We start from the raw sequence: 122,220 nt of genomic DNA on the forward strand, positions 1-122,220 counted from the left end.
GCAAAGGATAGCTGCTAAAAGATTTAGAAAGCACATTTATAAGTGTTCTAGAATTGTTGAAGGGCACGTCTTCCCGAAGAATGGATTATGAGAGAGAGGATTATAGGGAAGATCTGTCAACTGGCAAAAGTAAGCCGGGAATAAATGGCTTAGGAGACGGCTGCACATTTCTGTCCTCATGACATGGAGCATGAAGATAAATGTTCTGTACATCATCTGTCCCCCTGCAAACTATTTCCTGAAGAAGAAGTCCAGCCACACCTAAAACTCTTATTATTACAAGTTCATTGTCACCTTTCTCCTCTGCTTGATTCAGTTTCACACATTCATCCTTAGTGGTTGTGTTAGGGTCGTCCAGAGAGACAGGACCAATATATGGAGAGAGAAACAGAGATTTATTTTAAGGAATTGGCTATGCAATTATGAAAATTGACATGTCCAAAATCTGTACAGTAGGTAGTCAGGCTAGAGACCTAGGGAAGAGTCAATGTGGTTCAAGTCCAGGGGCCATGTGTTGCCAGAATTCCTTCTTGCTTGGGGGGATTGGGGGGTCATTCTTTGTTCTTTCAAGGCCTTCAACTGATTGCACGAGGCCCACTCACATTATAGAGAACCACATGCTTTACTCAAAGTCCACTGATGTAAATGTTAATCTGATTTAAAAGCACACTCCAGAATAATGTTTGGCCAAGTATCCGGGAACCGCGGTGCAGGCAAGTTGATACATAAAATTAGCCATTCACATGGCCCGTGACCTTCAACAGTGTTGTGGATGATTCCCATATTTCCTTTCAACCCCAAAGTCAGCGATTTTAGGCTCTAAATATTTCTGTGCCACCTGTTCTACTTATCACTTGACATTGTTGATGAAAGTTCAATTAACTATCAAATTAAGAAGAAAGAGAGGGAATTTTATTCAAGCCAAATTGAGGATTATGATCTGGGAAACAGACTCTCAGAAAGCTCTGAGAACTGTTCCGCCTGTTAGAAGTCAAAGGCCCAGGCATATACATTTTTGAGATAAATGATCGTAATTAAAATGACATACTGATGGTTTACCTAAAGTTCACCAAGGATGCATAGTCCAGGTAAGCACGGAACAAACTAGCAGCAAGTCACCATGACCCCCATACAGAGCTGGGAAAGAACTATTCTTTTAAGAAGTCACATTGCTAACATCAGAAGAAAATAAAAATTGATCTTTATGGTCAAGCAGGCACTACCATCTATGAGGAGCTCTGGTTAATGTAATGCAGCTGCATACTGCACATTAGGGATGAAGGGAAGAGGCCCAAACAAACTCAGAGAGAATTTTATGTTTAATTTTTTTCTTCTCCTGCCTTCAAATATAAATTTTATTTCATCAACAAGAAGGCCACGTACTTTCCAAAGTGTGGTCTTTGGACCACCGCTTGTCACATCTCCATCACATGGTTACCAGGTGGTGTGGCCGTTTCAGAAAAAAATAAGTTGGTGTACAAAAATTTTACAGATTTTGAAATGTAAGATGGAGTATTAGCCCAGAAATACCACAGCATGGTTAATAAGTGTTATACTTTGTAAGGGAACCCAAGGTTGATCTTGGTCTGTTCAGTTTCGGTTAAAGATGAGGCTGGAGTCTGCTGATGGCATTAGTAGGTTGTTGCTGGTGCTTGTTAAACTTGCATTTTTAAAAGATTTATTATTTATTTATTTTATTAACTTTTGGCTGCGTTGGGTCTTAGCTGTGACATGTGAGGTCTTTGTTGCGGCGCACAGGCTTCTCTCTAGTTGTGGGGCGTGAGGTCCAGAGCATGTGGTCTCTGTAGTTTGCAGCATACGGGGCTCTCTAGTTGAGGCTCACAAGCTTAGTAGTTGTGGCACATGGGCTTAGTTGCCCCGGGGCATGTGGGATCTTAATTCCATGACCAGGTATCGTACCCGCATCCCTGCGTTGTAAGAGGGATTCTTTACCACTGGACCACCAGGGAAGTCCCAAATTTGCATTTTTTTCATTGTTTCTTTTTTATCTATATTATATCCCAATTCATAAAAATGCATCAATTACCTGGACTGGTTCACTAGAATATAAAAGTCATGATAAAAATTAATAAGCAAAATTCTACAATCCAGAATGAAGTCAAAAGTTGTAAAAAGGTGAACTAGGACTTCTGTGTAAATATTGGACATAAATGCGTGTGTTCCAGGACAGGTAAAACCATGAGTGTGATAAATACGCACAAGCTGCTCTGAGAGAAGGACAAAGAGGCTGTAACATTATGAACACCTACAAATTGTACTTTGTTGATTCTGTATTCATTCAGTCCCCATTTTCTCTCCCTTTCCGGTGTGTTGTCTATTGTGAAACCACAATCCAGAGTAATGGATTGGAACTCATCGAAGCCTTGTGTAATTTTCAATCAAAGCAGAGAATCTTTTCTGGTAAACGAATGAAATTTTTTGGGAACAAGTGTTAAATCATGCATTTCAGGGTAAAATTGATGAATGCTGCCCTTCAATTGGAGAAGAGCGGTCCCGGAAATTCTAGTGACAATGACCAAGTTAGGTGATACATCCCCAGAGTAGCTTATTACCTAGAACCAGGACCATTTGACAAGATATGTGGAGTGGCTGTCAGGGGGCAATGAACTCTATTACCCCAAGGCTGAGCAGCTGTCTCCCAGCTGCTGTGTGTTTCAGCGTTAAAGACAGATGCAAGTATGCAGATTTCCCACTGCACATTGGAAAATATGAGATTTTCATGGGCATAACTGCTGGAGAATTGTGTCTGTCTCTGGAGCTTCGATTTATTGGTAAAGGCCCTGTGGACTTAGAAAACAGATGTGGACCACCCAGCAACAACAGGGGTATAAATCCATGTCAGTGATTAATCTGCAGCCTTAAGCTTCCTGCCATGAACTGAAAATCCTTCTACAGCAGGGGAATGTGAGTCTGATTATGTTGAAAATCCATACCTCCCCCTCGTGCCTGAGCCCACAGGCAGAACACATGGAACTGTACTCTGGTCAGTTTAGAATCCACCCCTCGTATGTCAGTCCACAGATGTGAATTGGGTATTTCACCCAGGGGTCAACTCTGGCTTTGAATTCCTCATTTGTGCCAGTTGACTTTTGTCATTGTATTGGCTGTCCCATGTCTCTACCCTGTCCATATGGGAAGAAGTCCTCACTGTGTGTAGTGCTGGTGGGGTTGAATGCTCTACTGCCCACTGTAACCCTTGAAGTATAGAGATTTCCTCTCCTACCTACCCTCTGCTAGCCACGGAGTGGGTATGTGTGTTGTTTAGAATCAGGCAGGACTTAGATTTGGAGTAAGTGACAAAGAACAAAGGGTCAGTTAATATTTAATCATAGTGGCTTCATGTGTATTCAGGAGCACACAGTATCGGACCCCAGGACAATGACACTACAGCCTTATGTTTCTTCCTGCAAAATAATCAAGTAACTTCCTGTATAGGACCCTCTACACTGCCTTTCTAACATGTTTTCCAGGTCTGGTCCTCTAGCTGTCAGTCAGTTGTATGAGCATCTCACAACTTTCCAATGTGAGCCTTTTCTGCCTAAGACACCCTGTGATGGTTTCCATCGCTTCCATCCACATCCCTGATTGATACACATGCTTTTTGGTCTCTGAATGGTGGGGAACGGTGACAGTGGTGATCAAAAAGGAGGAGGAAGAGAGAGAAGAGGAAGAGGAGATGATAAAAGTATCATGAAGATATAGATGAAGACAAAAAGGAAAAAAAAAGACGACAAATAGGAAGGTTATGAAGCAGGTGAAAAATTCAGATTCCCACAGCTCTTTTATAGAAGCATCATTTGTTGTCTTTTTTTTTTTTTTTTTTTACTGTATCTTTCCATGTACTGATAATATTCCTTGTAAGTTACAGAGCAATCTGTTCCTTAATTCAGTCAAGAAGACCCTGGAGAGATCAGGCTTAGAATAGACCAGGGATCTGTGACCTCAGGGCTTCCATCTGTTTTTGGAAATAGTTTTACCAGAACATAGCCATGCTGATTCATTCCTCTATTGTCTCTGACTGCTTTCAAGCTGCAATGACAGAGCTGAGTCATTGAGAAAGAGATTGTAACAGCCAGCAAACCCTAAAATATTTACTACACGACCCTTCACAGAAAAGATTGCTGACCCCTAGAACGGAACATCTGAATCTCTGGGAAATGAAGTACAGAAATATATTTTCTTCTTATTTTTCACTCCTTACCTAGATGTCCAACCTTCCCAGCTAAACTTTCGCCATGTTGAAGGTTAACCCAATGGGCCTGCACTATTTCAGTGGCCTGGGATCTGTGTTGTTAGAGGACAGGAACAAAACAGGGAGAGAAGATGGAAGCAGCTCTATGTCCTCCCTCCCCAGGGGCCCTGCTCTGGGGACTCCAAGGCTGCTTCTGGAGGCAACATGGGGAGGCCAAGTGCTGAAGACCACAGGCTGGTTAGTAATGGAGAACAGGCCCAAAGCCAAGTCTTCCTATACCTGGCCGAGTGCTCTCTCCGCTGCCATTCTGTCTCATCAGGGAGACCTGAAAGGAGGTGGCGGGTGTGGAGTCTCCCTCAGAAGCCTGAGTGAGATCCAGCCAAGCAAAGACCTTATTTAATCTTCCTTCAGTACCTAAATGTTGAAGAGCAGCATTTCACTGTGCTAGAAACATACCACACCGTTCATGATGAAGCCCGAAAGTCACCAGTCTAGAAGTCAGCAGACCCATGTTTTTGTTCTAACACTGCCACTGACTAGCTCCGTTACCTTGGGCACATTGCTTTTCGTTTCCCAGGCCATTATCTGCTCGGACCTAACAGGGTGGGGGAATTAGATGAAATGAGCTGTAGCTGGCTCTGCTCTTCTTAAGATCCTTGGCCAGGATGCTCTTGTTGCTCATAAAACACGTGACCTCTCCATGAATGCACATCCCAGCTAGGTGCATAAAAACTGGATGATTCCCAAATTCATCCTCAGTGGGGCCAGCCAAGGATGCAGTCATAGGGCGTGAGCATTCAACTGGCTTCCTTGGAAGTCCGGCAGCCTAGAGGGACAAATGGCTCTGCAAGATGAGAGCACCACGTCACACCAGCATACAGGGACCAATGGGATGAGGAAACTCATCAGCGGACACGGCTGGGTAGACTCTTGGTTTAGAATCCGAGAATGCCTTTCCTGTATGGCCTACTTTAAGGCTCGGAATAAAGAAATGTATTTGGGACGCCAACCCCAGATCTATTCCCCTCTGTGGTCGGGGTGGAGTGTCTGGAATCAGCATGACTCATGTGGAAACATTTTGCTCTTTAATACCTCCAGAAGATCCTGGAACGACTGTGGCAAACCACGAAAGCAGGCAAGACAGGGCAGCCCTATTACTTGCTGAACCAAATGATTAATTTCCAAGGTGGTTTGAAAGTTTTCTATGAGTTATTCATATATCTGTAGAGCTTTACTCCTTCTGGAGGTTTGTCTCTGTTTCTGCATAGAAAAGAAATCTATCCTTATTTTCTCAAATGCATCTTTGAGAAATAAAAGAAGTTAATGAAATATCTTATAGATTACACGGGGCTCCCAAACTATTTCTTGGACACCAACGAGCTGAATTCAATGGAGGAAAAATTTCTCCCAGCACTTAAAAAAAGACACAAAAGAAACAAATTGTTTTTATTGATCTGAAACCTCTTAATAGGTTTAATGACTCAAATGCTCTTTTTAATTGCTTACTCACTAGCAGGAAGTATAATAAAAGTTTATATTGACCAAATGTCTTCTTTCTAATCATTTCCTCCAGCTCCACCCCTTTTTTTCTATTTTTGAGCTACAATGATAGTTAGTGGGTGCCAGGCCCTGTGCTGGGAAGACAGTGCCTCACTACAGAACCATGTCTTTTAATCTTCACCAGCACCATGGGAGACAAATATCAGGAGTCTTATTTTACTAATTGGGAACCTGAGACTTAGAATGGCTAAGGAAACACAGCTAGAAAGTTGGGAGCTGGGAATCAAACTCAAGTTGACTCTGAAGCCAAAACAAATATCCACCTGTCCATCCTTTCATTCATACAACCACCCACCCATCTATCCATCTCTCATCCATCCGTCGTCCACCCATGCACTCGCCGACCGTCCATCCATCCATCGATCATCCATCCATTCACTCATCCATCTGTCCATCATTAGCAAATATTTATCGGCACTTATATTCCTGGAACAATGTTAGATACTAAAAATATAATAGAAAACAAATGATCTCACATGGAATACACAGTCTAGTGAAGAGAACAACATTAATAAAAGAATACAACATCATCAAAAAGTCTACAAATAATAAATGCTGGAGAGGGTGTAGAGGAAATGGAACGCTCCTACACTGTTGGTGGGAATGTAAATTGGTGCAGCCACTATGGAAAACAGTATGAAGGTTCCTTAAAAAACTAAAAATAGAGTTACCATATGATCCAGCAATCCCACTCCTGGGCATATATCTGGGAGAGAAAAACTCTAATTTGAAAATATACATGCACACCAGTGTCCATTTCATGGCAGCACTATTTACAATAGCCATGAAAGCAGCCTAAATGTCTAACGGCAGATGAATGGATAAAGAAGATATGGTATATATGTACATATCACTTTGCTGTATACCTGAAACTAACACAACATTGTAAATCCACTATACTTCAATAAAAAAAGAATACAACAAACAAACACAGACATTAACTGGGAAAGTACTACAAAGAAGAGATTTTAGTGCTCCAAGAACATAAGAGAGAAGGAACTGATCTAGTTAAGGATGCCTATTAGGTGAGGTAGGATAAAGACTGCCTGTAAAATAAATTCATCCTCAAAGCACAGTGGTTTAACACAACGAAGTGCATCTCTTACTTGGAGTATATGATTTATAAGGGTCAGCAGGGTTCTTCTCTACCCAGTCATTGAGGGACCCAGGCTGACAGAGGCTCTGCCATCACAGCCCCCATATGGAACACATGGCCTCCCAGGTCAGTGTGGAAGAAGAAAAGTAGGATAATCTCACTGAAGGTCTTCAAGGCCAAGTTCAGAAGTGGTTCACCTCACCCATGTCCACTGACCAGAATCCAGTCACCTGGTCCCAGTTGAACTGCAAAGGAAGCTGGGAAATGTCTAGGAAGAGAACAATGAAATGGCAATACAGGGCACCGTTTCTGCTGTGAGAAGTCATAAAAGGCTTTGGTGAGGAAAAAAGGGACTGACGTGAGGAGGGGGTACACTGCCTCTTCAGGAAGTACTGAGGGACACACAAACGGAGGCAGAATTCTCCAGCCTCTGAATCCCTTGGCTTCTTTTTTGAGCTCAGGGGAGCTTTAACTAATCAACCCATACATAATCTGTTAATTTGGGTTATATTTTCCATGTATTTATTCTATCAGTTAAAGGCTTTTATGGAGTGTTTACTATGTGAAAGCTGTAAATACAATAATAAACATGGTATTATTATTTCCCTCAAGGATCTTCAATCTAGTTGAAGAAAGGCAAATGTGCAGAGATTATTAAGTAATAACACAATAATGACAGTATCGTTTATCAAAGGCATAAACAATACATAATGTATTCTCTCACAGAGCAAGACAGTTGAGTGGCTTGGAGATTAGAATCAATGGCTCCTGGATGCCCTCAAGGATCAGGTTCTTTATATCTTTCCCTTCTGCCGTCCTCGGGGTTGTCAGTAGTGTTCCACTTCATCTGTAAACACGATAAGATTAAGTGGAGGAAGAGACAGAAAATGTACATTTCCATCTTGCATGTCCCTTTTTAAGAGTGAAGAGTCTTGAGTCCTTCCCCTAAGTACCCTAGCAGATTCCTTTCCCACTGGATTATGTCAAAGTCAACACCCCAGATAATTACTGGCAAAAAGATGACACCAACCCTGATTTACTCCCTGTGGCTTAGACTTGCTTCCTCAGAAAGAAGAACAAAATCAAGATTTTGTTACAAGGAAGAAAGAGAATAGTTGTCAGTCCCTAAACAAAACAGTGTCTGCCATGGAGATGATGCTAAGTGTGAAATGAGTGTTCAGACATTTATTATAACAGCAAGAGAACCCATTGCGGTGTCACCTGAATAAGCCTGACAAAACATTGTGAAGAGGGACTCTGGCATCAGAGAGGCTTTTCAGGCAAGGAGATAGTGACCAGGAGAGAGGAACATATAAGGACTGATGGGCAATGGAAGGAAGGATTGGGTGGGGGCAGGGACATCTATGGAAACCTAAGGAAGGCTGAGCTTAGAGACACTGAAGGTAGGGAGAGTGAGGGATCTCCACAGGCCTGTCCCCTAGCGCTAATCCTCCCTGGAATATTTCAGGATGGGGAAATTCTCTTCCAGACTCTCAAGTATTATTGGATTATTCTTTGTGGTTACCAAATGTACTCAGCTCTCCTGAGATATCTATTCACTTTCTACAATGACACCTACGATGCTTAACTTTACACGTCAACTTGGCTAGGTTCTGGTGCCCAGCTGTTTGGTCAAATACCAGTCTAGATGTTGCTGTGAGGGTGTTTTTAAAGATGTGACTAACATTGAAATCCGTAGACTTTGAGTAAAACAGATTGCCCTCCATAATGCAGGCGGACCTCATCCAATCAGCCGAAGGCCTTAAGAGAAAAGACTGAGGTCCGCAAGAAGGAAAGAATCCTGCCTCCACACTGCCTTTGGACTCAAGACTACAGCATGGACTCTTGCTAGAGTTTCCAGACTGCTGGTGTGTCTTGTAGGTCTCAGACTTGTCCGCCTCCACAGTTGCATGAGGCAATTCCTTAAAGTAAATCTCTCTTTATGTGTATATGCATCCAAATCTCTCTCTCTCTCTCCATATGTATGTATACATATATATGTATATATGAATATATATGTATGTATATATATATGTATATATGAATATATATATATGTATATATATATATATGTATATTCCATTTGTTAGGATCTTGCTTTAGCCCAGCAAGATCTCTGAGAAAACAACACTTGCCTCACCTTGATTATGTGACTCTGTACTTTGCCTCAAATTACCAGGAGGATGGCATGGCTTGGCCCTTGCTGGGAAATGGAGTTCCTGAGTGTCAGCTGCTTCTGCCTCAGGCTTCTTCAGCATCTGGATCAAGCTCATTTGGCCTCCATCGGCAGAAGTGAAACCCCAGTTCCTGAATGAGGAAAATGACTTTGGGCTGACCAGTCCTGGGGGAGGTCATTATGTCAGTGTCTACTATTCCCTGAAAGAGAAAGAGTCCAAAGGTCATTTATGAATACCCTAATCCAATCCAGGTGTTCTGGGTGCAGCCTCCAGGGGAAATAAGAGAGCTTTTGATTGTCTCTGCCTGCAGAAAGAAATTATTAGGAAAAATGAGATGGTCTGAATAAAATTCACAAAGGGAGAATCAGATCCGCCTGAGTGATGAGTCTCAAGGGCTGCATCAGTAACTTGACTTCTGCTCCTGTAGCAGGACCATTCTTAGAGACGGGGCTGGTGCACCTCCTCTGTTCAAGCCATGCAGCTGTCTCTTGGCTCCAACCCAGTTTCAAATAATCTGTCCTGTGATGCTGGGACTGTGACTCTGCAGATTACTCTTCTCCTTTGTCAACCAGTAGGAGGTGCTGGAAGAAGGTGCTGGAAGGAGGAGTATCCCAGAAGACATTTCCTCTCTCCTTTTGCTTGCTGTTTTTGTGTCATCTGAGCAATGGCCCTTCACCCTGGTAGCTATAGTTGGCTCCAGTCCAGCATCTTTCTATATTCCCAGAATGAACCTCATTGTACCCTGATAAAGGTACCAGTTTTAGCTGGGCGGTGACTCCTCCTCAGACATCTGAGTTCCAGCTCTGCAGGGACCTTTCCTCTAGCTTCTGAATTCTGGTACCATCACCCTCTTCCCTTTGTTCTCCCAGCCTTAAGAGATGGTTGCTTCCTGTCATTACTATCTCTGTGTTTAACCCATTCCTTGTATTAAATTCTCTCTGTTTAGGTATCCGGCATGGTTTCTGATTTTCTGTTTGGACCCTAACTACTGACACAAATGCATGATGATACCAGCCATTAATATTAAATAACAAATTTCATTTCACACACACACACACACACACACACACACACACACGATTTCATGCTTATCACATACCTCTCAGATTAGAATTTGGCTTCTTTTGTAGATTTCCTACAGTGAACATTTGTTGCCCAGCAAACATGTACATGTATAGTCCATTTGAGAGTTATATTCTTCATTATAAGTGAGAATGCTTGAATGCTGGTTTTTATTTTTGTTAATTTTTAAAATTTATTTTATTTTATTTTTTTGCTGTACGCAGGCCTCTCACCATTGTGGCCTCTCCCGTTGCAGAGCACAGGCTCTGGACGCGCAGGCTCAGCGGCCATGGCTCACGGGCCCAGCCGCTCCATGGCAGGTGGGATCTTCCCGGACCGGGGCACGAACCCGCGTCCCCTGCATCGGCAGGCGGATTCTCAACCACTGCGCCACCAGGGAAGCCCAATGTTGATTTTTAAACATTAGTCTCTGGGGAATTCCCTGGTGGCGGTCCAGTGGTTAGGACTCAGTGCTTTCACGGCTGAGGACCAGGGTTCAATCCCTGGTTGGGGAACTAAGATCCTGCAAGCCATGCAGTGTGGCCAAAAAACAAAAGAAGACAAAACAAAAAAACATCAGTCTCTGACAGCCTTCCTTTGGCCATCAAGACACATCCATTCCTGGGACACTGGCAATGGGTCTCCTGCACTTGCCTAAGGAGGGTCAGACCCTAAAATGTGTAATTTCACCAAGGTGATGACACCCTGATTAGCCGACCAATTCCTCCCCTGACTTTGCCTCACGTCGGTGCAAAGCACAAACCTATTTTTCTTAAAATGGCGCCAGCGAATATCTATCTATGTATGTATGTATCTATGTATGTATCTATCTATCTATCTATATATTTTGGCTGCACCTGGTCTTAGTTGCAGCATGCAGGATCTTTTGTTGCGGTGCACAGCGTCCTCTTTTTGGCCTGTGGGCCTCTCTCTAACTGTGGTGCGCAGGCTCCAGAGAGCGTGGGCTCAGTAGTTGCAGCTCAAGGGCTCTCTAGTTGTGGTGTGTGGACTCTAGAGCATACAGGCTTAGTTGCCCTGTGGCATGTGGGATCCTAGTTCCCTGACCAGGGATCAAACCTGCGTCCCCTGCATTGGAAGGTGGATTCTCAACCACTGGACCACCAGGGAAGTCCCAGCACCAGCTAATATTGAGAGACAATGGACCCTTTCTGAACACACTATATTCCTTTTTGTAAATTCTTCTCAAACAAAACTTCTCTGAAAATAAGCTGAAAAGGTCTTCAACATCAAGATATAAATGACCAGTATAGCTAAACTATCTCATCTCAGGAAGTATTTTAATTTTATTTGCATTTTAAGTTTCAATGAAAGGGATCAAGCCTTGAGTTTAGAATCTCAGAATTCGCTGAGCTGAGTGTTGGGAGAATTTTTCCGTGGGAAGGGGTAGGAGAGAGGTGGGTCACACTCCAGCTGCTCCTTTCTGGAAATGACGCAAACACATGCCTTCCTCAGCTACCCTTTCAGTTGGCACTGATATAAAGACACGTTCTGTCGCACACAGTTCTTGACTGTCCATTGCCACACCAGAGCTGATCTCCTTTTGACCAAGGGCACAGTGGAGCGCCCTGGGGGAGGCCACAGGGCACCTACACATCACATAACAGCCTCCTCTGTGAAGCTAAACAAATATTTGCCTCTCGCTTGCAGAGCAGATCTACGGAGCTGACTTTTCACACGTATTCTCAGTGTCTGCACCTCTGTGGTTCATGGTGGTATCTGTGCCAACGTCCTGGCTGTAGCCTAGGAGCCAATCCAGCAAGCAAGATTCAGTGGCAGTCCCGGTACATCATAGCAGCCAGATGTCCCCAGTCATTTGCTGTGGGGTCTCATAGCCAGAGACAGCTGTGCAGAACTGGGGCTCTGGTACCTTCCATGAGTTTGCTGGGTGTAGATGTTCTCAACCCTCAGCCTACAATTAAAAAATTATGCCCACCTTCCCCCCTACCAAAAAAAGAAAAGAAATTATGCCCAACTCTGATTCACATCTTTTTTTTTCAAAAGTTCAAGGGAGAATCTTTTTTTTCATTAAGTTTTATTGGAGTATAGTTGCTTTACAATGTTGTGTTCATTTCTGCTGTACAGCAAAGTGAATCAGCTATACATATACATATATCCTCTCTTTTTTGGGTTTCCTTCCCATTTAGGTCTCCACAGAGCTTATTCACATCTTTGAGCAAGGGACATTGCCAGAGCATTATGAAATGATAACCCCAAGTAAGATTTAGTACTAAGCCAAGGTTTAAAATGCATTTCATGGGAAGATGCCAGAGAACACAAACTAAGGGGCTGGGGACTCTTCTCTGGGCCAGGTTTGCTATTCTCTGTCCATGAACTTGAGCAATTCGCTAAATCTTTTTAGATTGCCATCTCCCTGTCTGTAAGATGATGAGGTCTGGAGTTTTTTAAGGCTTCCTTACATGCTTTCTGTATTAGTTTGCTGGGGCTGCCGCAACAAACTACCACAAATTGGGTGGCTTAAACAAAGGAATTTATCGTCTCATAGTTCTTGAGGCTAGAAGTCTGAGATGGAGGTGTCAGCTGGGTTGGTTCCTTCTGAGGGCTGTGTGGGAGAATCTCGTCCAGGCCCTTCTTCTAGCTTCTGGTGGTTGGCTGGCAATCTTTGGCGTTCCTTGAGTTTTAAGTGCATCACTCCATCTCTGCTTTCATCTTTACATGGTGTTCTCCCTGTGTCTGTGTCTGTTTCTATGTCTAGTTTTTTCCCCTTTATAAGGACAGAGTCATATCTGGGTAGGGTCTGCCCTAATGACCTCATCTTAACTTGATTGTCTGAAAAGACTATTTCCAAATAAAGTCATACTCATAGGTACTGGGGGTTAGGACCTCGATGCCTTTTTGGGTGCTACAATTCCACACATAACACTCGGACTCCATATTCTTGTCCTGGCCACTATGAAGCTGGCCTTCTCTCTGCAGTCAGCCTGACATTGGTCCTCTGCTTTGCTGTAGAAGGGAGGAAGACAGATGGAGTCATATCCTAATAACCCCTTTCCAGTGGTGCAATACCAGGCAAGTTACTTTACTTCTCTGAGCCTCTGTTTCCTCATCTATAAGACGAGAACAATAGGTTTACTGAGAGAAGTCAGTGAGCTAAAGCAAAGAAGTACTTGGCTGACGTATGGTAAGTGCTCAACAAATGAGAGATATTATTGTTATTTATTCCTACTGAGTCAAGGAAAGGAGGGGTCAGTGATTCCTAACTCTGACTGCACATTAGAATCATCTCAGAGACTTTTCAAAAACTCTTAGTGCCCAGGCCCCACTAGCGATTCTGAATCAATTGGTCTCGGATGGGATCCAGGCACTGATATATTTAGAAGCTCCCTGGTTTATTTTATTATGCAGACAGGATTGAGAACCACTAGAATAAATGAAAGGGTGGAAAACACCAATGGAAATTCTCAATACAGTTGAAAGTCAGAAGAGGTTGACTTGGAGTTACTTATCCATATGGTCCAGGTGGTGGGATCAGCCAGAAACAGCTCTTAGAAAACCCGTGAATGAGGTGACCTAGATTTCAGAGACGTTTCTTGCCTTGTGGTCTCCCTGTAAAATATTTTCCAGGCTTCCCTGATGACGGAGCCACAGCAATATCCCATCCACTTGCTTGTCCAAGGATACCTAAGAGCTGTCCTTCCCCAGTCTCCTGCCCCAGATCTGTTCAAAAGTCCTCAGTAAGAATTGATGCCAGATAACCGCTTGATGTGCTACCTTCCTCAGGGATACCTGCCCAAGAGTGCTCATCCCAGAACTCAAAAACTCCTCCAGTGGGGAAATCCTGGACACCTAAGGGTAGACTTATGAAATGGGGACGGCAGAGCTCCTCACACCCCGCTAGGTGGGAGCTGCCTGCTTAGAAGAAGCATGGCTCCCGAGGCCCCTGCATTTGTGAACTGAAGAGCTTTTATTTTACTGAATCACTCTCTCACGCCATCCTCCACACCAAGTCCTTTTACGTATAAGTGTGAGGTCTAGAAGCAGCTGCTCTGACAGTGGCAGGAGTGATGAATCTTGCATCGAGAGCTGGCTTTTGGTTCCCAGGCCCCTTTGCTGAGTGAGGAGAGCAGCTGTAAGCAGCCCTCTCGCCACCTTCCTCTCTCCAGCTGCTCTGTCGCCTCAGCACCCGGCCTTGCTTCCCCAGCTTCGGCTTCTTACACTGCCACCCTTGTCTGAACATCACATACTGGTCACTCACTGCCTTTTAAGTCCCAGGGTGTCTTCAGTCCTCATGGAGGAGGGCAGTGACTTTTTGTTATGTGAGTGAGTGAGTAATATTAAATAAAATGATAGGGAAATAGAAGCAATTTTTTTTTTTTTCGGTACGCAGGCCTCTCACTGTTGTGGCCTCTCCCGTTGCGGAGCACAGGCTCCGGACGTGCAGGCTCAGCAGCCATGGCTCATGGGCCCAGCGGCACGTGGGATCTTCCCGGACCGGGGCACGAACCTGTGTCCCCTGCATCGGCAGGCGGACTCTCAACCACTGCACCACCAGGGAAGCCCTAGAAGCAATTTTTAATGGCAAAGCTATATAAGTTCTCTTTATTGTCACTAAGAGGTTAGGAATGTCCATTTTCTCTTTGGCTGAATTCTTAAAAATGTAGCAAGTATCCTAAAGGAAATGATAGTTCTCTCCATCCTGATCTACTTGAGGGAGGTTGTTTGGTTTGATGCTTTCCAATTCTTTAATTTTATTTATTTTTCATTTATGTTTTTAAAAACCTGATTCATCTTTTTTTTTATATAAATTTATTGATTTATTTTTGGCTGTGTTGGGTCTTCGTTGCTGTGCAATGGGCCTTCTCTAGCTGCGGGGAGCAGGGGCTACTCTGTTGCAGTGCACCTTCTTCTCACTTCGGTGGCTTCTCTTGTTGCGGAGCACGGGCTCTAGGTGCAGGGGCTTCAATAGTTGTGGCATGTGGGCTTCAGTAGTTGTGGCTCACAGACTGTAGAGTGCAGGCTTCAGTAGTTGTGGCGCACGGGCTTAGTTGCTCCGCGGCATGTGGGATCTTCCCGGGTCAGGGCTCGAACCCGTGTCCCCTGCATCGGCAGGTGGATTCTTAACCACTGCGCCACCAGGGAAGTCCCTCGATTTCTTCAATTTAAACAAGAATATGTGAGAAGGAAGAGGAGCCAGAGACAGACAACCTTCTTTTAATATGAAGCAGGATGTCGTATCTTCATCTGGCAATAAAGCGACTTGGTCCACTTTGATCTAATTTTGGCTTTTGGGAACTCCAGGGAAAAGGAAATGAAACCTAGGATGGGGAAATGCTTTTGTTAAACCCAGAGACTCTGCCCCTGAATCCAGCTCAGTGTTCTGGAGTCACCCAACTGCCTTCTGCTGCCAGTGCCAGAGGCAGAAATGAGTACCTTTAAGGGGCGGCTACAGTGGGGAAATATTAGCTGTGCAATGAGAGTGCAGAGCTCTCTTGATGGCCCTGAACACGTTCCCACCGCCATTTCAGACGGAATTGATGCAGTTAAGCCCGAATTTCCTGGCAAGCCCGGGAGGAGGTTTTTCCAAAAGGCATCTTAGACTGCAAAGGCACAGCCTTTCCATGTCTAATAGCAAAAGCAAACCACTGGACACACGCTGCCTGTTTCCAGCTGGTTGTGCATGTTTTCTTCACGCTTTAACAAAAAACGTGCCAAGGTGTGACATTTATGAACCCACCAACTGGGAGCTGTCACACAAATCGTTTTGCCTGTGATGTGGGAAAGTAATGAATGGGGGCCGTTCCGCCCACGGAGGAGCACCGCTCTTCCTCTGGCCTGCAGCCTTATTTATTACATACCGAAGTATAAAACCGCCTGGCCGGCTGCAAGTCTCATCTGCAGCCCTGGCACTTGCCCGAAGAGACCACGGCAGCTGGAGCCCTAGCCGTCTTCTCCAGGAGGCTCTGTGGCTCTGTTGGGAATCATGCTCGGAGGGCAGCTCGTCTGTTGGCACCTGCTGGCTTTGCTTTTCCTCCCTTTTTGCCTGTGTCAAGATGAATACATGGAGGTGAGCGGAAGAGCTAATAAAGTGGTGGCGCGAATAGTGCAAAGCCATCAGCAGACTGGCCGTAGCGGCTCCAAGAGGGAGAAAGTGAGAGAGCGGAGCCATCCTAAAACTGGGACTGTGGATAATAACACTTCTACAGACCTAAAACCCCTGAGACCAGATGAGCTACCGCACCCCGAGGTAGATGACCTAGCCCAGATCACCCCATTCTGGGGCCAGGTACTCGGAATTCTCTTTTAAGGATTACTGTCAAAGCTTAATGAGTTTTGTTGTTTTTGCTCTTTTTCCAGCTATGATTCTTAGGATCGATGCTTTCCAGAAGTTGGCTGAGCTGCTTGTGGGTCTCTCTCTCTGGGTTGCTGTGGGATACTGGGGACGAGGCTGGTCTGTGTTAGAAAATCAGCAGAGGTAGCACTGATGGACTGAGATAAAGAGAGGCCACAGCTGTCCCATCAGAAAGGGGAACAGGGACAGCCAGCCCTGCTCTGCTGTGATTTGGTTTCTTTCTTGCTCTGTTGATGCGGAAAGGAGGAGAGCTGACCTTTGCAGATCTGACCTTTGCAGATAGATCATTAGAGATAATCATCTGCAGATCGTAAGCTGGACTTCGTTAATTCTTCCCAGCAGAGAGAAGCTGCCCTTTGAGTTTTTCACTTGATTTGCGAGTTTACTGTGACATTTCATGCCAGGCTTGGTAATTGGATTTATAGCCCTCTAAGTTGCTAAGTCTCTACGTTCACTCTGTTTAAAAAAGGACCAAAGAGTTAAAACAAAAGCACACTGTGTTTAAAATGCAGACTTGATTCTGTTGTATGAGTTAATGCCTGATAATCACAGAGGACTTGTGTAAGATGCTGAGTATAAGCACAGCATCTAAGGAAACATCTTTAACTCTTTCAGGGTAGTACGGGAGTGAGTTAAGGTTTCAGTGTAGTGAATGGCAAATTGATGAAACTCATTTTAATCGAAAACATTAAGAACAGGAAGAAACAGGTTTTCAAGTATGTCTTTATTATTTTTTTAAATTAAAAAATTTTAATTGTGGTATAATTGACATATAACATTATGTTAGCTTCAAGTGTACAACATAAGGAAGAAGCAGATTTTGATTTGTCTTCTAGGTATCAAGCACGTTGAAATCAGATAAGGGGCAAGGAGAGTTATTCTGAATTATATGATCTTTGTTTTTTTTATTAAACATTTTAAAAAAATTATTTTATTTATTTATTTTTGTCTGCATTGGGTCTTCATTGCTGCGCGTGGGCTTTCTCTAGTTATGGCGAGCAGGGGCTACTCTTTGTTGCAGTGCGCAGGCTTCTCATTGCTGTGGCTTCTCTTGTTGCGGAGTACCGGCTCTAGGCGTGCGGACTCAGTAGTTGTCGCTCTTGGGCTCTAGAGCGCAGGCTCAGTAGTTGTGGCACACAGGCTTAGTTGCTCTGCGACATGTGGGATCTTCCCAGACCAGGGCTCAAACCCGTGTCCCCTGCATTGGCAGGAGGATTCTTAACCACTGCGCCACCAGGGAAGCCCCCTGAATTATATGATCTTTGAACAAATAAGTTTTACTACAAGAATTGACTGCTTCTATGCGTTGAATAGGCCCTGACAAAGTCCATGCAGCTGAAATCTAAACCCCTCTGACCACAGATTGAAAGTTTGCGTTGAGACTGGTAGTGTGATCAGACCAAGATCACAGGCAGAAGCATCTGTAGATCTGCGACAAACCTGGGACTTCTAACTTGACCACAAATGCAGTTGCCCGAACTATTCTGTGGGGCCTGGTCAAGAAAACATTGCTCCTTTGCAGAGCCGTGGAAGAAATGATAACCTCTAAATCCAATTCTGCTTTTTGAAAGCCACTTTTAGAGATTGTTCTTTCATTTGACAGTCTTTTGGCTGAAGAGTGAGTACTACTCATTGTTTTTCTCAGTGGTAAAGATATCTGTGCTTTTGTCCAAGCCTTGATCTGGACAAAATGGGCTCTTTGCTGGATCCTTCCTGGTCATGACATGTGAGCCCCCAGAGGCAGCAGAAGGCAGATGTAGGCTGTCATCGGTCATCAATTCTTGACTGAAATCCAAATTACATTTCTATTCCACCCCACCTTCTAGTGCCTCTAGGCATCTAGCATGTTGAAATCAGATGAGGGGGAAAAGAAGCCACTTTCTAGGTTTTCTTTTTTTTAAGCCAGGGGGCTTTCCAACTCCCTTGGGTTCCTGAAGTATTTCCAAACCAGCCCCCAACAGGAGATAGTGAGGAGATTTAGCCACTGGTATTCTAGAGGGTTCAGTACAGCTCTCTGCCAGTGGATACGGAGACCCACATTGAATTTAGGACTGCTCTGTGCTCCTGCCTCTTGCCTCACTTCCCACACTGCTTCTTTTCTTTTAATCCTCCTTTTCCCTCATTCATCCCTTTACCGATTAACCTGTGTGCTTCTAGTGTGAGTCATGCTTTAGAATGGGGATAAATACACCCAAGCTTCTCTCTCTGAACAATGCTGAAGGGCTCTAGAGGGGATAAATCAACAGGTAATTAAGTACCATGTGATAACAAAGTAATGGCACAAAAGACTATTGGGGGAAAAGGGTCAGAATAGTGGTGGCCGCTGAGTCGGATCTCAAATGATGAGACGAAAGCGTGGGCATCCCCGGAAAAAATAAAATAAACAAACATGCGCCACAGCAAGAGCCTTGAGAGGGGCTTGAGGAGTGGGTGTGGCTGGAGAGCTGGGCTATAGGAGGAAGACATCAGTGATTTTAATGCCACCTGATGGATTCCGTTGGCCGGTGAAGAAGCTTAGACCTTATTTTGCCAGCAAAGGTTTGTTTGTTTTTTTGTGCATAGCAGGGAAGTGAGGTGATCAAGTGTGTGTTCTAGAAAGATGACTCTGGCCATAGCGTTTGTGTGGAGATGTGTAGAGGTGGGCTGAGCAGACCTGCACTCTCTTTTCCTGACATTTTCTTCTCTGTAGCTCTTTATTGTTCACCTTTATCCAGCTCCCCTCTCTTCCTGGACACCTATCTCTCCCTCTTCCACTTCCCTTCACCTTCTTTCTCTTCCCTCTTCCTTAAGTTAAGGAAGGAGCTGTGGACTGTCTTTCCTGAAGTCATTTCCCAATAGTAGAGCTTCATTCTCAGTAGCTGCCCCTAGGCCCCCATCTACAAAATGGATGGAACTTGTCTTAGGGAATTTCTTCCTCCCATGCTGTCCATTTGCATGAACTTTGTGTTCAAATTTGACCTAATTTGGGGAAAGGAGTTGATAAACTTGAGAGGGTAATATAGAGAACTACCTAGAATGTCGTTTTCCCTTACCTGGGAGAAAACTTCTCAATGAACACATCCTGTCCAACTTGTTCTAAGGCTCATGAACATGGTTCCATTTGACTGAACTCTGAAAGACCAAGCCAGAGGGAGGACCATATTGTGAAATGTCACAGGACAGTTCTCAGGAAGGGGCCCACTTAATGACCAGAAGTCTCTCCCTGTTTTGGCGGCAGCGCTATGCTCTCAAAGTGGTTGGGTATGCACCCCATCTCCTGGCGCTAACGCCTCATACCCAGACACTAGATTTCAAAACAACATCTTTCTAAGTCACCATCTGAGGCTTTGGAAAAGACTTCAGTATCCTTGTTTGTATTATAGAGCTGGAAAGAAAATTCATGACCATCTTTACCCTGTCCTCTAATTTAGTGGACAAGAAAAATGATGCCTGGGGGAAAATGACTTCACAAAAGTCACACAGACCTATGACGGGAGTTCTGGCTCCAGTCCACTTCTTTTTCTGACATTCTTAGCATCTCAGTTTTTCAATTCTATTTTTAAACCAATGGTTCCACTTCAGTACTTTCCCTCCCTCCCCACCCTTCTCCTTCCCTAAAATTTCTTATTGGCAGAGCTTAGGATCTCTTGGAACTTAAACAGCTGTATTTCATATTAGCAAAATCATACCAGGAAATTACAGAATACCTACTTCTCAGATTGCATCTTTGGATTAGAAGGTGGGGTGGTGCTGTGGTGTCTGACTTTCCAAGTGTCTGAAATCCCTTGTCTCAGACCAATTGCTTTCACTGATTTTCTTTGCCTCTGCCAGTTTTATAAAAGGTTTTCATAGACTCCCATACCTGTCCGAGGTTGGGTCTGGGGGACAGAAGACTAGACTAGGAGATTGCTCCAAATCCTAGCTACTGAAAACTTGAGATTGAGCTCTGAGCCATTGCAGGCAATTGCTTGGACTACAGATGCTGTTCTGCATTTTTTTCTTAATAGCTATAGGTGGGACCTGTAGGAAAAAGGAATGAGAGTAAGGAAAAAAACCCAAGTTTATTTTTTGGTTTGTTTGTTTTAATTTAATTGTTTAAATAATTTTTATTGGAGTATAGTTGATTTACAATGCTGTGTTCGTTTCTGCTGTACAGCAAAGTGAATCAGTTGTACGTATACATATATCCACTCTTTTTTAGATTCCTTTCCATGGCCATGACAGAGTATTGAGTAGAGTTTCCTGTGCTATAAAAGTCTAGAGGTGCAGCTGTGTGAAGCCTTGATACATTGTTCTGCTTGGATTTCTAATGATAGAGAAAACTTCAATTTTGAATGACTTCTTCCTCCCTCCCTTTCTCCCTTTCTCTCTCTCTTTCTCTCTCTCTCTCTCTCTCTCTCTCTCGTCCTTCCTCTCTCACCCCATCCTTTCCTTTTAAAAAGTGAATCCCTTAGCAACAGTATGCTATTTTCCAAAAACTTTTGAATTATAATTGGTGTCGAGGAAAGTTTCCACGAGTCTTTTGTAAGCCATCATTAAAAGTTGCCAGTTTAAGGGACTTCCCTGGTGGCGCAGTGGTTAAGAATCCACCTGCCAATGCAGGGGGCATGGGTTCGATCCCTGGTCTGGGAAGATGCCACATGCCACGGGAGCAAGTAAGCCCGTGAGCCACAACCACTGAAGCCCGCAGTCCTAGAGCCCGTGCTCCACAAGAGAAGCCATCGCAATAAGAAGCCCATGCACCGCAAGGAAGAGCAGCCCCCGCTCGCCGCAACTAGAGAAAGCCCGTGCACAGCAACGAAGACCAATGCAGCCAAAAGTAAATAAATAAATAAATAATTTTTTAAAAAAAGTTGCCAATTTAGAAGAGACTCCAAATTTTATGAGCAACTCTAACTCTTCTGCCATTCAACTTCTGCCAAATCTCTGGCTCCTTGACAGTAAGCACAAGTTTTTTAGAAATTTATCATTGAATAAAGAAGCGTTGAACTCAGTGTCATATTTGAATACATTTAATATCCATTAAGTACTCATGAAATCTCGGTTCAAATAATGCGTTAATCACTTTAAATTTTCAAGTGGAATATGAAACAGAACAGCATGTTAAAGGTGGAAGTTTAAAAAAAGGGAGTTAAAGTTGTTTCAGGATGTAGATAATTAATAAGAATTTATTGGACTAATGAATACTTTCTTTCCTTTATTTTCTAAGGCAATTTTTGTGTGTTGTGATACAATTCAGAATTTCTAAGAACTCTTTACCCGGTATCATGAATATAGATAGACTTAATAACTATATTTGAGGTTGGTAATTTTTATCATTTGAGGGTCATCTACTCAATCTAGCTACATCTGAGACTACTGGCAGTTGGAAGAGAAAGGGAGCTTTCTCTTCCTGTAGCCGCAGGAACATACCTCCCAGAAACACAGCCCCAATCCTCCACTCCCACTCGCACTTTCCAAAGAGGCTGTTCTTCTAGTGACTCTCCTGTTTCCTTTGCCTTTCTGATCATCACCTCACCTTAGCTACTCCCTGACTCCTTTGCCATTGACATAAGATGACATAAGTCACCCCACACTTTCTTTTCTGATGTTGTCATAGGCTGTTTGGAATTAAGCTTACCTAGGGGCTGTGGCCAGAGGAAGCTCAAAAGTTCTAATTACTCATATGTACGTTGCTCTGAAGCTTCTCTTTGTATTTTTTCAGTCTCCACAAACTGGAGGACTGCCCCCAGACTGCAGCAAGTGTTGTCATGGAGACTACAGCTTTCGAGGCTACCAAGGCCCCCCTGGACCTCCTGGTCTCCCTGGCATTCCAGGTAAGGATGAGAGAGATGCATTGTTTCCAGTCTAATTGCAGACTGTGCCAAAACAGGAGCCAGGGGTGAAGCTCAGTGAGTTGGGATCACTTGTGTGTGATCCAAAGCTTACGCATGGAAAATCCAAAAGAGAGTTGGGTGGGGAACTGGGCTTATTGAGTTAATGAGGTGGAACTGTATAAACTATAGTATTTATTATCCATGCTGCTTGCAGAATCCCATAGGCATTAGGCATGCTGGGGCCCCAGCGTGGGCCAGGAGGCCCTTCCCCAGCGTGGAGTCTGCAACCACTGGAGCTGAACAGGTTTATACTCTTGTTTCAGTGTTTCTGCCACCGTGTGCTCCATACAGCGCACCAGATCTAGGCTTCAGGGGATTTGGGAAGTGAGAGTGGGGAGGAGAGCTTGCTGGTCTGGGTTTTAGTCATCTTCACAGTCTCTTTTACTGAGCTACACATCTTTCTGTCTGATTCTAGGTCTAGCTGAGTTTTTCTTCCCTTAATCCCCAGGCGCTTCCATGCTCAGCTGTCTCTCAGTTGACCTTCATGCCTCTCTTGGACTCATGGGGACATTTTTGGGCTCCAGCACCATATGGTGGCACGAGGCACGCTGTAGAGCTCCACTGGGTCCCTCTAGACCCACTGTTCAGCCATCTCTACTACTGAGTGGCACCCCAGACATGGATCATTTGGGGAACTTGCTAGTCTCCTGGGTCAGCCAAGGAAAGGGCAGCCCAGGTGCCCTCTGTCCCAGGACCTCCAAATCTATCTGGGGGTTTAACTGACTTTCTTGTCTCCAGGTCAATTCCTGGGGATAGAACATTTTCTCAGGGTTTGACAAATGTCTGCTTGCTCTTCTCTGAGTTACTCCATTGATGTTAATATTTAACAAATAAGGTTTAATTTTTCTTAATACTTTGGAGTGGCTTGTCAAATGAAACCAAATTTAGAATAAGAAAGTGCTCTGTTAGATTTTATGATCAGTAGCTTGGAATCTATGTCACTGAACATCAAGGGCAGCAGGCAGCCCGTACAGTGATTACGGGTAGGGGACTTTCAGATCCCTCTAAAATCTTCTTACGTCTAAACTCTTCTGAGGTCACAGGACAGGCTGGCCTTGGCTACGTGCTTCCCATCAGGAACAGTTTTGTCATTAGCACATTAACTTGTAAACCCAGTCAAAGTTCATTAATCTGGAAGAATTGCAAGCTCGGTATGAAACCTGACCAAAGGTGGCACACAAAATAAACAACAAAAGGGCCTGGAATTCAACAAATATAAAAATAAAGGGAGAGGTGTAGAAATTATCTCTTAGCAAAGTAAAGTGAAGAGTTGAAATCATTAACCAAGTCTTGCTTTCAAGATTACTGTTAAAATTTTTTATCAATGATTTTACTTTTCCTCCAGTTATAAAAGTAGTTCGTGTTCTTTGTAGAAAATTTCAAAAATGCAGAAAAGTGTATAGAATGACACAAAAATCATTTGTGCTTCATCCACTTAGAAAAAAATAACCACTGCAAAATATTTTTATGTAATTTGTTCTAGTCTTTTTCCCCTTTGGATAAAACATGTACATATTTTATATTATATACATATATATACACATATACATAGTATCATGCTATCACTATTGATTGATTCATAACCTTTTTCATCTAAAAAGATCATGCTATTAAATATTTTTCTTCAGCATTCTTTTTTTGTGACTATATAACATCATTTACTGGGATGTACCATTTTTTAATTTAGCCCTTTCAGTATAGATGGACATTTAGGTGGTTTCAAATCTTTGCTCTTATTAAGGATGCTTTATAATGTCTCTATGCAATTTTTCATCCAAGTCTTGCTTTATAGGTAAAACAGGCTTTGGAGCCTGGAGCCTTAGGAGTATCTAAGGCTGTTTTCAGTGTCCCATTTAAAAGCGATCCCATCTGATGATGTCACCATGGCTGTGTTTGAGCTTGCTTCAGATGGTCCCCTTTTACAATTAAGTTTGTCATTTTTGAAGAAAGGAGCTGCATTTGTATAAAAATAGATGGTGAGTATGAGTGACTGGGCTTTCTCATGTGATGATGTCTGGTTGTTTAAGGAAACCATGGAAACAATGGCAATAACGGAGCCACTGGCCACGAAGGGGCCAAAGGAGAGAAAGGAGACAAAGGTGATCTGGGGCCACGAGGGGAGCGTGGGCAGCATGGCCCCAAAGGAGAGAAGGGCTACCCGGGGATCCCACCAGAACTGCAGGTAAATCGTCTTGGCGCGTCTCCAGATGACCCTCACTCAGGGTCCAGGGATCAGAAGGCTTAAGTGCTTCTTCATCCTCAGTGTTGAGTAAACCTGTCTCAATTTGTTCATCTCCACCACAGGGTGTTTGCAGAAGACCTATGCTGTCAATATGCTTCGAAATCATTCTTAGGGAGAAATGTACGAAGGGTGAAATTCAACACCCTCATTGGACCAAATTACAAAGCAACCCTGAACATCAGCTAATCTCCATTTTCCAAATGAGGAGACATGTTCAATAACAAGGTTTTTGGCGACTCAAATATGTAAACTTCTAGATGCATAAAATATTATTAAGTAGATATCTGACCATTCCATTTATTTATCAATTTTGTTACATTTGCATATTTAAATTACATATATGGATATTAATATACAAGTAATTCTATCAGATCAGATTTCGTGGCATTAATTTTTATTAAAGGTTTTCTCATCAGTATCTTTATTACTGGAGGCATTTTATTTTGAGTCATGAGACCATATTCATTTCAGCTTAAAGTTTTTTTAATTCATTTATGAGGCTATCATTGGACATTTTATCTCAAGCCCACTACCCATTAATCTGTTCTTTTTTTATATATAAATTTATTTATTTATTTTTGGCTGCCTTGGGTCTTCATTGCTGTGCGTGGGCTTTCTCTAGTTGCAGAGAGCAGGGGCTACTCTTTGCTGTGCTGCGCAGGCTTCTCTTGTTGTGGAGCGCAGGCTCTCGGTGCACGGGCTTCAGTAGTCGTGGCTCTCAAGCTCTAGAGCACAGGCTCAGTAGTTGTGGCGCACGGGCTTTGTTGCTCTGTGGCATGTGGGATCTTCCCGGACCAGGGATTGAAGCCGTGTCCCCTGCACTGGCATGCAGATTCTTAACCACTGAGCCACCAGGAAGTCCCCCATTTATCTGTTCTTTATTTCTCTTTTAAGTGATCTTCAAAATTCTTGTTGTCAGTAACACCTAAAACTTGCAAATGTGAGGTTAGATCACACCAAGAAAATTACTAAGTCTGGGTTATTTATTTATTTATTTGGCTAATATTTTTAAGATGGATTCTTCCAAGGGACTCCTATCAACATTGAAAACTAGCATTTTTTTATTGCTTGTTTCTGGCTGGTATGTGTTCCTGAAACAGTAACTAGTGATTAAAATTAAGTAACCGAGAGAACATACTGATGGAATCAAATTCATATTTTAAGGCAAGACAAGAAAAATTGAAACATAATTTTTTCTCTGCCCATTTTGGCCTCCTCCCTCCCCTCTAGTGTGCATTGTGCATCTGCATTATGTATTAACCAGACCTCCCCAATGGCAGAAATAGCTGCTCCACCATAAAGATCAATTTCTCTTCATTTGACGCCAGACATGTAACTCCTTAGAAGATAACATTACTTACTTACAACCTTATTAATGTTACTAGCTATATTACTTGCATTCTGCCTATTTTATAAGATTATTTTTTCTTTCATTACCAGTGTGTGAGTGAGCTTCCAATAAAAATAATGATGGGGCTTCCCTGGTGGCGCAGTGGTTGAGAGTCCGCCTGCCAATGCAAGGGACACGGGTTCGTGCCCCGGTCTGGGAGGATCCCACATGCCGTGGAGCGGCTGGGCCCGTGAGCCATGGCCACTGAGCCTGCACGTCCGGAGCCTGTGCTCCGCAACGGGAGAGGCCACAACAGTGAGAGGCCCACGTACTGCAAAAAAAAAAAAAAAAAAAAAAAATGATGACTAGGGGACTTGAAACAATTGACCAAATATATAGTCCTGTAAGATCAATGATTGTAATAGTGTAACTCGGGATATGGGAAGAAGCAACAAGAGGGAGCCATTTCCTGGACCGTAACAGACTAGTAAGACAGGTGGTCCACAGGCTTTTGGCTACTGTTAACTGGGTCTGGTCCAGTAATAGCACATGAAGTGTCCCGTCAAGGAAATCCTCGCCTGACCTGGGAATGAGCATTCCTAGTGCAGTGGGACAATTGGTCACAAAATGCCTCCCAAACCTTGGTTGAAATTAAGAACAGAAGGGAGAGGATTGTAAAATAAAGAATGTTGCCCACCATCCAGTTCTATAAGAACCAAGTAATTACCACTGCAGTCACTGACCTACAATACACTGTGAAAGGAATTCAGGGCGGAGATCAGGATGAGGCATCTTATGCTCTGGGAAAACTGACAGCACTGGCCCTCAGACAGTTAGATCTTTTCAGGAGAGAAATTTATGAACCCAGTTTCTTGCATCTTACCATTACTTAGAAAAGCACTGAAACCATTAACTAAGATATCTGTTCCTTGTGAAGAGCAGTAACCTTCTACCAAGACGTGTGCTTGATTGCACGGACCCCTTCACCCAAATCACATATATGCTGGTATCTACCCCTATCCCCACACCTCTTCAGAACGGTCCTCAGAGCTTTCTGAAAGACTGTCCCCTGGGTTATAATCCTCAGGTTGGCTCTAATAAAATTTTTCAATTTCTGTCTTTGATTACTGATTAATATTTTCATGGACAATACTATAACACGAGAAACTTTCAAAGAACTATAAGGTACAGCCACTCTATCTGAAATATCAGTGGGGGAAAGCTTTACCCTTTATTTGGGCACATGTGGTAGTTGTTTGACCTTGGATAAATTCCATCATTTTGGGGGGAATCAAGTTATTTTAAGGGTAAGCTAAGAGATCCTGTGTGTTACTCAACCTGCTTTTTTGGTTTCGTAACGTCTTTTTTTTTTCGTAACTTTTTAATGACTGCTGTTTAATAATTTTAGCAACCTGTGGTCTGTGTGCCAGTATAAATTTACAAAGAAAAGGAGACAGATGCCATCGCCCAGATTATAGGTACCTAATAAGATGGATGGTTCTCAAAGCTAGAAACTAACCCAAATCTGTGAATGGTTATATGCTAGTTAAGGGGCCTTGTAGTAGCCAGTTTAATGGAGAACACCTGGGCAATTATTACATTTGCTCCATCAGCTTTTTAACCCTAAAACCACATTACGGTCATTAGGGAGAACTACCTTCACATGTTTTGAAGGAGGCATTAAAGTGGAGACAAGGGGCTTCCCTGGTGGCGCAGTGGTTGAGAGTCGGCCTGCCGATGCAGGGGACACAGGTTCGTGCCCCGGTCCGGGAAGATCCCACATGCCGCGGAGCGGCTGGGCCCGTGAGCCATGGCCGCTGAGCCTGCGCGTCCGGAGCCTGTGCTCCGCAACGGGAGGGGCCACAACAGTGAGAGGCCCGCGTACCGCAAAAAACAAAAAACAAAAACAAACCAAAAAAAGTGGAGACAAGATTGGTTCTGGGCAGATTGTAATGGAGAGTGACTTCAGCCCCTTCATCCCCATTCCTAAATCTCGTCCTCTGGTGTCACCCCTTCTTCATCCTTCTGTGCCCAGTGCCCTCACACTGTCCTCTGACTGCCCCAATCCTTTCTGTGTTGATTCTCCCAGGCCTGCCTCCCTGTCCACACCCCAAGTCTTCCAGAACTTCAAATTATTTGCTCTCTCCTCTCTCACCCCTCTCCCTTAAAACTTCCATTCATTCAAGATGGATAATCCCAGCAAGTTAAAGAATTTATTGATCTAATTCGCACTCAGTTTCAATGACTCATTTGGACAGGGGACTGGCATTGACTTTCAAATGTGACTCTCCACTGGTGGTACAATTTCCGAGTGTGGGCTATTCCCATACCACCAAGCAATTCTCGGATACCAGCTGGATGTCTTACAATTCAGCTCACTTCTGACACAAGCTCAGTCCTTCGAGACTGCCCCGCCCTTCCCCCACTTTAGGCGCCAATCCAAGTTCAGGTTATCACCTGTGCTTCTGTCTTCCAATGACCCCCCCCCACCTTGGGTTTGATTAATTTACTAAAGCGACTCACAGAAGCACTCAGAGAAACATTTTACTTACTTGCTCACCAATTTATTATAAAAGGATGTAACTGAAGAACAACCAGATGGAAGAGATGCATGGGGCAAGGTGTGGGGAAAGGGGTCTGAGCTTCCACTCCCTATCTAAGAGCGCCACTCTCTCCAAATCTCCATGCGTTCACCAACTGGGAAACTCTCCAAAACTTGTCCTTTGGGTTTTTTTTATTTTTTTTCGCGGTACGCGGGACTCTCACTGCCGCGGCCTCTCCCATCGCGGAGCACAGGCTCAGCGGCTATGGCTCATGGGCCCAGCAGCTCCGCGGCACGTGGGGTTTTCTCGGAACCGGGGCACGAACCTGTGTTCCCTGCATCGGCCGGGGGACTCTCAACCACTGCGCCACCAGGGAAGCCCCGTCCTTTGGGTTTTTATGGAGGCTTCATTACTTAGGCAAGAGTAATTAAATCACTTGCCATTGGTGTCTGATTCTCTGTCCAGCCCCTATCTCTCCTCTGCGGAGGTTTGGGGGCAGGGGCTGGGGCTGGGGGGATGTGGGAGGACTGAGAGTTCAAAGCTCTCTAATCACATGGTTGGCTCCACAGGCAACCAGACCCTCCCGAGGGGTTTTTCCAAAGTTACCTCATTAACATAACAAAAGACACCTTGATTGCCCTCAACACTTAGGAAATTCTGAGGATTTTAGTTCTCTGCCAGAACTGGGGGCGAATACTAAATATATATTTATTATAAATCATAATATCACAGGTGTCTTTTTGGAGAAAATAACACAGAGCAAACAAAGTTAAAAAGTTGGCTGCAGGACTTTTCGGATCCTTTAGTATATGCTAATGGACATTTAATAGCTATATGTAGAAGATTTCATCCAAATTTTCCAGTATTATTTGATAATAGGATTTTAATATCTCAGAAAGCACTTTAAAGTCTAATGTTCATTGAAACACATGCTCAGAACTGTTGATATATACTTTTAATGATGCTTAGCATAAAAATGTTAGAAATCACCATGATTTAATTTTTCTCTATAGATTAATGTTTAAATTATTTCCAATCTTGCTGTTACAAATATTGGTGAAATAAACTTACTTGTATCAAAACCTTATTTCTCTAAGATAAATTGCCTTTTAATTAACCACCAACTCTTTGCTTAGATTGCGTTCATGGCTTCTCTGGCAACTCACTTCAGCAATCAGAACAGTGGGATTATCTTCAGCAGTGTCGAAACCAACATCGGAAATTTCTTCGATGTCATGACCGGCAGATTTGGGGCCCCAGTATCAGGTGAGAGGTAAAAATAAATGACTGGATTAATCAATTAAGCAACCAAGAGAAAGAAGGAAGGAAGTGGGGGAGGGAGGGAGGGAGGGAGGGAAGGAAGGGGGAGGGAACAAAGAAAGACCCTAAGGGAATTAAGAGTTCTTTGTGATTCTGGTTAAAACATATATATATATATATATGAAAAGACAGAGACATTTTTAAAAATGATGATGACTGTGGGCTACTTAGATTATTAACTCATTCAAACTAACCAAATAAAGCTTAAGGGCATAGTTACCTCTGCCTTGAAAAGCCCTTATTCTCACAGTTGAAATGTGTCATAACTGAGTTCATCCCCTCTCCTTTGCCACCACCCCAAGGAAGGTCGTATCCTTTTTTAAAAACATTAAAAAAATTTTTTTTGAGTACTTCTGTATTCATTTCCTATTGCTGCTGTAACAAATTACTACAAACTAGGCTTAAAACAACACAAAATTATTCTGTAACAATTCTGGAGGTCAGTACTTCAAAATCAGTCTCACCGGGCTAAAGTCCAGGTATGGGCAGTGCTGTTTCCTCTGGAGAGCTCTAGGGCCTTGCCTCTTCCAACTTTTAGAGGCTGTCACCATTCCCTGCCTATTGGCCACATCACCTCAATCTCTGCTTCCACTGTCACATCACTTTGTCTTCTCAGATTCTGACCTCCTTGGTCTTTTATAGGGACAGAGTGATTACCCTGGGCCCACCTGGATAATCCAGGATAATCTCCCCATCTCAAAACCTTGAATTTAATCACCCTTGCAAAATCTCTTTTGCCATATATGGTAACAGTCACGGATCTTGGGGATTTTAGGACATGAGCATACATGGGGGCCATTATTCAGTCCCCAACCACTTTCTTACTTTCTAGTTCACAAGCTGCTTCAAACTCATATTGCATTTTCCCCTGTCCTAGCTCTGGAAATACCCATTTTCCCAAGGAGTCTTGGGAGACTAGTATTTAGAAACCAAAACTTGGGTGCTAAATGTACTCATCGCTATTAGCAGGTCACTGCTTCTGGGTCCTGTCAATGGACAGAGTTAGGAAATACACATGTATACTAATCATGCATGCATACATATCTGTATTTATTTTCCTACTATCTATCTATCTATCTATCTATCTATCTATCTATGTTGTGTGTTAAAAAACAAACGAAAAAACATGAGTTCATTCTGATACATCTGACTCAAATCCAGCACCACTGAGTTCATCCTAGCATCCTCTTTATTTATTTGTAACTTCTTTCTTTGACAATGTGAACCCTGGCTCTCTTAATCTATAATATATTTACTTATTTGTTGAACCTTAGTATACAAAGAAAGTAGTTAAAAAATTGCAAACCCGTGTGCCATGAGAAACAAAGTTACCAACTAGGTGTAATGTTTGTGTCCAATTTTTTTATTTTTACCGTCCAGTCAAAACACTGTCTTTAAAAGCCCTTAGATCATCTTTTTCCCCCATGCCCTTCAGTTCTGTTACTTCATTCATTTGTAATACAGTTAGATTCATTTGTCATAATCTCATCTTGAGTTTCTCATATTCTAGTTGAGTTTTTAAAACTCTGCAAGGAGCAAAATTTACTCTTTGTGGTGTACAGCTGCTCTATGGGTTTTGACGAGTGCATAGAGATATATCTCCACCACCATAGTATCAAATGGAACAGTTCTTTCATCCCCCAAATTCCCTTGTGCTATCCCTTGGTAGTCAACCCCTGTGTACTCCAACCCCTGACAATGACTAATCAGTTTTCCAACCTTAGAATTCCAAAATGTCATATAAATGGAATTGTACAATATATACAATATGTCTCTTAGCAAAATTCATTTAACGTTTACACATGTCTATGTATGAATCAATAGTGTTTTCCTTTTTCTGGTTATGTAGTATTCCGTTGAATGGATGTATCAGTTTGTTTATCCGCTCATGAGTTAAAAGACATTTAGACTATTGGTGAATTGACCCTTTGTCATTATATAATGTTTCTCTTTATCCTTGATAATATTTCTGAAGTCTCCTATGTTTAGTATATTATAGCTTCCCCAGCTTTCTTTTGGATAGTGTTTTCTATCTATCTATCTATATATCTCAAATATTACAAATATTACAAATAAGCCAATCAATGAGCTTATTATGTCTCTTTTTCTTAATTTTTAACTTTTGGTGGTTGAATCATTTATACACTGTCAAGGTATAAAACAATTACATTTTAGTTTGTCAACATTACCCCTCCTATGATTTGGACTTACCTTGCAGTTAAATATATTCAATGTTCACCACTAGTCATGTTGCCAAAGTCTCCCAGATATCTCTTTATTAGCTAAACTTTATCCTTCAATTTTCTCAAGAAAGCTTATGCCATCAGTATTCCCTGAGACTTTACATGCTCTAAACTGTTATAACCTTGGCTGCAAATAAAAACCTTGGCTTACTTTTTTTTTTTTTTGGTCCTGTTTTCTGGCATTTGGTCTGGAGAACTCTGACATAAGTCTGAGTTTTTTCGTCTTATAAGTGGCAATCTTTCTGCTTGACTTCCCAAAGAATTCTTTCTCTATCTTCAAAGTCCAGTGAATTTTCTAGAAGAAGTGTTAATCATTCTGGGTCAAATTTTCCTGCTGTGTCCTTTCAATATGTGTGTGTAAGCCTTCTTTTTGTCTGGGAAATCGTCTTTCAATTATATTTTAAAACATAAATAAAGTTTTTTCTTCTCGTTGTACTAAGGTGAGGTGGCATTGGGAGCAGTCTGACTTGTGTTAGGAAATTAGGCAAACGGGATATATTGTCTATAGAATATTTAAAAACTGTAATAAAGCCAATGAAAGTTAGCTAGATTTTTTTTATTAGCATCATAGACCAGCAGTTCTAAACATGTCAGAGATAAAATACTCCTCCCCTGTGGGGTGGACCGCTCGCAAGCATCCCCCTGACTCCCTCCCCCTGCACCTTAGTACACCACTGGTTAACTTTTTTAAGAACTCCAAGTATACTTTATTTGTTTTGTTTTTAACTTTCCTTAGTCTGTCTTCTGTATGTATTATTTTCTCTAATCTTTTGGTGCTCTTTACTTCCATTTCATGTTGTTTGCTTTTTCCATTTCTATCCTGCATATGCTTAAAATTGCATCTTCTAGGGGTTAATTATCCTTTTTGCTTCTTCCAATTTCTTCCGTCTTGTTTCTGTGATCCTTTTTTTTTTTATGTTTTCTGTGTTTTACATTAGTCATGATGTCCTGGCTTTCAGTTCCTCCTCTTGTCTGGTCATTTCTACCACGGATTTCTGCATCCTGTTTTACAATGTTCTTTCATAGAGGGATTTGCTTCATTAATATATTTCAAACCCATGATGGAATCTTTGCTTACATTTTTCATCTACCACATGATAAAATTTCTTCTTGGTGAGTAATTTTTGTTCTTTTCTACTTTCTAAAATTAACCGATGGTTGAAGAATTTTCCTAGATCAGCTCTATGCAGTAGTTTCTTGGGGAAGGGGAGGGACCCCAGCACACTTCCAGGCTTGGTGGCTTGGTGGTTCCTACCTTGCTGCCAGGGGACTCCCCATTTCTTTGTTTTCTTTCTTCCTTTTCTTTTTTTTTTTAAATATGGAATGCTTCACAAATTTGCATGTCATCCTCGCACACGGGCCATGCTGATCTCTGTATCGTTACAATTTTAGTATATGTGCTGCCGAAGCCAGCACTCTACACTTCTTTTTTGACTGCCCCGCAGGGCTTGCCAGATCTTACTTCCCCTACCAGGGATCGAACCTGCGCTCCTGCAGTGGAAGCACAGAGTCCTAACCACTGCACCGCCAGGGAAGCCCCGCCACTTCCTTTAACTACAGCCGCTCTGTGTGGCCACACTTCTCTGTCTCCCCAGAATGCACTGGGTCTAGGAAAACTTCTAAAACCAGCCTTGCACTGGCCGGTTCCTTCGCCTTTAGGAGACTTATATTTGCTGGTAAATTCTGAGATCCGCCACCGCAGGATGGCTTTCCACACTTTCTGTACTTTATCTAGCAACCTTCTCCCCAAACATAACTTTTGCTTTATCTCAGCCCTGCTCACAGGAGCTTCTTTTCAGCATCTATATTTCAGAGTGGCCCTTCTGCATCAGGGAGTGAATTTTTCTGGGCACTGTTTGAGATCTGCTGCCACTTGGCTTCCTCAAAACTCCTTGCCCTCCATGTTGACTCCCCGTGACTCTGCCTGCTGTCAGTGACATGTGACAGCACTTAACTGATATGTTAAGTTTATTGATTTTTTTTTCAGTCTCCTAGTTTTGCAGAGAATGGATACTTTTTTGGTGTTTGTTGTCAATTTTCCTTGTCTCTGTATATGGTATTGAGAAGGAAAAAAAAGAAAATTCGGGTGGGTGCAGTGGCCATGTTAGATTTGTCACAAATGCTTTCTTTTTTTCAAATTTATTCGTTGTGTTGGGTCTTCGTTGCTGCGTGTGGGCTTTCTCTAGTTGCGGCGAGTGGGGGCTACTCTTCATTGCAGTGCACGGGCTTCTCATTGCGGTGGCTTCTCTTTGCTGCAGATCACGGGCTCTAGGTGTGCAGGTTTCAGTGGCTGTGGCACGTGGGCTCAGTAGTTGTGGCTTGTGGGCTCTAGAGCGCAGGCTCAGTAGTTGTGGCACATGGGCTTAGCTGCTCCGCGTCATGTGGGATCTTCCCAGACCAGGGCTCAAATCCGTGTCCCCTGCATTGGCAGGCAGATTCTTAACCACTGTGCCACCAGGGAAGTCCTGTCACAAATGCTTTTAATGTGTGCCTTGATTTATTTTTCTACCCAGCTGAAGTCAGAAATGAACTGACATACGAAGTGATAGAAGCAATCTTTCATCATGCTTCAATCAGCTTTAAATCTTCTTATGTGATTTTCTGCTCTGAAGGCTTATGTTATAATTTTCCTATAACTATTTTGTTAAACACTGTCTGTGCCACAAATTACATAGGTGTGTAGATATGCCCAATGAATGCTTCCATTGCTTTCAATGGCTTTATAATTGAAGCTCAAGGATTTAGTTGTTTTTTAGAATTCTCTTGAGCTGGACATAATTCAGACAATAACAACCATCATTTGACTCCCACTTTACTGTTTAAACCTCATCCAATAGATTATAAAATGACCTTTTCATACTTCTTAACTCTGAGAGTGATGGGACAGAGAAGGCTGAATTTTACAATTATGCAGCACAAAGACCTGAAAAACAGAGTTCAAATGTATCACCTCTGGTTTTAGTACCTTCCCTTGCAGAGCAAAGCCATGTGTGGATATAATATAGATTCACTTTTGAATTATATTTCCAACTCTATAGTCATTTCAGTTATTCACCATTTGGTTTCTTAGTCTTTCTAAAATGCTTCTGCATCTATTTTTTATAATAGTCATCATTTTTTTCCAGGAAAAGTAATATCTTTTTCTGTCATTTTGTTATTATTATTATTCTATTTTATTTTTGGCTGCATTGGGTCTTCATTGCTGTACACAGGCTTTCTCTAGTTGCGGCACGTGGGCTTCTCATTGTGGTGGCTACTCTTCTTGCGGACCACGGGCTCTAGGCGGGCAGGCTTCAGTAGTTGTGGCTTAGTTGCTCTGTGGCATGTGGGATCTTCCCGGACCAGGGCTCGAACCTGTGTCCCCTGCATTAGCAGGTTGATTCTTCACCACTGCGCCACCAGGGAAGTCCCTTTTTCTGTCATTTTGATTCCCACTTTATCTTCTTGAGGCATTGGAAATTGTTGTGTGTGCATGTAATAAGAAGTTTGGTAAAATGTGAAAAACTGCACACATATAAATTACTTTCTTTGAGTCTCTAATTTCTATCTGCCTTTACTTTTCATCTGTGGACCAATCTTTAGGCATATGAATGAACATGACTTATTTTTATATCGTATATTTTATTCTCAGCACATTGAATATGCAAGCCTGGCATTAAATTAAGCATAATCATAGATCTTTTTTTTTTTTTTTTTTTTTTGCGGTACGCGGGCCTCTCACTGCTGTGGCCTCTCCCGTTGAGGAGCACAGGCTCCGGACACGCAAGCTCAGCGGCCATGGCTCACGGGCCCAGCCGCTCCGCGGCATGTGGGATCTTCCCGGACCGGGGCACGAACCCGTGTCCCCTGCATCGGCAGGCGGACTCTCAGCTACTGCGCCACCAGGGAAGCCCAATCATACATCTTTATTTGGTTCAACTTGACTCCGAGGCAGATGGATCAACATGGTAGCCTTAGAGCTTCTATTTTATTTGATTGCACCTTTGGAAAACAGCATAGAACTATGTGGTGCTTTTTTTTTTTTTTTAGATGTTTCTGGGTTTTTCTTTTACAAAGTCTACTGTGGTCTGACTGTGTCCCCCTAAAACTCACATGTTGAAAGCCTGATGCCCAAGGTGATGGAATTAGGTGATTAGATCACATGAACTCCCATGAATGGGATTAGTGCCCTCATAGAAGTCCCACAGAACTCCCTAGCCCATTCTGCCATGTGAGGACACAACCAGAAGTCTGTGACCTGGAAGAGGACCCTCACCGGGTCTTGGAATTCCAGTCTCCAGAGCTGTGAGAAATAAATTTTTGTTATTTATGAGCTACTCAGTCTGTTGTATTTTGTTATAGCAGCTCAAATGGATTAAGACAAGGCCATTAGTTTAAAAATGTAGCATGGAAATCAATAAGAGGTTGATGATTTATATTCATTCATCTTTCCCAAATGCACTCTCAAAACCAAGATCGTTTAGAGTTAGGAAGATTTTCCTTTTCGCTCATCTCTCTACTGTTGGATTCTTCTTAATCTTTCAGTGAAGGTATTTTCTACACTGGCATTTAAAGTGTATCAGGTATATTAAGTTACTTTCAATTAGGAGCCCTAGACTTAAAAGAAAACTAACATATTTTAAAATATGTTGGTGTTATTTTAATGAAAAGGATTCATATTTTTAGTAGCAAGGTCATGCTGCTGAGTCGAAGTTGAATCTTTTTATTGTACATAATTTCACCTACTTACAATGAATAACATGAGAAATTGCTGGAGCTGTTAGAACTGATGAACATTTCACTGTGCTACAGTACTTTCTTATCTTTGGCTAATGACAATGTTGCACTTGGGTCTTTTTTTTTTTTTTTTTTTTTTTTTTTTTTGCGGTACGTGGACCTCTCACTGTTGTGGCCTCTCCCGCCGTGGAGCACAGGCTCCGGACGTGCAGGCCCAGCGGCCACGGCCCACGGGCCCAGCCGCTCCGCGGCACGCGGGATTCTCCCGGACTGGGGCACGAACCCGCGTCCCCCCCATCGGCAGGCGGACCCCCAACCACTGCGCCACCAGGGAAGCTGTTGGGTCATTTTGTTAGGCCACAGAAGACCACGGGTGCCTCCATGCAGGCCTCTCTACTTTGTCCATATGTGTCCTGAGGAAGGTGTGAATGATGGTTAATCTAAACCTAGGGATGGGTTTACATACTTTGCGCTTTGTTAGGGGCAAGGAGAGGCCATGAGATACAGCCAAATCCTGCCTTTAAAGACTTTGTATTCTTGCTAGGGAAGCATGGTCTACGCACTGAGAAAGTCTCAATAATATGTAAAGCAGTTTGAAGGTGAGAGCAGGTAAAGGGACACTCATAGAAATAAAGGCCAAGAAGAACCTACATACCACGTAGAATAGCAACAAAAGAAGTGTGACGTCATGTGACATATCTCCCCGCTATCTCCCAGTCCTCAATGTACAATAGTTAATATAAATGTGGATAAATATCGGCCTCTTTCAGGTGTGTATTTCTTCACCTTCAGCATGATGAAGCATGAGGACGTTGAGGAAGTGTATGTGTACCTCATGCACAATGGCAACACGGTCTTCAGCATGTACAGGTGAGTGGCCTTTTCTATCATAGGTATCCATGCTGCCATTGTTCGCTCAAAGGATGGCCAATGCCAGCGGGTACATAGGAATCAGCAGAGACTGGCATAAACCTTGTTGTCGTTGAGACCTCCCATGTACAATATATGGCCAGGTTATCTTTACTGTTTGGGAAGCAGTGAATCTGATAAACTTGATCATAAGCAGGTTGATAAGAGGTCTTGAACTAATTACTAGCAACACTCCCCATAACTAGTCATTTGTATTCTTTTCTCAACTCATTCTTTCTTTCCTTCCCTCTCAGCCTTTTCTTCTCCTTTCCTACTCTCCGCCCCCTTTGCCTAGAGTTTAGCCCTTTTGATGGCCTTCTCTATCATCCCTGGAGCTGGCGGTTCAAGGGTTGCGAGTTGGTTTCCTTCTTTAGGCAGTGTTGTGGCTCTGATGTTTACCTTAGCAACCTGGCCCTTAGGCACCTTGGAAAGAAGTTCATTTAAAAAAGAAATATTGCAATTTGCTCTGATATAAGCTTAAGATGTAGGGAAGAGAGGTCAACACCTTTCCCATAATTAAATAAATGGGTATTGTGAAACTCTGTGAAAAACTTCGTGGTTGTTATCTTTTCTCCGTTATTTTTGATGACTTGTGGGGATTGCCATATTTTTTTCTTTTGGACCCTGGCCTCTAGTAAGAGGCTTTGAAAAGCCAAAAGAGAAAAAGATGAGTTAGGTAGGTGAAATGCTGCAACAAAGAGATCCAGAATATTGTGGCTCGAACACACTAGAACTCAATTTTTCTTGCCTGGTTTCAGGTTGGGGAAGGATGGGGTGGAAAGGGTGGAGGAGGGAATTGTGTGGAGTTTGGAAGGAGGGTTGCTCCACCAGGTTTTTGAGGGATGTGGGCTGGTGAAAGCATTTCTGCCATCTATAAAACTGACTCCCAAATTCTCACATCATTGTCATTGCCACAGTCAGAAGGAGAAAAGAACAACAAGCTTGTGGACACTTTTATGCATCAGGCGTTCTATTCCAAGTCATCACGTTTTCCTAAATGTTTTGCTCTAGCATGACAGGGATCTCCAACTTTCAAGCCCATGATATCTGTTTCCTCACCCCTCTCTGCCTGACCGTGAGCCGATGAAACATGTTTTAGTTTGCGTTATGGCAGCACCCTTCTTTAGAACCAAATTCTAAATTAGTTAAGGTGGACTGAACTGCTATAACATTGGTCCAAGGGCTTGAACATGATAGAAATTCCTTGTCTTCTCATGGCACAGTCTTCAAACACTCGGGCTTCAACAGATGGCTTCCAAGGTCACGCTGGTCATTGTCATTAGCATTCCACACAGTCATAATGAGGAAGGAGCAGGGGGGCTGTTTGTGAGAGCTGTATTGGTGAATCCTATATATAAGTGGCACATGTCATTTCTGTTCACATGGCATTTAGAGAATTTAATCCCAGGACTATACGTAATTGTATGAGACTCCGGAACAGAAGGGAGGACGGATTTTGGTAAAGAGCTGGCTGTTTACTGCAAAGACTAAGTAGTTGGTGCCTTTTTTTCTTTCTAGTTATGAAACAAAGGGGAAATCAGATACATCCAGCAACCATGCAGTGCTGAAACTGGCCAAAGGGGATGAGGTTTGGCTGAGAATGGGCAATGGCGCTCTTCACGGGGACCACCAGCGCTTCTCCACCTTTGCAGGCTTCCTGCTCTTTGAAACTAAGTAAAAGTATGAATAGACCAGCTCCACTTTTGGGAAGACTTACAGCTGAGCTGGTATTGTCATGATGAGGGACTTTAGATTTGATGGTTCTACATGTTGTATTAAAAAAATGTTTTTATTGGTTACATTGCTAATCATACTACAGGTACATCAGTAATGTGGGATGACTCAGGAGCTCAGAAGAAGAAACCACAAAACAGTCTTCCCAAGTGACCTTGACTAATATACCCAGCAACCTTTATCACTCTTTCCTAGGCACCTAAAAGAGAGTTCCCTTCTTGATACAGGTTGGAAATAATTGTTCCCATCAGAGAAGTCATTTGCAAAGAGTATTGGCGGCTCTAATAGCAACATTCAGGAACCCCTGAGGGTCTGGGTTCCTCATTCTTTTATTTATTATTATTTTTTTTTGGTACGCGGGCCTCTCACTGTTGTGGTCTCTCCCATTGCGGAGCACAGGCTCCGGACGCGCAGGCTCAGCGGCCATGACTCACGGGCCCAGCCACTCCGCGGCATGTGGGATCTTCCCGGACCGGGGCACGAACCCGTGTCCCCTGCATCGGCAGGCGGACTCTCAACCACTGCGCCACCAGGGAAGCCCTGGGTTCCTCATTCTTTACAACGTTTCAGAGAACAGGATGCAGTGATTATGATGGGGCCAAGGAAAGAATAGGGGGCACTTGCCTGGATCAAGGTACCAGAAATATTTGTAAAGTCTAGACTGGGAAGTAACACTTTGATCCAGTGGGTCAATATTCATGGATAAAGTATAGATATTTTTTAGTAATTCCAGATAGCTTTAAGATAGCAGAAGTATTCACAATTCTCAAAAATAATTGACGGCTCCTTTTTTTATAAGGATAATGCTATAATTAAATCTTGACTTCTAATGGCTTATATTTTTGGAAATAGAATTTTCCTGTGATCCAGAATTGGGCTTACCAGATCTGGATTATCAGATTGACTCTTTTGCTTTGCATCTCTTACATTACAGCAGAGCTTTGTTGACTTTGGCCTGCAGTGAGTGTAGGTCCATACAGTACGGATATAATCACCCACTTTTCTATCAGCTTAGAAATTACCCTAGTATACTATCCACACACTGACATGGCATGTTTAAGGAGCTGTAAACCCAAACATATACAGCCAAACTAAGTATACAAAATATAAGGGTATTTCACTTAGGAGACATATAATAAAATTGCTTAATCTTTTTAAAAAGTAAAAAATTATATGGGAATTGCCTGGTGGCCCAGTGGTTAGGACTCGGTGCTTTCACTGCCACGGCCCGGATTCAATCCCTTGGTCACGGAACTAAGATCCCGCAAGCTGCGTAGCGCAGCCAAAAAATAAAAAAATCTGTATATTTAAAAAAAATTATGTGACTTCTTTGATTACCATATTTAATCAATATTCACAGAGCAGCTGTGCCACTTGACTTTTGCCTATACCTCCCCAAAAATCAATTCTCAAAGGATTAAGTTTGCCACCAAAAAGATACTCATGAGAATGTGCCGTAAGTTCTGATGACAGTACCCCAAATTGGTTTACTTTAAGCAAAGAATCATTGGAATATGCGTTTACCTTGACGTTGAATCATATTTAAAATGCACTACAGAGATGTCCATCTAAAAAATATTCCATAATGAATTCCCTTAGAAGTAATGAGCCCTTAATTTCTGTTACAGTTTGAATTTCCACAAAGGCTTTTGAACTATGTGTTTACTTGTACCTTGTATTGATTACCCCCTATAGCTAGAAGCAGAGATAATGAATTAGAGCTGCCCTTTTAGCTAATAATGTGTTCCACATTCATGCCAGTCTTTGACCCTTTCCTTTTGATCTACAAATATTTTGAAACTCTTCCTGAATCCATATACAATGCTATTTTAAAGTGAATGGATGTTAGCTATAATGTGCTTGACTGGTAATGTTTTTGTGGTTTTGTGTCTATTCTCCCTCCCCCACCCCACCTCGGTATAGGGTCATGGGGTTGAAGTTTACTCTTACCAAATGTCATAACTTTCCTAGAAGTGCATTGCCAATAGATAACTGAATATTGCATGTTGCCCAAAAGGACTTCATATCTAAAGAGCATGCATTACTAATAAAGTGACTTAGAGTAAGATATTGGCCTGGCTTTAGATAAAACTGAAGCAAGAAAACTGTAATAAGCATTATATGGAAATAAACCCACTTTTGTGAAATGTTTCTAGAATGTTTTTAATAAAGTTGAATAGTCATACAATTATAAGTCACTATGGTTTGTTAACACAAAGTTAAAATATTTTCATGCAGATGATGTAAACAGCCATACAATCGATGGTCACTGTCTACAAAAGAACAGGGTCACCGTCTACAGAAAACTCTACTTTTCAGTTATTCTATTGTTCTAACTTCAACCCTCTGGGTCTTTAAGACTCCGATGTTTAGAGGGTCCTGTGATGAAATCAGTATCCCTGAGGGGAAGGGACCTTCATCACACACTTGAAGTCTTTCTGTGTTGATGCCTAAATTCCAGTTTTCACCTTGGTAGAGACACCCAAGATCTGGTTGCAGGCAGGTAGAAAGCACTTTGGGCTGGCAAATAAGTCCCAAGTGTGAAGAAGAGTGGATAGTAAGGATAGTGGGAGAAGGCCAAGGTAATTATCATAGATTCATAATTTCACCAACGACCAGAGTTATATCTGGAAGACTGATTTTACGAGTCTTCCTAAAACTGAGGCTCTGAAAAGGAGATAGTAGGTAGGTGTCATGGGAAATTTAAATGTATCATCTAAGCAACCAACTTTAAAATTCTAAACCCCCAATGAAGGCAAACTCTACAAATGAAACACATGGGTGTATGCCTGCTGCAGAAATGCAGTACAGGGTAGAATCGCTTCGCATAATGATTAGGTTGGGTGATTTTCCAGTGTAGAAAAGGCTACGTTTGAACCTTGGACAACGAATAACTTATACTGAAGGAATTTTATTGAGCATATTGTGAGTAAAAGCCGAAGTCAATAATATTCAAACAGAGGATAGAATGATCAAATGTAAACTACAAAGGGCCTGGCTGGAATTGATAAACATCTACCCTGTGCAAAGGTACTGTGGTATTCCAGGAGTGACTCAGCATTTAAAGTACAAGTCTTACCTTCCATGAGTTTTCCACTCAGTGAAGGAAGATAAGTAAAAAGGGGAAAGTGCATGGATGTGTGGATGAAGAATATCAGAATATCACTTGCCACATCAGTAAACAAAGGGTATTGCAGCCATCAGGCCATCAGCTACTGCAGCTGTGAGCTGTGAGGGGACTCGGGATGGAGAAAAACAGGATCCTGGCCACAGATAGCTAAGGTGCACATCAAAGGCACCTGTCACCTGTAGATGCCCAGGTGTTACGGGACTTTCCCCCAGTCTTCTAGGAAGGGAGGATGGGAACTCAGCCCTATTAGAAACTAGAAACCAGATACCAGACCAGAATTCGAGTTCTCTGCCCACCAGAGGTGATCAGGCTCCATCCCTCAGGTCAGGCTGAGGCCCTTCAACCAGACTCCTGCGTCCAGGACCAGGACAGAAGAAAAAAGGGTAGGATAGGAGGGGTTGAAAAGAGGAAAGGGAGAGGGAAGGGGAAAGAGGTCAATAAAGTTCCTTACCCAGAGTTCCTTGTCGGGGCTCTCTGGCCAGTCGTCTGAGTCAGGAGGAGACCAAGGATAAAACGGTCCTGGTTGCGGCCTCTGAGTCTGGTCCGTCAGCAGGCAAACTGGTCCCTGAGTCCTCCGAGTGGTCAGGATGTCAGTCATAGAGAAGAAGAGATCCTGCCAGAGTGGCCATTTTTTGCAGGAAGGGGGACCCCTTCCAGGGCCCGGGAGCGGGCTCTTGTCTAACACTTAGAAATGAATTGTCCGAGGAGACATGTGTTGACAAAGCAAGAGACTTTATTGGGAAGGGCAGAGCGCAGCAGGGTAAGGGAACCCAGGAGAACTGCTCTGCCACGAGGCTCTCAGTCTCGGGTTTTACGGTGATGGGATTAGTTTCCAGGTTGTCTCTGACCAATCATTCTGACTCAGGGTCCTTGCTGGTGGCGCATACATCACTCAGGCAAGATGGATTCCAGCAAGAAGGATTCTGGGAGGTTGGTAGGACATATGGACTGGTGACTCCTCTCTCCTTTTGAACTTTCCCAAATTCTTCTGGTTGGTGGTAGCTTATTAGTTCCACATTCCTTCCCAGGACCTCCTTTTGTAAGATAACTCATGCAGGTGGCTACTATCTTGCCTGGCCAGGGCAGGTGGTTAGCTTTGTTAGTGGTTCCCCTAAAAAAGCTATGCCAGAAAACACATCTAAAATGGGACAAGGTCTTGCCAATTGCTCTCTGTATGCTGGTGGCCCCTAGAAGCGGGCTAGGATTGAGCCCTTATGGAATTATATACAGGGGACTACTCCTGATGCCAAAATCTTGGCTCTCTGTGCAACGATGTCGAACAGAAATATGGAGACAGAGTTATGGAGGAAAAGAAAGAGTGGCTTTGTTTCTTTGCCAGACAAAGAGGGAACACAGTAGGCTAGTGCCTCAAGATCTGTGCCCCACTCCCTTGGGAATAGGGAGAGGTCTTATAGTCGGGGCTCCTGGGCAGGGCTATGTGATAAGGATCAACACAGTAACAGTCTTGCATTCTTCTTTCTTCTGCAGAGTTTCAAAAGGGTGGGGTTGCTGACAAGATTAGGGTGTGTACAGGGTCCCAGGTGGTGGGTCTCCTCATCTAGATGAGCTTCTCTGGTCCCTTTAATCTCGCCTCAGGTGGTTTCCTGGCTGCTCCTCCCTTGATTAGCAACTGTTCGTATCTGCCCTTTGGAACTCAGGGAAGGTCATAGAGGCTGGAGTCTTGCCTACAAGAAATGGGGGACAAAAAGGCTTCCATGCCTGGGAGCCCCACAGGGGCTCCCAGCAACGCCACCCTTGGGAAGCATTGTTATAAAACTCCTTATCAAATCCTCCTGGGTTGGGACACATAATTTTTTGGGGGCAGGAGCCCACTGTGTCCCCCTTTGCCTGGCAAAGTAATACAGCTATCCTTTTCTACTTCACCCAAAACTCTGTCTCCGAGATTTGATTTGGCACCAGTGTACAGAGAAGCTGAGCTTTCGGCATCATCCCTGGCCACAGGATTAATTATGCTAAATAAATCCAGAATTTAGGAAGCATGGTTCCATAGCTAAGTAACTCTCTGGGATATAGTCTATTTGGTGACATGAGAACCTCATTAGAGACCTCATCTATAATCATGGGTCAGAGGGTGTATTAGTTTGCTAGGGCTGCCATGACAAAATACCACAGACTGGATGGCTTAAACAACAGAAATCGATTTTCTCACAGTTCTGGAGGCTAAAAGTCCAAGATCATAGGGTCAACAGGTGTGGTTTCTTTTGAAGCTTCTCTTTTTGGCTTGCAGATGGCTGCCTTCTGCTCTGTCCTCACAAGATTGTCCCTTGGTCTGTGTGTTCTATGTCCTACTCTTTTCTTATAAGGACACCAGTCATACTGGATTAGGACCGACCCATATGACCTCATTTTATCTTAATTACCTCTACGGGCCCTATCTCCAAATGTTGCCGAAATCTCGGCTTCTCTGTGCACCGATGCCAAACAGAAATACAGAGACAGAGATTTTGAAGGATGAGAGAGATGGCTTTATTTTTCTGTCAGGCAGACGGGAAGACACAGCAGGCTAGTGCCTCCAGAACTGTTCCCTCCTCCTTGGGGAATCGGAGAAGATTTTATACGTGGGGCTCGCAGTCCGGGGGTATGTGATAAGGATCAAAGTAGTGAAGGTCTTGCATTTTTTTTCCTTTGCATTATTTCAAAACAGTCATAGCTGACAGTCAGGCAGCCCAGTAATTGGGGTCCGGCATTCCGGTAATTGGGTTCATTTGTCTCTGGTTTATCGGCCAGCAACCTTCTCTCTGAAATGCAAAAGCTACAGGGGGTGATTTGTTACAAGGGGGCATAGGGAATGTAAGCCCTGGGATGTAATAAGGTTAGGGAGTGACAGGCATGTTAGACCTTCGCGGTCTCCTAGGAGTTTCGACTCGCCCAGGAAACAACAAGAGTCGGAAGCCGATGCAAAACGCAAGAGGTTTATTGAAGGCCAGTGCACCGGGGTTCCTTGGTCCTCACGCAGGAGGTCGAAGAAGGAACCCCTTTTGGGCGCGAATATGTCAGTTTTATAGGTTCCCACTTCCCCGTATGTAAATTATAGATTTGGTTGTGTTTTCCTGCTGATTGGTCCCGGCTTAGGCTCGGACCAGAGAGGGAACTTGTCCCCAGCTTCCCGATTGGCTTTGACAGACACCTTTTTTACATTTTGTTTATCTCCCTCCTTCTCGGAAGGGGGCCGGACATCCTGGAAATTCACCCATTGTCTAAGAAGCCCCTATTGTCTGGAGAGTTCTTAATCATTAGCTGGAACAATGTCCCTCGAGTCCCACAGGCACAGGATGTAACTCACCCAGTTAGGGGTGATAGGTGCAGAATGTAATTTACATAGTGTCAGGGAGTGAGGTTAATTTTGTGAAGTACAAATCTAGTTACAGATACTACAGACGAATGATGGTTAAAATAAAACTAGGAGTGATTAACTCTTTCAGGCCAGGTTACATTTCTTCTCTAGCTTGTTCACTGTTCCCTTTGTTTTCCTTGCTCTCAGGAAAAGGAAAACTTCATTTCTATTTTTGCTGCAACACAAATACAGTCACATTCTGAGTACTAGGATTAGGAATTGAATATATGAATGTTAAAGGGACACAATTCAGCTTGTAACAGGGGGTATGTGTCCAATGAAGGAAGGAAGGGCCTGTAGTGTCAAGTGAGATTTCCCAGACCTCTGCTTTGTCTGATCATGTCTCTGCTGACTAAAAAAGTATTCACAACCTAAAAGTTGAGAGTTATGTTTCATTTGGCAGGAATTTTTAGGACTTCAAGCCTGGGAGGCAGCATCTCAAGTAACCCTGAGAGAACTGCTCAGGAGTTCTGAGGAGGTGAGGGGAGAGCTAGGATATATAGCAGTTTTGCAACAAGGGGCAGGTAGTCGTAACATCAAAAGATTACTGTTAATTAAAGAAAACCAGATATCCGGAGTTAAGGAATTTAGCGCTTTTCTCTGTATGGGAAGATGCAAGAGTCTGGGCTCACTGAAATCGTTCCTTTGAAATGCACCTCAGCTATCTGGGGCCAGTATCCGGTGTTTTTACATCCTGAGTTTCCTTGGGGCTCACCATAGAGAGTGGCTGCAGCCTGATGGCTGCTAGATGGCAGGTATTCTTCCCTTCCTGAGTTCCCTCAGGGCCACCAGGTCTGGCAGTGGCTGTAATCATTGATGGCTGTGACATCCTTTGTCTACCGGTAAGGCAGGAGATATTCCATTTATCATCTCCATGATCTGCATCTTTGACCATATTAGTAAAGCTTGATGCTGGTAAGATATCTGATTCACGTGAATCTGATCCTGGGTGTTAGCACCAGCTGTATCTGTACTGTTTACTTTTTAGAAAAATAGACTGGGAGCCACTGTGAAAAAATATTAGTGGATGTCTGGATGTCTGCTATAGCATTTTTTGTAATTTTCGCTTTCTTTAAGTTTCTCAAAATAAAAATAGAACAAGAGGATGGGGGTAAGGAAACGTATGCTTGAGCAAAGGTAGGAACATGGGGTACAAAAAGGTGTTAAATTAATTAAACAAGGAAGCCATTAGACTGATGTGGCTCTAATGCCCTTGGCAGTCTCTGTAAATGCCTCAAATTTCGGAAATCAAAGGTAAGAACCAAACCCAAACAGCCAACTAGGCTTTAACGTTATAGCCAATGAATAATTTCCTTGCTTTGCCTTTACTCTCTAAAAGTCTCTCCTTAGTTCCTGGAGCACCCCTACTGAAAGGAGTAGGCCTTTTTGGAATTATTTTATTGTACTTTTTAAAAATGTGCATTAAAATCTAAAACTCCAAGCCGTAATTGTCTGTAGAAATGGCAGGTGACAAACTAAATATTTTTAAACCTCTCTGATTTGCCTCTGATGAGCACCGCCCTCTCAGATGTTGTTTTGATATTCCACTATACGCAAGCCATCTGTGGGTGAATCATCGGGTGGCTAAGAAAGAAGTAAGAAGACAGTCTGCAGCCCACCGAAAAAAATACTTTAGCATTGTTCTTAAATATTTATGTACTTTTAATTTCTCCAGGGCCGGAGAGGTTTACGAACCCAAAGCGCACAACAGCTGGGATCGCAACATCGAGAGTAAAAGAGTCCTGAGAAGTCGGTGACCAGCCACGGTGTCCCCAGGTCAAGCCCGGTCACGATTTAGGATTCCGCACTTACAAAAAGCGAACACTCCGCCGGCCCACTAACGGCCCCGGACCCGGGGAGGCGGGACCAGGAAACGCCCAATGCGCAGACTCCGCGGCCGCACGCAGGCGCACAAGGGAGAGGCCACGAGGGCGGGGCCACGAGGGACGGAGGGAGAGTGCGACAGAGGGCGGCCTCAGGCCCGAGTGGCCGACGTTGGGGCCGTTCCGTTTCTTACGCCTTCGGAAGGCTATGCGGGTGCCCATGGCTTTGCAGGGCGTCTCGGTAGTGGAACTGGCCGGCCTGGCCCCGGGCCCGTTCTGCGGTATGGTCCTGGCGGACTTCGGGGCGCAGGTGGTGCGTGTGGACCGGCCGGGCACCCGCGGCGACCTGAGCCGGATGGGCAGGGGCAAGCGCTCGCTGGCCGTGGACCTGAAGCAGCCGCGGGGAGCGGCGGTGTTGCGGTCGCTGTGTGCCCGGGCGGATGTGATGCTGGAGTCCTTCCGCCCTGGTGAGCCCCAGATCCCGACGCTACGCGAGACCGGACGAGGGACGCTCCCCGAAGAAGGGAGGCCGCCGGGCATTTGGGGTTGGCACGGCACACCTTTTCCCTGTTGCCACCCGAACCCTTTCCGTCCCTGTCTGTCTAGACCTTTCTGTTGAATTTGATATTGTTGCTGATCGTTCGCCCACTGAGACGGTCTTCCATACTTGGATTCCGAGATACTGTTGTTGCCTTTGCTCTTCTCATACCTCTCTCTGACTCCTTCCCAGTTTCTGTTTTTTTGAGTCACCCTATTATAGTTGCCATTCTTAATTACTTGAGGATCGTGAACCCTATGAGAAACGATCGAAAGCCATAGATTCTCTCCCCGGAAAGCTGCATATAGGTACATAGTCATTTTGTTACCGTTTGGAGCTTGGTGTACCTCATAAAGCCATCCACGGACCCAGGACAACTCCCTGCCTTAAATGCTGGTGTTCCCAAGTTCCAGCTTCTGCTCAATTTCCTTTACACTCTGCTTCTTGGAGCCACCTTATCTATTCCTATTATTTTTACTTTTTACAGGCAGATGTTGGCCAAATCTATAACTGTACCCCCTTTTAGAGCCACAGACTTCCGGAATACCCAGCTCCTGTCCATTTCTACTTGGCCTTCCCCCGGGCACTGCAGCTTCCACGTATTCCAAACTGAGCTCATCATCTTCCCTACTAAAATGAAAACTCCTCTTTGTGTTTTATTTCAGTGAAATAAAACAACTCTTTGTGTTTTATTTCAGTGAATGGAACCAATGTCCACCCAGTTGCCTGAATCAGAAACTTGTACTTCAACCAGGACTCCAAATCTTCCTTTCCCCCTGCCAGCTTTCAGTTATCACCAATCCCATCATTCTTCCTCCTTCCTATGACTCAGGATTCTTTCTCTTCATACCTGCTGCAGCTTCCTTGGCAGCGTTTTTTAAAGCTGATGTTTGGGTGTAGCACCACTCCGATCTATTCTTAGACAACTGCCACCGTCATCTTGCTCAAGTACAAATACAGAGCTTTGCCTGGTATATAGCAGGAAGGCAGTAAATGTTTGGTGGATGAATTGAATGAATGTGGACACCAGGCATATTTAAATGTGTCAATTCATTTACCCTCAGATTTGAGGATTATAACAATAATAATTTAGTAATTAGGATTATGTCATAATTTAATAATACCGTATTTGAAGTTGAAGGAGGTCCGGCATGGTTAAATAACTTGTCCACAATCTTGGAATTAGGAGGAGGGTACAGCTGTGAATACAGACGTAGCTGCCGAGGTGGGGGAGGGGGGGGATTGTGGCTGATGTTTATCTAGGTAGAGGAATAAAGTTCTTTTTATTTTATTTTTTTATTTTTTATTGAAGTATACTTGATTTACAATGTGTTAATTGCTGTACAGCAAAGTGACTCAGTTATACATATTTATACATTCTTTTTCATATTCTTTTCCATTAAGGTTTATCACAGGATACTGAATATAGTTGCCTGTGCTATATGTAGGACCTTGTTGTTTATCCATTCTGTATATACCAGTTTTCATCTGCTAATCCAAAACTCACGATCCATCCCTCTCCCAACCCCCTACCCCTTGGCAACCACCACTCTAGGAATAGAGTTCTTTTGTAACTTATCACAGCTTTATGGAGGCAGAGGCACGTTATAAGCCTGTGGAAAGAGATGAGGCATGGATCCTGCCAGAGGAGCTTCTGAGCTGATAGGGAAGATGGAATATATACATACATAAATAAGTATAGCAGGCACTGATGCGGATATAGACATAGAAAAGGTCCTGAAAGGAATAGCAGCTTCCAAAAGTGAATTTTTGGTCAAAGACCCAGAGTAACTTCCAAAAGAACAGACCATTTCTAATAAATTACTAAGGAGAGAATTTGGGGAACTATAAAGGGCCTGAATAAAGGGATGAAATGTCCACTCTGAGGAGTGAAGATGCTTGGGTATGCCTGACGGGATGCAGGGCAGTGCTGGAGGGAAATAGCATTCTGGGGGTCGGGGGGAAGCCACACATTCCAGAAATGGGGGCTTCACTCTCTGGGTCCTTAATTACTGGCAATACCCTATAAACCCGCAACAAATGTTACTAGTTTTCCTTAAAAGAGTGCTCTTTTATGTTTGCCACAAAGAAGGGATTATACCTATCCTCAATTCACGCTCTCTTAAAAAAAAAATTGTAACTTTTCTCAAGGTGTGATGGAAAAACTCCAGCTCAGCCCAGAGATTCTGCAGAGGGAGAATCCAAAGCTTATCTACGCCAGGTTGAGTGGATTTGGCCAATCAGGAAGATTCTCTAGGGTAGCAGGACATGACATCAACTACTTGGCTTTGTCAGGTATGTTGAAAACAATAATTTCTCTACACTTTTTATTTTGTTCCCCGTCAAGATCTACAGTTACACTTATTAAAAAGAACTTTTTTAAAGTGAAGATTTAAATATTTGCTGGAATCAATAAAGAGCATGTGGTTGTTTAAAAAGGGTTGGTTTGTCTTGGAACAGTCATTCTCATCCTCCCCCTGCCTTAACACATTGAAGGGGTAATGTGTTCACTAATAACATTTACTCACTACATTTGTGAAGTTAATTCTCCAGCAAGCCCCTGCTAGGAATTAAGAGACTTGTTGGTAGTAGAAAGGGTTGCTCTATATTTTGCAAAGATATAGTTTGATTTTGATACCCCTCGTCCCTCACTTTATTGAGAATCATTGACTGAGTCATGATTTTAGAAATTCTGTGAATACTAGAAAAAGCCCATGGTTTTCAGGTCATAATATCACCTTACTAGAGTTTTTGCCTGTAAGAACATATCTTAGGGCTTCCCTGGTGGCACCGTGGTTAAGAATCTGCCTGCCAATGCAGGGGACACGGGTTTGATCTCTGGTCTGGGAAGATCCCACATGCTGCAGAGCAACTAAACCTGTGCACCACAACTACTGAGCCTGTGCTCTACAGCCCACGAGCCACAACTACTGAGCCCACGCACCACAACTACTGAAGCCCACACGCCAAGAGCCCGTGCACCACAACGAAGAGTAGCCCCCGCTCACTGCAACTAGAGAAAGCGCACATGCAGCAACGAAGATCCAACTCAGCCAAAAATAAATTAAAAAAAAAAAAGAACATATCTTAGAATGGCCTAATTCTAGATTTCTAAGAACTGCATTGCTGAGTCAAGGAAGTCTCAAATTTTCTGTGTGTACACATTTAAAGGTTGAGGAAAAGAGTGAGTGTAGAGTTGGCTTTTCTCATCTACTTAAAAATTTAATTCCTTTTCTTTCTCTTGTGTTTATTTTCTTGCATCTCTTTCTAATAAGAATGGAAGTGCATTATACTGTTGTTAAGCCATAAAGTGCTAAGTGGATAGCAACCATTTCCCCCCCAAAACCCAGTGAATAAAAACTTAGCAACAGAATTCTGAAAATGTTAGTTGGAATAAAGTTTTAGAGAAAACAAAAAAATCAAACAAGGAACGTTGTTAGAGGGAAAGCCTTCTCTTTTTTTTTTGCAGTATGCGGGCCTCTCACTGTTGTGGCCTCTCCCGTTGCGGAGCACAGACTCCGGACGTGCAGGCTCAGCAGCCATGGCTCATGGGCCCAGCCACTCCGCGGCATGTGGGATCTTCCCGGACGGGGGCACGAACCCGTGTCCTCTGCATCGGCAGGCAGACTCTCAACCACCACGCCACCAGGGAAGCCCAGAAAACCTCCTTATAAATATGCTGAACAGGTTTAGGTTTAGAAAAGCATTAGGTATTAGTTTTCACTTACAACAGTAACTAGAGAGATTGGTTTTCCCCCTAAGATGTTCATGTATTTATTTAAAAGAGGCATTAAGTTTACAGTTAGTGTTCCCCGATTGTTTTTAATGGTATAGGTGTTTTATCAAGAATTGGCAGAAGTGGTGAGGCTCCATATGCCCCGCTGAATCTCCTGGCCGATTTCGGTGGGGGTGGCCTCATGTGCGCACTGGGCATCCTGATGGCGCTGTTTGAACGCACACGCTCTGGCAAAGGTCAGGTCATTGATGCAAACATGGTAAGTGTTGATTGGGGGAAATGATAAGCCTACTAGTTGTTCCTGAGGTCGATATATGGCTGCCTCACATCCTCTTCTGAGCAAGACGAGATAAATGAGATTTGAAATTTGAATCCAAGTTACCAAGGATGGCCTTTTCTTTAAAATAGCTTCATATCTTGAACATGTGTCAGAATGTCATATTTTGATCATCTGTTTGTGGAGTCAATCTTCTAAACGTTTCATGACTCACCTGATTTCTATGTTGTGTTTCAACAATTTTCCCCATGCTGTCTCTTGTGCTTAGGATATGGTTTTCAAGAAATCTTCATTCAAAACTGGGCTCAGGAAGTCTCCCTTAGCAGGTAGAGAAGATTCTTAATGATGCTCAAGTAAAATGGGCCAGTCTAGACCTTCCCGCTGCATTGTGTAGGGGAGACTCAAGTGTCAGGATGCTTCGGCGTTTTTACCCTCATGCACGTGCCTCATGTTATCCTAGGCACTTTTCCCGTGTGATTTCTCCTGATCCCCCAAACAGCAATTTCACTTGGAATACATTGTTATTTTAATGAAGAGGAAACTAAAGCACAGAAATTTGCCCCAGTTCTCACAGCTAGTTCATGAGAGCCCAGTCCAGTGTCACCATACCTTTGCGTTTGGACAGATCTTTGGCGGTAGGGTGGAGAATGGATTGGATGGAGAGAGAAAAGGCGAGAACTAAAATGGTTAATGGTAGAATGGGTCTGGATTTAAGGATTTACATTTGAGATGTAAAATTGCTGGGATTTGGTGAGATATTGGCAAATGAAGGGAGAGGGAGGAATCAAGAATGGCTCCCCCATCTCTGGATTGGAAGACCCGGTGGATGGTGGCCCTGGAACCCTGGGGAGGATTGCTGAAGGAAGAGGGTGATTAGATACCTTATTCTTTAATTTTTTTTTTTTTTTAATTTTCTTGGCTGTGCCGCACAGCATGTGGGATCTTAGTTCTCCGATCAGGGATCGAACCCTTGCCCCTTGCGTTGGAAGCATGGAGTCTTAACCACTGGACCACCAGGGAAGTCCCCAGATACCTTATTCTTTTGGGCCAGTAGTTTCCAAATGACTTTAACAGCAGAATCCTTGATCCAGGCCTGCCTGTGATGACCTGGAGTTGTCTCTTCATCAGACTGTTGCCTTAGAAACTAGAGTTAAGGTAACTGTGGAATGTGCAGTCCGTTTCACGGTGTTTACTCCTGATCTGGGAGTGCTCATCTGACCTGGGGGGCTGTGTGTTGGCATGCAGGCCATTGGCCTACGTGATGAGAACAATATAAAAGGTTGGGAAATTGAGGCTGCAGTGCGTCAAAGCCTCTGGTCTGTGGCAGCACACACTACATGTGCGTGAGGGGAGAAGAGAAGTATGTGCTGGGCAGCCTCGTGGTGAGATGAGGATTATAACTGCTGTGTCTCTTGTCCTCTATCCTCCTATGACACCAAGTAAAGGTGGAATTAAATTAGAGCCTGTTTGTATCCTGAGTGAGCCAGACCAGCCCCATAACACTGTTAGGACGTCTTTTTTCAATAGACTCATCACTACATCCAGTGTGTAAAAGAGATTATATATGTATATGTATATATATGTGTGTGTCTATATGTGTGTTTGTGTGTGTATGTCTAAATGTGGGGACACTCTAAGATCTCTGTAACCCCATTTCAAAAAAAAGCACCACCACAGGCCACTTATACAAACTCCACTACTTGGTGACAACAAATGTCAGATCCATGAATTGAAGTGTGCATGAGCTTCCTCCAGTTAAACGGGAAAACTGGGATGTATCTAAAGGTATATTTTGTGTTTGTTTTATTACAGCCAGAATCTGTGAGAAGTCCCATGCTCACAGTTGGAATGGGGCCCCTCCGTTGGTAACCTCAGAGACAAGGATGCTTTGATGGCCTTCTCCCTGTGGTGCCAGAATCATTAGGATCATAAAGCCCTAAGGATAGGGAAGTAGTCTTCTTTAGATAGCCCAGTGCATCCAGCCTTGTGATAATCATACCTGAGTTTGTGAATCCATTCCCGTTACTTCAGGACTAGTGGGAAGTTGGCATTCCCAAACTAGTTTGTCTGTACTCTGAAAACCCATATACCTGCCACCCATACTGTTATGTTTATTTTGTAACTTTCTAGTGATTATTAAAGTTAAGATATATTAAATACTCAAATTTGTTTTCTTGGGCTTGGAGTCAAACTAGAACAAACTAAATTTAACTGTCATGTGATTTACCTTTAAAATGTGATATGCTTCATATATCTGTGTGTATGTGTTTGTAGGTATTGAGATCAGATGATAGATTTTTAAAAAAACCTTTTTGCTTTGTTTTCAACTTTTTTATCCTGACAGTTGTTAACATATATAAAAGTAAAGAGAATGTATAATGAACTTCCAGGTACCCTCACTTAGCTTCAAAAATTATCAACATTCTGCCAATCTTATTTGAAAGGAAGAACAAAAGTAATTCCTTTAAGTCTTTTCTGAACAGTATTCCCTGATCTGAATAGTGCAGAAACTCACTCTGTCATAAACCTGCTCTAACTGACTTTCTTGAAATATCAAAGAAGTTGTATAATTAGATATAATCTTCCTATATACTAAGATAAACATTTTTATACAAATATTTTTTAAAAACTCAAGTAGAAATCGATCATGCTTTTTATAGTTGAATTGCCTGGGTTTATACTGTATTCTGTTTCTTCAAAGGTGGAAGGAACAGCATATCTCAGTTCTTTTCTGTGGAAAACCCAACAAACAGGACTGTGGGGACAGCCTCGTGGACAGAACATGTTAGATGGTGGAGCGCCTTTCTACGCAACCTACAGGACGGCGGACGGCGGGTTCATGGCTGTTGGCGCATTAGAGCCCCAGTTCTATGAGCTGCTGCTCAGGGGTGAGTACCTCTTTTCTGTGGATGTTTTTTGGACTATTTTGGAGTCTTTTGAAGTTCATGATGTCTTTTATTATATATCCACCTTATAATTTACCTAATTATAGCCATTGTTATATTGTGGGGCACTTCCCCCATCTTTTAAATTGACAGGTAAATTTACAAGTCTGTAAAATAGCTCAGATTAAAAAAATAATAATCCTTTTTGTGGTAGTTCAGTGTTTTTATCACATTTCATACTCCGTAGTATTGGATATTTATCTTGCCCATGTGTGCCCACATCCTTTTCTTCCCTTGAAATGATCTACTGGTTCTACCAGTTTTTGTTCCTTGACAGATGTCCCTCATGGTACTTCAGTGACGGGGTCACCAGAGCACAGAGAGACTTTGGTGAATGAGAGTTTGTTGGAATATGTTACCATCACTTGATGCTTCTGCAGTTTACCTTTCTTGGAGATTCTTGTCTTATTGACATGTTGCCACAGTTAGCAGGAAAATTTGGGATCCCCTCTTCCCTAATTGATAATTGGACTGAAGTTACTTTGTTCCTGTGAAATGTGAATTTAAAGTTTACAGATAATTTAGTATCTAAGAAGTTTTAGAATGTACTCTGAAGCAGTGTGACAGGCTGGTTGCAGCACATTTATCTTTCAGCTTTAAGTTTGGAGTTTTATCGCCGTGTTTGGTAGCTTTTCAGATGCACAGTGCTACTCAGAGTTATTTGTATATCGCTGAAATGACTGTTTTTGCTAGCCTCAGAAAGCATTCTGTGATCAACTATATTAACTTCACCAACTTAACTATAAGTTAGAGAAACCATAGAACAAAATGGTTTATCTAGATCATAGAGGATGCCTTTCCGTCCAGAAATTAAGACTAAGACTAGAGGTCAATTCAAAATTCTGGACAGAACAGTGCTATACGAGGGGCTGAGTGGTGGGAACAACACTCCCACTCTGGGGTTCAGGGCCCTAGGAAGCAGCAGGTACATAACATAGTGGAGTCTGTGCCTTACAAAAACCTTGTGTTTTTATCTATAGGGAATTTAAATACAATAATAAAATTAACTAATCTTCAGTGAAATTTTATTATCACCATGCACAGACAATTCTAAATGACAGTTGCAACTGACTTTTTTTTTTTTTTTTTTGACAAATGTCTCAGGAATAGGGCAGTGTAAGCTCTGAGTCAGATCAACTAAAGACAAGCCCTGAGGGTGGGGATTTTCAGGGAGCTGTCAGACAGGCCAAACATTGGCGCTTCTCTGGGGATAGGATTTTGTGGGAGCTTCAAACTCATTTTGCGTCCTCTTCCTTGGCTGTTAACCTACTGATTTTCATGACTACCATTGTTGAGAGCCTGTTGGTTTTCAAGGCCATCACAGAGCTGGGGAGAGAGGGATGAAATTAGCCTAAGTTATAACACCACAAAGCTCACTGGTCTTACTGAGTTCAGTCATTTTTTTTCCTTAAATATGCTCCTTAGATTGTTGCAAGCTTTTAGTTAATGTCTAGAGTTACGAAAATGTTGATTCTGACAATTTGTGCCAGTGTTCTTGTTGCTTTCGTACAGGAGCCAAGTTTTGAAGGTCCTTGCTCTGTCATTTCAGAATTTAACTCCTCTCTGTGGTGTATTTTGTTGTTTTCTTAAAAACATACATGTTTAGAATGATCATGTCTGACATCCACACTCCACCTCATTTTATAGCAGGCAGACTGCTCCAGCCCTTGACTTGTGACAATCTTCTCCCGGGTTTCCTCTTTCTGAGTCTAAACTCTGTAACCCCTCCAGTTGTTTTGCAGTCGCGGCCTTTGGTGGTATCTTTCATGTCCTCTCTCCCTTTAAAGTTCACTAAGGATCCTTAGCTGGCAGGTGGCTTGTGCTTTCGGCGGACTTAGCAAGTTCGTTCAGCTTTTGTTTAATCTACATAGTCCATGCCGAAATGCCTCAGCATCTTCTTTCTTCTACAATATTGATTTGCAAAAATAGTACTTGTACTTGTCCCATACACATTACTTCTCTCTCAGGCCTAACTGGACAAACCCCCATATCTGTAATGATTTTTTGAGGTAGTATTAATTTATTTATTTCACCTTATATACTGAGATCTTTGAGAACATACCTTCATTTAGCTCTCAGTATCTGAACATAAATACACAAGGTTTTTGTAAGGCTCCGACTCCTCTGTGCTATGCCCCTGCTGCTTTCCAGGGCAAAGAAGTCTGAAAGTACTGAGAATTTCATGACCTCTTGAGACGCTTGTAGTAAATCAGATAAGCAATAGAGATTTTTTTTTTTTTTTTTTTTTTTTTGCGGTACGTGGGCCTCTCACTGTTGTGACCTCTCCTGTGGCGGAGCACAGGCTCTGCACGCGCAGGCTCAGCGGCCATGGCTCATGGGCCCAGCCGCTCCGCGGCATGTGGGATCCTCCCGGACCGGGGCACGAACCCGTGTCCCCTGCATTGGTAGGTGGACTCTCAACCACTGTGCCACCAGGGGAGCCCCTGTATTCTTAATAGTAACTAAAATGGTAAATTTTGTATTTTGTGTATTTTACCACAATTTAAAAAAAAATGAAAAAAATTCAAAATAATGTATTTTTTTAACGAAAAGAAATGTAAACAATACAGAATTTGTAAAGTAAGAGGTAAAAATTCTCCCTTGTCCTTCCGCTTTGGGAAAGTTTGGGATGTGGCCTTGAAGAACTTTCCCTATGCACATGCAAACAGAATTAAAATTTTTTTACAATTTATATATAATCTATTTAATTATATAAATTTATAATTAATAACTATTTTTATTCAAAAATATAGCAAAGACATCCTTTTTTGTCAGTACCAAAGATCTTCAGCCTCACCCTCTTTATATAGCAGCCATATCATATTCCGTGGTATACCTGTACTAAAATTTATTTAACCACTTCCTTATTCAAGTTAATTTATGTTCTTTCCAGGTTTACACTATAACACATAATGTTTATTGTTTATTAATAAGCATTAATCTTTGTACATATGTCATTGCATACTTGCAGCATACATTTTGACTGCTTAATATGTGCCTAATATTGTGTTACAGAGTAGAAAGTTTATGACGTGTACTTAAAACAATAAATATTTTGTATAATTGTGTGTGTGTGTGTATACATGTACGTATAAGGTAGTTTTTTGGAAATCAAAACATATTTTCCCAAGTTTTAAATGGTGTCTGAATCCCCAGGTCAGTCTCTGAAAGTCTGTTTGACTTATAATAGCAGAAATTGAATATTGATTGTACTATAAAAGCTAGCCACAATCGATAATTGTGCTCTATGGGGAAATGGACTCAGAGTTACGCATAGGCTGTCAGCAGCACAGGAAGCAGCCCACCCTAAACCACTGGTAGTTCGTTCTGGGGCCTTGATGAGGGGTCCTGAGCTTGCTGGGAAATTGTGGGCTGAGAAAGGGTGATAGGACGATGGAAGAGCTGGTGTGTCAGAGTTAGGGGTAGAGCCTGGGGTCTTTTGATTTCTAGTATTTTCCAGTATACAAAGTATGATCTGTGTAATCTCAAGTATAGTGTTTGTTGGAGAACTATTGACTCCAGTTTTACTTAGTTTATGATTCTGATCACATTCTGATTTTTTGTTTTTAAAAAACTGTTTAAAAAAGCATGCAAATATGTTTCCAGCAGTAGCCGTGGTCTACTTAAATGCTTTTGGCCAACTGCTCGTTTTATGTGTTTTTTAATCCCAGAGTTTGGGGCTATCAGGAAAGAGAAAGCAAAGTGAAAGACGCCCTTAGAAACATTTCCTTATAGATTTTAGTGATAAACCTGAAACTGTGGCTCCATATCTTTCCTGGCTTTGAATGGGACATGTGGCCACAGAGAAAAATGTACTTGTATATCCCATAGGTGTTTTTCCACAGCTGTTCAGAACTATGTGAATTCTCTTCATATCCCTCAAAACACTAAGAAGAGCCTGCAGTATTCATGTCTTCTTACCTCCATAGGCACTTTTGCATCTTCAGAGCAGCTTACAATTGGTCATTGTTTTTCAACATGGTAGATGAGAAAAGGATGATAAAAGTGAGAATTACTTGATTAACTTGGCCAAACTTATGCAAAATATTATGCGTAATTTAAATTTAGAAACCCTCTTCTACAAGAGGGAATAAAAATGACAGTTACACCAAACCCCAACAAAGTGTCCCCTTGGGTATAATTTAATCAGCACTGGAGTTTGGTTGTATCTACAGGGGTAGGTGCTTGTAGTCAATAAAGGAAGCACAGGTCAGGTCATGGGGCAGAGAAGCCATCCTTCCTGTGATATCCCCTGGTGGATGCTTTCATCCTCTCTGTCCCTTGTGTTGATGGGCCCTTCAAGGTTCTTCATACTTGAGAGAGCAAAAAAGTCTCTGTGCCCCCTGTTGATTGGCTGGCTGAAAATTTTCTGTCCTGTTTGCTATAGGAACAATTTGCATGTGTCTTTGGTTACTTTACAAGTTCTTTGTTCCTAGGTCACAGCAGGGTTGTAAGAGAGTAATGAGTCAAATATCACTGCCCTCCTAGAGCTCTTTTATTTGACGAAAATAAAGAGAAATGAACATTATTTATAAAATTGCAATCTTGAATTTAATCATTTATCTTTATACTTCTTCCTTGAAAACAGGGGTACAGGCATACCTCACAGACTTTGTGGGTTGGGTTTCAGACCACTGCAATAAAGGGACTATCTGAAAAAAGCAAATCACATGAATGTTTTGGTTTCCCAGTACACATAAAAGCTATGTTTACATGATACTGTAGTCTATTAAGTATGCAGTAGCATTGTCTAAAAAAACAACGTACATACCTTAATTAAAAAATACTTTACTGCCAAAAAATGCTAACCATCATCTGAGCTTTGCATGAGTTGTAATCTTTTTGCTGGTGGAGGATTTGAAATATTGCAAGAATTACCAAAATGTGACACAGAGACACGAAGTGAGCAAATGCTGTTGGGAAAAATGGCGCCCATAGACTTGCTCCACCCAGGGTTGGCACAAACGTTCCATTTGTAAAGATGCAGTGTCTGTGAAGTGCAATGAAGTGAAGGACAATAAAACGAGGTCTGCCTATAGTCTTGTATAAAGTGTTTAGATTTTAGCTTTTGTAGGGTTTGGGAGCACTATATGAAATATGGGGTTTTTTTAATATAAACTTATTTTATTTATTTATTTATGTCTGCGTTGAGTCTTTGTTGCTGCGTGTTGGGTCTTTGTTGCTGCGGGTGGGCTTTTCTCTAGTTGCAGCGAGCAGGGCTACTCTTTGTTGCCGTGCGTGGGCTCCTCATTGCGGTGGCTTCTCTTGTTGCGGAGCATGGGCTCTAGGTGCGCGGGCTTCAGTAGTTGCGGCATGCGGGATCTTCCTGGACCAGGGATCGAACCTGTGTCCTCTGCATTGGCAGGCGTATTCTTAACCACTGCACCACCAGGGAAGCACATGGAGTTATTTTAATTCAATATGACAGATAGTAACATCATGAGGAAATTTCTTTTTAAAAACCTACTCAGAAGGAAGAAGTCAGTTTCTGGAAACTAGACTATTAAAAATAGACTATTTTGGTTGAAATGTAAATAATAAAATCTTGGTAAAGACTTGGAAAGTCTGTTTTGAATCCTGTTACCCCTACTACCTTCTCCAGCCTTTGGCTCCAACTTCAAGTTGAGTTTGAATTTCTTCTTTTGACTCATTTGAGAAACCCTGTAGAACATCCTGTTTTGGGTGACTATAGTGAGTTCAAAACTCATTTTCACTGATTATATTTACTCTACCCAAAGCATACTAATTTAAGAAATTGTGTTTTTCTCTCAGGACTTGGGCTAAAGTCTGATGAACTTCCCAGTCAGATGAGCATAACTGATTGGCCAGAAATGAAGAAGAAATTTGCAGATATATTTGCAAAGAAGACAAAGGCAGAGTGGTGTCAGATCTTTGACGGCACAGATGCCTGCGTGACTCCTGTTTTGACTTTTGAAGAGGTTACCCATTGTGGTCACCACAAAGATCGGGGCTCATTTATTATTGATAGTGAGCAGGATGTGAGTCCCCGCCCTGCACCCCAGCTGTCCAACACCCCAGCTGTCCCTTCGTCCAAAAGGGATCCTTTTGTAGGAGAACACACTGAAGAGATACTCAAAGAGTTTGGCTTCAGCCAGGAAGAGATCAGTCAGCTTAAGTCAGATAAAATTATTGAAAGTAATAAACCAAGAGCTAATCTCTAACTTCTAAGCCCCACAACTCAAATAAATTTGAATATTGCATTTACAGTATAGAATAATGCAAAAAATTGTATGCATGGAAACATGAAAAGCAGTATCACAGTGGTCCAACTATTCTGATCAGGAAACAAGGCTGATTATAAAGTGATGATTGAATTCTGAAAACGGTTAACATCATGGCTTTTGATTTAGGAATATTTTTAGTTGGCCTATACTAAATTGTGGCAGTTTTTCTGCCTTCCAATTTACTTGATTGGTTATATTTGTTGATTTAAAATATTTATATATTTATAATATACTTTAAGTGAATTACTATAATGCTTTATATTAAATAAAGCTTTTTTCCCCCCGAAGTTCACTCATGCTTTTAAGTTTGTGAAAAACTTTCAAGAAAGTTCTTTAAATAGAATCTAAATCTAAATCTAAATCTAAAATCGCCTTTGTTACTCCTTGAAATATTTTAGTCTCTACTGTTAACCAGAATGAATGTCCTTAGATAGAAAAGTCTGATCCTTTTAATTTGGTAAGGAAATCATTCAGCCAGTGTCTTGGAACTGGAATTTTAGAAAATGTCCTGAGATTTCCTTCAGATAGTTGCCACCTCTCCATCGAGACCTGCTCCTGTGTGTAGCTGCCTGTTGGTATCATCCAGATGTGTCTCTTGATCAGTAAACTCCACCATCATGCATTTGAAAGTGTTAACTAGACTTTTCCTCCTCTTACCAGTCTCCAGCTTCCACTCCTGTGCTGTCTCCCTCTGCCCCCAGTAGGCCCCCACGGCTTACGCCTCACCTCATATGGCCACTGTTCACATGTCCCTTACGGAGAGTCCTGACCCCTGTCCAGGATGGCAGCTGCCTTGTCACTTGCTCTCCCCTCACCCTATTTCATTTTCCTTCACACTGTGTATCACTGCTGACATGCTGATTGACCCCAGCCCTCATTCCTTAACCAGTGCAGGCTAGAGCGGAAGCTTTATGAAGGACTTTGTAGGTTTCATTCCTGGGTTTCATTGCTAAGTCCCCAGTTCCTAGAGTAGTGCCTGGCCCATGACTGGAAACTTGGTGAATATTTATTAAAGGAATGAAACTCAACAGTGAAGTGCTGTCAGTTCCACCTTCAGAGCTCCCATATCCATCCTTCTGCCCATCTCCCATTGCTGCTTTCATCCAGACCCCTGTTACCTCTTCCCTGGACTACTATTCAACTTCCCTACCCAGCTTTTCACCTTCATTTTTTTCCCCATCATGTAGCAAGTTCTGGATCTCATTTCCACACACAGCAACATCCAGAAGAAGAGAGCGTCTCAGGAGCCCTCAGCAAACCTTGTCTTGTGTCTCCTTGGATCTAGATAAGTAACAAGCCAGTCCTGCACCAGTCTTTGGCAGAGAGGATAGGCTTGTCCTTAGATGAAGCCAACCTGCTCCTGGAGCTCCCCTGGACTTAACTTCCTGGAAGCACGTGGGTATTTGAGGGAGGGGTGGATTCCTGAAGCTAGTCCAGGTTCCATCAGGATGGGGGAGTGGAGAACAGATGTTACATCTGTGACATACAGTATCTCAGTTGCTCTTCAGTGATCACAAGGGGAAGGTAGGGCAGGTTTCTCCATTTTATAGATGTGGACACAAGCCTCAGATGGTCCTAAACCATCTTAGTTCACATCTCCCTTAGTGTCTTAGTAATTTTTCCATGGTGCCCCTAGGTCAGAAGAAATACCTAACTGTTCCACTTATAAATAATCAGGTCCCAACAACTGAAGTATTTATGTCCTGACAACTTATTAGCTGTTTGAAAAATATAATACATGTACATTGAAGATATTTTTTATTTCATTCTGTTCTAAAATTGAAGTATAGTTGATTTACAATATTGTGTTTAGTATACAGCAAAGTGTTTCAGTTATGTATATATACTTTTCAGACTATTTTCCATTATAGGTTATTACAAGATATTGAATATAGTTCCCTGTGCTATGCAGTAAATCCTTGTTGATTTTATATATAGTAGTTTGTATCTGTTAATCCCATACTCCTAATTTATCCTTCCCCCACCCCTTCCCCCTTTGGTAATCATAAATCTGTTTTCTATGAGTCTGCTTCTGTTTTATACATAGATTCATTTGTATTATTTTTTAGATTCCATGTATAAGTGATACCATATAATTGTCTTTCTCTGTCTGACTTACTTCACTAAGTATAATCTCTAGGTCCATCCATATTGCTGCAAATGACAACATTTCATTCTCTTATGGCTGAGTAGTATTCCATTGTATATGTATACCACATCTTCTTAAGCTAATTGTCTGCTGATGGGCACTTGGGTTGTTTCCATGTCTTGGCTATTGTAAATAATGCTGCTGTGAACATTGGGGTGCATGTATCTTTTTGAATTAGAGTTTTCGTGTTTTCTGGATACGTACTCAAGTGGGATTGCTGGATCACATGGTAGCACTATTTTTAGGTTTTTAAGGAACCTCCATACCCTCCATAGTGGCTGCACCAGTATAAGTTGCCACCAACAGTAGGAGGGTTCCCTTTTCTCCACACTGTCTTCAGTATTATTTGAAGACTTTTTGATAATAGCCATTCTGACTGGTGTGAAGTGATACCTCATTGTGGTTTTAATTTCCATTTCAGTAATAATTAGCGATGTTGAGCATCTTTTCATGTGCCTTTTGGCTATCTGTATGTCTTCTTTGGAGAGATGTGTGTTAGGTCTTCTGCTCATTTTTGATTGGGTTGTTTGTTTTTGTGCTATTGAATAGTATGAGCTGTTTGTATATTTTGGAACTTAAGCCCTTGTTGGTTGCATCATTTGCAAGTATTTTTTCCCATTCCGCAGGTTGTCTTTTCATTTTGTTAATGGTTTCCTTTGCTGTGCAAAAGCTCATAAGTTTGATTAGATCCCATTTGTTTATTTTTGCTTTTGTTTCTATTACCTTGGGAGGCTGATCTAAGAAAATATTGCTACGATTTATGTCCGAGAATGTTTTACCTGTGTTCTCTTCTAGGAGTTTTATGGTGTCACATCTTATATTTACGTCTTTAAACCATTTTGAGTTTATTTTTGTATATGGTGTGAGGGAGTGTTCTAATTTCACTGATTTACATGTAGCTGTCAACCTTTCCCAACACCACTTATTGAAGAGACTGTCTTTTCTCTGTTGTGTATTTTTGCCTCCTTTGTCGTGGATTAATTGACTGTAGGTGTGTGGGTTTGTTTCTGAGCTCTCTATTCTATTCCATCTACATGTCTGTTTTTGTGCCAATAGTGTGAAGTTTTAAGAACTGTAGCTTTGTGGTATTGTCTGAAGTCTGGAAGGGTTATGCCTCCAGCTTTGTTCTTTTTCCTCAGGATTGCTTTGTCAATTTTGGGTCTTTTGTGGTTCCATATAAATTTTAGAATTCTTTTTTTCTAGTTCTGTGAAAAATGTTATGGCTATTTTGATAGGAATCACATTAAATCTGTAGATTACTTTGGTTAGTATGACCACTTTAACAATGTTAATTCTTCTAATCCAAGAGCATGGACTTTCCATTTCTTTGAATCATCTTCAGTTTCCTTTATCAATGTTTTATAGTTTGCAGCATGTAGGTCTTTCATCTCCTTGGTTAAGTTTATTCCTAGGTATTTTTAAAAAATTAATTAATTTATTTTTGGCTGCATTGGGTCTTTGTTGCTGCGCACGGGCTTTCTCTAGTTGCAGCGAGCAGGGGCTACTCTTCGTTGCGACACGCAGTCTTCTCATTGCAGTGGCTTCTCTTGTTGCGGAGCATGGCCTCTAGGCATGCGGGTTTCAGTAGTTGTGGCACGTGGGCTCAGTAGTAGTGGCTCGTGGACTCTAGAGCGCAGGCTCAGTAGTTGTGGCGCACGGGCTTAGTTGCTCCGTGGCATGTGGGATCTTCCCGAACCAGGGCTCGAACCTGTGTTCTCGCATTGGCAGGCGGATTCTTAACCACTGTGCCACCAGGGAAGCCCTTCCTAGGTATTTTTAAATGCAATTTTAAACAACATTTTTTTTAACTTCTCTTTCTGATATTTCATTGTTACTGTAAAGAAATGCAACAGATTTCTGTATCTATATCCTGCTACCTTGCTGAATTCATTAATTAGTTCTAATAGTTTTTGTGTAGTCTTTAAGGTTCTCTGTATAGAGTATCATGTCATCTCCAAATAGTGACGGTTTTACCTCTTCCCTTCCAAATTGAATACCTTTTATTTCGTTTTTTTGTCTGATTGCTGTGGCTAGGACTTCCAATACTATGTTGAATAGAAGTGGTGAGAGTGCGCATCCTTGTTTTGTTCCTGAATTTAGTGAGAAAGAAATTTCAGCTTTTCACTGTTGAGTATTATGTTGGCTGTGGGTTTGTTTTAAGTGCTTTTATTATGTTGAGTATGTTCCCTCTATACCCACTTTGGTGAGAGTTTCTATCATGAATGGATGTTGAATTTTGTCAAATGCTTTTTCTGTGTCTATTGAGATGATCCTGTGGTTTTTGTCATTTCTTTTGTTAATGTGGTATATCACATTGATTTGTGTTTGTTGAACCATCTTTGCAGCCCTGGAATGAATCCAACTTGATCGTGGTATATGATCCTTTTTATGTATTGTTGGATTTGGTTTGCCAATATTCATTGAGAATTTTTGCATCTATATTTATCAAAGGTATTGTCCTGTAATTTTCTTTTTTGGTAGTGTCTTTGTCTGGTTTTGGTATCAGGGTGATGGTGACTACCTGGAATGACTTTGGGAATGTTCCTTCCTTTTTAATTTTGGGGAGTAGTTTGAGAAGATTAGGTGTAAGTTCTTATTTGTGTGTTTGGTAGAATTTCCCAGTGAAGCTGTCCAGTCCTAGACTTTTATTTGCAGGGAGTTTTGTTTGTTTGTTTGTTTTTTAATTATATGTTCTGTTTTACTTCTAGTGATGTTCAAATTATCTGTTTCTTCTTGCTCAGTTTTGGTAGGCTGTATGTTTCTAGAAACTTGTCCATTTCTTCTAGGTTGTCCAATTTGTTGGCATGTAACTGTTCATAGTATTCTCTTATAAGTTTTTGTATTTCTGTAGTGTCAGTTGTAATTTCTCTTCTTTCATTTCTTATTTTATTTGGGTCCTCTCTCTTTTCTTGGTTTGTCAATTTTGTTTACCCTTTCAAAGAACCACTTCTAGGTTTAATTGGTTTTTTTCTATTGTTTTCTAAATCTCTATTTTATTTATTTCCTCTCTGATCTTTATTATTTCCTTCCTTCTGCTGACTTTAGGTTTTGTTTGTTCTTCTTTTTCTAATTCTTTTAGGTGGTAGGTTAGGTTGTTTATTTGAGATTTTTCTTGCTTCTTGAGAAAGGACTGTATCTCTGTTAACTTCCCTCTTAGAACTGCTTTTGCTGCATCCCATAGATTTTGTGAGGTTGTGTTGTCATTTTCATTAGTCTCGAGATGCTTTCTCATTTCTTCTTCGATTTCATTGTTGACTCATTGGCTTTTTACTAGCATATTGTGTAGTCTCCATGTAATCATTCTTTTCTCGTTTTTCTTTCAGTGATTGATCTCTAGTTTCATACCGTTGTGGTCAGAAAAGATGCTTGAAATAATTTCTGTTCTCTTAAATTTGCTGAGGCTTGTTTTTTGACCTACCCTAGAGAATGTTTCATGTGTGCTTGAAAAGAATGTGTATTCTGTTTTTTTTTTCTATATTAAGCCCAACTAGTCTATTGTGTCATTTAAGACCTCTGTTGCCTTATTGATTTTCTGTCTGGATGATCTGTTCCTTGATGTCAGTGAGGTGTTAAAGTCTCTTACTATTATTGTATTACTGTCAATTTCTCCCTTTATGTCTGTTAGTATTTGTTTTATATATTTAGATGCTCCTATACTGGCTGTATATATGCTAATGAGTATAATATCCTCTTCTTGTAGTGATCCCTTTATCATAATATAATGTCCTTCTTTGTCCTTATGGCCTTTGTTTTAAAGTCTGTTTTGTCTGATATGAGTGTTGCTACCCCACTTTCTTGTCGTTTCCATTTGCATGAAATATCTTTTTCTATGCCCTCATTTTCAGTCTGTGTCTTTCTTCCTGAAATGAGTCTCTTGCAGGCAGCACATGGTGGGCTTTTGTTTTTTTAATCTAGTCTGCCACTTTGTCTTTTGATCAGAGCATTTAGTTCATTGACATTTAAAGTAATTATTGATAGGTATGTACTTATTGTCATTTTAAACTTTGTTTTCCAGTTGATTCCGGAATTCTTCATTTCTTTTTATTTCTCCTTTTGTGGTTTGATGGTTTTCTTTTGTAGTATGCTTGAGTTCCTTTCTTTTTGGTTTTGTGCATCGATTTTATGTTTTTGATTGGTGGTTACCCTGGAGTTCAAGTATATTGACCCATAACTATATCTACTTGCTTTAAATTGATAGTCATGCAAATGCAAACACATTCTAAAAGATCTACAGTTTTTTACTCTACTCCTCCACATTTTACGATTTTGATGTCCTATTTTAATCTTCGTGTTTATCCTTTTGCTGTTCATTGTAGTAATAATTGCTTTTACAAAATTTTTAATTTTTTTTTTAATCTGTGTACTGGCTTTTTAAAATGATCTTCAATCCTTTAATATATTTGCCTTTCCTATTGTGTTTCCCCTTTCCTATAGATACTTGCTTCTTTTCTATTTAGAGAAGACCTTCCAGTATTTCTTTTAGGGTAGGTTTAGTATTACTTAACTCTTTTAGTTTTTCCTTGTCTGAGGAATTCTTTCTCTCTCCTTTCTGGTGCCTTTTTTTTTTTTTTTTTTTCATTCTACCTGGTTACGTGGAGATCTTTCTTGCAGGTTTGGTTGTATAGAAGATCTTCTGCCGGTTTCCAGTTGCTTTTCTGTGAGCATTGTTCCACATGTAGATGTATTTCTGATGTGTTTGTGGGGGGAGTTAAGCTCCACATCCTCCTACTCCACCATCTTGATCTCCCTCCTTATTTCATTTTTAGTCACTAATGGGTCATAGGCACCTGTTGGACACCGCAGCTTCTCGTGCCTTGGAATCAGATTGGATGTCACTACCCTCGTTTTCTGTTCCACATTGGTATTCATACAGTACTTGCTTTTTTTTTTTCTTTTGGCTGCGTTGGGTCTTCATTGCTGTGTGCAGGCTTTCTTTAGCTGTGGTGAGTAGGAACTACTCTTTGTTGTGGTGCGCGGGCTTCTCATTGAGGTGGTTTCTCTTGTTATGGAGCATGGGTTCTAGGCACGTGGGCTTCAGTAGTTGTGGCTTGCGGGCTCTAGAGCACAGGCTCAGTAGTTGTGGTGCACAGGCTTAGTTGCTCCGCGGCATGCGGGATCTTCCCGGACCAGGGATCGAACCCTTGCCTCCTGCATTGGCAGGCAGATTCTTTTTTTTTTTTTTTTTTTTTGCGGTACGTGGGCCTCTCACTGTTGTGGCCCTCTCCTTTTGCGGAGCACAGGCTCTGGACGCGCAGGCTCAGCGGCCATGGCTCATGGGCCCAGCCGCTCCGCGGCATGTGGGATCCTCCCAGACCGGGGCACGAACCCGTGTCCCCTGCATTGGCAGGCGGACCCTCAACCACCGCGCCACCAGGGAAGCCCTACAGGCGGATTCTTAACCACAGTGCCACCAGGGAAGTCCCACAATACTTGCTTTTTATCATGGCTGTAGAAAACCCAGCCTCACAAAAATCTAAAGTCATTGAAAGGATTGTAGTACAGTCTTATGTTGTGAGTATGAACTATTTCATTCTTACTTCATGTAGTATCTGAAAGATGTTGAGTTTCTCTGAGTTTACTCTCTTTAAATTTTTAAATCTCCTGAGATACCCCTTTGAGTTCACTGTGGTGCCCTGGGGCACCTTGGCACACAGTTTGGGAATTACCACTTTAAGTGATTTGCTCAGGGAAAAATACAGGTAGAAGGAGGCAGAGCCAGAATTTAAACTTGAATATTTTGACTCCAAGTCTTGCTGATAAACCATTTTTAGGGCCTTTCCTATGAGATCATGTTTCCCTTGCCACTCAAATTTTCATTTGAATTCAAGGTTCAACAAGGAAAATATGACCCACTCGAAGTCTTTAAAACAGAGGAAATTTATTATGGAGAATTACATTGGTGATAGAAGAGATGAGAAGCCCAGGGGACAGTGAGGCAACTCAGATACGAGCAACCACAGGAAGCCAAGCTCACTCCCATGGCTGCAGGATCGATGGGAAAGATAGTGTTATAGGGACCCAGAAGCTAAGGTTGGCAGCTGGACCCACAATGGAGATGCAGCCACTGCCAGAGACATCTCAGGGTGGAGAAAGAGAGGGGAGGAAGTATCCTGATTTCTTCCTTTCTCCTGCCCCGAGTCTTCCCACCAATGCCTCTGATTGGACACATCTAGCTAGAAGCCAGAGAGCAAGGGAACCTGGGAAATGTAGTCTCTTATGGTATGGAGCATAGTATGAGGGGGAGAGAATGGATCTGAGCAAACAGGCAATCGACTGGCATTACAAAATGTTGTGTATACACTTTATTCATTCTATAATTCCTGTAGCAAATGTTTATTGAGGACCTACTAGGTGCCAGGTATCATGCTAGGTGCCATAATGAGCAAAACAGACCAGATCACTGCTCATAAGGGGATCAAAGACCAACATAGGAGAAGGAGAATAAACACGAACTATCTGAAGTGTGTTAAGTGCAATGAAGGAAACTATCACAGTGCTGTGAGAGAGCTAGCGATTTAGAGGAAGGGGCAACCTCCCACTGTTTTAAGTCTAGTTAATTGACTATACGTATGTGTGTAGAAAACTTGTGTTCAGGAGAGGACAGAATATTTATACCTAGAAAAGTTTAGAAGAAAGATATCGACTCATTCATACTTAACATCTGGATTACAGGGCTTTATTGTCTCAAAGCTGTCTGTGATTGTGTGTCACAGATTGTGTGTGTGTGTGTGAGAGAGAGAGAGAAAGAGAGAGAGAGAGGCAGAGAGAACAGTACGAAGGAAGACTCTTAGAAAAACATTCTAAGGAGCCAGAGGGCTCACAGCAGCTAATCTCCATCATGCTTTCCAGGCCCCACCCCCCTTCCTTCTCATCATAACTTGTGATCTTAGAGGCATGAAAGAATTTGAGCCCCTCCCCCAGCCTGACCATCTCTGTTGGCCGCTCAGCCAGGCTGCACCTCAAATCCAGCTGGGAGCGCAAACCCCAGGGCCACGCAAGAGGTGGTGGGCTCGCAGGCAGGTTCCTCACCCAGTGGCCATGGGCGACAGCAGTGGGCAGCCTGGCATCCACACCTACAAATCCCTCGCTGAGGAGGGCTCCTTCGGCTCTCTGGAGCCGCCCAAAAGACCCACAGGGAGCCTGGTCATGCACAGCATGGCCATGTTCGGCCGGGAGTTTTGCTACGCGGTGGAGGCGGCCTACGTGACCCCAGTCCTGCTCAGCGTGGGCCTGCCCAGGAGTCTCTACAGCATGGTGTGGCTCCTGAGCCCTGTCCTGGGATTCCTGCTGCAGCCCGTGGTGGGACTGGCCAGCGACCACTGCCGGGCCCGTTGGGGACGGCGGAGACCCTACATCCTCACGCTGGGCATCGTGATGCTCCTGGGCATGGCTATGTACCTTAACGGGGACGCTATCGTATCAGGTCAGTGGGCAGCACAAGGTGGGCAGGCTGGGAGAAGGGTCCTGTTATACAGCTCGCTGAAAGGAGAATGCAGATTTCTTTACACCACAGTCAGAAATCGGTTAAAACTGATTCTCTCTCCTAAGTTACACTGAGTTTTCACCTTTGAGTGACCCAGATTCTGTGGTTAGGCACCTTTACTTTTAGAAACATCAGGATACATTATTTTTCAATTGTGAGAATTTGAGAATAGGATTATATTTTTACCTATTTTATTAAATTACATATTTTTACATGTTTATCAATTATGGGGTTTTTTTTGTGCCCATTATACCTTATTTAGTACTTTCTCAAATTAACCAGCTGCCAAATGGCTCCATAAATTTTTACGATAAATGTAACTTTGTGTCCAGATGAGAGTTAATTATGTTCACAGCTTTCTGTGGAGTCTTTTAATAGGTACAGGGCATCAGCCTGGTAGCTCAAGGGGACATTTTTGCACTGCAAATTGTGGACATAAACCTGACGGTGAGCACTTTTTCTAGCCATTAATCAGCCACCACCAATTAATCAGTAATTGGTGGTAGTACATATTGCATTGAGAAAAGAATCGTTAAACTTAAAAATAGCACACATATTTTGAGCATTAACTCTCAGGCTAGCAGAATGGATGATAATGAGACAGGATAATCAGTTATCATTTGTGTATATTTAAAAGAGGGCATAAATCTATAAATGTAGGGTGTTTCTGGAAGAAATTACAAAAAACCTGAAAAGAATTGTTGCCAATAGGGAAGGAGTACTAAAGGGCTGGGGTGAGAGGGGGAGGGTAGGCTTATTTTTCACTTATTTTTTTACTGTATTTTTAAAAACAGGTACATACAGGGAGATCAGCTCGGTGCTTTGTGACCACCTAGAGGGGTGGGATAGGGAGGGTAGGAGGGAGACACAAGAGGGAGGGGATATGGGGTTATACATATGCATATAGCTGATTCACTTTGTTATACAGCAGAAACTAACACAACACTGTAAAGCAGTTATACTCCAATAAAGATGTTAAAAATAACAGGTACATATATTACATACTAGGTTTAAAAAATAAACTGAAAGCAAGGGAAATAGTTGTGAGTGAGTCAGTGAACTGTGGCATAGCCATAGGATGAATATTATTTAGCTGTTAACACTGTGAAGTTGCTCTTCATCACCTGAAATGCTCATGTACAACACGATCCCGTCCCCAACTCCCGGGCCATGGACCGGTACTGGTCCATGGCCTGTCGAGAACCGGGCCGCACAGCAGGAGGTGAGCAGGGGGGCCAGTGAGTGAAGTTTCATCTGCCGCTCCCCGTGGCTTCCGTGACCCCCCGAACCATCCCTCCCCATCGCTGGCATTACCGCCTGAACTGTCTCCACCCCCAACTCCCAGTCGTGGAAAAATTGTCATCCATGGAACCGGCCCCTGGGGCCAGCCTGCAGCATTAGCCTCAGTGGGGGGCTGTTAGAGGCCCCACCTCCCACCTACTGATGACTCACAGGAGATTCACAGAAGGTGGAGCCCAACAATCTGTTTTAACAAGTCGTCCAGGTGGTGGTTAAGCACGCTGAAGTTTGAGAAGCACTGCATAAGGGCACAGGTGCACACCTCTCTACAGCAGTGTGTAAAGGGATGTCTGAAGGATGACCAGATCTAGGGGCTGGGATCTAGAAGCATCTCCCCAGCTTTTCTATATGGTTGGAATGGTTTACAATCAGCATGTATACTTTTTTAAACAGCTTTATTTAAAGAGATGATTCACATACCATAAAAGTCACCATCTAAAAGTGTACAACTCAGTGCTTTTTCATATGTTCTCAAGGTTGCATAACCACCATCACTATCTAATTACACAACGCTTTCGTCCCCCCGACCAGAAAGAAACCTGGTAACCGTTAGCAGTCACTCCCCATTTCCTTCTCCCTGACAGTCCTAGACAACTGCTCAGTCTACTTTCTGTCTCTAGAGAGCTGCCTTTTCTGGACATTGACTGCCTCATTTTTAAAACTTGAGAAAATAATGGAGCTATTTCTTATTTGGAAAAGCAAAGCAAAATGAAAGTAAAGGGAAATAATTTGATGACAAGAAGTCTGGGTGGAAATAGAAACGCGGATCATTCTAAACCAGGATTTAGGAGACCAATGTTTGTTTCTCTTTTAGCTTTGATTGCTGACCCAAGGAAGAAGCTGATTTGGGCCATCAGCGTCACCATGATAGGTGTGGTTCTCTTTGATTTTGCTGCTGACTTCATTGATGGGCCTATCAAAGCCTACTTATTTGATGTCTGCACCCATCGAGATAAGGAAAGGGGCCTCCACTACCATGCCCTCTTCACAGGTAGGGAAATATTCCAGAAAGTCTATCCTTCAGCTCCCCAGATAGGGAGGCCCTTCCACTGAAGCCATCCAGTGTCTCAGCACTCAGACTTTTTCAATGAATGGATCCGTTGATGGACTGCTCCCATCACGCGGGCTCTGTCTTCCAGTGCGTTTCTCTTGTGACCAGGCTGTGGAGTTTTTGCAAAGGAAGTTTATACAAGAGCTTTCTGAAGAGCCATTTGTGGAGACCTTTACAACTAAAATGAAAAGAGGCCTTGTAGACTTGACTTTATTTTTTGTTTTGTTTTATTTTTGAAAAAGTAATATGTAGCATCAGCATTACTTAGGAGCTTGTTAAAAATGCAACTTCTTTGGCCCCTCCTCCAGTTATTTTGATTCAGTAGGTTTGAGGTGAGGCCTAGAAATTTGCATTTTTGCTGACTACCCCAGATGATTCTGTGGCAAGTATCCCAAGAATCACATTTAAAAACAAAAATAGAAACAAGCCAAGCAAATAAAAAGCCCCAAGTCTTAGAGGTTTCTTAGTTGTATAAAGAGTTGGCATTTCCTCAGCCTCCTGGTTTGGAAAAGGCCATGCCAGGAGGATATGGGGGGCTCTCTCCATTTCTTGGGGCCATTGCCGGTTTCCTTTTGTTGCTGTTGGGTCCTTGATTTAGAGCAATGCTACTGATGTTCAGCATGAATTTATAGAGCTCCAGTTAGGACTTTTCTAGGACTGGGGTGTCATACACAAGATGACAGCATGATCCTGGCCTGGGAGCATTTCGGTGTCTACTCGTGGGGACTCTATTTGATTGTCTTCATCGCCCAGCCAATCTATTTTATGTTTTGACATATTCTGTCTCCTCCCATGGCCAGGTAGGTCCCATGAGAAGCAAAATCTTAAGTTTTGTCCAGTTTGTGTCTCTGCAGCCCAGAGTGGCACCTGCACGGAAGCCGTTGGCTCAGTAATTTGTTGTTAGAGCAAATATTTGGTTGGTGAGCCCTGGAAGGATGGGGCTGCCCAGCAGAGGGTATTTCCTCCGTGCTCCAGGGCAGACAGAGAGCAAGAGTCCAGCCCGTCTGTGGGGCCCCCGAGCCCCCTGTCTACAGCTAGAAGGTCCCAGAATAGAGATTCAAACTGCATCTTCCTGACTGAAATCCCACAGTTCCTGCTGCTTTATCATAATCTGCAAATTAATTACAGCAACATCATGGGAGACTTGTTGGCTTTTGAACCTGACACATTGACAGTCTTATTGCTCTAAGTACTTTGGGCAATATGGCCACTTCTTCCCGGCTTACATCAGTGTTAGTCTTGGCCAAACAATCTCTGCTTTGCTGCCTCTGTGTTAGAAGACTGAGCCCTGTATTTTGGGAACTTTTCCAAGGTTAACGCATGGTAGTATTTCTATTGAGTTCGATAAAATGTCTTGAAGTTTTCTAGTGATATTAGCGTATAGTGGTCTCAAGCAAACGTGACCTGGGTTTAGGCTTTCACTGTATCTTTCGTACTTATCCTTTAACTGATTTTCCAGTCTCTAATTTCTTCCTATTCCAACTGAAACAGCACGTAGGTTCCACTTCATATTCCTAAAAGACAGCTGTGACCAGGACACTTTCCTGTTCAGTGACCTGCAGTGGCTCCTGTTGACAAATTATGAATTAATCGACAGTCAATCGAAGAAAGAAATAGAGAATTTTAGTCAAGCCAAACCTGAAGGTTATAAACCAGGAGACAGTCTCTCAGAGAGCTCTAAAACTGTTCCTCCCTTTAGAGGTCAAAACACAGTTAGATTTGAGACAAAGGATTATACATCAGATGACATATTGACAGTTTACATAGTCCAGATCTGAACATACAAGGTGAGTAGTGGGTCATCGTGACCACTTACAGGATTAAGAAAGGAATGTTATTTCCTAAGGGGTTACCTTGCTGGTGCCAGGAGAAAACTGCTCCTTATCGAGCAAGTATTCCTGTGTCTTATACAGCGGTCTGGTTAATGTATAATACAGATGCACACTAAAGGGGAGGATGGAGGCCCAAACGGGCAGAGAGAACATTTTATGTTTACATTTTTCTCGTCTTGCCATAAAATATGAATTTTATTTCATCACTCCCCATTTGTCTACTGAATCAAGATCAAATTCCTGGACAGGGTTCAAACTCCCCACAATCTGTTCCCACCCTACCCTTCAAGCTTTGTTTCCCATTACTCCCGCCACATCCTCTGTGCTCTGAGCAGTTTCCCAGCGTGTTCCCAGGGGCAGAATCCAGGACTGTTTTACTCACTGTATCCCTGTACCGCCACCACTGCCTGGCATATTGTAGGCACTCAAAGTGAGTATTAATGGAACAAACCAAGGAGGCTGCCCTTCCCTTTCCAGCTGCTGGGGCTTTACTCACACTGAAATTCCCTTCCCCCTCTTCTCCCTTTGGAAATCGAAGCTGCTTAGAAACTTTCTTCTACCCACTTCCTAGAGAGAAGGCCCCTCCACTCTCTTCCAAATTGCAGGCAAACTTAATTTCTAATTTGGTCAGAGGCTCCACCCACAGCATAATCAAAGCACAAAAGTTCATCAGGTATCAATGAAATGGATAATTCCAGCAGGAAGAGACAGTGGAGGTTACAGTTCACCATACACATATCCTGAATTTTACTTCCCTTGTGGCCTATGTGGTCTGCTTGGGCTGCCATAACTGAATACCACAGACTGGGGGGCTTAAAGTACAGAAATTATGTTCTCGCAGTTCTAGAGGCTGGAAGGCCAAGATCAAGGTGCCAGGAGGGTTGGTTTCTGGTGAGATCTCTCTTCTTGGCTCGCTTCCGGCCATCTGCTCGCTGTGGTCTCACACGGCCTTTCCTCTGCGCATGCACTCCTGGTACCTCTTCTTCCTCTTATCAGGACCCCAGTCCTGTGGATTAAGTCCCCACTCTTATGACCTCATTTTACCTTAATTATCTCCTTAAAGGCCCTGTCTCCAAATATGGTCACTTTGGGGGTTAGGGCTTCAACATATGTCTTTTAATAAAGAAAACAAAAGCTTTTCTAGAACCCCACAGACTTCTGCTTGTTTCTCATGGGGCAGAATTAGGTCACATGAGCACTGAGGGGCCTGGGAGGTTGGAAAAAAGAGAGGGTATTTTGGGGGGTGGGGAGCATATCCCTGAATCAAATTGGGGTTCTGTTAGCCAGGAGGAAGGGGTAATTATTAATACTGAATAGGCCCAAACTAGTAGCTACCACAGGGAATACAAACACAACTGAGTATTAGCCTCATGAGAACAATTAAAGACCAAGACTATTGTAAGAAAGTGACAGCCAGAGCTTCCAAATCCCAATCTCTTAGTGAATAATGAAGAGGTAATTGCATTTTAAAGTTATACTCATTTTCACAGTTTTAACTGATCACATTTGTTACATTCACATTCTCTCCTGAATTATAACTCACTGTGGATTTATCCATCTCTTCTACAAGATTTGTAAACTACAAGATTTGTAAAAACATGAAGAGTCACCTGCAAACTCCCATGGCTTCCAACTCATTGCCTTGCCATTAGCAGACACTCAGAAGTGTTAGCTATTTAAAAAGAGACTCTAGGTTTTATAACCCTGCTTGTATTTCGGGCAGTTTTACAAATCGCAGCGATCAGATGAATATGCTCATTTAGTTACCTTGCTTTGTCTCTTGACCAACATGAACTCTGGACCTCAGTCAACTGTCTCTGGCTATAGGGGGACCCCCGAGGGTGTGCGGATGGCTCAAAGCAAGTTCTTTCCTCTACTAGAAAAAAACAACTTAAAATACCTTCCTCCTATAAAACAGAAAGTCTCACCTTATTTAAAATTTAGATTCTAAAGTCCCTGCTTAAGTGATAATCACAGAGAGTCCACATTATTTGTAATCACCTCTCAGATCATTTATAAAATACAGTATGCCTTGTTTTATGTATATAGATCTGCATAGTGATGGATACAGATAAATATATCTGCAGATTCATCTCCTCTTTAGTGTTTACTTCTGGACATGGACTGGATTAACAGAATAGCAGATAGGACAACCCATATTATTTAAAATGTTCTTTTTATCTTTCTTGCTCTTTCTCTCCCTTTTTTTTTTTTTTAAGATGACAGAACCTTTTAGAAGTTCAATTAATTTTTTTTTTTTTTGAGGCAGGGCTGGACCATACAAGGAGCTGGTTTATTTATTTATTTATTTTTGCTGTGTTGGGTCTTCGTTTCTGTGCGAGGGCTTTCTCTAGTTGTGGCAAGCGGGGGCCACTCTTCATTGCGGTGCACGGCCCTCTCACTGTCGCGGACTCTCTTGTTGCGAAGCACAGGCTCCAGACGCGCAGGCTCAGTAGTTGTGGCTCGTGGGCCTAGTTGCTCCGCGGCATGTGGGATCTTCCTGGACCGGGGCTCGAACCCGTGTCCCCTGCATTGGCAGGCGGACTCTCAACCACTGCGCCACCAGGGAAGCCCTCTCTCCCTCTTTTTAAAGTGTGAGTAGTTGAATTCTGTTGAGTTAAACATGGATGTGTGACCCCACTGCGGTGTCCTTGCTCTGAATGGTAGACCACATTAAAAAATGGAGAGAAAAATAATGAGCAGTGCTTTATCACTTTGCTTAGTCTTTGCACACATTGCCAGACCTCCCGAATTTACATGAACTTGGCAAAGAGACGTCTATAACATTCTGCTTGAAACAAGCATTTTATAATAAAGTCATGTTCAGTTTTAGGGCCCATTTTGATTTTCATCATCAGCAAGATATCATTTACCTGAGGAATCCAATCATTCGAGTAAATTGAAATTCTTTTTTATTTATTTCAGAGCTGTAGTCCAGGCCCAACAATTCCAAATGCTTTGTGAGTAAGTGTCAAAGGGTTCACTGCCAAAATATTTTCCAGCATATTTCTGATTTTTTTTTTTTTTAAGAAAAGACCCTACTGGCTTCCAGAAGGACATTTTAGTCCTCCAGCTTCTCTGTCTCTTATGTTTAAGGGTAACTCTATCTGCCCTCCATCCCTGGTGAATGTGGTAGATATGCTGTGTTTAGTGGATCCACCCTCATGCCTTCACCCCATGCCTTCACCTTTGGGTGCTTCTGAGGCTGTGGAACCCACACTCACCAGAAGGAGATTCCTCCCTTGTGTCAGAATGCCTCTAACCAAGCCTGTGTTGCTAGATTAACCCAAGGCCTTGCTCTCCTTAGCAGTGGGCTCCATCCCACCAGAGGAGGCTGGGACCAGACATGCTGGTGAAGGCCGTCCCAGCTCACATCCTGGCTCCTCCTCTGCTGAGTCGCCGTAGTATTTCTGAACTTTTGTTTCTTCACAGCGGTGTGACTCTCTACACAATGCTAGTTATTAATATCCTGGCAAGTGGTCCCGGGTCCAGAGCAAGGAACCATTTAAAAGGATTCAACACCAAATGCTTATGTGTATTAGATTTCCTCCATTCCCGCCGGACCTGTGAAAGTTTTATTTGTATATAATGACTCAGTGAGAAGCTTGCCCCATGTACATCTTTGGAAGAAGAATAGGTAACTTCTTAGGCTCAGCCTCTTTTGATTTTTCTGTTTCTTTAATACTTCAAAGTGTGCATGAAAATGCTAGTGAAACAAATGCTCAGATTAGAAATAATTAAGAACTAACAAAACGAGTCCTAAAAATAAATTTCAGATATGGGCCCCTTTGACCGAACCTATACAGGTGGCAAGAAGCCATGTTTCATGTTAGAGTCAGTTTTCACTTCTCCTTTAGGCCTCATTGCTGCATGAGTGGATTTCTTTCATCAGCTGGGTTCCCTTTGAAGCTTCTGCCCCTGGTGAACTTTCATATCGCCTCACTCAGGCAGCTTGGAAAGGATGTGGGCAGAGCAGAAGCCAGGATACAGGAACTTCAGCTTTGAGGGTGACGTGAATAACTTAGGGCAAAACGGTTAATGTCTCCAAACTGCCATTTCTTTTCCCATTTCAGCACCTACCTCTCAAAGAATCTCAAAGGCAGGTTAGAGACGGGGCTGCGTTGTCTGCCAGAAATCTTTCCCCAGATACCAATTGGCCAGCTTGGTTTGCTTTCACTCTTTGTTACAGTCTGGTGGCATAGCCCCTCCTCAGTGATGTGTTCCTGATTACCTGATAATATATTATTTGTTCATTTGTTTGTTGTTTATTGTCTGCCTCTATAGCCAACATATAAGCTCTCTGAAGACAGGAATATTATCTTTCCAGTTTGTTGCTGTATCACCAGTGCTTAGAATAGTTCTGGGAATAGGCTGAAGAAATATTGATGAGACCGATATTCTATTTTAACATCCTCATTTTACCTATGAGGAAGCTGTGTTGCCAAGAGGTAAGTGACTAACCCAAGGTCACAGAGCTGAGTAGCGGTAGACTAGACCAGGGGCAGAAGCCAACCAGCCAGCCAGCCAGCCAACCAGAGACCTGGGTCATGCTTTTGTTTGGATTCACCTCAAAGCTGAGCCCCAGGGAAGGTCTGTATGCACATAGCGTATTGGGGAAAGGATTCCAGAGATTGAGAGTGAGAGAACTGGGGGGGAGTGGAACAGGCCAATACAGGAAGCATTACAGAGTTGGCCTTTGTTCTCAGTGGCTGCCTCTATCTCACCAGGACCCTCCAGGGAGCCTTATGAAGTGCATCTCAGAACTCTCCAGCTGGGAGGATCAAGTTGGGGAGGTGAATGCATTGGCTCCGGTCTCCACCGGCCAAGGGTGCTCCCGTGGGTTTTAACCTCCCTTGTGTGGGTGCTGCCCCACCTGAGTGTGGGTTCCCTCAGGCAAGGTACCTGAGCAAAGAGGGCCAAGGCTAGCTTAGAACTGGTCACTGCAGCGGCTGCTGGAGAAAGGGCTGGGATGGGGGTACCGAGAGGACCTGCTGTGTCCACAAGGGCTGCCTGATTCAGCTCATGACTTAGTCCTGAGCTTTTCCACTCTGGCGTAGGTGCTCCATGCTGTTTGGTCCCCATTAGTAGGAGTTAAAGCATTTTGCAAAGTGCTCAACAATTTACCTTACAGTAAAACGAGCTGCTGCAACTCAGAACTGAAATATTAGTTCTGCAGACTTAAAGAAAACTCATGGAAGCCACAAATGGCTCCAGAATCGGGCCCATCAGTGACTTGACTATTTCTAATCTTTAAGCAAGAACAGGAGTCAGATTTTACATGTCACGTCAGAAAATGAGAAGTTTCAAGAACCTTCTCTGAATTAGGGTAGCAGTAGCCATTCATAGACTCAAATCAAGAAACTTGCCTTTAGAAAATGTTGAGATAAGGTGAACGCTTTTATGGGAACCATCATTGCATTAGACATGTCAGCAGCTTTCACAGGAGCACAAAATGCGGTCTCAGTGCTCTTACCCTCTGCGGCAAACACTCCCCCAGTTCTCTGCATGCGTGTGTTTGATTAAGAAGTATATGATTCTGGCATTGCTTTGCTGCAAATTTTTTAGCCTACAGCATAACCGATGCTCGGTAATGGAAAATGTTGGGTGAATCTTCATGTCTGAAATGGGTGTGAATCCCAAACCCCAAACTTAATTTAATTGCATCTGTGTTAAGCCCCATTGGCACAGGATGGAGAAAACTTAGTGTCAGTCCCTTTGGAATATTCTCCCACCCCTTTCCCCAAGGGTTACATCTAAATTCTGAGAGCTTAGAGTAGAAAGGTTTCAGGGCAGGGGGGATCTGGGTTTTAGCATCATGTGTTCACACTGGCATTTACTGGGCTGTCCCTGGTCCCCCGGTGTCTCAGTGGTCAGGCTCAACTGGTCACAGTTGCATTTGCTCTCATCCTTGTCTTCAGGGCCCTTTCAGAACCCGGGGATTCTCAGCTCCCTCCACCCCCAATGCCATTCTGCTCTTCCCACGCCTGCCCGTATGAGGGGAGCTCTGTGACCTGCAAACTCTCTGTGCTCTGATTTCCTTGTCTCTAAAATAGAGATGAAAATACAGTTGATCCTCCTTATTCATGGATTCTGTACTTGTGAGGTCATCTGCTCACTAAAATTTATTTTTGCCGTCACAATCGATACTTGTAGCTTGTTTGAGATCACTGCAGGCAGCTGCAGAGTGGAGGAGAAAAATTTTGAGTCATCCAATGTGCCTGTTCCCGGCTGTGGTTGATCAAGGTGACACTCTGACTTCTTGTTTTGATTCTCACACTGTAAACAGATGTCCCTTTACTGGAATATTTAGTGCCAATTTTTTTCTTTGCATTTTTTTTGGTGATTTCACTATTTACAGTGGCCCTAAATGTGGTGCTGAAAGCACTGTCTCGGATTCATCAGTGCAAGAACGTTGTGATGTGTCTTATGGAGAAAATATGTTTAATAAGTTTTGTTCAGGTGTAGGTTATAGTGCTGTTAGCCATGGGTTCCATGTTAATGAAACAACTGTATATTAAATAAGATATCTTTAAGCAGAAACACACGTAAAACAAGGTTGATCAGTTGATGAAAACGAGACTAGAGGCTCACATGGAACTTAACACGGTATTTCCCCTCAGAGCAGTAGTTTAGTATTCACGAATTCAGGGCTTGTGGAGACTTTCTAGAACGTAACTACCACTAATAATAGGAATCAGTGGTAGTACCTTCCTCAGAGGTTGTTCTGAGGACTGTATGAGTCGTAAATGCCAAGCACCTAGAGCAGAGCCTGACACACAAGCTCATCTATCTCTATCCACCGCATAGCCATTTCTTTCTTGAGGTCTTAATATCCCCCTGGGGTCTTCCCAGGAAATAAAGTATTGGTCCCTTCTGCTCTTGGATCCCCCAAGCTACCTGGAGGAAGGAGGTTCTGAGGAGGTTCCCCACCTCCTCCACTGCCTTAGGGATTCGCCAGTATAGGCACACCCATCATGAATGCCCTGCCTACCCTGGGAAGCCTTGTGGGTTTTTTTTTAATTTTTAAAAATTATTTTATTTATTTTTTGATGGGGAAGAAATAGTGACTTTATTCAGAAGCCAGCAACCCAAGAAGATGGTTCCTAGAGAACCATCTTAATTCGGGGTAGAATTTGGGCTGCTTTTGTGCGAAGGGAAGAGGGGAAGCGGGAAGATTTGGGATTAGAGGGTGAAGGCAGGTTGCAGACTTCTGGGAGCCACCTGGCCTTCAAGGAAGCATAGCATTTCTTCGTTCTTCTGCTTGCTCAGCAGGCCGGATCACAAGGCTCCTACAAATCTCACAGCTCTTGCATTGTGCGTTTGTCTTTCAGTTGACAGTTAAGTCCAGCAACAATGCATTCAAGGATGGACGTGGAGCATTCCAGGTCAGACAAGCAGCTTGTCCTGACCCTGTGTCATCCACCACTGCTTCCCAAGGCCTGTCCCCAGGCTCACACCTGGAGCTGCAGGGGCATCCCCTTGGGACCAGGTGATGGGGAAGGAAGAATTCCCAGCCCGGTTCTCCATCGGTCAGCTCAGTGTGAGGGAGATGGGGCCTGCACTCCAGCCCACTCAGGGGTGGCCCGAACACCAGGGTGAGGGGCAGAGTGGCAAGCAACTTACTTTCATTGGACCCTTGTCCCCAGAGGAGAAGCGTGCACCTGGGTGTGGTTGCCAGTACTCCCAGACCTCAGTTGCACCCCTCAGGAACTCGGAGCGCTGACCCTGCACAGGAGTCCACGTCATATGTCATCCCCAGTGATGGGAACACAAGCTTGGGTCTGCCAGTCACGTCCCACACCTTACCACCCCACTGGAACAAGCAGAGGGTGGGCACCCCTCCTGGCTCCAGTTAGCCCTCAGGTCAAAGGCCTTTATGAGGTGCTGTGTGGCTGTAGGTAGAATACATGGGTCCAGGACCACAGGGCAGAACTGGGCAGCTCTGCCTCTTGTCGTTTCCTGGACCACTGGTGACTTCATCCTCTCCAGCCCTGGTGCTCTGGGCTCTGTGGGTTCAGAAGTTCTGTTTCCTGAAGCTTCCTTCAGGTGACACAAAAAGGTGCCGTTGGGCTTCCCTGGTGGCGCAGTGGTTGAGAGTCCGCCTGCTGATGCAGGGGACGCGGGTTCGTGCCCCAGTCCGGGAAGATCCCACATGCCGCGGAGCAGCTGGGCCCGTGAGCCATGGCCACTGAGCCTGTGCGTCCGGAGCCTGTGCTCCACGGGAGAGGCCACAACAGTGAGAGGCCCACGTACCGCAAAACAAACAAACAAACAAAAAAAGGTGCCGTTGACCTAAGATCTCTGGATGCCCCTTTGTTTCTCATGCCTGGGTCAGACAGGGCCACTTGACTCTGGTCCGCAGGAGGAGGGAGGGCTGCTCCACATGGGGGAGCAAGGTCCCCTCTTGCCCAATTTTGATGGTAAATGGCCATGTGCAGCGCTCTTGCCCCCAGACGGTCTCGGTGACCAAGGCCTAGGTTTCTCGGAGAAGGGGCCACATCACACAGCAATCCACCGGGCCTAGCAGAGCTGGTAGCTGAGGCTGAGCAGAAGGTAGGATGGATTCCAGCGTGAGAAGCTTCCTGGGGTCCCGGAGGGGCTGCTCACAGAACCTCCTCCAGGAGGCCCACGTGAGCAGCTCAGCGGTTAGGCTGCGGTGGACGCCGTGATGCACATTCAGACCCACCATCATGAAGGAAGGACTCACTCACTCCTGAGCCTGTGCTGCCTCGGCTTCCTAGCGGAAGCCTTGTTCTTAAGTCACATTTTCTACTGAATCTACCGTCTGTGCCTTTGGAGCCTAAGGGCCTTTGAAACTCAGAAGCAAGGAGATACATTCTTGTTTCTCAGCTTTCTACGTTCATGTCCTTCCCCCAAGCAATGAGGCATCCTGGCTCAGCTTGAATGTGAAGGAAGGGCCCAGGGAAATACCGGGGTAGTTGTGGGTGGACGGAAACCATTGTCAGTACTTTAAATATATTATCTCACATCTTTTAAGAGACGAGTTGCCTTGTACATCTAAAGGAGTGTCAGGTCTGCTTGTGTCTTCCCTCTTTTTGATTGATTTTCCTTGTACACTCAGCCTCCAGGAGGGCAGGTCATGTCTGTGTTGTTCATTGTGTATCTCCCGTGCCCAGCACAGTTCTTGGTGAGAGTACTCCTCCATCAATTTCTATTGATAAACAAATGCGGTCAAGGTCTCTCTTTCTCTCTCTCACACACACACTCATACACACCTAGTAACTGGTACTTACGTTAGCTCTCTGGGATTTAGTGTGTATGTGTTTGGTGTAGGTAGGAACCTAGGCTGACACTTTCATTGCTATTTTCTGAGCACGTAGAAAAGAATCAGAACGACTCTCTCATGAGCCTCCCGGGAACGTGGAGGTCTTTCGTCTGTCACCTTGCTGGGGTATGGAAGCTGGCAGCACACCGCTAGCTCTCTCACCTTGAGGTCTTTCTCCATCAGCGTGGAGGTCGTTCAGTCACACACCTGAAGCAGGGAAGCAGTTACAGGCATGTGGTATGTGCCGCGTTTGACTCAGACAGACTCTCTTTAGATTCCTTGACCCTGAAACTCTCCCAGTTTCCTATTTTACCTATTATAGTTGTGAACAAAAGAAAAAATAATACATATTTCTATACGCTTGGACTTCTTCCAGGAGGAACCGTTGTTCAACCTGTATCATTAGTTATGAAATACAATATCTGTCTGCCGAGCCATTCACTCTCATGGGGTTGGCTCTGGTGTGAGTTTGACATCACGGCCTGGCTCTGTGAAGGAGGAGCCTTCTTTATAAAGAAGGCTGGACCACTTGTGGGCCCTTCCTCGTAAAGGCTGGTTATCTAACGTGGCAGCAGGTGCCCTTTGGAAGCTCCAGCTTATGATTTGGCCAGTAGCCTGGGGATTGACTCCAGGAGCCCCAGGGAGGCTGGTGTTGGCAGCAGAGATAAATGTAACCTGGATGTAGACGTGGGAGTTGATGCTAACCTCTGTTGCAGCTGCGACGACTAGGCTTTGTTCAGGAGACTATTTTGAAGATAAAATTCTTAGTTTAAGCAGAGAAAGTAAAAAGTAAAGCATTCAGTAAGTTCCCACAGCCCTCCGCTGGCCCTCATCATACCTGAAGGTGTGAATAGATAAAGTTAAATGTTTCCATACAGAGTTTTAATATGGTGCCTACTAAAATAATATCCCCAATGGCCTACTATTCCTTCAAGGCATGTTCTAACTTTTAGTTAGGTCTCACAGTAGCTTTGGGACAAACAAAATCATTTTGCTTATTTTTCCCCCCTTCCCCGAGAGAAGAGAGGATTGGAATACTTTCAGATACTTGTAGCATGTTTTACTTAACTGATTAGTGAGGGAACCGACAGGGAAGACATAAAGAACAGGTTCCCCAAGTTCTTGCAGGATAAATGTATATGTGTGTGTGTTTAGCAAAAGAAAAAAAAAACTAGGTTAGATGCAAATCTGATTAACCTTCTACAAGGCAATATAACTATAACTCCTCTGTAATAGTTCTACCAGGTTATAAATCATAGAAACCTATTAATATCTGCAAATTATCCTTAGTTTTACAGGACTGCACATCACTGTGCTTTATCAAGTGTGGCTTGTTGGTCAAATATCCTATGACAATAAAATCTCATTCCCCAGAATATCAGGTGAGGGTGGGGCAGGTGGCTTGCAAACTGCTCTATCACCTGAGTACTCAGTGATATTTGGACTAGCAGCCGTGGTATCACTGGGGAGTGTGAGAGGAATGCAGAGCCTCAGCCTATGCCTACATGTTTAAAATCAGAACCTGTGCTATAGACTGAATGTTTGTGCCCCCCAGAATCCATATGTTGAAAACCTCATGCCTAATGTGATGCTCTCAGGAGATGGGCCCTTTAGAAGGTGATTAGGTCATGAAGGCTCGTGAACGGAATTAGTGCCCTCATAAAAGTGGCCCAAGAACGTTCCCTTGCCATGTCTGCCAAGTGAGATTACAGTGAGAAGATGGCTGTCAATGAGGAAGTGGGTCCTCACGAGACACCAAATCTGCTGGCACCTTGATCTTGGACTTGCCAGCCTCCAGAACTGTGAGAAAGACATGTCTGGTGTTTATAAGCCGCCAAGTTTATGGTATGTTTGTTACAGCAGCCCGAACGGACTAAGACAACCTGTATTTTAACAAGACATCTGTGTGACTCACGTGCACATTGAAGTCTCAGAAGTGCTGCTTTATAACGATATTTTTAAAGATCAGGCTCTTAAACAGTTCTCTTTCCAGGTTCGAGATACATATTTTTTCCACCATACTTGCTACAGGCCACACTAGGTCAGTGGTTAGCCCAGGTCTCAGCCCTCAAATGAGCCCCCGATTCTAGTCACTGGGCCTAGAATGACAAAGTCCTTTCGGCCAGCTCCAGGCAGATCGTCACCCTCTGTGCAGCAGTCAGCTTCTCCTGCTTCTGGATGAGGCTTTGGGATTAGGGTTTCTGTAGGAAGTCAACAGGGCACTTGGTTTGGGACCTCGTTCTGCCACTGTATGTGCTGGTGCTTTACACGTATTATCATGTTAACCCTCACAAGACTCATACAAGGAGGCGTCACTGTCCCCATTTTCAGAGAAGTGCCCAAGGTCACATGATTAGAAAACACACAGGTGGGAATTGAAATCAGCATGATTACAAACCCTTCCTTCTATGTGGTCTCCTGTCACTTACCCACTGTAGCCTGCGGTTTTCTTATCTAATTCAACTAGACGAGCTACACACGTCCTTCTACCTCTGAAATCTTTGGATTCCTTGATATATTGAACTCTTATGAGCTTCACTGCTGATTAAGAGGAATTCTGTAATAATAAATATACTCTTCAGAGCTCCTCTCTACTGTTTGAGTACCCAGCCCACAGTTCTCACATCATTTATTACAGTTTTTTTTAAAGCAGCTGTTTACTTATCTGCTTCTTCTGTTTGTAACTATCTTCTGAGGAGGAGACGATTGGGCTGCTGTGGCTTATTTATGCTTATATCCCCAGAAGTTAGTAGCGTTTTTTTATATATATTTAGTACTCAATAAATATTTATTGAAGTACACGACACTAGTGGACGCAAAACTAGACTAGGAAACCCTTCAATTGTAGGACTCAAGTGTTCGAGTCAATATTTAATATAAATCCATTATGTTTATATCCACATGTTTGTATTCATAAAATAAAGCCACCATTCTGTTGCACAGTGGAGGATTTATTTCACACATCAGTTCTTTCAAATGGGTAGGGGTCTTCTGTTCTATATTTTCTCTGCTCAGTGGAACAATAAGTTTGAAAGAAAGAGGCATACATGATAGGAGAACTTAATGGCAGTATGACAACCATTGATCTAGTTACAAATGATAGTTTTGAAAACGGAATGTGTAAGTTTCTCATAGGGTTAATTAAGATCAGGGGTTCTCAGCTGGGGCCCATTTAGCCCCGTGAGGGACATTGGGCAATGTCAGGAGACATTTGTGGTCGTCCAAACCAGTGGAGAAGTTGTACTGGCATCTAGTGGGAGAGGCCAGACATGTTGCGAAATATCCTACAATGCACAGAACAGCCTCCAAGAAAGAATTATCCAACCCCAAATGTCATTCGTGCTGAGATTGAGAAACCCTGGTTTAGATAGACCCTCAAATAGTGCTGGGCTTTTAGTACGTTCTTTTCGGTTGAGTGCTTGAGTCAGCACACGACCTCTGACATCCATGGCATCTCCATGATTGAATAAAGAGCATCATTGTCTAATGGCGATCCAGACGCACCATATGTCCCAGAGCTGCCCTCTGAATCAGCAACAGTGTGACCCCCTCAAGGGCCTTCCGTTCTCGGAGCCTACCAGGGTGCCCACCATCCAAACAGGTCACTGTATGTGCCACTGATCTGTTTATATATATGCACATCACCCATAACTAGGCCACATACTCCTTGCTGGCAGAGAACATGTTTTTTCATTGCACCCCATTGGCCACCATTTCCCATAATTCCACCTTAAAATGCTTTGTCACTCAGGGCATGATAATGATGCCGTCTTTTTGGAATTCAATGGTTAAACAGTTGTTTATCTGTAAATATCCTCTATGATAAATTGCAACTAGACAGAATGTGTAGTCACCAGAATCATCCATTCTTCCACCATTCTGGATAAATTGGGATTCATATTATTTGACGTTCAGATCTGTGTTCCTGGGGTCAGAGTTTATGTAAGTTTAAATGTTTAGGGTTAGAGATAGAGAATTCCTTAAGCTCTGTTTTCTTCCTTGATTCTCTGATTCGTGGGGATGTTGTCTTTATCTGGGAAATAAAATGGAGCCTTCACTCACACAAGAAAAATAAAAACAAACAAACAGAAAGCTGATCTCACTAGGTGGATATTTGTCTTCGGTAAGGCATGATGGGAGGTTGATACGTAAAGGCATTTGCCAGAGGATCAGCCCTACGAAAGCTTGTGATGTAGGTAGAAGGTGTGTTTGGCATTCATCTGCTCACTTCCCTGGACAACCTCCCACCCCATGGTACACCCCCGCTGCAGCCTGGTGTTCTCAGACGTCACTGGTGCCTGCTGCCAGAAGGACCATCTGAGGAGCACTTAGTATTTGGGCACTGAGACATGCAATGTCTTGTCCGTACCAGGAGCACTTGCTTTTTAAAACAGGAACCCAAGAGAATGAATCACTAATGGTAGAATTTCAAACATTAGACCATAAGGGCAGGATCGATTTTGAGAAGTCCTTCCTCCCTCAGGTCACACTGTCTTTAAGTGCAAGCAGGTAAAGAAGGCACCAGAAAGACTTCAGCTCCAGGTCCTGTGAGAGGATAAGATTTAAAAAGATTCATATTTAAGCTTTTGTTTTTATTTTTCTGTGGCTGTCAACTGGGAACAAGTACCTTTAGCTTTTTTTTTGTTTTATTTTACTGAAGTATAGTTGATTTACAATGTTTCAGGTGCACAGCAAAGTGATTCAGTTATACATATATGTATATATACTTTTTCAGATTCTTTTTCATTATAAGTTATTGCAAGATATTGAATATAGTTCCCTGTGCTGTACAGTAGGTCTTTGTTATCTGTTTTATATACAGTAGTGTGTATCTGTTAATCCCAAACTCCTAATTTATCCCTCCACCCACACCTTTAGCTTTTCATAGATGAAAGAAGACAGATTCTAAGGCTGTTAGGTCTCTGCAAACTTGTGTCACCCTAAGAAGCTTATTAATAGATCAACAACAATACATAATTATATTTTATTGCAGTCAGAAACTGGTTTTCTTTGGAGCCCTTTAGGGCCAGGAATTTTAGTTCTTAAGCAGTGTTGAGAGTGCAGTTTAGAAAGCTGATGGACTTCAGATGGTGGTACTATTTACTAAGCGCTTACTACGTGTCTGGCACTAGTCCATTTTCCAGTCGTGACCCTACCAGTAGGTTGCTTTTTTATTATCATCCCCGTATGACAAGTGAGGAAGTCCAAGGTCACAGCAAGTGCATGCTAGAGCCAGGCCTTGAACCCATGCTTCCTGGCCAAGGTGTCTTAGCTCCTCCCATCATAACCAGGCTGCCTACGCTGTCCTCAGGGAGCTTTCCCACGGAAGGAAATGGAAAGAGACGATGCTTCTAAATAATGCTAATACAGCTCTTGCTTGCTTGCTTTGCAGGTTTGGGAGGTGCCCTGGGTTACCTTTTGGGTGCCATCGACTGGGCCCACCTGGAACTGGGAAGACTGCTGGGCACAGAATTCCAGGTCATGTTCTTCTTCTCCTCGTCGGTGCTCACTTTGTGTTTTATTATCCATCTGTTCAGTATCCCTGAAGCCCCGCTTAGAGATGTTGCCAAGGACATTCCCCCACAGCAAGCCCCTCAGGACCTTGTATTGTCATCAGACAGAGCGTATGAGTATGGGTCTATTGAGAAAGTTAAAAATGGTTATGTACACCCAGAGCTGGCGCTGCAGGGAGAAAAAAACAAAAATCCTGCTGAACAGGTAAAGATGCAACTTCTTTTTTATTACCTTAGGAAAAATATTCTTGTTCTTGTCTTTTGTTCAGATTTTTAAAAATTATTCTTTGTCTTTGTTTCGTTTGCTTATTTGATGCGAAAAGTCTTGTGAATCCTCAAATCCCCAGTAGCTATTATCCCTTGGAATTAAAACTTTGCACCTAATAGAAAAATGTGTGCATTTTCTTCTAGTCCTCCTGTCTCTTACTCTTTTCAGACTGTCAAACCAGGGAAGATGAAGCCAGTTGAAAAATGTAAGGCCATAAGAGAAGCCTTGACTCATCCTCAGGACACAAGAAGTATCTTCACTTCTTAGATTAGGATTATAAATTTGTATTCCAGATAGCAGCATCCCTGGGTAGGGAACTGGAGGAACTAAGAGGTTATTGGGATGAAGCCTTCATTTTATCTTGATCACACAGTAAATAGAGAAAAGATGAGAATATAGGTTTCCGGAGACCTGCTTAAACCTTTGCGGCTCCAGGCTACCTGGAGGAGAACACTCACACTCCCTGCTGATCTCAGTTAGGATGGAGCCCCTCGCTGTGCAGTTCTGCAAGGCAGCACGGGAATCATGGAAGAGCCATACGATGGAACCCATTCGATCATTAAAGGATCTGTGTGTTTTTGAAGATTTATTTAAGACATAATATATCAGATAAAACACACATACATATACAAAATGATCTCCACTGGGAAAAGCTATGCAGATCCAGAGAAAAAATAGAAAGGATATATACCCAAAATGTTAATTGAAGTTATTGTCTCTGGGTGATGGGCTAACAGGTGGTTTTCATTTTCTTTTCTAAACCCTTCAGTCTATTCAACATTTCTATAATAGACAAGTATTACTTTGAAAATAAAGAAAAATAATGTCAGGGTTTAAGGAACAAAACAAGGCAGGGTTTACTAAAGATTAAGTAGCTATTATAGATTATGCCTGCCTCTTTGCCCTATTGATAGATTATGACTTGCCCTCAAAGGGTCACCCAGCAGAGGCTGTCTTATTCTACCCCGAGGCTGTTGTGATGATCAAATGAAATCAAGTGAGTAGAAGTCTTTTGAAAGGCATAAAACCCTCCACACCATTAAGACTTGCATCAAATGTAATTAACTTGTATTAGTATGTGCTACACGCACAACACTGTAGGCTCTGAATGGTTCTATTATGTGACTTAAAAAATAAAAGCAAAACAACATAAGAAAAAAAAAAAGAGAAACATATCTTAGGCTCAAAGCCAAGCATCTGACACCTCTATTCCAGAAGTGCATCTTGGGAGCTTCCAGCTGAGCAATGGGTGTCTCCGAGGTGTCAGGGCCAAGGCTCTGGCCATCTTGTTTGTCAAAGTCATTACTTTCCAAAACGAGGGTGGCTATGCAATTTGAGAACTGGGATTTTTTTTTTTAATGGCAAGAGGCCTGAATTATTTCATTTATTGTTCGAGCTGGATACCATAAAATCCATCTCTAGTTCCTCCATGCCATCAGTTACTCCCTTCAATATTTAGTCTCCTTCTGGTGGCACTTTTGTACAGTTCTCTCTCCCCCTGATGGCTCCGTGCCTTTTTTACTTATAAATCCATCACCACCCAATGTCCAGTTGACAAAGGTGCGTAACGTATGCAGTAAAACATTTCCCAGTGGCTCAGAATCATTGCAAGGGCTTCACAAAGGGAATTGATGCATCAGTGAATAAGAAGCCAGCTGCATTTTCATTCTGAGTTAAAATACCCAAAGGGACTTTAAGTATTTACATTCACAGCTTTTACAGAAAGACTAGGCACAATTTTGAAGCTCATATTTATTTTTGGAAGAAAAAAAATTAGGTTAACAATGAAAGCAGGCTGAAAATTATGTATAAGGCAGAAGCATAAATTAATGTTTGGAATGAGACTGAATACTTGCTGGTCAGATTCACTTTTTAAAATTTTGAATTTTTGGAAAGAAAGGAAAGAAAGTGAAGATAAATCACTTTGAGGCATGAAAATCAGGCTGTTGTTTCCCAGTCTGTACCTTTAATTGCTTCTTCCTGTGGTCAAGGAAAAAAGTAATAGTTCTTCATTGGATTTCTGTTATGGTCACCACTTATTTTGACAAATACCATATTCTACATGCAGAAAATGTTTATTTTTCCTAACTCCAAGGTAATGTCTATACTTTTTAATACTGATTAAGTATAAAAAAATCAGTTGAGGCATAGTCATAAATACTACAAAACTGATGAATTAAAAAAATCAACTTGTACAACGAACCTACAATGAGTAAATATAATTTTCTGCATCAAAGAATAAAAAGCATTATCATATAAGGTTAAGAGCTATGAAACAATTTGCTATTATAGTTAAAAGAGAAAATCTCAGGAGACTGTCTTATAAATAAACGAGCCAGGACCCAATATCATTATGTCAAGACTCAGAATAAATAAAAATCTGACGAGAAAGACCCATTACCCCATCATGGTTAATGTTTATGTCTCAGTGTCTTCAGGGCAGGTGATTGCTTCATATTCCTGAGGTTTCTTTCTTCTCTCATATGACAAGCTATTAAAGGCTCTTTCCTTTTTTTGTATTTCAAAACAGTTGTGTCAATAGTTCAAAATTTTTCATTCTCTCAAGGCTACTGATACCAATAAATTATAGCCTCTGGTTTTAACGTAATTTAAGTCTAGATTAAAGAATTGTGGGCATATGTAGTCATTGTGTGTGTGTGTGTGTGTGTGTGTGTGTGTGTTCTACAATGTTCTCACTTCTGACTTGACATAGGGCTCGTCTACACCTGTTGGCTGATGGCAGGATCCAGAGAAATAAACTAGGAGGAGGTACCTGGCCCAGAGCAGGGAGCTGATTGGCTCTATGTGGTAGTTTTCTGTTGCTACATAACAAACTACCACAAATTTAGCAGCTTGAAACCGTACCCATTTATTATCTCACAGTTCTGTAGGTCAGAAGTCTGGGTGGGTTCAGCTGCATTCTCTGCTCAGGGTCTCAAAAGGCAGAAACCAAGGTGTTGGTAAAGCTGCCTTCTCATCTGGAGGCTCCAATGGGGAAGAATCAGCTTCGAGCTCATGCAGGTAGAATCCAGCTTCTTGTGGTTGCAGATGTCCTTGTTTTCTTGTTAACTGATGATGGCCAGGGATCACTCTCATTTCCTAGAGGCCACACCCAGGTCCTTTCCATGTGGCCCCCTTCACCTTCAAAGCCAGCAATTCTTGCGCTTTGAGACTTTCTGGCTTCCCCTTCTGCTCCCAGCCAACTGGGAGAAATATAGAGAAAACTCTATGTTTTTTAAAGGGCTGATGTGACTTGATAAGGGTCACCCAGGTAATCTCCCTATTAATTAACTCAAAGCCAACTGATTAGTAACCTTAGTTATATCTGCAAAATCCTTTTGCCATGTAACGGAACAGAATCATGAGGATGGAGATCATAGAGGCCATCTTGGAATTCAGACTACTACATTTTAAGAGTCAAGAAAGAGGCTTCCCTGGTGGTACAGTGGTTAAGAATCCACCTGCCAATGCAGGGGACATGGGTTCGATCCCTGGTCTGGGAAGATCCCACATGCCACAGAGCAACTAAGCCCGTGCGCCACAACTACTGAGCCTGCGCTCTAGAGCCCGTGCTCCGCAACAAGAGAAGCCACCGCAATGAGAAGCCTGCGCACCTCAACGAAGAGTAGCCCCCTCTCTCTGCAACTAGAGAAAGCCCACGCACAGCAACAAAGACCCAACGCAGCCAAAAAAAAAAGTCAAGAAATCTAAGAATTATAACCATCTAGGGGCTGGCTTAGATCTATGCGCTTCATCCTCAGCAGTGGTTCTGTTGTTCAAAGATAGGAAGCTAGATATGTCTTACATCTTGGCTCAAAGCAAGCTTTATTTCCAGTCCCTTCACCCTATCCCCAAAGCCCTGTTCCTGACCTGAAACTGCTAAGTATCTGCACGTACTTAACAGAACACCTCTTATGAGAACACGCGATGGAAACCTTGGCACCATGCCCAGGAAGTGCGACCTCGTGTGATAGTCTACTGACAGATATGTAACATGGCTGTATGCTTTGCTCCCACAGCTGGCTGTGTGTCTACACTGAACGTCACACCTGTTTGCTGTTTTATTCCAGACTCGGAGGGCAGTAACCGTGAAGTCACTGCTGAGGGTGCTGTTGAGCATGCCTCCCCACTACCGCTGCCTTTGCATCAGCCACCTCATCGGATGGACTGCCTTCCTGTCCAACATGCTCTTCTTCACAGACTTCATGGGCCGGGTAAGGGGCATGTCTGTGCACACGCTCATTATCTCACACACCTGTCCCTCCATCAGCACCTGTGGAGCTTCTGAGCCAGCCTCTAAGATGGGCACAGTAAGAGTGTAGGAAAGGGTACCTTCAAGGAGCTGGCTTACAGACAGATTCCAGAGGGAAGTTACTACACCCTACGCAACTAGAGGGCACTATGCGATGGGACCAGTACTTGATCAAATGCGACAAGTAAGGAAGAAAAATCAAGGTGAACTGTAGCGGTCACAGCAGGCTTAATAAAGGAGGTGCAGTGTGATTTGGATCTGAAAGGAGAGAAGGAGTTGGAGAGGGAGGGGTGAAGGAGAAAACATTCTAGGCAGGCATAGGAATGGCATGTGTAGAGATGAGTCAGAAGCCTGTTGGTTGTACCAGAATATGGGTGGCCGGGTTGCCTATGGCGGGTAGAGCCAGCTGTTAGGCAGAAGGAGGGGTGTTAAAAATCCAGGGGGATGTTGTTTAGACTTTATGCATTAAGACCTCCTGAGGGTCCTTGAACGGAGGTGTGAAAGGATGAAAGGGTGACGTGCTCATGGGAGAATGAGGTCTGAGCCCCAGGAGGGGGTGAAGAAGCAGAACATGTGAGAAGGGGTCCTTACCAGCCTGCACTGGTAACTCAGTGGCCCCACATCTCTCTTGCAGATCGTGTACCACGGGGACCCCTACAGCGCACACAACTCCACAGAGTTCCTCATCTACCAAAGAGGGGTCGAGGTTGGATGCTGGGGTTTGTGCATCAACTCTGTGTTTTCCTCACTTTACTCTTGTGAGTCTCCTCCTCCTAAGGATGTCTTCTACGGGCTGGCGGAATCTTGGATTTTATACATCTGTATTTCTATATTTATTTTTTTGCTCTCTAAGATGCCAGATTCTTGATAAATATATATGGAGGTCAGGAAAAACTATTTCCTTAGAAAGGACCGCATCAAGTAGCCTTTTCCCTAGTGAATTCTGGGTCTCATTTTCCTCAGTGATTACTTTGTACTTGCAGTCGGTGGGATCCTAATCAAAATCCTTTGGAAAGCAACAGGAAATCTTGTAAACGATATGGTGAAGTATTGGATGGATGAGGGGTAGTCACAGCCAAGATTACTGATTAACGATAGGTCTGTGCTCTGCTGGAATAAGGGCACTGGTAGCGTTTCATAGATGTGCTTATCAGTCTTGACAGAAAATGAGGGATGGTTAGTATGCTAGGTGACAAAATGAACGTATAAAATAACTTAAGCTCAGATGGGCGGGTATGTAACAGGGCCACTCTTCCAGATTGAGAACAACAGCTTACCTTCTCAAACACCAGCTTTCCATGGGGTCTGGAGTCTATTAGCCCCCCTTGGCTAAGATTACCTGTGAGGACACTGTAAACAAAGGGATTTCTGGGATTGGTTTTAAATAAGTCCAAACGGATGTACTCCAACTCTAGGGCATCACACAGGCTTGTTTTGTGCTGGCTAATTTGTTTGGAAGTCTCCAAGTGCTGTACACATTGAATTAAGTAAAAACTCTGGCCTATAAAACGTATGCAGGTCCCCCATTTGGAGTGGAAACCTGGGAGCTTCTCAGGCATTGTGGGGAGAATAGCTGGTCCCCAGGGCAGAGCTCCAGGCTTTGGACAGGCCCAGGGGACAGCAGGGGTATGGCCGAGGTTGGGGGGGAGGCATTGGGGACAATCCCTGTTACCATTCTCAGGGGCATCATTCTGTCACTGAACCGTGCTTCTTGTGGGGATGGAGGCTGAATATATATGATGACCCCTAGTCTGGCATTTAGCCCTTTGCTAAGCCAGAGCACAGTGGGAAACCTGCTTCGAGATCAAGAAAAATCTCTTCAAAGTGTAGCACAGTTGGGAAAAGGGGACCTAATATAAGCATATTCATGAGCCCAATCATCATAAAACCATAAAATTCATTACTTTCAAATTTATGGTAACCAAGTAGTGGTGGCTTAAAGCTTACGTTTCCTCCGCAAACCCATTTTTTCCCGCTTAGAGTGTACGAATTAAGGAAACTCCAGGGCGCTTGCTTCAGCAGCACATATACTAAAAGGAAAGAAAAGAAAAGAAAACTCCAGGAGGACGATTTCAACTACCTAGAATCAGGGAGTGTTAGACTGAAAGGATTTAATAAATTATCCATCTCAATCCCTTTGTGCTTTCAAGAGGTGGGGGGAATATTTACCACTATTCTCATTCTTGTAAGAGGAAAACATTTTTCTAAAAGTCATTAGTATTTGAATATTGTGTCAAGTTTAACTTGTTTTCCTCAAAAAATTCCCTTCTAGGGACCCTTCCATTAGTCTAGTCTGAGTTCCTGTATGAATTTCATGGCATTTGAAAATTCAAAAGCGTGTTATTTTTTAGAGCCTTTCCAGTTAAAATCCCTGTGTATAAAGAATACCTACTATTTGAATAATTTTCCAAAGTTATATTAATGCATAAATCTATGGGATCCCTATCCCTGTGAATTAGAACTAAAATTTTCTTTATAAAATACCAACCAGCCCTACCCAAGGATCTTCAGGGGCTCTCGTGCCCATAAGATGGAGTAAAAGTCCTGATCTGGGCACTCCGGGATTCACAGTTTGGCCGGGCTCACACTTGGACCTTTGTCACTCCCACGCAGGAACTCCTCCAGTGACCCACTGCATGGACGTTCTCACCTCTGTGTATTTGCTTTTGGTTTCTTCCACCCGAACTACTGTTTCTACCTCCCCACCCAGACCCAACTCCAATATGTCCCTCTCTGTGCAATCTTTCAAGTCTTTCCCTCTGCACTCCAACCCACTCTGGGCAGGATCAATCATTTCCCTCAATTCCAGAGCACACCCGATAACCCTGTGTTCTGGACTCATCACATAACGTCAGGCGCAGACCCAGAATTTCTATCCAGACAGAGCTTAGCAGGGTTATCTGGCTGCTGGGCGGGACGTGGGGAATGGTGATAAGGGACTTGTTTTTAAGCTCCTTTGCACAGCAGGCACACCTAGATCAATGAGTATAGCCACGCTGAGTACTGAAATACAGCCAATTGTTCATATCATACACTACTATCCATAGCTGGGGCTTAAATCAATCATTTCCGTACAATCCTAAGGAGAGGCACAGTATGAGTTGGCGTCAGACCCAGCAGAGGACAAGTCAACTTGGCCCTTAAACTTATTGCTTTCTCTTTATGAATAAAGCATTCTTTGCTAGACTTTCCATCTTCGTAGTGAAGTTAGTTATGTTTCCACATATCTCTTTATCCTCTTTTGCCTCCTTCCTGGCTGGCCTGTACATGTAGTGAGAGCATTTCCCTAATGAATACTGATGGTTATCTTTTAGGTACTGAGACAACTTAGATGACGTTTTCCGCATAAATGTAATCATTAAGCAAACAGAAACTGACCTAAATTTATACTGCTTTTATTCTCAACCTTGACAACAGCCCTCCAAGCATGGCATGAATTTAATAGAGGAAGCACTGTTGCCCATTTAACATTTTCAGAATTCCATAATTGATACAAATGTAATAAATATTAGGTTTCTTGTCTATGCAATGTAAATTCAATAATTATTTGAACAGATATGGAAAATTTCACTCTTGAATAGGCACATTTCTAGTATCTATCATTTGTGTATCCCCTGGGTCCATGTGTTCCAGTAGAATGGGGCAGAGGAAAGACAAGGAAAGTACGGATTAAAAGCCATTTGCAGCAACATGGATGTACCTAGAGATTGTCATACTGAGTGAAGTAAGTCAGACAAAGAGAAATATCGTATGATATCACTTATATGTGGAATCTAAAAAAAAAAATGATACAAATGAACTTATTTACAAAAGGGAAACAGACTCACAGACTTAGAGAAAGAACTTATGGTTGCCGGGGGGGAAGGGGGAGGGGGGAGAGATAGTTAGGGAGTTTGGGATTGGCATGTATTATGTAACAACCTAAATGGGAAAATAATTTGAAAAAGAATGGATACATGTATATGTATAACTGAATCACTATGCTGTACACCTGAAACTATCACAACATTGTTAATCAACTATACTCCAATATAAAATAAAAAGTAAAAAAAAAATAACCAGTTAAAAGAGGAAGATAAAGGTTTTTTTTAGGAATTTTTCCCTACTGTGGTGGAAAACATAGTAAAATGTTTTAAAGCTGAATTTCCAATTTTAAAAAATGAGCTCTACCATGAGTTCTTTATGAGCAAGCCAAGTTTACCCACTGGGAGGGGACCCCAGTTAAGAGTCAACCATATTCAGCAGCTCTGTATTTATTGAAGTAATGATAGCCACCATTAACTGGATGTCTTCTGCGTGCTTGGCACCGGGCTGGATGATTTCCTAGACATTTTACTTCATTTGATCCTGATAACAACCACCAAGAAGGGTTTTATTAGTTCCATTTTCTGATGAGGAAGCTGAGGTTTTGAGAAGTTGTGGAACTTGCCCATAGAGGGTGAAGGCACCAGCGAGGGGGAGGACCCCCTGACCAGCCTGGGAAGGGCTGGCAAGGCAGGGAGAGCATCTACAGGTGATGTATGTTCTTTACTTCCTTCTCAGGTTGTGCAGATGACATTTAGGTGGGGCAAAGAAACTGAATGAGTTGGATCATTCTGTGCAATCTGGTTGTGTTAATTTCCTCCAACCTGACTTTGGGCTGTGGGGCTAATAGAGACCTGGATTGTCATTTTGGTCTCGTTAGGCTAGATCTCTATGAATCGGAAAGATACCCGCTTTTCTTCCATGGCTTGCTGCCCCAGGGTCCCATAACCAAGGCGGGCTTTTCAATCGCCTCTTTTGCATCCCGTTGCTATTCAGCTCCCCAGTACACAGTGCCTGGTCCTTCCCTGCAGAAAAGAAAATCAACCCAGCAAGGCAATCTCCAGCTCTCCTTTACACAAAGGATTCAAAACTTATTCCAAAAGCAGCTGTTTTCAAGCACAGATAAGGAGGTTCTTCTGTTCCTGACTCAGTGTTAAAGGAAGGCTAAAAAAAGTGAATCTTCAAAAGGAAAGGTTGTCTGAAATTATGAGATGATGTGAGGCACTGCCAGCTGTAATTTCTCCCTCTCTTCTCCCCACACACAGACTTTCAGAAAGCTTTGGTTCCCTACATCGGATTAAAGGGTCTTTACTTCATGGGGTATTTGCTGTTTGGCCTGGGGACGGGCGTCATCGGGCTCTTCCCGAATGTCTACTCCAGCCTGGTCATGTGCACCTTGTTTGGCGTGATGTCCAGCACCCTGTACACCGTGCCTTTTAACCTCCTCACCGCATACCACCGTGAGCAGCAGGAAGAGCAGGTGTGTTGTTGAACCTCTGCACCGAGTGACGTCCGGACTCACCTGGAGGCTGGGGGAGCTTGCTAGGAAAGTGTAGAGCAGAGCTGGAGAACAGGGCTTCTTGAAACAGCAGCACTAAGATGTCCAGCCAGATGTAACGATGGTCTAGCCAAGGCCTGACCACTTTCCCAGCCCACCCCCTCCTTACTCTGGAGCCCTGTGCACCTGGGAGCAGTCGGGCAGGTACCATTACTCCCATTAGTCAGATTAGGGAAGGTGAGGTTGGTAATGCTGAGAAACCAGCCCACAATCACACAGAGACAAAGCAAGGGGAACTCTGGGCTCATGACATGTCCAGCATACCTGCAGTGTTTCTGGATGCCACAACGAGGGCCCAGGCCCTCAACCACTGCAGAGGTGCCTGGTGCAATTTCCGGGAGTTACTGGTTGAGCAACGTTTTCCTTGGAAGTCCGGGTTTTGGTAAGTCATGCCCTGTGCGCAGGGAGGAAAGCTGGTCGCAGGTGGTCATCACACCAGCTGCCTCAAGGGAGGCCCGCCCCATCCCCATCTCAGAACTCAAGCCAGAGGGCAAGACCCTATGCTGCCCTAAAAAAGCACTAGGTTTGGTATTTCTGCTCTAAGATTACCACGTTTTCTTATCCAGATATGCAACTTTTCCCCCTGAAAATAGGCTTACATTTCTTTAACTGTAAAAGTTAAAGAGATGGCTATTAGCTTAATCCATCACAGTAGGAAACTGCAAAAACGCTGAACACGCGTCCTTGTGACCGCAACGCTGGCCTTCTTTTTCATCATTTGATCTGGTAAACACAGCAGGAGAGAGTTGCACCGGGTGTTAAAACCTTTTAAACAAGAGTTGTAGCTGTCCTCTTCCCTGGCAGACATGGTCACTAATGTTTCAATGCATGGCAGGTGCTTTGCTGCTAAAGAGACAGCTATCATAAAGAACTATCCCTCCACGAGGGAGTTGGATGGTACTAGGCCCAAAACACAGAGGCTTTGGACTCAGAGAACCCTGGATTCAAATCCTGCCCCCCCCTTTTGACAGCTATGTGACACTGGGGATCTTATTCATTTATTTATTAAATATCACTCAAAATGAGTTCATGTTTAGATGGGGTAATACAATCATGTTCAACAGCCACAGTGATATACATGTATGTGTGCATCCCCTCCCTCGCCTCCCCACCCTGGGCTCCTACATGTAACCACTCTCATCAGGTCTTTGTCTATTTTTCCAGTATCTTTTAATGAAAACCCAGCGATTATGGATCTGTTTTCTTATTTTCCCTTTCTTATTCAAAGGATAATGTGCGTTTTCCTGCACAATGATTTTTTCTCATTTAATAGTATAGGAATTATCATTCAAACTCTCAGAGCCTTAGTTTTCTAATCAATGAAGTGGGAATGATACACCCACCTTAGAGAGTTCTTGGAAAATTAAATGAAACCAGATAGTGTAGGTAATCTGCTTAGCATAATGCCTACCTGGCACCTGGCAAAGACTCAGAAAATGGTAGGTAGTAGTATTATTGTTATCACGGGGCTAATGATTACGATATGTGCATCGAGGGAGGTGGTAAGAATGAAATGAAGGAAGGTATGTGAAAGAGCCTTGCACAAGGCCTAGCACATATATGATACCCAATAAATGGCAATGTTATCAACCAGTTCCGACCAAATATCAAACTAATCAAATATTAATCTACTAAGCAGAAAGCAACCATATTTTGAAAGGTGGAATTACTTTTTATGTTGCTCCCCCTACACATACCTGGGATTCAACATCCTTCTGAAAATGTTTGAACCGTAACCACTAGGGAAGAGGAGGAATGGGAGACTTATTGAGCTTCTACTGCATGGTATTTATTGACTTATTGATTTATTGAAGAGATAATTTTGCGTTCTTAACCATTTAACTCCCATAGGTGTGAACGGTGGAATTTCAGACTTTGTGGCAGGTGGGGAAGAAAGGTGCAGGCAGGGGGGTGGAGCTTGAATCAGGAGTTGATAAATTGTCTTCTTGGCCGAACGTGGTCTGACACCTGCTTTTCTGTACAGTCTGTCGTGTACAGACACAACAGGAATTCTAGGAATTCTCTGACAATTTTAAAATGATTTTTAAAACATCAGTGGAAGGATAATATTTGTGACAGGGGAAACTTACATGAAATTCACATACCCGTGTCATAGAATTCTGTTGGAAGGCCACCTGGTTTACGTTCTGCGGCTGCTTTTGCGCTGCAACAGCAGAGTGGTGTAGTTGCAGCTGAGATCAACAGCCCACAAGCTGCAAGTATTTATTACCTGGCTTTTTATAGAAGAAGTTTGCTTGCTGCCTTCTGCCCTGAAGGACAGTTGGTGCAGATTGAATGCTGTTCCTGTGCTTCCCTTGCAGAGGCAGCAGGCCCGGTGCGGGGGCCCGGACGGCAGCGTGAGAGGGCAGGGCGTGGACTGCGCCGCCCTCACCTGCATGGTGCAGCTGGCTCAGATCCTGGTTGGAGGCGGCCTGGGCCTTCTGGTCAACATGGCCGGGAGCGTCATCGTCGTGGTGATCACAGCCTCTGCGGTGTCACTGATTGGCTGTTGTTTTGTGGCTCTCTTTGTTAGATATATGGATTAGGTCAATAAAGAGACATTGTTCCTAATCCCAGACACAGTGGAGCGCACGGCAGGAGATCGATCTTTTCTTTAGCTCTGCACTGTTTGTATCTGCCCATTGGATGCCGCGTGTTACGACTTCAGCTGCGGTGATCTGCCCACTCCTCACTCTCAGCCAGCCCTCTGCACATCCGTTTCCCTATTTCAGGCATCATTTGTCTTAGGAGAGACTGGGCTACGCCTCCATTCACTGGGGGCAAAGGGCAAGTGTGGGTGATGGCACCTCCCCGGGCCTTTCTCCGTCCGTCTCAGTGCAGCGGAATGGAGAGGCAGGGTCTGTTTTCCACAGGGCATTTCAGGCCTTGACGAAACCTGAGAAGCAGAATAGCACGTCCCTGTGATGCTGGGATTTATGCTGTGATGTGATTTTTTTTAAAACCTGCTGTCCATGTATAGTTGGCGGGGGGGAATAATATTTTTCGTCAAATTCACTGTAACTCAAAATATTGCCAATGATTTATTTAAAGATATTAATCCAGTCATCTTTAATTCATATTTAACTCATTCATAATTCGTGCTAATTTATAATATCCCTGACAAGTCTGCTTGAACATCTCATGCTGGAGGATTTGCTACTTTCGAAACAGCTCATCTTATTGACACAGTAAAAATCTTTCTCTCCAGTCTGCACTTTCGTTCCAGCCGCTGGAGTCTCTATGGAAGCCTTTCAAAGAACTGCCTTCCATTTCTCTTCTCCAAGTGAAGCCGTTTTCTCAGCCAGAGGTCAGCGTGGTTTAATAGAGAGACCATGAGCTTTAGAGCCGGGCCGGTTTGGGATCCTGGCTTTGCTGCTCCCCAGCAAACTACAGACCCACCCAAGCCACACTCATTCATCTGCACATTTGGGGTAATAATTCCTACCCCAGAGAGTTGCGACCATTTGTAATAACGTTAACACTTACGGAGTGCTTACCACCATTCTCAGCGTTTAACCTGTGTTAACACAGCAATCTTGAGAGAGGCTGCTGTTACTGATCTGCATTTTACAGATGAGGAAACTGAGGCAGAGAGGCATTACAGAACTCGTCTGAAGCTACACAACTCCTAAGTGGCAGAGCTGGGCCTCGACCCCAGGCACTCCGGCTCTGCTGTTTCCGGTAAGAGCAGCGCTTGGGCTGACAGTTGGTCTGCACTAGAAAAATGACAGCCATTGTCACTATTTTTGAAGGCTCACCGTCCTGCTCTCCCAGACCTCGATCCTTCCATCCCCAGCCTTTCATAAGTGTTTGTCTGAATAACACCGGATGTGCCTGAGTGGTGCGGAATGATTTGCCCCCATGTTTTTACAAGTTAAAAAAATGTTTGTGGTTCTTCCTCCTGCCTCATCTTAGAGTCTGATAGTGTAGTCGTTGCCTCAGGTGAATTTCTAGCTTATCAAAACCTCCCACGTTCGAAGGGAATTTGGAGAAAGGAAACGAGCTGCTCTGAGAACAGGAACGTGGGGATTTGGGCTGTTCTCTGGTTTTTCTCCTGTGTAGCAGGATGGATGGTTTGGTAGAGTGGCCAGGCCCCTGCAGTGTCAGCTCATTTGGGGGTAGGGGTTCCGAGAAGAGGAACCGTGCTCTGGGGGTTCTTTGGGTTCTCTTTCGCAAAACTGCTGGGGGCAAAAGGGGTGCAGGCCCACTCCCAACTTCTGCTTTCCGGGGCCCGGGGTGAGAACGCTGATGAAGGCCCATCCCTCCTCCCCCCACCCTTAGCCCCACCCAGCACTGTGAGGGCCCTTGTGTGCACCTGGGCACCTGCACACCCACAGCCTTCCCAACCCCTCCAGCCTCGACCACACCTTCAAACAGCCGCCCTCAGCCTCCCCTCGCACCTAAGTGTGCAGAGGCTCAGCGGTGTCGTTCACTTTCCGAAGGACAGGACCGCCGGAGCCCTTGTAGACTCAGGGCCACTCAGATGGGGAATTCTGATGTCTTGGGTACCGGAGCATAATCTAGAAGGTGTGGGTGTGGAGTTCAGGCTCCAGGCGGCTCTGGATTCCTTGCCATGTGGGAAGGGGTCCAGGTGGGAGGGGAGGACAGAGCAGTGCCCCCTAATAATCAGAGCCAGGGCAGGGGTCCTGGCTGCCCGGGTCTGAGGGGAGTACCAGAGAGTACCAGCCGAAGGGCAGGGCCAGATCCACTGTCACCGCGTGGCAGCCTCCCTCGCCTTCCCAGTTGCTCCAGTGGTCTCAGGCTGGGGCTGTATTCTCTCACACTCACTCTCCTCTCACCACTTGTGGGCTTCCAGGCTGCTGCAGTTCTCTTGGTTGCCTCCGTTTTGTTTTACGAACCTGATCTCTGCTGCTCTTGGGTCGTGGCTGGGGCAGTGCTAGCGTGTGTGGGGCGGCACGTCGGGGGCACCCCTGTGGATCTGGGCACTTCTGGTTTGTGTGTGTGGGGGGGAGGTGAGGGGAAGGAAGGCAGCGACTTACACCGCAGCGGTCACCCCTTCCTGCCTCCTGCAAGACACGCAGCTTGCGTATCCGGCAACAGGCTCTCTGGGCTCCCACAGTTTATCCCATTTTCTCCAGATTAACTTTTTCCAGACCGGGCTGAGCTTTCTCCTCAGAGCTGAGCGTGCTGTTGCTTCACTTATCAACCTCTGAGCCCTGCTTTCCTCCTCTCCACAGCGGCACTTATTTTCTGCCCCCCAATCGGGTCCCCCTGCCTTCTACTAGTGTATTCACTCCCAAATGAAGTTACCACATTCACATGCAAAAATATTCCATCTTCCCCAGTCTTCCTTCCTCCCTCTCCGCCTCACGTTATCCATCTGAGCACAGCAGGGTCATGACTGACTTAGAGGAGTGACCGGGGAGAACACCTGCCCCCAACCCCACAGTGTGGGTGAAGCCAGGGCTTCCAGGACCCCACGTGACACAGCACCCAGCATTACGAAAGAAACAGCACCCAGCCACCTCTCCTGCTTCACCTACCTCTTCTTGACCTCTGCAAGCTGTGGAAATGGAATTGTGTGCTGAGTTCAGTGTTTATTTCCTGATCATTTCTCCAAGGACTGCTCAGGTGATTAAAGATTTTGAAATGAATGACTGGGTGAGCTGGGAGGGTGACCTACAGCTGAGGGTCCTCTTACCTGGACCCCCCCCCAAGAAGTCAAGAGTAGTCATCTCTGACCAACAACAGGGCATCAGGGCCTGGTCTTTATTACAGGGGAAGCTCTTTGCAGATGGAACACTGGATGGGTTATGGGAGCTAGAAGGGAGAGCACACAGCCTCTCTCTCTCTCTCTCTCTCTCTCTCTCTCTCTCTCTCTCTCTCACACACACACACACACACAGAGTCACACTCAAATATTCAAATACTTTACTCCCTTAACTTCACTGAAGTTTGAATGAGTGAATAGAATCCAGTTTCAAAAGCCTTTAACCACCTTTGGGAACCTAAGTACTTGTTCTTAGTGTACCAATGACATATCCTCTCTGAGACAAAAATGTCTCATTCCCAGACAAATAAAGCAAGTATAGGGATATCTACATTCTTCACAGAAATCCTAGGAAATCCTGCAGGAGAAAGGGAAGCCACACGGCTTTGCTTCCCTCCCCCACCACGCACCTGGCATTCCAACCTCAAAGCCTTGCATCACTGCATTTCCTCAGCTTCAGACACCCTCTCTCTGTGCCCACTCCCCCGTCTCACCTGCCAGATCTGCCCATCTAAAGTGTACCTATATTCCTGGGTCCATCTCAAATACTGCTTTGGCCAGGAAGTCTCTGATCCCCCAGGAGAATCCAGCTTTCCATCCCTGTGTTCCTATAGACAGCACTTTCTTTTAGCCCTTACTGTGACATTCAACTCACTGTCCCATGACTCATTTGCCTTGTGTACATGGCGCTGTCCCCTTCTAAAGGTCAGGAACGTGTTTGTGATCCCAGCACTCAGGATAGAGCTAGGCACACAACACGCATTCATAAAATAAATTGCTGATGTCCACTGGATTTGACCATTTCCTTGTTGATGCTTTTGTCCTTGTGACAGACGGAAATCTTGGTCTTTGCTCCCTCTAGCCGTGTTCTCGGGAGTCCTCGGGTTTGGGTGGGGACGAGGTGACTCGTTTCATAGAGTATTTTCACAAAGTCCTTGCCCCCAGCCCCTTCTGTTTTTCTAGTGCCCAGAAGCACACACTTCAACATATTTCCCCCACATTATTTTATCATCCAAATTGAAAAGGCAAGTTGCTTTAATAAAGAGAATCTCTCTGTAAATGTCTAATACCAGCGTTACACATAGATACACTACCATGCTACTATTTGTTCTTTGTGGGTGTTTACTTGTTCATTTATTTTGTATTTTGGAGACATGGAGGGCTTACAGTTCAATTTTTATTAGCCCATGGGTCCTCAATATCAATGTCAGTAAGTTTTCTTTCTAAAGGGCAAAGAGAGACTGATGTGACTACTTTTAAAGAAAAGCATTTTTCTGTTTTCTGAAAAAGGTAACTTCTCAAGGCTACTCAGGATTGAGGATGCGAGGCAGCTTTTGTTTTTGTGGCAAGGCCTGAGTGTTTGCACTGTGTGTGTTAACGGAAAGCAGGGCCAGGGACGCCGGGGCCGTGCAGTTCCCATTTGCAGCCTTAAATCTCAGACGCTACTGGGAATTTCCAACAAACTCACAAAACGATTGACAGTTCCAGAGGCTCTTTAAGCAGACATGTTTGTATAATGATTATTTATGGTATTAAAATAAGCACACAGTAGGTGCCTACATCACCTGTATTTTGATCCCAAACTAGGTCGCCAAAGAGAACAACCGTAGCACCTCGGTCAAAACTGGCAGCTGGATGGGTAGATTGTTCGATCCCCACTCTGAGCAGCCTCAAGAAAGGACTACTGTGCCGTGACCGGAACAGAATTGTTATGAGAGATGTGTCACCCTTCAGATGGTCCCATACACTGGGGCTTAAGGAAGAATTCATCACGCATGTCAACGTGCTGACCACTCCTTAGAATGAATGGAACTTGGTTAAGGTAGAGTCCTGTGGGAATTCTGACTCCCTGCCTTCTCTCCTCAATGTTACGAACAATAAGAAACCCCACACCTGAAATCCTGGCGATCCCCTCAAAACAGACTCTCGGTACTCTTTTCCCTTTAGGACAGATTTTACCGGAGTCTCCCATTCCCCTTCCCACCCCACGACTCCCCCTTGAAAGATCAGACGCCAGCTTCCAGGAATTTGGGTTTCAGGAACCACATTTCTACAGCATCTCTTAATCTTCCATCTAAGCCAACGAAAAACGCGGCCGAACGATCCCCCTACTTGCTGGCCCAGAGCCTCAATCAAACCGGCATTCCGATTGCCAAAGAGTGAAGGGGGAGAGGCTGCAGGGGAGTCCCCAGTCCCAGTAGCCTGTCTACTCAGACCTGTTCAAGTTGCTCCTGGGCACAGCTCACTTGCAGCGCGCAGACCCGAACGCAAGGAGTGTCTCCAGGTACCCACACGGCTCTCAGGGGAACCCAGACGCCCAGCTTCCAGCGCGCCGCGCAGTCGCTGCTGGGGGACCCAGAGAGCCCCCTTTCTCCTTTAGGGGTCGTAGCCTGAAGAGGTCTCTCTATTCAGCCCCTCGAACTACACTGCGTCCGCTCCCTCCCGCAGAGACTCCACTCCCCCGAGAAGGGGCTCTCACACGCACGCCGGAGGGTTTTGGTCTCGGCGATCTATGAGCGCAGAGGCCATGCAGGGTCTCAGTCGGGCTCCGCGTGTGTCCGCTCTCCCCATCCCAAGTGACAAACCATACGCGCCACGGGTGGTGGCTCTCTCGCGGTGCATTTCTCCTGAGGGCGGACCAAGATTGTCACTCCTTCCTTCTAACTCCGAAGAAGTTTCTTGGTCCCATACTCTAGGCTCTCCGCCCAGCCAAGCAGCAAATCAGGCCTTCGCGCCTGGGCAGCCCCGGAGCCAAGGTGCAAAGGTTTTGTGAGTGGCTTACCCGACTGGATGCACCTTGAGGACCCCTTCAAGAGCTGGGGCGGGGGTGGGTAGTCGTTGGAACAAGTGCGCTCAGTTGTCTGCGCACCACTTGGCTGAGGCCCTCTTCCTTGTCCCCGAACTGCTTTACATTCCTGATGCCTTTCTCGGCTTCTGGGCGCCCCACACAGCCCAGCGCTGACAGCATAAGGAGAGGAAGGGGTGTGTGTGTGGAGACAAGGGGGACGGAGGCTGGTGGCTTAGTCCATTGAGACTGGTCTCGGCCACTTTGCCACCTTCCTCTCTCCACCTGGGTTCGCAGCCTCCCCTCTCCGGAGAAGGTCCCCTGGCCACTTCGTAGGCTGCTCTTTTGTGTTTCTCTCTCTCCTCGTCCCTCCTACCTCTTGATCCGGGGGCCCCCAGCATCCTCTAATCCGCTCTACTCTTTTCCGCCGAGGGAAGGCCACTTGGCAGTTCCTGCGTACCCCGGGCCTCAGCCTGCGTCAGTAGGCGGAGCTGCTGGGCAGCAGGTCGTAGCGCCCCTCGCTGTAGACCACCACGCCGGGCGGAGAGTAGAGCATGTCGGGCTCCGCGGCCTGGTGGAGAGGCGCCAGGGCCTGCCGGTCTGGTCCTCGGGCTCCGGCTTGGTGGCGGCGGAGAAAGGGCGCATTGCTAGTGAGAGAAGGCGACGCGAGGCGCCGCAGTAGATTCTCGAGCGCATTGCGGAACTCGCGGCGCACGAGGCAGTAGAGGATGGGCTTGAGGCAGCTGCTGGAGTGCGCCAGGCACACGCTCACCGGGAGCGCGTATACCTGGCACAGGAAGTACTCTCGGCTGAAGGGCACCGCGTTGAACTTGATGAGGATGTTCCAGGTGGTGAGTGCCTGATTAGGCAACCAGCACAGGAAAAAGGATAGGACCACGACGGTCACTGATTTGGTGGCCTTGGAGCGTCTCCGGGCGCTGGCTCTGGCCAGGCCTCCCCCGGCTGCTGAGGCTCCTACTTCGGTCCCTGCCACGCGGTGGTCGGAGATGAAGCGCACCAGCAGCTGATAGCACAGGCTGATGATGCCCAGCGGCGGCAAGAAGCCCAGCAGCATCTTCTGCAAGTGGTAGAGGCCCAGCTAGGACTGCCTGTCGCGGCCTAGCGACTTGTCCGGGAAGTGCACCAGGCACAACTCCTCGCCCATCACCTTGATCGTGGTGGAGAAGATGGCTTTGGGCAGCGAGGCCAGCGCAGATCAACACGCGCAGTGCTTTGGCCGAGAAGCGGCAGCTGTCCCCCAGGCTCCGGCTGCAGCAGTCACCCCCGCCGTGCCCTCGGGTCCGGTGGCTCTTAGGAGCCAAGGCCACCGAGTGGTAGCGCGCCACGCTCGTGCAGGTGAGAAAGAAGACGCTGGCGTACATGTTCATGGACGTCACTGTGGATACGATCTTCCACGTGGCCTTGCCAAAAGGCCATCTGAAGTCGAGGGAGTTTTCCACAGCTCAGAAGGGCAGGGTGAGCACGAACTGCATGTCCGTCAGCACCAGCTTGGTGACGAAGAGGTTGATGGAGGACTTGCGCCAGCCCTGCTTACTCTTCATCAGGTTGCCCGTCAGCCTCAACGCGCAAACCGCCCAGTGCACCACGCTGATGAGGATCCTCACCCGTGCCTGGGTGTCCGCGCTCTCTGCCCCGCCGCCGCCCGGGGGATGCCCTGGCGCCGCGCCGGCTGGCAACTCTAGCCCCAGCTCCCACAAGTCCTGGAGCTGCAGTGACGCGTTGCCGCTAGTGTTGGTCGCCTGCAGAAGGTCCGGCATCAGACTGAAGAGTTCTGCGAGCTCGTCCCCGCCAGCCACCTTATTCATGGTGGCTTTCGCGGCTACAGCGGCCACCTGCCTGCGCAGGTGCCTCTAGGTCAGGTTTCGGGAGATAAGCCTTAAGGGAGTCCAGCTCTCCCGGGGTTCCGGCGTGCCTGGGGGTTTTCAAAGCAGCCGCGGAAGAGAGCGCCTAGGACCGGGGCGCCAGGCGCGTCCCCGGCGAGCGGAGCTTGGCCTTGGGCGCGGGAGTTGCGCGGAGCGTCTGTTCTGAAGGGGAATTCGAGAGCCTAGGAGCACAGCATCTAAGGCGAGCGGTCGGCGTCTAGAAGTTCTCCGGCCAAGGTGGCAGTCTCCGGGTCCCTACTGTAAGAGTCAGACTTTGCCCCCTGCGTTTCCCGCTGTCACTTGGTCACTAGCGCATACCCGCCCTGCCGCTCAAGGCCGCTATTGGGGGCCCTCTCCTTCTCTTTCAAATACCTTTGTCGGTTTCCTCGGCAGTTGCGTGGACGAGGCTTCTGAACAGAGTTCTGTCTACCTCGCTCTGACTCTATGCAGGGCTTTCGATGCTGCCCTCGCGGCTTCGCATCTCCGTTTCTCCGCTGTTGTCAGCTCCCAGGGAATTGCCAGCAGCGTTCCCGCGAGTTGCATCCCCACCCGCCAAACCGAGGCCGCGGGCTCCCAAGGAGCCTGCGTAACCCCCGCGCCGTGAGAGGGGGCGCTTTCCGAGGTGCTGAACTTCGCCGCGCCCGCCACGGGGGAGCGGGGAGAGGTGCGCGGCAGGAAGAGCCCAGCGGCCAATTTCCCTTTTCCTCTTCAGCTTCAAAAGGAAATGGTCGTAACCCTTTATTTTCCTATGTTGCTGGAGAAAGTCGGCTTTGATTTGCGATCGCTTTTCCTTTCTTATTCTCAAACATAACTATTAGAATTTTTTCTTTCTCACTCCCAAATGCACAATCTTCTGCCAATTTTTCTTTTCTTTTCTTTTTTTGCGGTATGCGGGCCTCTCACTGTTGTGGCCTCTCCCGTTGCGGAGCACAGGCTCCGGACGCGCAGGCTCAGCGGCCATGGCTCACGGGCCCAGCCGCTCCGCAGCATGTGGGATCTTCCCGGACCGGGGCAAGAACCCGTGTTCCCTGCATCGGCAGGTGGACTCTCAACCACTGCGCCACCAGCGAAGCCCCCATTTTTCTTTTTAAAAGCAATGATAGTGGCCTCTTTTTTCCTGCCCAGACCTTAAATCAGATGAGGGCTCTTCCTGAATACACAAACGCCAGCTCCACTTCCCCTTATTAATTAGCTGACCACTTTAATTGGTGTCTGTGACTGTCAGGATTTTCAAAGCGTCTTCACATAACAAAACTCTGGGTTCATGTGTTGCCCTCTGCTTTGGTGTATTCTGAGAACTGAAGTGAAGCAGAGCATGTAATTGGTGTGCCGACTTTACAGACATTAGATGTTTAGCTCTCAGCCCAGAGCTCTTCAACAGATTGTTTACTCATATACAACCACACTCTACCTTGATGCAGTTGGAATAGAGGATTTCATAAGGCTGTTTTTTGGCCACCAGCCCCCCATTTCCACTACTATTATAATCAGAACTCTTAACCAGTGATTTTTTTTTTCCAGACCAGTGGAAGTAAATTCTAAGGAATCTTTTAAGTTCCTTTGGGCAACGGGAACCAATATAAACCATTTGAATTACTTCTTAAATTGAAGTTTATTTAAATGTCAGATCAACCGCTCTGGTGTAAAATGTACATTTCTTAGGATAAACTTAAGAAATTTGAAATGTTTTCCTCACTGTCCGGGACTAAACTGAAACAAAAGTATCTTACGCGTAACTGTCCTCACTCTTGCAGAGCTCGTGACTTTACTTACAGAGATAAAGAGTTTGTGCCTTGAAAGCAGAGGTGATAGAAAAAGCATAGTGAAAAAGAAACCGCGGTACCCAAAACATGTGAAGGGAAACGGAAACAATCTTGATTCCCAAGCGGGAACACAGTTCCGGAGAACACGCTTCACGGTAGTCTCTGGTCTACTCCGTTTACCCGCTAGAGGGCGCCAAGGCTTTAATCAAAACCAAAACCAAACCAAACCACTTCCTTTGAGAAGTTCTGATCTGGAGAAACTCAGCTCTGCGCGGAACCGATACACGGGTCGCTTCTGTTTACATCTCTTATCCCTGCTTTTGTAGCCTCATCTTCAAGTTTACTTTTCACTCAAATTTTTACTAGCTCTTTCTCCATCAGATTTTTATTTCTCCTTTATTTAAAAGAAGTTTAAAAAATATTTCAAGGTGCTGTTGCAAAACAAGGAAGCTTAGGGCATGCCCCGAAAGCCTTTTGCCTTGGTTTCCTAGTATGTACGTGGGAGGAATTGTGGTTTTCAAATATTCTGAGGCTAGGTGCTGAGCAGGTGATATCTGAGTCAGCTGGGAAGCTTGATTATATTTTAATATAAGTTGCTGCTCTCCTCCCAGCCCCATGCGGCCACAGAGATTCTGATTCTCAGTGGAGTCAGAAAGGGGCTCAACAATCTACATTTTACAAACATTCTTCCAGGTGATACTAATTTTCCCCCAAGTTTGGGAACATCTGGATTAACTTTTATTCCTTTTCTGTCTCTCCATGTGAAAAAATTTAAGTCCCAAAGAAATATTAATGTCCACTGGTGGTTGATCACATACTAGGATTGGAAGCAAAGGAAGAGAAGGGGGTCTCAACAGGTTTCCTTAAAATCACATTTAGGCCCAATAGTGATATTTTCTTCACTGTAGGACAGGGGGGACCATGAGCTCCTGAGGTCTGCCAGGCCTTGAGTACTTGGCAGCAGGACTCAGACTGAGTCCCTAGGAGAGGCTCTTCCCAAGTGTGACTCCCAGAGAATGCTGCCAGAGTGCTTCCGGGCCTAGAAGGCTCTTCATTTCCAAGTCTGTTCTCTGAAAATGAAGCACACGTGTGAGCAGGAATTTATAGCATCACTTAATTAAGTCTGTGTCATGGAAGGAAAAAATCCCTTTTCAAATAAGTTCTTTTTCAGTATGACCTTAAGATATTTTAGACCATTTTTCTTAAAGGCAAGGGCCATGTTTTTCTCAACCAGCATCTAAAATATTCAAAGAGAGAGGCTTATCAGTCATGGTCAAATATCATTTAGGTATACTGTTAAAATATTACCAAAATCTTACCATATAAATTCCTAACGTAAAATTTGGAAAGTTGACAATGTTGTCAAATTGTATGTTGATCCATAAGGATCAACCTTATGGAAAAATTAAAAGAGGGGCTTTTTTAGTTGGTTTTAACCCAGCTGTTACCCCTCCTCCTGCCCCATTAATCTAATTGTGTGTCAAGTTTTATTACTGAGGATCCACACTTGTCAGTCTGTTTTCCCAAGTTAGTACCTTTGCTAACAATGTTCTTGTGCAAGTTCTTCCTCTATTGTCATCTCTCTCTTCCCCCACTTCAACATATTTCGATGTTACTTACACTGTTTAATATTACTGGCCAAAGGTTACTGTCTGGGGGGAAGCTTTCTGAATTCTCCGAGAAATAGGTATTGATCGTTTCCCCTCTTGATTATCACAGAACCCTCTATTAGCACACCTGTTAAGACATGCCTCCCTATCAAGAAGTGCTGTGGCTCTTTCTGAATATGTCTCGTCTTGTTTAAGAGTGTCAGCCTGGCAGGGCAGAGCGTGTATCATCATCATTGTTGTTTGCCCTTAGTGCTGGGCTCAGACTTTTCACATGTATGGGCACAGGACACACTTATTGATTGGACTCTGCATTCAGATGCAATCTTCCTACTAAGGCAATTCCTTCAAAGGTAACTTACAAGTTTCCCCTAACTATCTACTCCTATAGAATATCCAAGTCTAACTCCAGGGAATTGATTTATTTTAAAAACCTTTCATTTTTACCTAAGCTAGACCTCCATCTATAAAGCCACCTGCACATTAAAACCACTTAAAAATATTGATGCCCAGTGCCGACCTTACACCAATAAAATGGGAATCATTTGTTAAGAGTAAGATATGTGGTTCCATAGGGCTTATTATAAAAAATTGCAGCTCCCCTACAGCTGGACCATCCATATTTCTTTTGCACAGAGGCACATTCGAATCTTTTAACCGATTCTTTTGCTATATACTGCATAACTCTGGTTGAAATACTTATATTGGTATTTTATTTTTTCATTGTAGGCATTAATAGTTTACTCCCTACCATGGAAGGTGAAAGTTTAGCTTTTTTCTCACACATCCTCTCCTTCCACTTCTCCCAACATTCTGACACACCCCCCAGTTTATTTATATTGTACTTTTGAAAGATCCGTCCCCAGCATTTTCACTGTAATGACTATGTAAACGTTAACAACTGAGCCATATATAGTATATGATTGTTATTCTTTTCTTTCACAACTTTTTGTCTCCATTGGAATTAATAATTATCTTTGTTACTAAGGTAGGAAAGACCAAGTAGAAGCTACTAGAACTGCTTCTACGTACCAAAATAGTAAACCAAAACCATACCACCCACCTGAAGGAATCTTGGAGGAATAAGTGTTATCATCAAGGATTTCAAAGACGCAGAGGTGGCAGTGAAGCAGCAGCTATTTCCATTTAGGACAACAGGCACTGCTGCATCTTGCCCACATTTTCAGTGATCTGCTGGCTCACTTCTTCGGCGTTGGGCAGCATCTGGGGTCACAGCTCCTGCAATGCCCACCAGATCTCTTCCTTCAACTTTTTTGAGTCATCAGCCAGCCACATATGCAGCTCCACGCCAAAAGGTGTCATCTTCTCCTGCAGGCCTCTCACTGGCGATATCGGAGGCAGTGAGAGAGAGACGTGGACCCAAGTTTGTTTTCATGGGTTCCAGAAGAAGAATATTTGTTTTAAAAAGGAAGACAGCAGGGTAATATGTCTGGAGGTGGTTGAAAGTCCTCTTACTCCAGCTCCAAAGACTAGTTGGCCAACAGATTTAGGTAGGTTGTTCCAGCAGGTGAAGAGCAAAGAACCGAAGTTGACCCTGGGTGGGAGACCATGCTGGAAGGAATGGCACACGATGAGACCAGGACGAGCAAGTGTCAGATCACACAGAGCCTAGGAGACCATGATTGAGAGTTTGGATTTCATTCGAAACTCAAGAGCAAGCTACTGGAGGGATCTAAGTAGGTTTAGAGATGCTGTTGGTGCCTTGCCCATCTCCCCTCCTTACATGCCATTTCCCTAGTTGCCAACTTGACCTTCAGATACCAGCTCCTGTGACTCTTTCCCAGTGGCCTTTCTCTGAAGCTGCTTTGCTTGTTTGTGGGGCTGCCTATAGGTGTTGCCTAAGGTGGACTTAATCTCCCACTCTCACCTCTCAGAGGAGCCTACAACAAATGACTGATGGAGGTTGGTGTATAGGTACCCCAGCTTCCTTGTCCCTTTGTCAGAGTAACTCTGATTATGTGTTTTAACTTATTCCCCAGAATTTAGAGATAAGCTTTAGCTGGCAGAGTGGCAACTTGTTTGACGATACATGCTTATTGGGTTTCTCCCGTTCCCTGTCACACTTAACTTTCAGTGTCTTCAGGGGCCTCCTTCCAAATAAACTACTTTCACTAGAATTTTTGGTTCTGGATCTGATTTGGGGAGAGTCCAAATCAGAACAGCAGGGGAATTATGCAATCCAGTTCACACATTATAAAGACCATACTGATTGGTGAAACAGTTATAAGGCATGAAGGGTGCAAACTGGGAGCCTGGAAAAACACTACTGCAACAGTCTAGGTGGGAGATGGTGGCATCTTGCCTTAGTCGATTCAGGCTGCTATAACAAAAACACCAGAGACCAGGTAAAGGAAACAACAAACACTTATTTATTACAGTTCCAGATTCTGGGAAGTCCAAGATTAAGGCACTGGCAGATTTGGTGTCTGGTGAAGGCCTAGTTCATAGAAGGTCATCTTCTATTCTTCTATGCTGGGTCCTCCATTGCAGAAGGGGCAAGAGAATTTTCTGGGGTCTCTTCTATAAGGGCACTAATGCCATTCATGAAGGCTCTATCCTCATGACCCAATCTCCTCTCAGAGGTCCCACCTTCTAAAACCATTACATTGTGGGTTAGGATTTCAACCCATGAATTTTGATGGGACATAAACATTCAGTCCAGCTTAAGGGTGGTGACTGTGGAGATGGAGAGAAGTCCTGACTTGAATTTTTATTTGGACAGTAGAATCACCAGGATGTGGTAATGATGATGGGTTGGAAGGGGTTAGAGGTGAGAGGAAAAGTAGTTTCCAATATGTAGTAGTTTCCAATCCTAGGTGGTTAACAGACATTTAGTGTGATGGAAAGACTGGAAAATGAAAAGACTTTGGTAGAAGATCAAGAGATTTCTTATGGACATATTGCCTTTTTGACCTCCAGTTGGAGAAGTCAAACAGGCAGTTGAAAACATGGGTATGTGGAGCTTGCAAATTAGGACTGGACTGATCTTTAAAGCTATAAGAACAGATGAAATCATTCAAGGAGAGGGAGCATAGAAAAGAAGACCTGAGCCAACATGTGGTACAGGAAAGTCAGTTTCTTAAAATGAAGTTTCTATGACTTTTTTTGGAGGAAGTTATCATAATGAACATTTTAATTTTATTATCTATTTTAAAAATTAGTTCTCTTGGAGAAAACTAGAACTATCTCCACCAAGCTGAATCTGGATAATAGAGACAAATAGAAAATATTAAAAAAGAAAAGTTGAGCATATGCTTACTAGGACTAAGACCTTGAAGAATGTGATAAATATTTTCACTAAATACAGAAAATATTGATATACCATTACCTGGGGTCCTTCACAGATCAAGAGAGGCCTGGGACTCCTCCAATATTTTCCTAAGCCTCCTAATATAGATAAATATAGATACAGTTTACATAATGATATGTACTCTAATGAAAACATGCCAAAACAAATTACAAAATAATATTGTTATAATTTACATATTTACTATTTAAAAATTTGGTATTTTAATGTAAGTAAAGACTGAGTTGATGCAAAAGCCTAAGTTTGATGCCATTTGCGAGTGCAAGATCCAGATCTCCCCCCCTACTCCCTACACTCTTCCGTTCCCTCTGATGCCAACCACTGTGATAACTTTGGACCCAAAGAGGGAAGAACTCACCTTGGAGTGGGAATGATGTTTCTTTTCTTTCCTGATGTCCTCTTTGTCAATAAACAAACTTTGAACCATAGGCTGTAGAAGAGGAGGCATCATCTCCTCTCGGGCTGAGGCAATTGTAGGGCTGGACTTCAGGCTGGGTGGATGTCTGGGTGGGCTGGACTTCCCTGTGGAAGGAGTTGGGCTGAGATACTCAGATTAGGAGCCTCAAAAGAGTAGCCAAGGCTAGTAGCAGGATAAGCAGTCCTCTGTGAAATTGCTTCTCCAAGTGTTTAGAGAAGAGCTGTTAAAAACCATCGCCTGGATTTAAGTGGGAATGAAAGAAGACATTTGAATTCATGCCTACAGTGGATTGGTGCCAGGAGAGAAAATTAGCCTGGAAAAGAGTTATAGGACTGTACATTGTGACCTGACTTTCCAAGGTCATGGGTGATTCATTTGAAGTTCACATTGTTGGCAGAAGGGGCTAAACAACCACCAGGCGGATTTGTGGAGTATTCAAGCATTCCTCCTGGATTCTTGTGGTTTCTTTGCAAGTGGAATACAAGGTAGGGATGGATTTTCCTTGGGATGGGGCTTAGAAAATGAGCACTGGAGATATAAATAAAAAGTATGACCTCAAGATGGTTTCTTCATACCAAAAGTATGGTTTCAAGATGTAACAATGAGGAAATATGTCTGGTAAAGATGTGGTAACATTCATTATGTGTAAGAGAGTCATTCTGCTGTGTTTTGAAACAAGTATAAAGACTGTCTGATGTTTCGGTACTTATAATCACAGAGATAATATACTGATGTGAAAAGTTGAGTAAACATATAAAGCTATAATCCAATTAATGTCACCTATAATTAACGGGTAAATAAAGTCTAGGATGTGAGTTTGGGGTAGTTTGTTCTGGGAAGATTTCTGCTGGGCAGAAGAACTTGAGCTGGATCTAGATAAGAGAACAGGAAATTACTCCCAGAGTCAGATTAGAGAGAAGATATATAATCAGAACTTTATAGAGTCTGGGATTCTACAAAGCAAAGTGTGTTTTCAGATAAGAGAGAGCAGAAAAGGATCCATCCTCTCGAGATCCCTTTGGAGTATGTACAGGCACCGCTCACTCTGCATTACTTCTTCTTAATCTGCAAGTATCACATCTTTCGTTCCACCGTAATTATACATTGAGTTCTTACTATGTGCAATGCAATGTGTTAGGTGTTTGGACAATTAACAACAAAAACATCAATGACACAGTATGATTAATGATTGAAGTGATGATAACAATCACATGTCACATTTATTTGGATGCTGTATTATTTTCCTAGGGTTTCTGTAACAAATTACCACAAACCAGGTGGCTTAATACAACAGAAATGTATTATCTCACAGTTCTGGAGGCTAGAAGTCAGGGTGTTGGCAGAGTTGGTTTTTTCTGGAGGCTCCGAGAAGGAGACCGTCCCATGCCTCTCTCCTAGCTTCTGAGGGGGTCGAAGGTAATTTCTTGTCTTGTAATTGCATCACTCTCATCTCTGTCTCTGTCTTCAGATGGCATTCTCCTCTCCGTGTCTATCTTTGTGTCTCTATTTTATCTCCTTATAAGGACACTAGTCATTGAATTGGGATCCACTCTAATCCAGGATGACCTCATTCTAATTACTTTCATCTGCAAAGACCCTATGTCCAAACAAGATCACATTCACAGGAATCAGGGGCTAGGATTTGAACATATCTTTTTTGGGGACACAATTCTACCCACTACAGATAACAACCGTGTGCACTGTGCCAAAGGTTCTGCATTATCTCACCCAATGCTCACAATGGGTGAGGTTGATACTATTGTTATCCCAAATCTGATTTCCAGACTTTTATCCCCAGAACTCCAGAGTTGTAAATTCAACTGCTGCTTGACATTTCTACATGGTTTCTGATTTTCCTTCAGTTTTCTCAATCTTAGTAAATGGCATTACTATTCACTTAACTGTTCAAGCTTAAAATCCAAGAGTAATTCTTTATTTCTCATTTTCCCATAAAACCAGTCTAACCCAATCTAGTAGGTCCTGTTATCCTGTTCTCAAGAACAGAAACAAAAACCCTGAAGACCAAAAAATTCCTGAATTGATCTCCTTCTTCCCATTTATTCACTTCTCTCTGCATATCTCTTCTGAGATAATGATTTATGCTGAAATTTTATGGCTTAAAAAAACAAACATTGGGCTTCCCTGGTGGCACAGTGGTTGAGAGTCCGCCTGCCGATGCAGGGGACACGGGTTCGTGCCCCGGTCCAGGAAGACCCCACATGCAGCAGAGCGGCTGGTCCTTTGAGCCATGGCCGCTGAGCCTGCGCGTCTGGAGCCTGTGCTCCGCAACGGGAGAGGCCACAACAGTGAGAGGCCCACGTTACCGCAAAACAAAACAAAACAAAACAAAACATTATTCCACAGTTTGTGTAGGTCAGGAATCCAAGTGCAGCATAGTGTCATTGGCTCAAGGTCTCTCCTGAGGTTTCAGTTAAGGTATCAGTGGGGCTGTGGTTTTATCTGAAGGCATGAGTGCTAGGGAGAGGGATTTGCCTTTAAGCTCACTCACACGCTTGCTGGCAGATCTTCAACTTTCACCATGTGGGATTCTCTGCAGGGCTGCTTCACATTACTGCAGCTGATTTCCACCAGGGCGACTGATGAGGGAGGCTAGAGAGGGAGAGAGAGGAAGAGAGAGGGAACCCAGCATGAAAGCTGGAGTCTTTTTAGACCGAAACAACAGAAGAGACATGCCCACCACTTCTGCTATGTTCTATTCTTTAGAGGCAAGTCAGTAAATCAAGTTCACACTCAAGGAGACGGGAGTTATACAAGAGTATGATTACTAGGAAGCAGGGGTCGTTGAGACTATCTTAAAGGCTGATTACTACAACAGGGCAGGTGCTCACAATATCCAGCAGAAAACAAGAGTTGAAGGGCTACTCAGCTGAGCAGATATTTCAAGAGCCACAAGGTGCTGGGGCAACAGAGATTGAAGTTCAAGCCTGATAAAGTGGAGGAGAATAGGTAAATAGTCCAGGCTTTCAGTCAAAACCCCAGAAGAGGCACATCTGTTTGTTTGTTTTTATTTTGCGGTGCGCGGGCCTCTCACTGCTGCGGCCCCTCCCGTTGCGGAGCGCGGGCTCCGGATGCGCAGGCTCAGCATGCGCAGGCTCAGCGGCCATGGCTCACGGGCCCAGCCGCTCCGCGGCATGTGGAATCCTCCCAGACCGGGGCACGAACCCACGTCCCCTGCATCGGCAGGCAGACTCTCAACTACTGCGCCACCAGGGAAGCCCAAGAGGCACATCTTAACGGTAAGTTCTACACTCTATTCTCACCAACCAGAAAATATATACTTTATTCAACTATATACAGAGCACTCACCAAAATAGGCCATATGCTGGGCCAAAATCAAGGTTCAACAAATTTCAAACGATTGAAATCATGCAGAACATGTATTTATTTTAAACAGCTTTATTGGAGTATAATTGCTTTACAATGGTGTGTTAGTTTCTGCTTTATAACAAAGTGAATCATCTGTACATATACATATATCTCCATATCTCCTCCCTCTTGCGTCTCCCTCCCACCCTCCCTATCCCACCCCTCTAGGTGGTCACAAAACACCGAGCTGATCTCCCTGTGCTATGCGGCTACTTCCCACTAGCTATCGATTTTACATTTGGTAGTGTATATATGTCCATGCCACTCTCTCACTTCGTTCCAGCTTACCCTTCCCCCTCCCCATGTCCTCAAGTCCATTGTCTACGTCTGAGTCTTTCTTCCTGTCCTGCCCCTAGGTTCTTCAGAACTATATATATATATATATATATATATATATATATATATAAGATTCCATATATATGTGTTAGCGTATAGTATTTGTTTTTCTCTTTCTGACTTACTTCACTCTGTATGACAGACACTAGGTCCATCCAGCTCACTACAAATAACTCAGTTTCATTTCTTTTTATGGCTGACTAACATTCCATTGCATATATGTGCCACATCTTCTTTATCCATTCATCTGTCAGTGGACACTTAGGTTGCTTCCATGTCCTGGCTACTATAAACAGAGCTGCAATGAGCATTGTGGTACAAGACTCTTTTTGAATTATGGTTTCTCAAGGTATATGCCCAGTAGTGGGATTGCTGGGTCGCATGGTAGTTCTATTTTTAGTTTTTTAAGGAACCTCCATACTGTTCTCCATAGTGGCTGTGTCAATTTGCATTCCCACCAACAGTGCAAGAGGGTTCCATTTTCTCCACACCCTCTCCAGCATTCATTGTCTATAGATTTTTTGATGATGGCCATTCTGACCGGTGTGAGATGATATCTCATTGTAGTTTTTTTTTTTTTTTTAACATCTTTATTGGGGTACAATTGCTTTACAATGGTGTGTTAGTTTCTGCTTTATAACAAAGTGAATCAGTTATACATATACATATGTTCCCATATCTCTTCCCTCTTGCGTCTCCCTCCCTCCCACCCTCCCTATCCCACCCCTCCAGGCTGTCACAAAGCACCGAGCCAATATCCCTGTGCCATGCGGCTGATTCCCACTAGCTATCTACCTTACTACGTTTGTTAGTGTGTATATGTCCATGACTCTCTCTCGCTCTGTCACAGCGCACCCTTCCCCCTCCCCATAACCTCAAGTCCGTTCTCTAGGAGGTCTGCGTCTTTATTCCTGCCTTACCCCTAGGTTCTTCATGACATTTTTTTTTCTTAAATTCCATATATATGTGTTAGCATACGGTATTTGTCTTTTTCTTTCTGACTTACTTCACTCTGTATGACAGACTCTAGGTCTATCCACCTCATTACAAATAGCTCAATTTCGTTTCTTTTTATGGCTGAGTAATATTCCATTGTATATATGTGCCACA

At 43.8% G+C, this 122,220-nt stretch overlaps 4 protein-coding genes and 1 non-coding gene across 8 annotated transcripts; 3 read left to right on the plus strand and 2 right to left on the minus strand.

The window, feature by feature from the left end:
* The first annotated feature begins 15,923 nt into the window (after positions 1-15,923).
* C1QTNF3 (C1q and TNF related 3) lies at positions 15,924-41,589 on the plus strand. 2 transcript variants are annotated; one of them, XM_004266017.3, is made up of 6 exons: positions 15,924-16,370; positions 22,120-22,231; positions 24,319-24,473; positions 29,543-29,672; positions 37,456-37,555; positions 39,113-41,589. In XM_004266017.3, exons 1-6 carry the CDS (start codon positions 16,068-16,070, stop codon positions 39,270-39,272), a joined length of 960 nt encoding a protein of 319 aa, XP_004266065.1. In that variant the 5' UTR covers positions 15,924-16,067; the 3' UTR covers positions 39,273-41,589. The 2 variants fall into 2 exon arrangements, with proteins under 2 accessions (XP_004266065.1, XP_004266066.1); XM_004266018.3 differs by having other exon boundaries at positions 16,048-16,151.
* Positions 33,282-33,385, minus strand: LOC117200006 (U6 spliceosomal RNA). The gene has a single exon (XR_004481384.1). It is a non-coding gene; the product is annotated as a U6 spliceosomal RNA (small nuclear RNA).
* A 6,052-nt stretch (positions 41,590-47,641) lies between the features above and the next one.
* Positions 47,642-62,405, plus strand: AMACR (alpha-methylacyl-CoA racemase). 2 transcript variants are annotated; one of them, XM_033421304.2, is made up of 5 exons: positions 47,642-48,181; positions 50,326-50,469; positions 52,009-52,169; positions 54,889-55,075; positions 60,905-62,405. In XM_033421304.2, the coding sequence occupies exons 1-5, from the start codon at positions 47,845-47,847 to the stop codon at positions 61,312-61,314; spliced, it is 1,239 nt and encodes a 412-aa protein (XP_033277195.1). In that variant the 5' UTR covers positions 47,642-47,844; the 3' UTR covers positions 61,315-62,405. The 2 variants fall into 2 exon arrangements, with proteins under 2 accessions (XP_033277195.1, XP_004266067.1); XM_004266019.4 differs by having other exon boundaries at positions 47,644-48,103.
* Positions 62,406-69,065: 6,660 nt separating this feature from the next.
* On the plus strand, positions 69,066-102,956 carry SLC45A2 (solute carrier family 45 member 2). Of its 2 annotated transcripts, none has more exons than XM_033421303.2 (7): positions 69,066-70,949; positions 73,123-73,299; positions 89,870-90,195; positions 94,329-94,472; positions 95,145-95,229; positions 99,580-99,794; positions 102,194-102,956. In XM_033421303.2, the coding sequence occupies exons 1-7, from the start codon at positions 70,421-70,423 to the stop codon at positions 102,416-102,418; spliced, it is 1,701 nt and encodes a 566-aa protein (XP_033277194.2). In that variant the 5' UTR covers positions 69,066-70,420; the 3' UTR covers positions 102,419-102,956. The 2 variants fall into 2 exon arrangements, with proteins under 2 accessions (XP_033277194.2, XP_004266068.3); XM_004266020.3 differs by having other exon boundaries at positions 69,071-70,949; positions 95,145-95,268.
* A 3,664-nt stretch (positions 102,957-106,620) lies between these two features.
* RXFP3 (relaxin family peptide receptor 3) lies at positions 106,621-117,417 on the minus strand. The gene is given in 5 exon segments (XM_049707883.1): positions 106,621-108,988; positions 108,991-109,033; positions 109,035-109,602; positions 109,604-110,259; positions 117,328-117,417. Coding segments are annotated over 5 exon segments (1,479 nt in total). The 3' UTR covers positions 106,621-108,866.
* Between the last annotated feature and the right edge of the window lie 4,803 nt (positions 117,418-122,220).

This window comes from Orcinus orca, chromosome 3 (genome assembly GCF_937001465.1).
Source record: "Orcinus orca chromosome 3, mOrcOrc1.1, whole genome shotgun sequence".
NCBI classification, from domain to species: domain Eukaryota; kingdom Metazoa; phylum Chordata; class Mammalia; order Artiodactyla; family Delphinidae; genus Orcinus; species Orcinus orca.

Excerpts from the sequence above, each read along its gene's own strand:
- SLC45A2 (XM_004266020.3), top strand. The coding sequence starts at position 70,421 with ATGAAAGAATTTGAGCCCCTCCCCCAGCCTGACCATCTCTGTTGGCCG. Across the intron at positions 94,473-95,144 it reads TCACAGACTTCATGGGCCGG|ATCGTGTACCACGGGGACCC; the intron begins GTAAGGGGCATG and ends TCTCTCTTGCAG. Across the intron at positions 99,795-102,193 it reads GTGAGCAGCAGGAAGAGCAG|AGGCAGCAGGCCCGGTGCGG; the intron begins GTGTGTTGTTGA and ends CTTCCCTTGCAG.
- AMACR (XM_033421304.2), top strand. The coding sequence starts at position 47,845 with ATGCGGGTGCCCATGGCTTTGCAGGGCGTCTCGGTAGTGGAACTGGCC. Across the intron at positions 48,182-50,325 it reads GAGGCCGCCGGGCATTTGGG|GTGTGATGGAAAAACTCCAG; the intron begins GTTGGCACGGCA and ends ACTTTTCTCAAG. Across the intron at positions 52,170-54,888 it reads AGGTCATTGATGCAAACATG|GTGGAAGGAACAGCATATCT; the intron begins GTAAGTGTTGAT and ends GTTTCTTCAAAG.
- C1QTNF3 (XM_004266017.3), top strand. The coding sequence starts at position 16,068 with ATGCTCGGAGGGCAGCTCGTCTGTTGGCACCTGCTGGCTTTGCTTTTC. Across the intron at positions 16,371-22,119 it reads TCACCCCATTCTGGGGCCAG|TCTCCACAAACTGGAGGACT; the intron begins GTACTCGGAATT and ends GTATTTTTTCAG. Across the intron at positions 24,474-29,542 it reads GGATCCCACCAGAACTGCAG|ATTGCGTTCATGGCTTCTCT; the intron begins GTAAATCGTCTT and ends CTCTTTGCTTAG.